Below are 144,179 nucleotides of genomic sequence, written 5' to 3'. Positions count from 1 at the left end.
AACATGTTTACAGATTAGTCATCTTCAGTATGAGGAATTAGGATTAAGGGAAAGAAATACATAAGAGATATTTTTTTTAAAAAGTGAATGTAGGGGGCGGAGCCAAGATGGCGACATGAAGGGATGGAGTCTTAGGAGCTCTCTGATTAAAAACTCATAAACTAAGGACTCTAACTAAACTTTTGAGAGACAGAACGCACAGAGGGACCCAGTGAGGCAATTCTCCTACTCAAGGTAACCTGGAAAAGAGCAGAAAGGCTCTGCTCCCTGGGGTTGGAGGGGTGGCCCGCCAGAGCCAAAGAACTTCAGCCTCCCAGAGGCAGCCCCAGGGCTCTGGGAGCCTCAGCTCACAGCAGCGGGGGAGTCTCCTGAGCTGCACCCCAGGGAGCACCGGCACAAAGTGGGGGAACAGCAGGGGGCCTCTGCCAGAGCAAGCACGTGGAGCCCAGCCCTCAGGGCACACAGCCAGCAGCCTGGTCTTTCCCCAGCCTAGACCCGGAAACAGAAGCAGATGGAGCCTGTAAGCAGGAGCCCCCAGGGCATGAGCCCATTGAGCTGAGGGAGGGGAGTGAAGAGAAACTGCAGAGCTCTGTCCTCTGCCCCTGGAACAGGACTCTGGGGCTCTGACAACATTCAGATCCTAATCGAAGTCTAGGCCCCCCCATAGAACAACAGGGCCCCCCCACCTCGGCCCCGTGGCAGAGGGGGGCACTTATGGTCATTCACAGATCAGGAGGGAGGACAGAACCTCACACACTGAGACCTTTGTGGGAGTGTCCCAAAAGCTCAGGAAGCACCCCCAAAAAACAGGCTTAGGCTGGGAAAATGAACAAAGAAACAAGAGGAAGACCATTGAGAAATATTTTGCAAATGAGCCCAAGAAGGATCAAAATACTCAGTCTGAAGATGAGGAAGCACAAGCTCCTGCATCTAAAGACTCCAAGAAAAACAGAAATTGGGCTCAGGCTATGACAGAGCTCAAAAATGACTTTGAAAATCAAATGAGGGAGTTAGAAGAAAAACTTGGAAAAGAAAGGAGAGAGATGCAGGAAAAAAACAAGAAAATGAAGTCAGCAGCTTAGTCAAGGAAATCCAAAAAAATGCTGAAGAAAATAGCATGCTAAAAAATAGCTTAGGTCAAATGGATAAAACAGTTCAAAAAGTTATTGAGGAGAAGAATGCTTTAAAAAGCAAAATTGGCCAGATGGAAAAAGAGATAAGAAAAGTCTCTGAGGAGAATAAATCCTTCAGACAAAGAATAGAATTCAGGGAGATTGATGAATTTACCAGAAATCAGGAATCAATACTTCAAAACCAAAAAAATGAAAAATTAGAAGAAAATGTGAAATATCTCATTGAAAAAACAACTGATATGGAAAACAGACTTAGGAAAGATAATTTGAAAATTATTGGAATACCTGAAAGTCGTGATCAGGAAAAGAGCCTTGACATCATTTTCAAAGAATTACTACAGGAAAATTGCCCTGATATTCTAGAAGCAGAGGGCAAAATAGAAATGGAGAGAATCCACCGATCCCCCCGAGAAAGAGATCCCAAAAAACCAACCCCCAGGAATATTATAGCCAAGTTCCAGAACTCCCAAGTCAAAGAGAAAATATTACAAGCAGCCAGAAGGACACAGTTCAAATATCGTGGAGCTGCAGTCAGGATCTCACAGGACTTAGCAGCAGCTACATTGGGAGCTCGTAGGGCCTGGAACACAATATACCAGAAGGCAAAAGAGATTAGAATGCAGCCAAGAATGAACTACCCAGCAAGGCTGAATGTCCTCTTCCAGGGAAAAAGATGGACTTTCAATGAACCAGGGGAATTTCAAAGGTTCCTTTTGGAATGGCCAGAGCTGAACAGAAGGTTTGATCTTCAGATACAGGACTCAGGTGAAGCATGGAGATTGGAAGAGAGGGGGGAAATATGAGGGACTTAATGAGGATGAACTGCATGTATAGAAAAATGATACTGATAATATTCATATGAACCATCTCAGTTAATAGAGCAGGTAGAGGGAGCTTTTATAGTTGAAGCACAGGAGAAAGCTGAATTCGAAGATAAAATATGGTGTAAAAATGGAGTCAATAAGAAAAAAAGGGAAATGGAATGGGAAAAAAAAAAGGGAGAGGGGGAATAGTCCAAGCTATTTCACATAATAAGTTTTTTTTTATTACAATGAGCTATTGCAATGATATGGAAGGGGGGAGGCAAGGGGAAATGAGGGAACCTTTGCTCTCATCAGAGATGGCTAGGAGAGGAAACAGCAAATATACTCAATGGGGTATAGACAACTGGAGTAAGAAGGAGGGGGTGCAGGGGGAAGGGGTGGGGACGTGAATAAAGGAGGAGAGGATGGACCGTGGGGGGACAGTGGTCAGATATAACACATTTTCTTTTTTTACTTCTTGCAAGGGGCTGGGATTGGAAGGCCTGCCCAGGACCATAGGGCCAGATGGATTCTGGGCCTAAGGGGTGGTATGGGGGCTCAGGGCTTCTTGGCCCCAGGACCAGGGATCTGTCTGCTGTGCCACTCAGCAACCCTACAGCAGAGTCAGAGTGAAAGGAGAGAGAAAATATAGTACATGGTAGTGGAGAAATAAGAAAGGAGGGAGTTGCGATCAGCAATGGCAACGTTGGAAAAATATGGAAGTAACTTTTGTGATGGACTTATCATAAAGAATGTGATCCACTCACGACAGAGTTGATGGTGTTGGAACAAAGACTGAAACACATTTTTTGTTATTATTATTTGGGGGAGGGTGCAGGGCAAGTGGGGCTGGGTGGCCTGCCTGGGGCCACATAGCAGGGTGATCATTGGTGTCTGGGGCAGGATTTGGACCCAGGTGCTCCTGGCTCAAGGGCCAATGCTCTGTCTGCCACCCAGCCACCCCTACTATTACTATTTTATTTTATTTTGGGTTTTTTTTTCTTCTTTTTGGTTTTTGTAGGGCAGTGGGGATCGGGTGGCTTGCATGTCACATGGCTGGGTGATTATTGAGTTTACGAGGCTAGATACAGACTCGGGTGCTTGTGGCTCCAGGGCTGGTGCTTCGTCCATTGCACCACCTGGCCATATCTACAATTATTACTATTATTTTTTTATTTTAATTTTTTTTCTCCCCCCCTTTACTTTTTTGTCCAAGCAAGTCTATCTATATTCATGGGGGAGGGGTATTTTGTTTACTTGTAAACAAGTATATTTTATTAATGTAAAGAAAAACATTTGTACAAAATGAGAATAAAAAATTTAAAAAAAGTGAATGTAGTGTTCATCAGAATCTGAAGGGTTTTGAGGTTTTTTTGGTTTTGTTTTTCTTCCTCTTGATGGGGATAGCATTATCTGTAGTCATTCTAATAGGGTTATCCTAGCTCTCTGAACTGCTGAGAGAAGTTGCTTCCATCAAGATTGATTATCTCACAATGTTGTTGTTAATGTGGACATTGTTCTCTTGGTTCTATTCCCTTCACTCAGCATCAGATCCTGTAACTCATTCCATGCTTCTCTAGAGTTTGACCATTTATGGTTTCTTATAGAACAATAATATTTCATAGTATTCATGTACCAAACTTGTTTAACCATTCCCCAATTGATGGGCATCCCCTAAATTTCCAGTTCTTTGCCACTACAAAAAAGCGCTGCTATGGATATTTTGGAACCTGTAGGACTTTCCCCATTTTTATGATTTCTTCTGCCTAGAATTGGAATTGCTAGGTCAAAGGGTATGAACAGTTTTATTGTTCTTTGGGCATAGTTCTACATTGCTCTCCAGAATGCACTTCTTTTAAAACTATATAACAGGGGCAGTTAAGTGGTGCAAAGGATAGAGGATCAGTCCTGGAGTCAGGAGGACCTGAGTTCAAATGCAGACACTTAATTACCTAGTTGTGAAATCTTTGGCAAGTCACTTAACCCCACTACCTTACCAAAAAAAACCCAACTATATAACAGAAATTTAGAGATTCATATGGCAATCCTTATTTCTTTTCTTTGTATATAGAAATCTTCAAGTTTGTTGATGATTTTCATAAAAAATGAAAATTTTGAAATTAGATTTGTTATCTGAATCCAGAGAAAGAACTGATAAATAGAAGTTATAGAGGATAACTTTATATGTGTGTGTGTATATATATAATGGTAATCATCTCTGGTGGGAGGGGAGAGAAAAAAAGAAAAAACAAATTTACATGATAATATTGTTGTATGTTTTTGTACATAGTAGATTTACAGGTTCAATTCAATCATCTTTTTATTATAGTCACGAATTTATTCCATAAATTTTTCCATGAATTTATTCCATAATTTATTCCTTAAATTAAAAAATAAAATAAGAAAAATAGCACAGAAGTTCATCATCTTTCACCATCTTCATCTTGCCATGGACCTCTTTGACAGCCTCTTGAAATCAGGATAATGTTTTGTTGCCTACATTCATGATAGAAGAAAATGCCAAATTTCATTTAGAGATTAGCAAAAATAAAGATACCATTTTTCCCCATCCAGGTTTACAGACCTCCTGAAACTATACAATCTACACATACTGGATCCTCCAAATTAAGAACCTCTGTTCTAGCAGTATCATTTGTGCCCAAGTCAATCACCAGAAATGGGTAATAGTTATCTGGTTTGACCAGTTATCTGGTCAGCAAATAGCACCTCAATATCTTTTAGCAGTGACCCTTGCTAGACGCTCTCCCATCTGGCAGCTGCCATGGATCCATTTCATCATTCCGGGGAGGACAAGAAACTGCTTCGTCCTAAGAGAAAACAGTTCCCACCTCTTCAGAAAGAGCCTCCTTGCTGTTATTAGTTCCAATGAAGAGGGAGTTCTCTTTTTCCTTAGGATCACATTCTCCCACCATCCAAAATCCTGCATCTTTGGGTCCTTTTTCTTCCTTGTTTTTACACTGAAGTTTTTCTTTTGTGTTTTTTGCTGCTAATGTTATCATTGGTATTATTTTTAAAGGAACAATTCATTTTCCTAGAAAAGTGTGATTCTAGTACCTTTAAAGCCTCTTCTAGGAAAAGTATACAATTTCAATATAGATATTGGTCACTTTATTATAGCTAATACTGTATACTTTATGGGGGTCACCTAAAATGGCAGATGAATCAACTAATTCTTTACAGAAAACATTCTAGGACCTTCTCAGAAATTCAGACCCTCTGTCTCGCTCACATATTCTATATCCCAAATAAGTAGGACAGTTTCAAGTACACTAAAATAAAGTCTTCCATAATTTTGTCAACAATGCTTCCCAAATATTCAAGAACTGTCCCAATTTTAAATACTTTGTCCCATTGTTCCTGCAAATGACCACAATGTCCTTGAAATTCCAATGTTGAAGCAAATAGAAATAAAATGAATCAAGTACCAAAAAATACATACATCACAAAAAATTGAGGACTACCAAAGTTGGAGAATCACAAACTGAAGAAATATTTACTGATAATGGACAGAACCTGTGGGTTGCCCATGGGTATTTGGCTTCAACTCTTAATCCATGAAATAATAAAGCTCAAATCATGTTGATCCATCCCTCTAGAATAAGATTCCTGGACAAGTCAATGATTATCTAATAGTCAATAGCAAAACCTTAGGTGCTAGCTGCTATCATCCTCTTCCATTCAAGTCACAGATAGCAACAATCACTATAAAACAAAAGTTTGGGGGGAAGTCTTAGACTAATCATTACCTCTCTGCTCTTTTCCTCCAGAAAGAAAATTTGGCTGGTAGCCACACCCTATCATCAACTTGCATTAGCCACCCTGCCCTAAATCATGACTTTACAAAAATCAGTACTGAATCTTTATTAGAACAAATTCAGGGCCTTATTCAATCCAGCAAACATTTATAAAGTAGCTACTGAATACTCTATAATCCTCCCAGAAACTCAAGCTCAGAATGACTCTACATTCTCCACCTGTTCTGACAAAATAAAAATAGAAAAGACAGATTCTAGTAAACTAAAAATGTCTTCCATGATTGAGAAAATAAGAGAACATCTTCCCTCAAGATACTTACTTTCTACTGGTTATCTGATATTGCTTAATTGAGAGGGGATATTGCTAGTGCACTGCTCAAGAATAGAAAGTATCTGATTTATTGACATTCAACTGACTTAAATTTGGAAATCCTTAGTAAAGACATTAACATAAGAATGAGGAAGAGTCATCATTCTGGGTTCAAATCTGGCCTCAGACACTTATTAGTTGTGTAAATCTGGACAAGTCACTAAACCCCATTTGCCTCAGTTTCCTTATCAGTAAAATGAGCTGGAGAAGGAAATGGCAAATGACTCCAGTATATTTGCCAAGGAAAAACCGTAAAAGGGGTAATGAAGAGTCAGGTATGACTGAACAATAACAAAAGAAATGATGAGCTTATCTTAGTAGGAGTTGTACCCATTTAATTGGTGGGAGACTTTTCTACTCCAAAGCTCTCCTTTTATTGTGATTTCCAAAAGCAATCAGGCAATTCTTTCCCAATGAACTCTATCCAAAGGGCAAGAAGGCAGAATGGATATGATATGACTGTATGAAATGATCCAAATTTATACCAGCATTTTGCTATCTATTTATAATCTTTCAAGGAACCAAGTCATTTTGATTGAATTTGATTCCATAATAAAAGGCACCATGCTTCAATTCAAGTTTGCTTTGTACATCAGCCTCTGACTGAAAACAAAATGGCAGACAATAAGTCTTCCAATGAGGGAGTCTTCTGGGATTACCAGCAGGAGGTCTGTCATTTGTAGTATTAGTAGTTATATGTTGATTGGATTAAATGACTTAATTCCAGAAGTCTTGTTTGCTTATTTTTTATTTTATTTTTAGAACCTTTTCTAGGCTTTGTACACTAAAAACTACTCCAATTCCTAGCATAGAGATAATCCTGGGGTCTCCAAGGCCATGCCAGCAGAGTTCAAACTGAAAAGGCTTCAAGTTCAGGTCCAGTAACAGATTGTCAGTATCATCCATACAAGGACCAGCCCAGTTAAATTTGGAGAGTCTCATCACCAGCCAGTTGACCAAATGGTAATGAATTTTATGGTCACAATAATTCATGAAGACAATCTCCTGAGGGGCAGAATGATTGTGATATCCATAAGTGGAATGAGGCAATGATGGAATCAGGAATTCTTTAATATATAAAAATTTTAATTCTAGGCTAAGGAGATTATTCAGAGGCCCTAAGAGGCAGGCCCCTTGGAGTTTATCCCACTTGATTCACTCTGGGATCTAGAATTGTGAAAAGAGAAAAACAATTCAAGTGGAGAAAGGGACTGGAGATGCCTGGATAAAAGGTACAATGGTAGACACATAACAAGTTGTATTACTATGATAAGGCAGAAGGCTGTTTGAAAATAATCAGAAATTCTCTCAGGAAGCCCAATTATATTCTTATATTGTGAATCAAAATGCTGGTGCCAAAGACCCTGTCTATCATTCACATACCTTTTATCCTGTAATTAAACCAGATAAGCTGCTGGGTTAATTCTTTCCTGAATGATACCACCCTTTGAGCAAGACTGTACATCTGTAGAAGACTTCACTCTGATGATCTATTATACCAATATTTCATTGCAGTGAACTGCCTCCTTAATGATATACCCATAACATATCATCAGAATGAGACACACTTATAATATATTACTCAATAAGTCTGTGGTGGTCAGGAGAGAAAGTCAGGTTCACTGACAGAGGAAGTGCCCTTACATGCCAGATGTCAGTTCACACATAACATGCTGTGTTTTTCTCTTCCTTTTTAAGTGTGTGTGTACCTATTTTCCAGGAGCCTCTCTATATTGTCTGCCTCTGCCCATCTTTGTCCTTTGTCTGTCCGTTTCTGTCTGCCCTTCCGTATCTCTCTCTCTCTCTCTCTCTCTCTCTCTCTCTCTCTCTCTCTCTCTCTCTCTCTCTCTCTCTCTCTCTGTCTGTCTTTCTTCCCTGACTAATTTCATTGGCATAGGGAGCTCCTTGGAATGAAAACCTCCTCCAACAATGCAAATAGGCAATTATTCTGTAGTTTAAAGTCTAAGAGCCTGGAGTTACTGAGAAGATAAGTGATTTGTCAAAAGTCACACAGCCAGAATATGTCAGAGACAAGACTAGAACCAAGACCTTCTTCTCTAAAACTGTCCCACTAACCACTCTATCATACTGCCTGCCCTCTTTAGGTCCATCATGAATAACACATGATCTTGGCCACCTCATAGACTCTCAGAATTGAAGGGATATTCAAAAAGTCATCTCCATAATTGAAGGGATATTCAGTTCTTCCTGTCTTCATCCGAGCTTTGCCAGGCATAGATCTAGCTGTCCTGTTCTTTAAGGTCTCTCAGAGAGATTCCCTGGCCTGCTATTAACAAATCTGAGAAGCTTTCTCAGATCCACAGTTGGCTCTATCTAGAGCATAGGTGGCTAACTATGCTCCATAATTTTCAGAGCAGGTTGAAAATTCTCCAGCTCAAAACTACCTTCCCTTTGGACCTGCTCTAGTACTTGAGTTTCACATGTGAACTCAGGCTCTGTGATTCCAAAATGCACCTGGGTGGGGTATCAGACCCTCATTAACAACTATTTCACTATTAGAATCTATTCGTTTCTCAAATCAAGTTGCTGTTTCACAGGATACTGAGGCCCAATTCAGTTCTAGGCAACAGTTTTTGAAAGGATGCTAACCCTCTGGTCAACCAAGAAGAAACTCAGAAATATTCTAGTAGACATTTGTTAAATGCTTATGGATTGATTCATTGATTCATTCCAGGCTATACTGGTCTGATCAGTCAGTCAGACACCTCAGTTCCAACATTGTAATGTCACTGTGGTCAACAACTTAAATAAAAGGGGGGGCAGCTTGGTGGCACAGTGGATAGAGCACCCAGCCCTGGAGTCGAGGACCTGAGCTCAAATCCAGTTTCATATATTTAATAATTGCCTAGTTGTGTGACCTTGGGCAAGTTACTTAACCCCATTACTTAAATAAATAAAATTAAAAAAAAAAAACAACCATTGATTCCATCCATGGACCAGGAATTTTCAACTTGCAGAAGATAAGATTTAGGAAAGAGTCTGTAAAATGAATAAATTGGAAGTCTCTAAGCTTCCTTCCAGGTCTAAACCTATGACCTTATGACATGATAGCAATCTTCAAGGTTCCAGAAATGTAGGACTAGGGACAATGGGTAGAAGTTAGACAGCTGAAGATTTTGGTTCAGTTTAAAGAAAAAAGTTCTTAAGAATTAGAGCTAGAGGGCAGCTAGGTGGCACAGTGGATAGAACACCAGCCTTGGAATCAGGAGTCCCTGAGTTCAAATCCAGTCTTAGACACTTAATTACCTAGCTGTGTGGCCTTGGGCAAGCCATTTAACCCCATTGCCTTGCAAAAACCTAAAAAAAAAAAAAAAGAATTAGAGCTAGAGTTAGCTGACTCTTAAGGTCATGGCTTCCACATCACTGAAGATCTTTGAAGTAGATGGAGGCTGTATGACTACTTGGCAAAAACTCCACAGAGAGGATTAATGATTCAGGAGAAGGGTCCTTATTGGACCTTTCCACTTCTAAGAGCCTATGGGTCTATTTATCTTAACTTGACATCTTATCTACTTAGAAGGGATTCTTCATCTTTCTGTGTATTATGGATCCCTTTTGGCAGTCTGGTGAAGCCTAGGAACCCCCTTCTCTGAAACATGTTTTTAAATTCATACAATTAAGGTATATGTAAATTACAAGGAGAACTAATTATATTGAAAGAAAGATGTAATGTTTTTCACATCCAAGTTCAAAAATCTCCTAAGAATACCTCACCTGGAACATTAATATATGTCAAACTCTCCTACTTACCTGGATTCCCCATTCTGGCCTGCTTTGGCCAGTTCTAACCTCTTGCTACCAATGCCCTAGTGGGGATAAAATGGTGTCAAAAGGTGAAGTAGCAAAGATTACATCTTTCAGATTGGACTAGAGATCATACCCCTCTCCCTGGTCCACCAAGAAAATTCACCTGGTTTTTGGAAGCCCACCCTGGGCTGAGTTATCCTATTGGTTAAGTAAATGCAAACTCGTCTAAAACTCACTAAATCTAGCCAGCTCCAGACCAAGCTTTTCACATTGTATACAACCTTGGGCATCTTGCCATTGCCCTAATCCCAACATTCTACCTTTTGTTCAAGAAACAGTAAACAAATTAACACAACTATTGCTTTTGACAATCTACTGCCCAGTGACTCCACTCATATCCCTATGACTTCTTAAACCTTTGTTTCCTTGTTAGAATATAAGCTTTCTTAGCCATTCCCCAATTGACAAATGGTCAAAGGGTATGCAAAGGCAATTTACAGATGAGGAGATCAAAGCAATCCATAGTCATATGAAAAATTGCTCTAAATCATTACTTCTTAGAGAAATGCTGGGGTACCACCTCACACCTCAGACTGGTCAATATGACCAGAAAGGATAATGATCATTGTTGGAAGGGTTGTGGGAAATCTGGGACACTATTACATTGTTGGTGAAGCTGTGGACTCATCCAACCTTGCTGGAGAGAAATTTGGAATTATGCCCAAAGGGCAACAAAAATGTGTATACCCTTTGGTCCAGCAATACCACTGAAGAGATCTTCAGGGTCTATACCCTGAAGAGATGATGAAAAAGGGCAAAACATCACTTGTACAAAAATATTCATAGCAGCCCTGTTTGTGGTGGCAAAGAATTAGAAATCAAGTAAATGTCCTTCAATTGGGGAAATGGCTTAGTAAACTGTGGTATATGTATGTCATGGAACACTACTGTTCTATTAGAAACCAGGAGGAATGGGAATTCAGGGAAGCCTGGAGGGATTTGCATGAACTGATGCTGAGCGAGATGAGCAGAACCAGAAAAACACTGTACACCCTAACAGCAACATGGGGGTGATGATCAACCTTGATGGACTCACTCATTCCATCAGTGCAACAATCAGGGACAATTTGGGGCTGTCAGCAATGGAGAATACCATCTGTATCCAGAGAAAGAATTGTGGAGTTTGAACAAAGACCAAGGACTATTAACTTTAATTTAGAAAAAAACTGATATCTTATTGTCTGATCTTGCTATCTCTTATACTTTATGTTTCTTCCTTAAGGATATGATTTCTCTCTCATCACATTCAATTTGGATCAATGTATACCATGGAAACAATGTGGGGGGGATAAGATTAGGGGAAAATTTTTAAAACTCAAAATAAATAAAATCTTAAAAAAAAGAATATAAGTTTTCTTGAGGTCTGGAATAGTCTAGTTTTTGTATTTGAATCTCCATTGTTTAGTAGAGTAGCTTCTAGGTACTAAATTTCATTTTCATTCATTTAAAATCAGCTTCAACTTGTGATTTTTTATTATAATATTAATGTATTAATGCTCTAGCCTCAATTGTGCACTGACTGCTCTTTCCACCAAAAGCACCTATCTGTAAACCCCTCAGGTAAGCAATCAAATCGACTAAATGACCTCACATCAAATATCTGGGCATTAAGGATCTCGATTTTCTTGCTTTAAAAATGGAAACTCCACTAATCACATTGGTTGACTATGAAATTACCTCCGTGCTTTGAGTCCTTTATCTCTAACTCAAGGACAAAAAAACATCAAATAACAAAAACTATTGTTAACTTCATAAGCTTGTTGTGAGGTTAAAATGAGATAAAGTACATAAAACACTTTGCAAATGTTGAAATACTATATAAATGTGAGTGGAGCAATGATAGTGATGGTGATGGTGCTAGCATCATCACCACCATCATTATTAAATAGCCTTGAATTCCCCATATAACAGGACCACAGACAGGCACTCCATATATTGTTCCTGACATCCCACCATGTGTCTGGCTTTACCCCTTGATGGTTGGAAGTCTTTAGAATCTGTCTCTGATAGCACCAAAAATGAAAGATTTGGCAGTGCAGGGAGATGGTTCCTGGTGGGTAGCCAGGCATGAGAAATGTGATGACTTAGAGAAGGTCCTTAGGAACTAGGAGGCTGTAACTCCTGCTGGGGTGATGGAAAAGGGCCATTGCGTCTCGGCTGGTGGAAGGAAAGAGAAACTGGGTGATAAAACCCAAAAGCTGCCTGGCTTCCTTTTTAATATTCAAGAGATGACCTCAAGCCATCCTCAGCTTTCAAGCTGAGAGCACTGGGAGGGATATGAACAACTGGTGCATCCTTTTGAAAAAGTCTCAGACTCAATTGTGGGACCATAACACTAAACTTTTCCACTCATCTATCTTTATCCTGCTACCCTTCCAATGATTTCACAGTCCTCAGATATCTGGGCCAATTCTACAGTGACGTCAATCACCCTGTGGCATACTTGGCTCTTGTTATTGTTGGGGGGGGGGCCCACCTTCCTACTCCCTCTGGCTCCCAGCAAAGAACAAGAGGCCACCCAGAAGGCACATAGTTTACAAGGAATGCTTGAAAGACTAAGAGGCAACCCAAAGTGGAGGAGTTGAGATGAAAGAGGAAGTAGAATGAATTCTCTTGGACCTTCAGATCCCTGCCCCCAACAGGGCCCCTCTCTACCCTCTCCCTCCCCAATTCCCATCTGTAGAATCTCACTAATTCTAGGATCATGTATATAATGCTGGATGGGTTCTCAAAAAACATTTAGTCCTAATTCCTCATTTTATAAACTGAGACCCAGGGAAGCTAAGTGATTTGTCTAGGCTCAGTGAAATTGATCATGGAGCAGATTTGATCCCAGATCTCTTGAATCTAGAGAGAATTCTCTTTCCATTATACCACAATGCCTTCTTTCTCTTCTTTTTTTTCCTTTTCTGCTCCCTTCTCCTTTTCTTCCTCCCATCAGCAGATTTAGAACTTGAAAGGACTGTTTTCCTCTGAATCTCATATGGAACATATTCAAAGCATCATCCTTTGAAAGGATCCAGTCCACTTCTCATATATTTTTCCTTCCATCCCATGGCTTGCTTTCTTTTCCCTTAGTCCTAATTCATCATATATAAAATGACTACTATGTAAATATGTTAAATACAAATATACATGCACAACTTTTGCCTGACTTTGCTTCCAAGGGGTAGGGGGTGGGATAAGAGGGTGGTAGAAAAATGTGTAACATAAATATGCAAGTAGATGAATGTTGAAAAAAATACCAAAGCATATAATTGAGAAAAAAATACCAATTTAAAAAAAAAGGATTCAGTCTTAAAGAAGATGGATCAAGGCAACCTTAGAAACAGTGTCTTGGGGCTTCAACAGTAGCCACTTCTGTGGTTTGTGGAAAAGTGAAAAGATAAACCATGAATGATAATAACTCACATTTCTATAGAGCTTTTTGAGTTTATAAAGTACTTTCCTCACAACTACCCTGAGAAGTAGATAGGGGAAATACTATTACTTTTTTTTCACAAATGAGGAAACTGAGACCCAATGTACTAAAGGGTGTAGGTAAATTATTGGCTGACCACCTGGAAAAGAGAAAATTCTTATTATTTACTGTTTTTCTTTGCCCTACTTCAAGTCTACCCTAGGCAGTTAGGTGGCACACTAAAGAAAACTCATCTTCCTGAATTCAAAACTGGTTTCAAACACTTACTAGCTGTTTGCCCCTAAGCAAGTCACTTAACCCTGTTTGCCTCAGTTTTTTCATCTGTCAAACAAGCTGGAGAAGGAAATGGCAAACCACTCTGGTATCTTTTCCAAGAAACCCCCAACTGGGATCATGAAGAGTCAGACATGACTGAAAAACAACTGAACAACAAGTCTATCCTAGTATTGAGCTCTCTCTCTCTCACTTTGCCCCTTTCCATCGTGTCCAGGTTAGTCACAGACATAAGGATGAGAAACAGTAACCTGGACCAGTTTCCAAGGGTTGGGCACATTGCTACTCTCAGTCCTGCCCTTCAAAAAGGACAGACTGCCAGTGACTTCACAGGCCCCTAGACAGAAGTCTCATTGTCCCTTGTCCCAACCCCATCCCACTTCCCTATTCCACCCTAGGGCCTCTGCTCCCTAACTTTTGGCCAAAACATGATCCTATAAGGGCACGCCCCAACCTCAGCAGGTCTGGAATTCTATCAAGGCACCAGGGCTGCAGAATGGGTTACCAGGGGAACCAATGTGAGGACACAGCACCATCTCGTGGTCTACACAGGTGTCCACGCCCACAGTCTTTGACATTTACAAATAAATCCATACTTCATCATTACCCGTCATCACAAGCTGATGTGTGCTTGGGGGAATGTACAGCAGCAAGGGAAACACACACACACACACACACACACACACAAGCACACTGGTTTGGGGGCCAAGGATCCTAAATACCACAATGACTATTAAACAATGTCCTGCCTGTGCTCAAACAGGAGGGAAGCAGGGATTGATTGTCTCTCTTTTTTCATCTAAGCTGCTAACCCAAAATAAAGCAGCTGTTGAAGCCCCTGACCTTTCTCTAGCTGTTGGAAGGGAAATGCTGGATAAATAATAGATAGCCCACTGCTGGTCTGTGCTTAGAACCATCTTTTAATTAAAATAGCTGAGCAACCAGAAGGTCATGGGGACTGACATTTGAAGTAGCAGTTTAGCAGAGGCATCACCCAAGTGGAAATCTAGTCTGGAAAATAGGGTAAACCCCTATCCCTCCATCCCTACCCCCAAACAGATCCTCCCTGAATTGTGAGTGGGCTCTTGTTTTTGTTTTCTTGGGGAAGACAAAATATTTGACTTTGTTTTTTGGTGACAGGTCAGACAACCCAGAGTTTGATGGTGCTAGATCTCTTGAAGAAATCTTTCCACTCCAAGAGTCTACAAAAAAGAGCTTGTCCTGGAAAGATTTGCATAAACTGATGCTGAATGAAGTGAGCAGAACCAGAACAACATTGTACACACTAAGAGCAACATTGTGTGATGTTTAACTGTGATGGACTTGCTCATTTCGGCTGTATGATAACAAAAGTCAGTTCTACAAGACTTGTAAAGGAAAACATATCATCCATATCCAGAGAAGGAACCATGAAGTTTAAATGCAGACCAAAGCTTACTATCTTCAATTTTATGTATCGTGTTTTTCCCCTCTAATGTTCTTTTTTCCCTTTTTTGATTTGATTCTTCTTTCACAACTTTTTTAATAGGTTTGGGGTTTTTTTTTCAAGGCAGTGGGGTTAAGTGGCTTACCCAAGGCCACACAACTAGGTAATTATTAAGTGTCTGAGGCCAGATTTGAACTCAGGTACTCCTGACTCCAGGGCCCGTGCTCTATCCACTGCGCCACCTAGCCACCCCCTACAACTTGATTAATATAGCTATATATGTTTAATATAGTTATACATGTATAACCCATATTAGATTGCTTTCTGTGAGTGGAGAGAGAAGGAAGGGAGGGAGGGAGAAAAAAATGTGAAACTCAAAACCTTACCAAAAAATGATTGCTGAAAACTATCTTTCTATGTCATTGAAAAAATAAATAAATAAAAATGTTTTTAAAAGAGTAACTGCTTATCTAGCCACAGCATCCCCAAGTAGGGACTACCTCAATGCTGACCTCCACCAGTCAGGAGTGGACTTGCCACTTAGAGAGTTCCCAGACAATGACCTAAGAGCCACTTCCTGTTTTTTCTCCAGGAAGCTTGGTTAGTCAAGGTGACCTCCAACCAGGTAGCTCATTGATCCTGCACCCTTGAAGTGCTGGTCTATTGGTCATAGGTTTAAACATATCTAGGAACCCCGGCAGAATCAGTCTGCTATAACTGCAGAAACAAAATTTAACTTAGGAATGGAGGCAAAGAAATAACCCTAATGCCATCTGCAACAATTCACCTGACCACATCTCTTCAATTCCATTTCTCTAGGACAGTCACATTGCCAACTTTTCCCACTGTCAGTACCACACGTAGTCATTTACCTGAACTTATGGGTTGTCAACAAAGCTACCAGCTCATTTCCAAATTTAGTCTGCTACAGTTGAAAACTGAGAATATATAAGACAGGAAAACTACAGCTCACCAGATTTAGTAGCAGTCTTATTGGATCAAAGGGTATACATAATTTTATAGCCCTATGGGCACAGTTCCAAATTATTGTCTAGAATAATTGGACCAATTCACAACTCCACCAATAGTACATTAGTCTGACTATTTTTACCATATCCCCTCCAGCATTTGTCATTTTCCTTTTATGTCATGTAAGTCATTCTGATAGGTGTGAAAAGTTCTTTTAATTTGCATTTCTCTAGTTATTAGTGAGTTAAAGCTCTTTGCCACATGCCTATAGCTTTAGTTTCTTCTTCTGAAAACCATCTGTTTATATCTTTTAATCATTTTTCAATTGAGCAATGGCTCCTACTTTTATAAATGTGGCTCATTTCCCTATATCTTTGGAAAATGAAGCTTTTGTCAAAGAAACTTGTCAATTGGTTTTGTTAGTACAAAAACTTTTTAATTTAGTGCCCTCAAAACTATTCATTTTACCTCCCATGATCCTAACTCATTTGATTATAAGCTCTTCCTTTATGCATAGAAATGAGAGGAAAAATTTTCCTTGAATTTGTTTTTGATATCTTCTTTTATGTCAAATTCATATACCTATTTTTGACATTATCTTGATAAACAATGAGAAATGCAGACTGGATAATGATCATTATTGGAAGGATTGTGGGATTGTGGTGGAGCTGTGAACTCATCCAGCCTTTCTGGGACTAGAAATGCCTTTGGAAATTGTATAGTACTGGGAGGGGTGAAGCCAAGATGGTGGTGTGAAGGCAGCATTTCCCAGGAACTCCTTCCCCAAAAAACTCCAAAGTGTTTGATTTCTGGAGAGAAATTTGGAACTATGCCCAAAGGGCAACAAAAATGTGCATACCCTTTGATCCAGCAATACCACTACTGGGTCTATACCCTGAAGAGATGATGAAAAAAGGGTAAAAACATCACTTGTACAAAAATATTCATAGCAGCCTTGTTTGTGGTGGCAAAAAATTTGAAATCAAGTAAATGTCCTTCAGTTGGGGATTGGCTTAGCAAACTGTGGTATATGTATGTCATGGAACACTATTGTTCTATTAGAAACCAGGAGGGATGGAAATTCAAGGAAGCCTGGAGGGATTTGCATGGACTGATGCTGAGTGAGATGAGCAGAACCAGAAAACCAATGTATACCCTAACAGCAGCATGGGAGCAATGATCAACCTTGATGGACTCCCTCATTCCATTAGTGCAACAATCAGGGACAATTTGGGGCTGTCTGCAATGGAGAATACCATCTGTATCCAGAGAAAGAACTGTGGAGTTTGAACAAAGACCAAGGACTATTAACTTTAATTTAGAAAAAAAAACTGATATCGTATTGTCTGATCCTGCTATCTCTTATACTTTGTTTCTTCCTTAAGGATATGATTTCTCTCTCATCACATTCAATTTGGATCAATGTATACCATGGAAACAATGTAAAGACTGACAAATTGCTCCTGTTGGGGGTAGGGGGAGGGAAGTAAGATCAGGGGGAAAAATTGTAAAACTCAAAATAAATAAAATCTTTATAAAACAATGAGAGATATTGGTCTACACCTAATTTCTGTTCCAGTTTTCATATTTTTTCTTAATGAGTTCTTACTCTAATAAGCTTTGGATTTACCAAACAGTAGGTTACTATGGACATTTCCTACTGCATATTATACCTAATCTATTTCACTGATCCACTACTCTATTTCTTGTCTTGATGATTATCATTTTGTAACAGAGTTTGAAATCTGGCCCTGCTAGGTCACCTTCATTCTTATTTTCTTTTTCCTTGATTACTTTGACATACTTTGTGGTTTGGTATGTCACCAAATAAGTAAATTAATTTAGGGATAATTGTCATTTTTATTACATCCCTATAAGCAAATAATATTTTCCACTTATTTAGATCCATTTTTATTTGCATGAAAAGTGTTTGTAATTGTATTTATATAATTCCTGGGTTTGTCTTGGCAGATAAACTCAAATATCTTATGCTATTTGCTGTTATTTTAAATGGAATTTCTTGTTCTATGTCTTACTGCTGAATTTTGTTGGCAGTATGTAGAAATGGTGATGCCTTATGTGGGTTTATTTTAAATCCTACAACTTTACTACAATTGTTAATTGTTTCAACTAGTTTTTTTAGTTGGTTCTCTAAGATTCTCTAAGTATAACATTCTATCAAATGCAAAGAACAATAATCTTTTTTCTTCATTGCCTATCCTTATTCCTTCAATTTCTTTTTCTTGTCTTATTGCTATAGTTAGTACTTCTAGTACAATATTGAATTATACTGAGGATAACAGACATTCCTGCTTCACCCCTGACCATACTGGGAAGGTTTCTAGATTATCTCCATTACAGATAATACTTATACACTTGGCTTTAGCCAGACACTACTTATCATTTTAAGAAAAGCTCTAGTGATTATTGTGCTTTCTAGTGTTTTTAATAGGAATGTATGTTGTATTTTTTCAAAGATTTTTATTCATCTATTGATATTTGGTTTAGCATTTTACAAATCCATTGAACTATCTTGAGCAGATACTGTAATTAGTCACTGGCCTGGGACTATAAATGCTTTTGGAAATTGTATAGTACTGGGGAGCAGAGCCAAGATGGCGGCATGAAGGCAGCATTTCCCAGGAACTCCTTCCCCAAAAAACTCCAAAAGCCATCAAATTATGACTCTAGCCAAAATTTAGAGGGGCAGAACCCACAGAAAGAATGAGTGATATATTTTCCCAGTCCAAGATAATTTAAAAGTTCTGCAGGAAAGGTGTGTTTCACATACCAGTCGCAGCACAGCCCCATAACGGCTTGAAGAAGTGGGAAGAGAATTCTGCTACACCAGAATGAGTGAGGAGCACCCACTGCAACACAGAATCTGCAGCAAAAATCAAGAGGAAACCAGCCTGCACCTCCAGAGCACAGCCTACAGATGGTAAGGGGGTCAGAGGAGACTGCAGAAATTTCTCTGCTTTCCCTGGGGGCAGGACTCTGCTGTTTGCCCACACTCACATCCAGGTTACAGTTTGGCCTTCCATACTAAGATAGCCAACTCCTCCTTACAGCTCTAGGGCAGAGGGAAGTGCTGTGGTCATCTACATATCAAAGCACTGGCAAGAGAGCATAAGACCTTAGAGGAATAAAGGTCCCAGTGGGGTGTCCCCCCAAAACCCCCCAAAGCCTTGGAAGTACTGCAAATTAGTCTTGGACTGAGGAAATGAGTAAATAACAGAAAAGGAAGAATCTGACCATAGAAAATTACTTTAGTCCCATGCAAGATCAAAACACATACTCAGATGATGACAAAATCAAAGCTTCCATATCCAAAACCTCCAAGAGAAATAGAAAATGGGCTCAGGCTATGGATGAGCTCAAAAAAGACTTTGGGAAGCAATTACAGGAGATGGAAGAAAAACTGGGAGAAATGACAGTGATGCAGATAAATCATGAAAATCAAATTAGTAGCTTGCTGAAATACAAAAAAAACTGAAGAAAATAATATGTTAAAAACCAGTTTAGAGCAAATGGAAAAAGCAATACAGAAGGCAAATGAGGAGAAGAGTGCCTTAAAAGGCAGAATTGGTCAGCTGGAAAAAGATAAAAAAAACTCTCTGAAGAAAATAACTCCTTCAAATGCAGAACAGAACTAAAGGAAGCTGATGGCTTTGCAAAAAATCAGGAAGAAATAAAACTCTTCCAAGAAAGCTAAAAATTAGAAGAAAATGTGAAATATCTCATTGGAAAAACAACCAATCTCAAAAACAGATCCAGAAGAAATCATTTAAAAATTATTGGGCTACTTGAAAGCCATGATCAGGAAAAGAGCCTAGACTTCATTTTTCAAGAAATAATGCAGCAAAATTGCCCTAAGATCCTAGAAGCAAAAGGTAAAATAGAAATCAAGGGAATTCATCAGTCACCTCCTGAAAGAGATCTCAAAAGAAAAACTTCCAGGAATATTATAGCCAAATTCCAAAACTCCCAAATCAAAGAGAAAATTCTAAAAGCTGCCAGAAACAAACAATTCAACTACTGAGGCTCCATAGTCAGGATTACACAGGATCTGGCAGCATCTACATTAAGGGCTCGTAGGGATTGGAATATGATATTCAGGAAGGCAAAAGACCTTGGTTTACAACAGAGAATCAACTATCCAGCAAAACTGACCATCCTCTTTCCGGGGAGAAGATGGACTTTCAATGAAACAGGGGACTTTCAAACTTTCCTGTTGAAACAATCAGAGCTGAACAGAAAGTTTGATCTCCAAGTACAGGACTCTGGTGAACTATAGAGGGAGTGGAAGAGCAGAACTATGAGGTACTTAATGATATTGAACTGTTTGTATTCCTGCATGGGAAGAAGATAGTGATAACTCATATGAACTTTCTCATTTATAAGAGCTGTTAGAAGGAGCATATATAGACAGGGCACAGGAAGGAGCAGAATATAATGGTATAATATAGTAAAAAGATGGAGTCAATGGGTAATAAAGGAAAGTACTGGGAGGAAGGGAAAGGAGATGAAGAAGCAGCTAAGAAATTTCACATGAGTTAAGAAAAAGCTTTTTCAATGGAGTGGAACAGGGAAAGGCAAGGGGGAATGAATGAGCCTTCATTCTCATCAGAAATGGCTCAGAGAGGAAAAAACATACACAATAGCGTATAGAAATCTAGCTTACCCTAGAGAAAAATGAGAAGAAGGGGATGGGATAAGGGAGAATGGGGGGAGGGAAGGGGGGATAGGTGACAGAAGAGAGGGAAGATCAAGAGAGAGGGTACTCAGATACAACACACTTTTAGGCAGGGCCAGGATGAAAGGAGAGAGAATAGAACAAATGGGAGTGGGGAGGAATAGAGCAGAGGGAAATACAGTTGGTAATAGCAACTGTGGGAAAAATATTGAAGCAGCTTCTCTGGTGGACTTATAATAAAGAAAGCAACTCACCCCAGAGACAGAGTCACTGGAATTTGAACAGAGACTGAGGTACATTTATTTTCTCTCACTATTCTTGAGGCTTCTCATCTTCTTGGGGGAGGGGGAGGGGGTTATATTTACTCTTATAACAAAATTATTGTAATAATAATAATAAAATGTAAATGTATTTATTATTCCCATTACATTAAAAAAAAAAAGAAATTGTATAGTACTTTTGATAACCTCAATCTTACTTCCAGAAACAAAGGTCCCAACATGATAATCCTTTTGGTGATTCTGAGGAATTGCAAATCATAAAATAAAACAATCTTCATCACTTGGTAGATGTAATCTAGGTCATTCCTTGAGCTGTGGTCCCTCAACCCTAGCTATTTATTGGACATTTCAGATTGGATGTTCTGGAGAGATCTCAAACTCAACTGTTTCCAAACAGAATCCATTAACTTTCTTTCTTTCCTTCCTTCCTTTTTAAGGTTTTTGCAAGGCAAATAGGGTTAAGTGGTTTGCCCAAGGCCACACAGCTAGGTAATTATTATTAAGTGTCTGAGGCCAGATTTGAACTCAGGTACTTGTGACTCCAGGGCCGGTGCTCTATCCACTGTGCCACCTAGCCACCTCCATTAACTTTCCTCCAAAACCCAGTCATTTAAAAAAATTTCTCTCACACATGCGACAGTCCAGCCAAACTGGCCTTCCATTTCTCCTACAAAGTATCCCATCTCCATACCTTTGCAGTGGATGCTCCTCATGCCTGAAACATTTGCCCTTCTGACCTCTGCCTCATAGAACTTCTTTCTTCAGAACACAATTCAAACACCACCTTCTACACAAAGCCTTTCCTGATTCTATCACCTCTCTTCAACTCCTGGTGCCCTACCTGCTTAGCCATCTTGTATCTAACTACCTTGAATTTACTTTAGTTTTAGTCTGCATATATGCATGTATGTTTTTTCTCACCCAATTTAATTTTTTTTCTATTTGTATCCCCAGCTCCTACCACAATGTTCAGTACACAGTAGGAGCTTAATAAAAGATTATTCATTTTCAATGAATTAAAAGTATGAATCACATAAAGAATGGTGGAAAGATGCAAGATAGGCATGAATAGCCTGCAATATAATAGGAAAAGTCTTCCTGTCTTCAAGTCTAGCGTTTTGGAGGTAGGTTAGTTTTATGTCATGAAATCAAGGGATGAAGAACCCTCTTGCTTCACTGGTATTCATTCAATGTCAAGAAAACTAGTTTCCAATATGTTGTATAGACCCTTTGTAGAGGATTTCTAAGAGGGCACAAATGAATTGCACAGGATGAGCAGATATGGATGACCTGCAATCAGCTCTGTTGGGAGGAATACTCACATTGATGAGCTCATATATCTATCAAAGTACCAAAGGCAATGGGGCAGCTAGGTGGCACAGTGGATAGAGTACCACCCTGGAGTTAGGAAGACCTGTGCTCAAATCTGGCCTTAGACACTTAATAATTACCTAGGCATGTGACCTTGGGCAAGTCACTTAAACCTATTGCCTAAATAAAAAATTAAATTTTTAAAAAAGTACCAAAGACAAATATTGACATTACTTCATACTTGATATGCCCAAAGCTAAATCCATTCATTCCCTTATTAAGGCCTGTTCTCTTTCCCAACCTGTTGTCAGTGATCACCTTCAGGCTCCCAGTGATTCAAATTCATAACTTTAAAATTCCTTTTGAAATCATTTCTTCCCCTTTTATTCTTGTCCATATCCAGGTCTATTATTTCTTCAAGGGGCTCTTCTATCCTCCATTCCCACTGCGAGCACTTTAGTTCATGTTTTCATATCTCACCTAGATTACTTCAACAGCTTCCTACTTAGCCTCTAACTAGTTTTTCAGACTTCAGTTTATCCTTTATATTCCTGCCAGATTCACCTTTTTAAAAAAAATTCATCTTGTAAAATTCCTATTCAAAAACTTTCAGTGGTTTTCTATTTTTGTTTCCACCAAGTTTCAACTTAGCTCTAGACACTTTCATCATCTAGCCCAACTTGGATGTCAATGTGTATCAGTGGAATGGAAAGAACTCTGGAATTCTATCATGTGGCTAAATCACTTTCACCTCTGAGATGAAGTTTCCTTCTGTGTAAAATGAGAATTTTGAACTGATGACCACAATTATCCCTTCCAATCCCAAATCCTAGCCTACAACTATTCTAAAATTAGTTCTAACTACTGACACTCAGCCTTTACTCTTAGGGAAATTTAATTTCCACAGACATCTGACAAATTTCCAACTCAGATCTTTGCTTATTAGTATCCTCCTGTCTGGAATACCTCCCCTCTCCCTTCTGTGTAGTTCTCCAATATTCTCCATCCCTCAAACCCCAGTATAAGTCTAACCCCCTCCATGAAGATTCCCTTTATTACCTTAATTGTCTCTAATCTTTCTCCTCTCTAAACATGGTTTTAGCTTATCCTACACTGCATATTTCTTAGAAAGCCAACCTCAAAGTCAGGAAGACATTGGTTAAAAGTCCTATCTCTGACAAATGTTAGTTATTCCAACTATCACAAGTCATTTCTCAGAGCTTTGGGCAAATCCTTAAAACTTTTAAGTTGATGTCTATTGTATCATATTTTCTATTGTATTATTTGTGTTAGCATTCTGGAACTAGGCTTCTGAGGAAAAGGACCATCATTTTAGCTTGCTTTTATTGATGTCTTTAAAATTTCCATTCACTTCAAAATTTATTTTTTCTTTTCTCACTTCCTTCCCCATGGTTTTCTGTGTAAAAAGATTAACAGGGGGTGGGGCCAAGATGGCAACAGGAGAAGAGTCTCTCTTAGGTGGTCTCTCTCAAAATTTACAAAATCAAGACTCTAAATTTTTGAGAGAACCCACAGAGGGATCCAGTGAGGCAGTTCTTCAGCCCAAGGTAACCTGGAAAATAGCGGAAAGGTTCCATTCCATGGGGTTGGGGGGCAGCACCAGAGTGAAGGAACTTCAGCCTCCTAGAGGTAGCCCCAGGGTGCTGGGATCCACAGCTCACAGCAGGGGAGCAGTTTCCTGACCTACACCCCGGGGAGCACTGGAAACAACAACTTGGTAAATGGGGGGGGGCTCTGCCAGAGTGAGCCCGTGAAACCAGCCCTCAGGGCACTCAGCAAGAAGTGTGGGCATGACAGCCTAGATCTAGGAACTGGAAGCAGGCAGAGCTGGTAAGCAGGAGACCCCAGGCAACTCAGCCTTGAGTACTCAGTCTAGGTAGGGTAGTAGAGAGACTTCCGAGGTCTGTCCTCTGTCCCTGGAACAGGACTCTGGGACTCTGACCACATTCAGATCCTGATAGCAATCTAGGCCCCCCATAGAACAGCAGGGCTCCCCCATCTCAGCCCCATGGCAGAGGGGTGCACTTGTGGTCATTCACAGACCAGGAGGGCAGAGCTTCACACACTGAGATCCTTGTGGGGGGGGGGGGGAGCCAATAATACTCAAAAGCTCAGGAAGCACCTCAAAACCAGGCACAGGCTGGGGATTTCCCCAGAGTAAACAGAGAAAAAAGAGGAACACAATTGAGAAATACTTTGTCTATGATCCCAAGAAGGATCAAAATACTTAAGTCAGAAGATGAGGAAAGGGGCAGCTAGGTGGCACAGTGGATAGAGCACTGGCCTTGGAGTCAGGAGTACCTGAGTTCAAATCCGGCCTCAGACACTTAATAATTACTTAGCCATGTGGCCTTGGGCAAGCCCACTTAACCCCATTGCCTTGAAAAAAATCTAAAAAAAAAATAGATGAGGAAGTCCAAGCTCCTGCATCTAAAGTCTCCAAGAAAAATGGAAATTGGGCTCAGGCTATGACAGAGCTCAAAAAGATTTTGAAAATCAAGTGAAGGAGATAGAAGAAAAATTGGGAAAAGAAATGAGAGATGCAGGAAAAATATGAAAAAGAGGTCAACAGCTTAGTCAAGGAGATCCAAAAAAAAAAAATGCTGAAGAAAATAGCATGTTAAAAACCAGCTTAGAGGGGCAGCTAGGTGGCGTAGTGGATAAAGCACCGGCCCTGGAGTCAGGAGTACCTGGGTTCAAATCCAGTCTCAAACACTTAATAATTACCTAGCTGTGTGGCCTTGGGCAAGCCACTTAACCCTGTTTGCCTTGCAAAAAAAAAAAAAACAGCTTAGGCCAAATGGATAAAACAGTTCAAAAAGTTGTGGAGGAGAATGCTTTAAAAAGCAGAATTGGCCAGATGGAAAAAGAGATAAGAAAGCTCTCTGAGGAAAACAAATCCTTCAGATCTAGAATGGAGTTAAAGGAAGCTGCTGACTTTATGAGAAGTCAGGACACAATACTTCAAAACCAAAAGAATAAAAAAATTAGAAGAAAATGTGAAACATCTCATTGAAAAAAACAAATGATCTGGAAAACAGATTCAGCAAAGATAATTTAAAAATTATTGGGATACCTGAAAGTCATGATCAGGAAAAGAGCCTTGACATCATTTTTAAAGAATTCCTACAGGAAAATTGCCCAGATATCCTAGAAGCAGAGGGCAAAATAGAAATGGAGAGAATCCACCAATCTCCCCTAGAAAGAGATCCAAAAAAACCAACCCCCAGGAATATTATAGCCAAATTCCAGAACTCCCAAGTCAAAGAGAAAATATTACAAGCAGCCAGAAGGACACAATTCAAATATCATGGAGCTGCAGTCAGGATCACACAGGACTTAGGAGCAACTACATTAAAGGTTTGTAGGGCTTGGAATATGATATTCTGGAAGACAAAAGAGCTTAGAATGCAAATGAAAATCAACTACCCAGCAAAGCTGAACATCCTCTTCGAGGGAAAAAGATACTTTCAATGAACCAGGGGAATTTCAAATGTTCCTGTTGGAATGGCCAGAGCTGAACAGAAAGTTTGACCTTCAAGTACAGGACTCAGATGAAGCAGAGAGTGGAGAAGGGTAAAATATGAGGGACTTAATGATGATGAATTGCATGTATGCCTGCATAGAAAAATTATACTGATAATACTCACAGGAAACTTATCATTTAATAGAGCAGGTAGGAGCTTTTATGGATGAAGTGCAGGAGAGTTGAGTTTGAAGATATAATATATATATATATTTAGGTTTTTGCAAGGCAAACGGGATTAATTGGCTTGCCTAAGGCCACACAACTAGGTTATTATTAAGTCTCTTGAGACTGGATTTGAACCCAGGTACTCCTGACTCTAGGGCCAGTGCTTTATCCACTGTACCACCTAGCCCCCCCCAAGATATACTATATTGTAAAAATGGAGTCAATGGCTAAAAGTTAAATGTAATGGGAGTAAAAGAAAGGAGAGGTGAAATAGGCTAAGATATTTCATATAAGATTTTATTACAATGAGCTATTGCAATGATATGGAAAGGGGAAAGGTGAGGGGGAATGAGGGAACCTTTGCACTCATCAAAGGTGGCTCAGAAAGGAAACAGCATATATACTCAATGGGGTATAGACATCTACAAGAGGGATAAGGGGATGGGGTGGGGGTGGATGTGAGTGATGAAGGAGAGGGTGGACCATGGGGGAGAGTGGTCAGATATAACACATTTTCTTTTTTACTTCTTGCAAGGGGCTGGGATTGGATGGCCTGTCTGGGACCACAGGGCCGGATGGTTGCTGGGCCTTAGGGGGTGGTAGGTGGGCTTGGGGGCCTCTTGCCCCCAGGGCCGGTGATCAGTCTGCTGTGCCACTCAGCTACCCTACAGCACATTTAAGAAGAGGAACAGAGTGAGAGGAGAGAGAAAATATAGTGTATGGTAGTAGTTAAGTACGAATGGAGGGAGTTGCGATCAGCAATGCCAACAGTAGAAAATTATGGAAGTGGCTTTTGTGATGGACTTATCATAAATAATGTGATCCACCCATGACAGAGCTGGTGGTGTTGGAACACAAACTGAAGCACATTTTTAATTATTATTATTATTTGGGGGAGGGGGGATTGTGGGGCAGAGTTGCCCAGGGTCATACAGCTGGGTGATTGTTGGGTGTCTGAGGCCAGATTTGGACCTGGGTGCTCCTGACTCCAGGGCCGGTGCTCTGTCCACTGTGCTACCTGGCTGCCCCTATTATTATCATCATCATTTTATTTTATTTTGGAGGGATTTTTGGTTTTTGCAGGGCAGTGGGGTTGGGGTGGCTTGCCCAGGGTCACAGAGCTGGGTGACTGTTGGGTTTCTAGGTCCAGATATGGGCTCAGGTGCCCCTAATACCAGGGCCAGTGTTCTGTCCAATGTGTCACTTAGCTGCCCCTATTATTATTTTTTTAATTTGAATTTTTTCCTCTTTCCTTTATTGTTCATGAGGGTCAATATTTTTTGGGGGAGGGGGTATTATGTTTACTCTTAGACAAGAATATTTTAATAATGTATAAAAATAATTTGTACAAAAATAAAATAAATTTAAAAAGAAAAAATAAGATTAACAGAACAAAACAATGTGGGTCAGTAAAATTAAGTAATACAGGGACAGCTAGGTGGTGCAGTGGATAGAGCATTGGCCCTGGAGTCAGGAAGAGCTGAGTTCAAATCCAGCATCAGACACTCAAGAATTACCTAGCTGTGTGACCTTGAGCAAGTCACTTAATCCCACTGCCTTGCAAAAAAAAAAAATTAATATATCAGCCAGCATTACTTCACAATCATACAACATTCAACTTTATTTTATTGCTCTTTCCATTTTCCATTGTTGTAGTCATTGCTTTTTATTATCTTACTTTTATTTTGCATATGGCTGTTTGTACAGAGGCAACTAGAGGATGCAATGGATGGACTTCCTAACTAAATGTGTGACTAAGCAAGTCACTTATCTACCTTAGTCTCCTTATCTGTAAAAAACAGCTATCTCTCAGGGTTAAGATGAAGATAAAATGAAATATTTGTAAGACACATTGCAAACCTTAAAGCACTCTATAAATGTTGTCATTTCTTATTTGAACATTTATGTGCTACAGTTTGTTATATTAGCTATATAAAATAGCTCTATTTGTTAACTATTCCGCTGCATTGGAGGTCTGGAGAATGGAGCAATAAACTCTGCCCTTTATAAAAGGCAGAATTTGGACTTTCCAGTTCATTCCACTTTGGCCCTGGAGTCAGGAGTACCTGGGTTCAAATCCAGTCTCTGACACTTAATTACCTAGCTGTGTGGCCTTGGGCAAGCCACTTAACCCCATTTGCCTTGCAAAAAAAAAATTTGTAGTTTTGTTTGTTTTCAAATATATTGAACATACAGAACAAGATGCCCCAAGCAAACTGTAAACTCCTTGAAGAAAAAGCACCAAATTTTAGTTATTTATATCCTCAGCCCTTAGCACAGTGCCTGGGTTCATTAGTAGGCATTTCATAAATGTTTACTGAAATTAATTGGCACCTTTATTTCACCCCTTCCTCTCCTCCAAGTCTTTGCTATCACAAAAAAGTACTGCTATAGATATTTTGGTATACATGGAATAATTTCTAGTTTATGGTGGCTTTTCTTAATCTCTTTGGAAAATATGCCTACTCTGGGATCTCTAGGTCAAAGTATATGGGCATCAAAGTCACCTTTTAAGCATAATTCCAAACTGCTTACTAGACAGTTTACCTAATTCACAAGTCCCAATGTATTAATATACTTGCCTTCTCACAGTTCCTTCTACATTGATTTTATTCCTTCACCCTCTTCTGTCATCTGTATTTTCTGGGTAAGAGCAAAGATCGGAGATTTTAATTTGTATTTCTTATTGGCAATTTAGAACATTCAATTATTAAGTTCTCTAATCTTAAGAGTTAACAATTCATTTAAAACCTGCTTGCACTTTGATCATTTTTCTTCTATGGGGGACCTGGCTTTGGTCTCCTATCTATTTGAGTTCATTTCCTATTTATCTTGGACATCAGACCCTTGAGACATTTGTGAAGGAAAAAAATCTCAACAATTTTCTCTTATCCTTGAGGCAATAAAATCATTTCAATTTCAAGCAATTTATTTTATCTTCAGTAGGCTTTCTTCTCCAAGGTTATACCATCTATTTGGTATACAATTTACTTTGTACGGTATCTACTTAGTGTACATGTTGTCTCCTCCATTAGAATGCAAGGTCCCCAGTGAATTGAAAGTTAAGTACATGCCCATCAATTGAGGCATAGCTACACAAACTGCAGTAAATTAATGCACTGGAACACTACTAAGAAACGATTAACTATGAATATAGAGAAGCATAGAAACACTTCAACAATTTGATGCAGAATGAAACTAGCAGAGAAAAGAAAACAATATACATAAAGGACTAAAGCAATATAAACAGAACAACCACAAAGAAATCAAAAGGAATGCTGCAAAATTACAAACAAGCTCAGCTCCAGATCCATTGTGATATGAGCAATGCTAGTACTTTTAGATGCTTTCAAAGTACTGACAAAGATTGCTGATTTTTGTTTTTTTCCTTTAAAAAGACTTTGTTGGAGCGGCTAGGTGGCACAGTGAATAGAGCACTGGCCCTGGAGTCAGGGGTACCTGAATTCAAATTTGACCTCAGACACTTAATTACCTAGCTGTGTGGCCTTGGGCAAGCCACTTAACCCCACTGCCTTGCAAAATCTAAAAAAATAAAAAGACAAATAAAAACTGTTATATGGGATGGATCTCTGGGAGGGGGAAGAAGAGAAACCCTCAACAGAAATTCTAGATTTGTATAAAGAGATATCAATTTTTTTAAACGTAAGTTCTGTGGTGGGCAGGACTGTTTGCTTCTTCCTTGTATCCCCCCCAAGCTTAGCACATAAAAAACAATAATACATGTTCCTTCTTTGGGGCTCTTCTATCCTTTATTTCCTGTTGATCATAGTGGTTCCTCCCACTCATTTTTTATGATGATTTTTATAATTGAGTCCAAGATCCACTTAGAACTTGTATTTGGAACTGATTAAAACCTTTTTCTTTGGGCAAACTTTTCCTTCTTTCCTCATCAAACAGGGCATCCCTCCTGAAGGAGTTTATCACTGTTGTATTCCTCTATGCCCAGAATGGCCTCCCTTGGCTCAGGTCCTGGCTTCCTTCAAGACTCAGCTCAAACTCCATCTTCTGCAAGAAGCCTTTCCCCATCTCCCTGACTACTAGGGCCCTCTGAAAGGATCAACTCCTACTTCCACAATCCATGTCTTGCATAGAAAGTTACCATGTATAAGCATGGCTTTTCTTCATCTCTTCAGTGTTCAGCAGTGCTGGGAACAAATTGAACACTTAACACAAGCCTACTCATTGTGCTGAATTCAACGGTCATTGATTTTTGCATATCCAGCCTGTTCCATTGATCTACTTTTCCAATTTTTAAACAGTATTAAGTAATTCTAATGACTACTACTTTATAATTGGCCTTTTACACTTTAGTCTCCTCCATAGTGTATACTAGAGTGATAAAGCCCAAATTATATACTCGATACTTGATCAATTTTGCCTAACTTGGCTGCACAGAGTACTGAATTTCCCAGGTAAATCCACTTTTAATTTTGCCTCGGCAGTAAAGAGTTAACCAAAGAACTATGGGTCAACATTTCATTTTTTCTTTCTTTCTAAAATTGTCTTGTGGAGGCAGCTAGGTGGTGCAGTGGAAGAGAGCACCCACCCTGGAGTCAGGAATACCTGAGTTCAAATCTGGCCTCAGACACTTAATAATTAGCTTGGGCAAGCCATTTAATCCCACTGCCTTCCAAAAAAAAAAAAACCACCTAAAAAAATAAATTAAAAAAATTGGCTGGTCATTGAATTTTGATCAATGTATAGCATGGAAATAATGTAAAGATTAGATTGCCTTCTGTGGGGTGGAAGGAAGAGGGAAGGAATGGTGGGGGAAAATGTGTAAAATTCAAAATCTTACCAAAAAATGATAGGCAGAAACTACTACTGTATATAATTGGAAAAAAATAAAATTGTGTTGCAATGGCTCTCAAGAATGGGTCAGTCCCTCCCTGCAATCTGAGACTTCCTCACCATTAGACTACCACCTGTTTCATCAAGGTACTTACCTTCTAGAAGGAGAAAGCATAATTGCTGATTAGTTATCTGTTTTGAATTTTCCTTTAGATCATGAGTTCCCTAAGGGGAGGGATTTATTAATTAATTTCCTTTCACATACGGCTTGACATTAGTACTTTGATGTCATTATTACAGAATGGCATGTTAACTGAAGATAATAAATTCATTCCTCTCAACCCCCTCCACTTGAGCTCTAACAAGAAAAGTTTCTGGTAGACAAAATTTAAGATGGATTTCTTAAGGGAGGGATTTTTTTATTTGTTCCTGAAAAATTACATTACAGGATAACAGGGCAATTATTGTAAGCTCCAAACAGCATTCCATTTAATTCTAAGTGGTATGGGAAATAGATGTAGAGACTCAATAAGTAAATTTATAAACATTCCTTGGACTAAAATTTCAGTCAAAGATCATATCCTTAGCACAATAAAGCAGCTAAATCTGGGGTGGAATGTTTTTTTTTAGGAACCGTGTGTATTTTCAAACAAGTTTATTCTTTTCCCTCTGCCTGGACTGCTTTTCCAAGGACCATGTCTAAATTCAATCTTTGACTAAAGAATCTCCTTCAAACTCCTTTACAAAGGATGGGAACAGAGTTACAGCCTCCAGTCCTAATCAACTATTTGTTCAGTTTCCTGACTCTTACTGTACAAAGCAGGTCAGCCTGGTCTTCCCTAAATAAGGCAGACAGCTCTATGGCATCATTTGGGGCGAGTGATAAATCTGCCGTGAAAATACAATGAATTCATGTGAACAAACAATTGACATTGTGAAATTTTTTTTCATTTTATTTATTTAAGGCAATTGGATTAAGTGACTTGCCCAAGGTCACACAGCTATGCAATTATTAAGTGTCTAAGGCTGGATTTGAACTCAGGTTCTCCTGAATCCAGGGCTAGTACCCTGGCCACTGTCACCTAGCTGCCCCAACATTATGAACTGAAGGAAAGATAACAAAGTATAAAGTTCATTCTATCTACAAACTAACACGGAAATCCAACCAAGCAGTCAGACAAAAATTTTCATACAAAAATACTGTGAGCCTATTTTTGATAATTTTATCAGACTGCTGAAAGAGTCAGCCTGAACTTGTTTTATAGTTAAACAATATTACAAAATAAAAGTTCATATAACTCTTTGTGGGTCACGGACTTTAATGAAAACCCCAAAAGACAGCTGAATATACAAGATTCAAGTATAAATACTCTTAAATTAAGAAATATTTCCCCAATTCAACCTTGAAAAAAATTCAACATTGCTCTATTCTGTATGTTTAAGAGACCAGGCATTAATTGCATACAAAACTATATTTCAATGGTGAAGAAACAGATTTTTCAGCTTCTCTTCGATGAACTCCAAAGGCTGGCCATGCGGGGCTACACTGGTTTTCCTCCAATACATTTATGATCTGAGGCTCCTGTTTCAGGTTTCTGACTTCCCTAAATGCTAAAAGACAAATTACCAATACCAGATATGAATATGACATAGATAATTATGTTTTTATCTAAGTTCATGAGATAGATAGGGGTTTATAAGAGAGCTGCCTTAAATATACAGACAATACATCAAAACTTTGGTACTTCAGGTCAAACTCTATTAAAATAAATAGCATTACATTCTAGCCCTTATCTTTCAAACAATATTCAAAACAATAATACTCCCAATACATCCTCTGGAGTTCATTGTAATAGAATTTGACCTGTAGTTTACAAGTGAAACCAGGGATAAGGGAGAAAGGAGAAGTATAGGTGGAGAGAAGAGGTCTAGATCTTCTTTGACTTCTGACACTGGACTGATCCAAGTTCAACACAGGATACTTACAGTTGCTCCTTCTCCTTTTCGTCGTAAAGTTACACCTTCTGCTAATAAAGCCTTTCCCGTTTCCATAAAGAGTTTATCTTCATCTGTCTCTCCCATTTTCTGTAGTTCAATATACTTCTCCACAAATCTGAAAATCCAAGCAGTCCTCTCTCAGATAAGCACCTTTTCAGTTTTTCTGTGCCAGGAAATTATATTTTTCTTTGCTCAGCTACTAAAGAACACCAAGTACACCTATTAAACATCCCAATATTAAACATTCCAACCTCCTCTTCCCCTAAGGGAAATTCATACAAATAAGTTCATCATGCTGCAAAAGAATTTATTATATATAAACTATCTCTTACTAGTCTCTTACCTTTGGCAAGAAGATTTAAAGTTTGGGTTGAAAAGGTCAAAAATTTTGGGACCAGATCCATAAACTGAAAAGAATTTCCTAGAGGAAAAATAAGTGTTACATATCCAATTAGAAATCAATGTCAATTACCAAGATAAGATCCAAATGGTTACAGGACATAGACATAAAAAGCAATACTATAAGCAAATTAGAAGATCAAGGTCTAGTCTACCTGTCAGATCTATGGAAAGGGGAGCAGTTTATGACTACAGAAGAGTTGGAGAACATCACCAAAAACCAATTAGATGATTTTGATTACATTAAATTAAAAAGCTTTTACACAGATAAAACCAATATAACCAAGATCAAAAGAAATGTAGTAAATTGGGAAACAATCTTTACAACTAATGATTCTGACAAAGGACTCATTTCTAAAATATACAGAGAACTGAGTCATATTTTTAAAGCAAAAAGCCATTCCCCAATTGACAAATGGTCAAAGGATATGCAAAGGCAATTTACAGATGAGGAGATCAAAGCAATTCATAGCCGTATGAAAAAATGCTCTAAATCATTAATTATTAGAGAAATGCAAATTAAAGCTTCTCTGAGGTACCACCTCACACCTCTCAGATTGGCCAATATAATCAGAAAGGGCAATGATAAATGTTGGAAGGGATGAGGGAAATCTGGGACACTAACATTGTTGGTGGAGCTTTGAAATCCTCCAACCTTTCTGGTGAGCAATTTTGGAACTATGCCCAGAGGGCAACAAAAATGTGCATATCCTTTGACCCAGCAATACCACTACTGGGTCTATACCCTGAAGAGATGAAGAAAAAGGGTAAAAACATTACTTGTACAAAAATATTTATAGCAGCCCTGTTTGTGGTGGCAATGAACTGGAAATCAAGTAAATGTCCTTCAATTGGGGAATGGCTTAGCAAACTGTGGTATATGTATGTCATGGAACACTACTGTTTTATTAGAAACCAGGAGGGACGGGATTTCAGGGAAGCCCGGAGGGATGCATGAACTGATGCTGAGTGAGATGAGTAGAACCAGAAAAACACTGTACATCCAGACAGCAACATGGGAGTGATGTTCAACCTTGAAGGACTTGCTCATTCCATCTGTGCAACAATCGGGAACAATTTTGGGCTGTCTGCAAAGGAGAGTGCCATCTGTATCCAGATAAGGAGCTGTGGAGTTTGAACAAAGTGCAAGGACTATTCCCTTTAATTTAGGGGGAAAAAAAAAACAGATATCTTATTGTCTGATCTTGTTACCTCTGAGACTTCTATTCTCTTCTTTAAGGATATGATTTCTCTCTCTAATCATACCCAAATTGGATCAAGGTACAACATGGAAACAAAGTAAAGACTGACAGAGTGCTTTCTGTGGGGGGGTGGGGGGAGGGAAGCAAGATTGGGGGGGGAATTGTAAAACTCAAATAATATCTTTACTAAAATAAATTAAAAAAAAGAAATCAACGTCAATGAAGAGGAATAATAATCATTCAACCTTTGAGAAGTATGTAACAATACAAAATAGCAATAGAGAGCAAAAGAAACATTTTTCAAATTATGCTAGCAGTTTGCATCTTTAGGTGTTCAGCTACATGACAAAGCACTGTAAAAATATAAAAGTACTATATGACTGCAAGGTATTAAAGTGTTAATATTACTGAGAATAATATTCAGTAAAAATCAGGAGCTAGAAGGGACAATCTGTACTACTCCCTAAAATGTCACCTGTTCACAAATATCAACAGGCAAAGATATCTTAATGTATAAAAGAAACGTAGAGGCTCTTAGTTAAAATTGCTTCTCTTCCAGTGCCTAGCAGTGTTCACTAACACACTAGCTGGTTAATAGATATATGCGAGATATTATATTACAAATTTAAAAATTAGTTCAATGGAATCAACAGAAGGCTCAAAAGTCAAGTATTTAACATCTCAAATAATAAAACTGAATTTCTCTAGTTCCTTTCTATGATGTTCTCAAAGTTGGGAATGGAACATTCCTGCTCTTCTGACTCACAGAAACGAACAGATGAGATTTAAATAGGTTTTCTCAGTGGAAAAATGTGATATGTAAAATTCAAGTGTAATGATTTATCTGTCTCCTGGACCAAAAAAAAAAGCAAAACAAAACAAAAAAAGAGTATGAAGGTGTCCTGCAATGCTTTCGCTGAGTTAATATCTCAAGTCATAATGATTCTAAGAAAAAGGAGCTATATGAAACCCAAGAAATTTTCCAAAACAGCAAGGGTTTTTTTGAGATTTTATTTTATTTTTTAATTATATAAATATTTTAGTTGTTTTCCAATTATATACAATAGTAGTTTCTACCTATCATTTTTCGGTAAGGTTGTGAACTTTATTTTCCCTCCCCCCCAGAAGGCAATCTGATAATCTTTTCATTGTTTCCATGGTATGAATTGATCACAACTGAATCAAAACAGTAGGCTTTGAAGGGAGAAAAGCTTTTTTATGTCAATTAAACATTCCTTATCCATTGAACTGTGATTAAGAGAAATGTATGTGGTCAGAATAAAGGTCTCTAAATTACTTCTTCAGGTAACTGCTGACAGCTCCCCAACTAGAAGAGACTTAAAGAAAATTCAATCCCAGTTCTCACAGTTTACATCCCAATTGCCACAACTGTCCATTCAATGGTCATATAACTCTTTAGGAGAAGGATAATAATTTTCTTTTTGTCCTTCATTCCTGAAGACCATGACATCAGGAAGGTGATGCCATGACAGGCAAGTGAATTGGATTTTAGTGGTGGGGTGCTGTGCTAAGTCACCAACTGCACTTTCTCCTTCAGAGCCATCTGGGTCCAGTGACGAAATTTGAATTGTGAGGCCATCAGGGTTAAATAACTTGCCCAAGGTCACACAGCTAGTAAGTGGCAAGTGTCTGAGGACAAATTCAAACTCTTGTCCTCGTGCCTCCAAGGCCAGTGCTCTATCCACTCAGCCACCTAGCTACACTACTTGGGGAAGGACAGAATGAAAGGTCTTGGCATTTTGGTTAGAACTGCTGTGTTAAGGGAAAAGTACCTTATTTAATTCTTTGTCAACTGCTTGATTCTAGCCACTCCGCGCTTGGTCTTCTCACTTCCTTCTTGAAAGAAAGAAATTGATTTCCTACTCTGAGACAGTATCAACAAATTTCTGTCTCAATTTCCTTTCAAGTTCCAACTTCTTTCTACAATTTCCTGAATAGTTTCCTCAAGTGCTAACTTAATTGCTCTCTCCTGGGCTTTGCTATCTCTTTTCCTCAGGCCAGTGACGCAATCACTCACGCTCTGATCCGATCTTCCTGGTATAGGACCTCTGGCACCAGATCCTTGGCTTTGCCATAGCGCAGACGGGGCCTCCGGAACACAGGCTCCTTTAAGGGGGGAAAGGCCTCATAGACATCATACCACAAGGGCTTCTCTTTCAACACCCCAGACCGCATCAGATCCCGAGTCCTTAAAGAAAAGAATGAATCAGCTTGCCCCAAAGTGGGATCCTAGGGGCTACACTCTGTCACAAGCAATAGCCGCACACCCCCATCCCCCATAGCTGAGGAGCTGATCCTTCTCCCTCTGAGGTGTAAGTAAAGGAAACATCTCCCTGATTCTTAAGATTTAGAAGCGAACTTCAGAGATCAGTCAAGCACTGTGCTAAATGACAGGAGATACAAAGTAAGGAGAAAACAATTATGCCCTCAAAAGATCGGGGCGGCTAGGTGGCACTGTGGAGTCAGGAGGACCTGAATTGAAATCCGACCTCAGATATTTAATAATTACCTAGCTGTGTGGCCTTGGGCAAGCCTACTTAACTCCATTGCCTTGAAAAACTAAAAAAAAAAAAAAAATCCACGAAAAAACTCAATTTAGTACATATAACTTTACTGAATAACTGAGGTAGAGGCGAAGTGCTTTAAACAATGTTTAAAATGCGTTAAGTGACCCAGTCGACATTTGAAGTCAAACGCTTCTAGTTCTTTCCATTGCTTTTTAGCCACTCGCTCGTCTTACAGATGGAGAAACTGAGGCTCTGGGAAATGAGGGGACGTGCCCAAGGCCTTGCAGTACAAGCTAGCTATGGGCAGAGCGGGGACCGGACACCCTGGCTCCCCCGGTCACAAGAATCAGAGATCCACTGTGCGCCGGCGGCGCCTACGGCCCCGCCGCTGGAGCCTGTGGCCCCGCCGCTGGAGACGTCCTCCCCGCGGGGCTGCTCGGGAAGACTGAGTGTCCCGCCCTCCGCCGCCCCGGGCCCGGCCCCCGCAGCCTGAGCCCCGGGAGCTCGCCGCGCACACACCGGGTGAAGATGGTGCCGATGGTCTCCAGCCGGCTTCCCGCCATGACGCCCACCGCCAAGAGACCCCCAACCCGGACGGCCGCGTACGAGTGAAAGCGGACAGAAGCTGCGAACCGGAAACGGAAACAGAAACGGAGGGTCAAGAGGGTACGGAAGAGGCGCACCGGGGAGGGGCGGGCCCGGGCACGCTGTGGGTTACGTTGCCAGGCAAAAGTAAACGATGACCGAGTGCCCCCAGAGAAACGGGCGCGAGGAGGGTGCTGAGGGGGAGCGTCCCCGCTCAGGCAAAAGCAATGGATCCCGAAATCAGCAAGGGATAGAGTGAGGCCGGAGCGACGGAGCGGCGCCGAGGGTGGCTTAAGGGAACAGGCTTCAGAGGATTCTTACGCGTAGGCCAAGCCCCTCAAACCTCACTTCCCAGAAAGCCCGCGAAGCGCGCTCACGGGGAGAGTCTGCTCGGACTCCATTTCCCAGGAGGCCGTGGAGCGAACGGGTGAAGACGCTGATTGGCGAAGAGGACGGCTGAAGACGCTGATTGGCGAAGAGGATTCTAGGAGGCGAGAGATTGAAAAAGCCCGGGCCGCGCTGATTGGACAACAACTAACCGACGGCGTGGCACGTGGGGGGAGGAGAGAGCAGGCTGGAAGAACTGCAGAGACGAGGGGCGGAGCTGGCAAGAGTCTCGGCGCCAGGACTGCGGGCATGGAAGGGGGCGCAGTGGGCAGGGCGCCGGCCCTGGAGTCGGATCCGGCCTCAGACACTTCCTAAGGAGCCTGCTGTGTGGCCTTGGGCGAGTCACTTAACCCCACTGCCTAGCAAAAACTAAACAAATAAAATAAAAGTGAGGGAAAAAGGGAACAGAGCACTCACGGCCTCGGTGTCCTGGGATCCCAGGTGTAAAACCAGACAGGACCCAAACTAATCCAACCCCCTCCCAAACCAGGGCCTAGGGAGGGTGACTTGTCCAAGGGGACAGGGCTCAGACCCCACCTCCGGCATTTCCTACCAAGTCACTTGACAAAGACCAGGGCCTCAGTTTCCTTATCTGTCAAATGAGGGGTTTGGACTAATTAGCCCCAGAGAGCTCCTCCAGGGCTACGGTGATGATTCCATGAGGCTGAATGACCAAGGTCGGCCAACAAAAAATACACCTGTTTCCTCCAAACTGCAGGGGTAGGAAACCTTTAAGTAGCCGAGGGTTGATTTTGAACTAATTCAATCAAAATCAAAATCTTTCTTTCACCAGATAGGTAGAATCACCCGCTGTAGTATTTCCATTTCAGATGAACAATAAAGACTTTTTCCCAGTGGAAGAGTCTAGGCCACGTCACTGTCACTATTTTAAGGTGCAATTGAAGAATTCTGAATGTTGAAGTGCCATTGCCAGATTGTGATTGTGTATTTCTGCTTGTGAATGGGGTTGGGATTGAAGAATCATCGCTAGGTACTTATTGAATAAATGGTGCTTAGTATAAGAACTTGGAGGCATCTCCAAATAATTAATATTCATGACTTTTAAGTGTTTCTGTAGGTACTTTAGATCCTAAGTAAGATATACAGAAAAGAAGTCAAAGCATTAGATTATTGTGTAAGCTGCTGAAGTGGAAGAAAACCTTTAGTAATCTTCATTTTTTGGTACAAACCTGGCAGAGACAAATTCATTAATTAATTAATTAAATTATAATTGTAAGCATCTTGGTTTAGATAGAGAAATCCAAATGGACAAAGATTCACTGACCCAACATCTCTGATCCAAGTCATTTTCTTGTTATAATTTATAGGGTTCATTAACAAAGACAAAATCCATAATCAAGATGAAACAGGAGTACTAAGTATAGGTAGCAGTTTTTTGTTTCTTAGGGTTTTTTTGCAAGGCAAATGGCGTTAAGTGGCTTGCCCAAAGCCACAAAGCTAGGTAATTATTAAGTGTCTGAGGTCAAATTTGAACTCAGGTCCTCCTGACTCCAGGGCCGGTGCTCTATCCACTGCACTACCTAGCCACCCCTAGGTAGCAGTTTTTATAAAATTAATAGAAAAATACTAACTTTTAAAAAATTCTGGAGAATGATTTTCCTAAAATTGTACAGTTGGGGAAAGGGGAAGAGCTTTTCTTAGTCTAATCATTACCCTATTTAATTAAGTGGATAGAGCATTAGACTTGGGTTCAGAAAGACCTGATATTTAGTGGTTTGTGATCCTGGACAAGTCACTTATCCTCAGTTTCCTCATCTGTAAAATGGAAGTAATAAAAGCACCTCACACAGTCATTATGAGCATAAAATGCAATAATGATTGTAAAGCATTTAGTACAGTTCCTGGCTCATAGCAAGTGCTATATAAATGTTGATTATTTTTGTTTTTTTTTTAAACTTCTGTAAGTGTTTCTTCCTGAATGGATCAAGTCTCTCTCTTTTTAGAAATTGGTTAGGATTTTCACAAGAATGAAACAAAAGAGATTTCACTGAAGGACATGGTCTCATCAGAATTAAAGGGACAAAGGGCTTTAGCAAAAGATACCGAGAAAATAGGTTTTTAATATTACCAGAAGAGGGAAGTTTGAGGGGAGGAAAAGAATGTTCAATATGTTTCTACAGTAGAAATTGTGAAGCATTCTCATAACCCCCAAAAAATACTTGGAGGGGAGAAGGAATAATGAAAGAAGATAGAAATGAGTTTCTAAACCTGCTACCTATATCTGAGAGAGCAGATACAAAGCCTTCATGGTTGTTAAACATAAATTTGACTAGTTGGGGAGAAACTTTTTTTTTAACTCCAGTGACCCAATAACAGCGTCCTCCTTAGTAGCTATTCAATGATCTAGTGGCAATAGTAACAAAAATTTGGAAAATTTCTGTCAATAAAATGGAGGACCAGAAGAAACTATTCATCAGTAGCATCATCACAGAGTTCCATAGTTCATGCACCTAACTCATTATAATAAGATTAAAGAAAATTGGAAAGATCCAGATTATGTGGACTATTGGATTTTGAAGGAATAAAAAACAAACTAAGAAAGTTCTTCCATCACATTGAAAATTTTCTGAATAGGCAGCTAGGTGGTATAGTAGCTAGAGCACCAGCCCTGGAGTCAAGAGGACCTGAGTCCAAATCCGACCTCAGACACTTAATAATTGCCTAGGTGTGTGACCTTGGGCAAGTAACTTAACCCATTGCCTTAAATAAATAAAATTAAAAAACTAAAACAAAATATTTCCTGAACTATCCACTTGTCAAATGGTTTTCATTGTTGGATACACATGATGGGAAATAAAAGCCCCTGACAAAGGAAGATATTTTTTAAAGGTGGTCTTTATCTGTCTAATGGGATTTTAGCAGTTTGAATATATATGCTGAGGAATTTCTCAGGAACCAGCCTTTTTTTGAATAGAAAATAGTGTTGTCAATATGAAATTCATGGGAATATTTTTTGGTCTGGAGGAGTTCATCATATTTAGAAAGATATTTTAAGAGCATAAGGAAAAATCACTGATGGTAGTAGATCAGTTCATCTAACCTGCCAGTTCTGATAGTTCCACATAACCTTTTCCAATTATGTGAGTTGTATAATTTTTTAAGTAGGAAATAAATATTAACCCTGAGAGGATATAAACATGTCACCTAACCAGTATCAAAAAAATTATCAGGAGCTGAAGAATTTTCTAGGATTCAGACTATTTAAAATTCATGAAAAATTGCACCACTGATGCTAAGTATCTTGATGATAGTAGGTATAAGTTGAAAAGAACTCAAAATGAAAGTGTAATAAATGACAAGATAATAAAAAATGTGCTTCAGTCTTTGTTCCAACACCAACGACTCTGTCGAGGGTGGATCACATTCTTTATGATAAGTCCATCACAAAAGTTACTTCCATATTTTTCCACCATTGCCATTGCTAATCACAACTCCCTCCTTTCGTATTTCTCCACTACCATGTACTATATTTTCTCTCTCCTTTCACTCTGACTCTGCTGTAGGGTATCTGAGTAGCGCATTATTATTATTTGGGCAGGGGGCAAATGGGGCTGGGTGGCCTACCTGGAGCCGAATAGAAGGGTGATCGTTGGGTGTCTGAGGCCAGATTTGGACCCGGGTGCTCCTGGCTCAAGGGCCAATGCTCTATCCGCCACCCAGCCACCCCTACTATTATTACTATTTTATTTTATTTTGGGTCTTTTTTTTTCTTTTTTTGGTTTTTGCAGGGCAGTGGGGTTGGGGTGGCTTGAATGTCACATGGCTGGGTGATTGTTGGGTGTATGGGGCCAGATATGGGCTCAGGTGCTCCTGGCTCCAGGGCTGGGGCTCTGTCCATTGCGCCACCTGGCCATACCTACAATTATTACTATTATTTTTTTATTTTTAATTTTTTTCTCTCCCCTTTATCGCTCAAGCGAGTCTATATTTTGTGGGGGGAGGGGTATTCTGTTTACTCTTAAACAAGAATATTTTATTAATGTATATAAAACAACATTATTTGTACAAAAAGAATAAATATTTTAAAAATGACAAGATAGGCTGAACTCTTTCATATTTTGTAGGTCATTGGGATGAGAAATATGAGCATCCTTTAAAGAACTTGGATAACTGCCTCACACATGCTCCATGGTTGATTTCAAAGATGCAATGCAGTAAAATGCCATAAATGAGCCTAGGGCACTTGGTAGCAGTTTCATACCAAAAAAAAAAAAATCAATGAACAGCAGAAGCCAATAAAAGAATAAATACAAATAGCATTTGCAAGTAGACTCACTAGAAGTGAGGTTCTTTATCCTAGCTACAAATTGCAGTTCTTGGTTTTGAAGTGGACTCTTACAGAAAAGTTCTGAGACCATATGTATGTATTCCAAGCATGGATGGACAATAATCCACTGACAGATGTTTTTTTATAAGTGCTACATTGGATACTTCCAACCCTGAAAGTTTAGCAACACTGGCCAACTATTAGTTCATAGTATATTAATGATCTGGAAAGATTAATGTTAATTTAGTTGCCATATCCTACAATAGCCAAGCAGGATAATCTTGGATAATACCTATAGAAGAATAAAATGCATTTAGACAGGCTAATAACCTAAAGAGGTAACAGTGGAAAGCCTAAGACTTCTCTCAAAGGATATGTCATCAGTAGGTGTGTGTGTGTGTGTGTGTGTGTGTGTGTGTGTGTGTGTGTGCATATATAAAATGTTGGATCATTTCTCCTTGTCCTGCTTGATGATTGATGGAAAGCACAGCTATAAGATGAATGTCTATGAAAAGTGATACAGGCTAAGAAAAGATTGTGTGAAACTAAGGAACTCAAATTTCACTATCAAGAAGGCCCATTACTGTTGAAAGATTGGCAGAAGTTAGAATTGTGAAATTAAATATTATGTCCAAACCAGAAGATTCAAGAAGACAGTTGGTATTACTCAAGTTTAAGTTCTCCATGATGATTTTGGATTCTTGGACCAACAGAGAACTTTAGAGCTGATTCAAAATAAAGTTTAATAGCCTAAACTGGCAGAAAAGGTACATGGAAAAAATATGAAACCAGTACTCTGCCTTCAAAGAAAAAGATTATTTGACTATTGCACAATAAGTTATATTAGTGTTTTGTGAATCAATTTGAATGGCCTAAATAATGTTTGAGTCTTATTTTCCCTTCTATGTGATGGGTTCAAGTATTCATAACTAAAATTTCTATTCCTAGATTTGTTCTCTTGCAGTTTCTGGTTTTACCACCAGGTGTGGGGAAAGTATGTTCAGTTTCTCCTAGACTGCTGCCCTACACTCCATTTGAAAGTGTCTTGTGCCAGTTTATCTAAGGTAAATTTCATTTTGAAACAATGACAAAGCCACAAACTTTGGGAAAAAACTTTATTGCATTCTTTATTCCACTACTTCCTCCAACCCCACTTTGGGCACTAGCCTTAATGAAAAAAATTGAACTGTGTCAATACTTTCCCTGTAATGTCTAAAAGACATATAAACACCCTCACTCTTACTCCATCAGCAGACAGGGCCTTTGAATCTCAGAGTTTGAGGTGTAAAACTAAGGCAAATTTTTTAATTGATTAAAGTTTAATTTTCCTCAAAGAAATGACAATTTTGAAAGCTAGATTTATGGTTCAGTGATGGAGCTGATATGGATGTGTCTGTTCAAGTTGTGTCATGACATATGTGATTCATTTGCTTCTTAATTATCTGTCACTAGCACTTTAAAAGTTAGATCGCATATGTATTTTCTAACCCTATTGAATGTATACACCAGCTTTCAGGTCATATGATCAGCAAGCAATGGCAAACTAAACATTTTCTCCAGTCCTCACTAAATCCAAAAATACGAGGTGGGAAGGTGGCATGTAGAACAATTAGACTGAATACATGGGACAAGAAAGCAAAAAACCCAACAAAGTAAATAGCCTTATGAATTATTTTTGGATAATTCTAATCCTAAAAGTGTTCATGTAAGAAAATAATACAAGAAAATTGTTTAGATCTTCTGAATACAGAAAATAAAGCAACAACCGAAAGAGTTTATATAGAGAGCTCCTTCAGAAGAAAAAACAAACTATTCAAATTTCAAGACAGTGGTTAAATTTACCAAGTCCTGGGGGTGGCCAGGTGACCCAGTGGATAAAGCACCAGCCCTGGAGTCAGGAGTACTTGAGTCCAAATCCAGCCTCAGACACTTAAATTACCTAGCTGTGTGGCCTTGGGCAAGCCACTTAACCCCATTGCCTTGCAAAAACCTAAAAAAAAAAAAATTACCAAGTCCAAGGTAGACAGCAAATTCTATAAGCATCTAGGAGAATGCCCTTCAGATTTAAAGAAAGGGAAATTTTAATAAGGCAAAACTACTCTGCATCCATTGGAAATTGCAGGAGAGAAGAGAAAAGCATATTTTGAAATTCATAGGAGCTCAAGATACACCCCAAATGATAAATATGCTCAGCAACCTGAATACAATTATCAATGAAATAGATGGATAATAAAAAAAAAGTAAGAGAAAAATAATATAGAGATTTGAAGCATTGCTGCAAGAAACAAAATAATAATTTTATTTCAAATACATTCATTGCATCTTTCTTTAACAAGCTATCAAGTTCAGAAGAATGTGAGAAGAAAATTATCAGGTTTCAGTCTCTGGGGATAATAGAAGTTAGCAACTTCAGTTCAAAAAAAATTTTTTTAGAACATCCAGACAACAGCAAATATTCTTTGAATGTAATGCCAATACACATACACATAAAAAGTTTTTAAAATTTCTAATTATAAATTAATTGCTGATGTACATCCTTATAACCAAGAATGGAATCCAGCATAAGATCATTATATAAATATTTATGCATGTGTATTAGTATGTGAGTATTCCTGTGTGAAAAAAAATATATAAATCCTGCTTCTAGGAAAAAGAATAGCTGGGGGAATATTATAAGCACAATTCTGTTACTGTGAATTTAGTACAAATTATAATGGGGAATTTGGGCCTTTATGTGATTCTGACTGGAGTTTCTTAATCAAATTTATATAAGTGGCATGTTGCATATATGCTGAATTTCATAGGTCCCTTTTCCTCTGTGATGAGTGTGTAGGTGTGTAATTCACCAAACACTGTTAAGTTGGGAATCCATCATTGAATAATTTGGGCACATTTACCCAGAATTCATTCCTTGCCTTTCTCTCCTAGAACCAGAAATGTAAGGACAGGGTCATCTCTATCACCTTCCCTCCCTTGTTGCAGCCTCTTATCTTTGGAAAGAATGATTTTATATTGACTGATTTTCATTCTCTTTGTCTTTCTATCTCTCTTCCTCTTTCTGACTCCATGTTTATGTTAAGAACTTTAGTTCTGTTCCTTTCCCTACTTACTTATTTCCCCTATTTATCTTCTCTGCCTGACTCTCTTGTGCATGCATTACTATTAGAAGTTCTGAAGGCCTTCTCTTTCTTTGCTAGAAAGCTCCTCAATCACAGGAGAGACTGAAAGGGGCACAACAAACAATATAAGAAAGCTCATTTTGGTACTGCACTGAAAACCAATCCATTTGGAGGAGCATCTCATGCAAAAGGGATTATCTTGGACAAACCTGGTGTAGAAAGAAGTCAAGCAACCTAATTCTGCCATCAGGAAATGTGTGAGAGTCCAGTGGATTAAAAAAGCACTGCCTTTGTTCCCAATGATGGCTGCTTGAATCTTATTGTGGAAAATGATGAAATTTGGTTGCTGGATTTGGTTGAAAAGGTCATGCTGCTAGTGATACTCCTGGAATCTGCATCTAGGTTGTATAAGTTGTAAATGTTTCTCTTCTGGTCTTGTACAAAGGCAAAAAAAGAGAAAATAAGATCATAAAAATTGCACATCTTTTCTATGGTAAAAAACTTTCATGTTAAAAAAAAAAAGTTCTGCTGATGGTGAGTGAGATGAGCAGAACCAGAAAAACACTTTACACCCTAACAGCAACATGGGGGGCAATGATCAACCTTGATGGACTTGCTCATTCCATCAGTGCAACAATCAAGGACAATTTTGGGGTATCTGCAATGGAGAATACCATCTGTATCCAGAGAAAGAACTGTCGAGTTTGAACAAAGTTCAAGGACTATTCCCTTTAATTTAGAAAAAAAAACATATCTTATTGTCTGATCTTGTTATCTTATACTTTTTGTTTCTTCCTTAAGGACATGATTTCTCTCTCATCACACTCAATTTGTATCATTGTACAACATGAAAACAAAATGAAGACTGATAAATTGCTTTTTGTGGGGGTGGGGTGGGGGAGGGAAGTAAGATTGGAGGAAAAATGTAAAACTCAAATAAAATCTTTAATAAAAGGAAAAAAGTTCTGAAGGTCAAGTTCCTTCTGCAAAGTAATTATCTCATTAAGTCTAATTCTCAGTCTGATGAAAAATTATTTACATACTTGTCTTGATTTAAAAATTCCCCAACATGATCAGTGAATATAAGATCATAGGTTTAGAACTGGAAAAGATGCTGGAAGTCATTTTGACCAACTTCATTTACACAAGAGGAAATTGAGACCCAGAGAGTAACTTGCCCAAGGTCATAAAGACAGGAAGTAGAAGAGGCAGGATTCAAACCCATATCCTCTGACTCTCAAATCCAAAACTCTTTTTTTTTAGGTTTTTTTGCAAGGCAAATGGGGTTAAGTGGCTTGCCCAAGGCCACACAGCTAGGTAATTATTAAGTGTCTGAGACCGGATTTGAACCCAGGTACTCCTGACTACAAGGTTGGTGCTTTATCCACTACACCACCCAGCCGCCCCTCAAATCCAAAACTCTTTACTGTACCATGCTACTTCCCATATTTCTTTGACAATAGACCATTTACCACTTTTTTCAAAGAACCCCTATTTGGTCCAATGGATGGGTCACTTTGCTGATTCCCTAAAGAAGCCATCTGCTATAGACCCAAGTGCACAATCCGGACCAAATTCAGTCCTAAGAGAGCCTTGCTTCTAATAAGAGGTGGACTAAGTATTTTTTCTAATAGTCCTTAAAAGTGTTGGTTCCTTAAGGCATCATCCCTGTACCTCTGATATAAATTATTTAAAACTTAGGTTTAGGCTTTCATTTTTGGTCCTCCCAAAAGGGAAGAGTAAAGTGTTAATGTACAATACAAATCAGGTATGAGGTATTTTATTCCTACAATACAAGAAAAATACTAGACATAATACTTGTATAGTGCACATTGACAGAACAATTTAAAAGACTTCAGTTAACAGCTTCTATGTTACAGTCTGCTGAGAGACTGACACTTAAGCCTCATCCCAATATAAAGCTGTGGTCACGACCCCTGACCAGGCATTTTAGATTTCAACTTCACTCTGCAACTGTTCAAATAATGCTTGTACTTGTCAAGTACTTGTCAACTCTGACTCATCCAAATTTGAATCACCAAGTCCCAGAAGTTTTTTAGAAAGCTTCAGTTTTATAAAGCACTTTTTTTTAAAGCAACAACCCTGTTAGAGAGATAATACATACGTTACATTTAAATTGTATTTGGAGCGCTGGTTTTGAGTTAGAGATCTGGGTTCAAGTCCCAACTCCTATATGATCTTGAAACAAGTTATTCACTCCCCTTTGGTCTCAGTTTCTTCATCTTGAAAATGAGAGAAGTTGGAGTAGGTGACTAACAAGGACTCAAAAGAGTCCTTAAATATGTGTTCCTTCAAAAAGTTACTGTGGCATACATTTAACCATCTGTATAATTAACATTTTATTACTATATACTTGCTAAAGTTACATTCCTGTTTTCAAAGAAAGACCTTGAAAGTTCTTGAGTACAATCTGCCTAGGTGTCCTATTGCCAAAGCAGAAAGAGGCCAAGTATGTGAAACTCTTAGTTCTTGTCCTTAGTTATTGAAGATCAAAATGACATCACTATGTTTGAGACAAATGACAGTATTCCAACTATGGCAGACCAATACAAGCTCAGAATGCTCTCTATAACCTGAGGTGGGTACTTCCTTTGAGATGCTAGAATGTTTGTAATATAAGTATATATCCCGGCGGCTAGGTGGCGTGGTGGATAAAGTACCGGCCCTGGAGTCAGGAGGACCTGAGTTCAAATTTGACCTCAGACACTTAATAATTACCTAGCTGTGTGGCCTTGGGCAAGCCACTTAACCCCATTTGCCTTGCAAAAACATAAAAAATATATAAGTATATATCCAAACTATATATCAGACTGCTTTCAGTCAGGGGAGGGAGGGAAGGAGAAAAATATGAGACTCAAAACCTTGGGGGTAAAAAATGATTGTTGGAAACTATCTTCACATGTAGTTGGAAAAATAAATAAATAAAATATTTTTAAAAAAATAAGCATTACTTTATGTTTTTTCCTTAATAGCTCAGGAAATAAAAAAGTTCTTTTGAGTTTCCAGATACTGGAATAATTATAGTCTTGTGTAGATTTGATCCAGTTTACTGATGTTGTATTTGTTTGTATAAACTTAGAAAGAAACAAGAAGACTAGATTTGGAATGTTTAAGTTAAAGTCTTAAAATTGGAAAAAACTGTCCTAAGCTTGGAAGCTTTGATTTATGTACCTGAAGCTGCCCTCAAGTACACAATTGAAAGCCTTATGTCTGGGCCAAGTAACCCCTCCTAATGATGTCCTTTTTTTCTCAGTATATTTTATCATGTTTTAGGTAGCTCTAGGAACTATTCGGATGGGAATGGGATATTCACTTATCTTTCATCCTCAGTCTTGGCCCAAAATAACTTTCAGGTCTGCTAACTTTCTTTCCTTCCTTGGTTGACTTTTGTAGGTTGATAATTGATCATCCCTCAAAATATGTGCCCTCCTGGACATAATTCCTGAATAACAATTGAACAACAATAGGAACCCTTGTGTTTTAAACTGACTTTTCATACAGTTAAAAAAGTTCTTAAGTCCTAGAACAATAAACCTTCAGGAATTCCAGACTCCAGGATAACAGTTTCTTTCTGCCTTAAGAATTAAAAAAAAATTAAAAAAATAAAAAAAAAAGGGCAACAGAAGAGAGTTGCCTTACAATTTGGATAAATGAATGTAACGCCCCAGCAGATGTCACTGTGGAGGGCAATTTAGATGAATGTCTCTTTTGACTCTCCTCCATGGAAATGGACAAAATTAATCACAATTATCTCTTACCCCCGACCCCAGTCTTGGGGCAAATGTCTAAGCTCCTCATGACTTCCTTTCTCTAGAACCTAGAAGGCTTAAAAATACAGATCTCAAGTAAATGCCACAAAACATTCTGAGGCTCTAAGCAACCTATTGACCGGCAAGCAAGGAGGCTATCCCTCTCAGCCAGCTGAATGCATACTAATCAGTTTAAACACAGGTTTTACCTCCTCAGGTTTTGCCCCCTCAGGGCAAAATTAACTCAGCACACAACAAAATTTTCTTTCTAGTAAGTCATTTTTTTAAAAAAATGCAAATGATTATTAAGTAAAATTGTAAATAGCAGGAAAATACTTAGTAATGAACCGTATCTTCCATTGCATGAGAGAGAAGCAGAGAATGGTGGAAATTTTATATTCTTCCAATTCTTTCACTCCTTTTTTTAATAAGATGGGCAGTGAATCAAGGAGGGGCAGAGCTTAGACTCGGTCTCCTGAAAATCCCCTTTTAGCTGCTGCTACTCTAGCTCTCTTTGTGATTTTTCACTCTCCTATCTCCTCTCTCTCTCTCTCTCTCTCTCTCTCTCCTTTCTTTTCTCTCTCCCCTCTCTCTTTCTCTCTCTCCTCTCTTTGACTCCTCTCTCTCCATTATATCTTTCTGTCTCTTCTTTCTTTCTCTCTTCTCTCTCTTTTTTCTCTTCTTTCTCCCCTTCTCTCCATCTCTTTCCTATCTCCTCTCTGTCTCTCTCACTCCTCCAATTCTATCCCTAACTTCCACTCCAGAAAAAAAAAATTTAAATTGTCATCATAGTTTTAAAAACTATACTTCTGACACTTCTAATACCTCAATAGATACCATTGTATCTTCCCCAAGTGGGGAGAAATAAATCCCAGGAATTTTACTGACTTAAGGCTAATCTGCAAGGAAATTCAAGCCCTGTCAGAATGACTATTATAAATGTACACATACAGATCTAGCTTTGAAATTCAGACATGGCAAATAAAGAATAACAAAAATAGAAAAAATGGTGGAAATGATTAATTATAATATTAACCAAAATAGTAAGGTTATACTAAGCAAGAAAATACCCTATCCTTTATGAACAGGCAGTTTTCAGATGAAGAAATTAAAACTTTTCAGAGTCACTTGAAAAAATGTCCTAATTAGAGTAACAACTCTGAGCTACTACCTCACACCAATAAAATTGTCTAATATGACAAAAAAAAGGAAATGATGCATATTGGAGGGGATATGGGAAAATTGTAATACTAATGGGACAAATGGAACACTGTTGGTGGAGTTGTGAACTGATTCAATCATTCTGGAAAGCAATGTGGAACTAAGTCCTATAAAGCTATGCATATCCTTTGATCTAGCAATACCACTACTAGATCTATATTCCCCAAAAAAAATCATAAAAAAGGGAAATGGGTCCACACATACAAAAAGATTTATAGCAGCTCTTTTTGTGGTAGCAAAGAACTGGAAACAGAGAAGATACCTATTAATTGAAAAATGTCCAAACAAGTCATAGTATATGAATGTGATGGAATAGTTTTGTTCTATCAGAAATGATGAGGAGTGACTAAGGGGTACAGTGGATAGAGCACTGGCCCTGGAATCAAGAACACCTGATTTCAGATTTGGATTCAGACATAATACTTTACTTAGCTGTGTGACCTTGGGGAAGTCACTTAACCCATTGGCTTGTGCAAAAGAAAATATCCAAAAATGAAATGATGAGCAGGCAGATTTCAGAAGAACTGGGAAAAACTTGCATGAACTATTGCTGAGCAAAGCCAGAACATTGTATACAGTAACAGCAACATTGTGCAATGATCAACTATGTTAGACTCAGCTCTTCTCAATAACACAGTGATCCAAGACAATTCCAAAAGACTCACTGATACAAAATACTCTCCACATTCAGAAAAAGAACTATGGAGTCTGAATTTAAATTGAAGCACATTATTTTCACTTTTTTTTGTTTTTGTTTTTTCTTTCTAATGGCTTTTCTTATTTGTTCTGATTCTCCTTTTCACAACATGATTAATGTGGAAATATGTTTAACATGATTGTACTTGAAAAATCTGCATCAGATTGTTTCCTATTGGAGAGGAGGGAGAGAAGACAGAGAAAAAAATTTGGAACTCAAACTCTTACAAAAATTGAATGTTGAAAACTATCTTTACATGTAATTGGAAAAAATAAAATAGTATTAAGTGTAAAAAAATAAGAAAAGAAAATACCCTATCCACAGTAGAAAAGTACAGTAACTTGAGGAAAATGAAGATAGGGCTGAATCTAAAGGTTGACTAATAGTCCAACTATGGACATCGCAAGGGACAGAAAGGTCACTTAGAGAGTCTTACTCATTAGGAGCTGGAAACAAGATCATCCATTCATAGAATCAAAACAGTCTGCAGGCCAGTTGATCTGAGAATACTGAAGGTATAGAACTGATAGTCACTGCAAAAATGTCATAACCATCTGAGTAGGTATCAGACTAATCCAGGAGTAATAGATCAACTTTTGTTGCCAGAAGAAACCCACTAGAATAATATGTAATATCGAATGTGAATTTTAACTTAAAATTTTATTGATATCTTTTGTTTTTATATAACTTCATTTCCCAATCTATACTGCCTGTAATGTGGTTCCTTATAACAAAGAATATAAAAAGAATAAAACTAATCTTCACATCAGTTGAGTTCATTACATACAATGTCCTGCACCCACCTTCCCTATCCCTGAAAGAAATGGAGGGAGATACATTCTCACATCTCTTCTTTGGAGCCATTTGTGGTCATCATAATTCCACATATTCAGTTGTAGCCTTTTTGTGGTCAATGTAAATGACTATATTGTATATCATTTTCGTACTTCTCTTCATTTCACTCTGCATAATTTCATGTAAGTCTTCCTCCTTATCCATAGTCATCATGTAACAATAATAACCACTCTCAATGCAAGTCAGAGGTGCTGAAACACCCACCTTTTCTCTCTTTACAATCAAAGAATCTCTAGGCTCTGGACCCTTGCATGCATATGGACCAGGTTCAGGCCTAGGGGATCTAGACCCTCTAAAGAGAGGGATCAGGCACTTTTGTACCTATCTCTCTACATTCCAACCCTGGAGTCTATGGGAAAATTACTTAAAGCTTAGATTTGGTTCTTATCTAGGGTCTCCCAAAAAATAGGAGTTAGAATACTGCATCCAAAATAGAATCAGGTACAGGACAGCAGTTGTGTTGGGGTTTCTTTGGGTTGTTTTTTTTTTTTTTTGCTTTATATAAAAGACATGCTAAATATATACAAGTATATTCTATATTGACAGAAATTTTAAACAAGCCACAGCAGAAACATAAATTTGTTACACTTCCAGGATGTTGAGATTTAAACAGAAGAATATGGAGTGGTTTTCAGGTTTGAGGATCAACTCAGGTCCATTAGATTTTGAGTTTGTTGAGGGTAGGAACTTTCTTTTGCCTCCTTTTACCTTCCCCAGTAATTATCAGCATACTTGGATCAAGAATGGGCGTGAGTTCTCTGTCATCACATTCAACTGAGATCAACATATAAGATGAAAACAATGTAAAGACAAACAGTCTGCCTTCTGTGGGGGGTGGGGGGAGGGAAGCAAGAATGGGGGGATTGTAAAAACTGAAAATAAGTAAAATCTTTCTAAAAAAAAAAAAAGAATGGAGCAGTGAGGTGGTGTAATGGATAGAGCATCAGCCCTGGAGTCAGGGGGATTTCAGTTTAAATCTAGTCTCAGACATTTGACATTTGTTACCTATGTGTAACCTTGGGCAAGTCACTTAATCCTGATTGCCTCAAATGTATTCAGGACCATCTCCAGTCATCTTGATTCATATCTGGCCACTGGACCCAGAAAACTTTGAAAGAAAATGTGAGGCTAGTGACTTAGTACAGCATCTACCTAACTCATATCCAATTCATGTGCTTAATCATGGCATCACCTCCCCTGATGTCATGGTCTTCTTCAAGAACAAAGGACAAATAACCACACCTGGCTCAAAGTAATCATTTAATAAATGCTAATTGATTGATTGAAGTCCCTTGGAACAATAACCACACCTGGCTCAAAGTAATCATTTAATAAATGCTAATTGATTGATTGAAGTCCCTTGGAACAATAACAACACCTGGCTCAAAGTAATCAATTAATAAATGTTTATTAATTGATTGACCTCCCTTGGAAAGTTCTCTTTCTCTTTTCTCCTCTCCACCTCTACCTCCCCACCTCACACACACTAGCACCTGTGGGAGTCAGGAAGACCTGAATTCAAATACAGCCTCAGACAGTAACTAATTGTGTGACTCTGGACAAGTCACTGAATGTCTATTTCCCTCAATTCCCCATATGTAAAATGTGAATAATAATCACCCCTAACTTCCCGAGTTGTTGTGAGGATCAAATGAAATATTTGTAAAGTGCTTTGCAAACCTTAAACTGATATATAAATGCTAGTTATTATTATTAGTATTTTTTTTTAGGTTTTTGAAAGGCAATGGGGTTACGTGGCTTGCCCAAGGCCACATGGCTAGGTAATTATTAAATGTCTGAGACTGGATTTGAACCTAGATACTCCTGACTCCAGGGCCGGTGCTTTATCCACTGTGCCACCTAGCCGCCCTTTATTATTAGTATTAAACTATATAAGGTAGAATGCAGAACATCAGTAGCTAGGTATCTCCAGGGACAGCTTACACATGTTTGCCTGCCAAGTTACAAAACTTTCTCAACCTAATTTTTTTTTTCAAAACTCCAGCTTTCCCCAACTCTATTACTTCTTTTATAATCTTGTTCCCTTCTCTAGACCTCAATTTTCTTCACTGTAAAATGAGGGGGTGGGTTCATAGCAGCACTTTTTGTAGTAGCAAAACAACAACAACAATAAGGGAGCTTCAAGGGTACCCACCAATTGCAGATTGATTGAACATATCATTGTATATGGCTGATTGTCTGCTGATGATGAGTGTGGTGGTGGTGGTGGTTGTGTCATTTCAGTTGTGTCTGACTCTTAGTGACCTTATTTAGAGCTTTCTTGGCAAAGATACTGGAGTGTCATTTCTTTCTCTAACTTATTTTAAGAAGCAAAAAGCATTCAGTGGCTTGCCTGGGGTTCACACAACTAATAAGTGTCTGAGTTCAGATTTGAACCCACAAAGATGAGTCTTTCTGACTCCAAGACTGGTGCTCTAGTCATTATCTCCACCTAATCAATAACCTAGATGGGTTATCATTGTGACACGACAAACAACATACAGGAGAAATTCACAGAAATGTGGCTAAACTTATATGAACTGGTGTGAAAGGGAGTGAGCAGACACAGAAGAAACAGTATAAACAATTATTTCAATAATGTAAATAGAAACAAAGAAAGCATGAATTCAGAGTCAATTGAATGATCAGTCTTGATTCCAGAAGGCAAATGATGGAACACACTTCTTCTCTTGGCAAAGACATGGTGGACCAAGAGAGCAAATGTTAAATACATACACTGTCAGACCTGGGTGAATTGGCTCATTTTAACTTTTCCTTTTTAACAAATAAAGGTTCTGTCATACAGTGTATTAGCAAGTGACTTGTGTAGACAGAATGGGGAGTCAGTATAATGTAGTTAAAAAAACTTCACCTATGAAGTCAATGGCTTTACATTTGAGTCAGACTTACTACTTATGTGACTTTGGGCAAGTCATTTTTCGTTTTGGGGTCTCCATTTTCCCATCTCTAAAATGGATGTTGCTGACCCCTAAATTCTAGAAGGTTCTTAAAAAAATCATGGGATCCTAAGAGAATGAAACTGATAACAAAGTAAAAGATCTAGATGTGTTTCCTCTTCATTAACAGAGATATCACTCTGTGGATCTTTCCATCTAAATTTCTGTGGTCCCAGGAACCTGCTTTGACCTTTAGCTGTGATTCATTGCTGTTTTCATGCTATAAATGAGGTCCTTGTCCTGGTTTTGGCTTATTTTTGTTCCTTCCCCAGGGTCTAACACACCCTACTTATTAGATGTTTGTTGATGGTTTCCTTAAGGAAAAAAATTAGGCCACTTTGATATCTCCATAATGCCTAGCAAACATTAGTAGCATATTTGTGTCCTGATTGTATGAAACAGTTGAAGAAGGGAATACAGGAAGTTTGAAGACAGGACCAAATGAAAAGGGGTGGAGAATATGGAGAAGTGAGTCAGTTGAAGAAACAAAGGAACTCTTAAGAAGGAAAACAAAGTTAAGCAGTGGAAGGACCTAGAGCCTAGAGTCAGAGGATCTTAGTTCCAATCCTGACTCTGACATTTTATCACATAACAAACCTTGAACCTTTAAATCACTTTTCCTCTCTGGGCCTTGGTTTCCCCAATTGTAAAATAAGGTGTTGACTAGATATCTACTAAGGTCCCTTCCAGTTCTAAATCTATGGAACAGTCAGGGGAAATGTTAAAAGCTGATTACTCCTTCTCTCATTCCCTAATTCCCTCCACTCCCACAAGGCCAGGAGGATTAGGTACCCTGCTCTTTATTACCCACTGCCCCTTTAGAATCTTCTTTTGCCATTCCTATTCAGCTACCCTTTCTTCAGAAGTTCATTCCACATGACCATGCCATACAGATTCTTCAGGGAACTGGCTCTCAGGCTATGATCCCTTTTTTCTCTAGGAATTAAGTACATAATCTTACTCTCCACTCCCATCCCCCTGCTCTCATACTAGAAATTTTCAGATATGTGTTGATGTCCCTGCAACTGGGCTCCCAGCTCATCTACCCCCTCATTGCCCACATACTACCCTCTAGCTTCTCTCTCATGGATGGCCATACCTTAGCTCACACAATCACCCTTAACTGCCATTCCCATTATTTTGAACTCTGAAATATTTCTTTCAGATAATAATCCCCTTTTCTTCCACCTCAGCCTCCTTCCTTCCAAACCATTCTTCATCTTGTCAAGAGTTATGATTTTTATATTGATTAATATGATATGTGTAATGAATTTAATGATAATAATAATAATTTAGTTTCTAGAGATCCTTTTTATAGGCAGGTTTTTGGGCCTGGGAAACAGTGAAAACAAGGTAGTAATTTGTTTTAATCATGACAAGTCCTGAACTCTGCTTGCCTGTGTTAAGTGAAGTGGATTGGTTATACATTGTACTGTACAATTATAATATATTTCCAAGATTATACAATCAATTTAGCTATTCCCACAGGACTCAAAGACACTTGTGTTGTATGGACACAGGTGAAGTAATTGTTATATTTTCCTGCATTGTAGGCTTGTCTTGGGAAGATCACTCAAGCCCAAAATCTAATTGTTTTATGTTCCACCTTCCCACTTATGATCATGTATATAATCTCTGCCTCCATAATAGCAAGGTGGACTTCCAAGGAAGGAGTAATCTAATGATTTGCAAATCAGATCCTTACAAAGAAAGTCATTAATAAACTGATACCTGGATACTAGCACTCTGTCTCTGGCCTTTTCTGTTATGCCCAGGTTACAGACTGCTCAGTAAAAACTAGGTTAACAATCCTTAGCACAATCTCAATCCCTCATCCTTGCTAGGGCTTCAGTTTTCTCCCTTAATATGACTCTGAGTTATCCAATTCAATTATACAATGTATGTCATCTTGCCCCCATCCTCAACTCTGGATTGCCATCCCTTCTCATCTTCCCACTCTCCACATCTTCAAAAATTGCTGAATAGTGCTGCAGGAAATCTTGGGACTACAGATTTAGAGCTGGGAGAGATCTCAGGACCCAACCCTCTTATGTTTCAGATGGGGAAACTAGGGTCAGATCAAATGATTTTGCAAAAGTCACTTAGCTACTAAGTATCTGAAATGGGATTCAAACTCAGATCTTTATCTCACTTTGCTGATTAGTTCCATTAGAAATTCAGATTATTCCATCTCAATTTATCTTTGCACAACCATGATATGATGCTTTCTAATTCTCCCTACCAATTATCTCAAACCTTTTCTTCTCTCCTCAAGCCTCCCACAAGATCTTTTTCTCTTTAAGTGGATGTCCTTTCCTGAGAAAATCTAGGCTGTCTATGGTAAGTTTTCCTTCTTTTCTTTTTTTTATGTTTTTTTTTTCAAGGCAATGGGGTTAAGTAGATTGCCCAAGGCCACACAGCTAGGTAATTATTAAGTGTCTGAGGCCAGATTTGAACTCAGGTACTCCTGATGCCAAGGCCAGTGCTCTATCCACTGCGCCACCTAGCCGCCCCTCCTTATTTTCTTTATTCCACACTCAAATATCACATTCACCTTCACTCCTCTTCTCTTCTTTTGCTGGCTCTGAGGAAGAGAGACCACACCTCAATAAATAAATCTTTGATCTTTACAAAGAGGGAACAATCCAAGATGACCTTCTGGCAATAACCAAGCAATCTTGAAGCTGACCTGCCAGGGAAGATTTCTGCTCATATAAAATTGGCTACTATTCTATATATCTGTACCATTTTAATTGTTTCTTCCTTTCTTTTGTTCTCATCTCTAACTACAATCCTCTTCTTTCCTCTGTTATTACTCTCAGTTCTATCTTCATCTAATGCCTCCAAAGCTTGCTCATGGATCTTTCCCCATCTCTCCCCCTTCATCTTCTATCTTTCCCTATCTACTGGCTCTTGTCTTGTTGCCCACAAACTTTCTCAGTTCTGCCCCAACCTTAAGAAAAATGCTTCATTTGAACAAATAAAACAATTTATACAACAACCCCAACATCATAAAGGCAAAAAATTTTGAAAGCTTTAAGAACTCTGATTATTACAAAGGCCAGACAACCAAAGATGTAGTTCTGCTTCTAGAGAACTGAAGGACTTGGAGTATAAAAACTGAGACATAGGATCAACACAAGAATTTGTTTTGCTTGACTATGCATTTTTGTCACAAAGACTTTGTTTTTCCTTTTTAAAAATGGGAATGGATGGGAGAGAGGAAAAAAATAGATTTTTGCTCATTGAAAAAATAATTTAAAAAATCTTTCATTTGATCTTGCCAAATCTATATCAAGCTATCTATCTATGTCTTTCCTTCCTTTTACTGCCAAACTCCTAAAAAGAACAGTCAGCATTCACACTTCTACTTCTTCAAACTGGCTGCAAATCTGACTTGTGTTCTCTACCCCCCAACCCAACATTCTAACAGTACTGCTCTCTCCAAGGTTGCTGTGCTCTTATGACCTTTTCTCAGTCCTAATCCTGACTGCAGATTTTTTGCATTGTTAACCACATCCTTTGACATTGCTCTCTCTTCATTATCCTCCAGTCTGCTTTCTGGTTCCTCGTTTTTCTTTGCTGAGTAATTATTTACCTCCTATTCCTTGGCATGTGTATTCCTTCAGGGCTAAGTACTGAGTCTTCTTTTTTGTTCCCTCTATACTATTTTCCTTAGTGACTTCATTGGTTTCCTTGGGTTCAAGTTTTAGATCTATGTCAATGACTTAGCACTGTAATTTCTCTTTTCTTTGAACCCCAGTCTTTCATTGCCAGCTTTCTGCTGGACATCTATGTTTGAATGTGTCATAGGTATTCCAAACTCAACATTCAACTCAATTCAATGAATTTATTAAGCATTTCCTAGGTGCTGAGGATAAAAAGACAAAAATAAAATCATTCCTGTCTTCATTTTGCATTCTGCTTAAGGGATATACCATAGGGTCATTAAATTATCTATCTTGAAGTAGAAGGAAACTTCAAGATCATCTAATTCAAGCATCACATTTTACAGATGGGGAAACTGAGATTAAGAGGTTAGATGATTTATCATCTCAAGACTCACAACCTTAGTCATCTCACAGCTCACAACTCACAGCAATCTCAACTGCACAACCATGATTTGATTCTTTCTTGTTCTCAGCAGTTATCCCAAACTTTTTCTTTTCTCTTCAAGCCTCCACCTTCTTCTTCTCTCTCAGTAGATTTCTAGTGGGTGTCCTTTACTGAGAAAATCTAGATTATCTATAGTAGATATGTGGGTAGTATGTAGAGAAAATAGGATTTGAACCTAGATCCTCTGACATCAAATCCAGTACTCTTTCCATTGGGATTAGCAAATAAAGTAATTTCAGAAGAGAGAGAAAGCTAACATATGGGATCAGAAAGGGCTTTATAATTTATTTACCTTGCTTTATTTATCTTGGTATATTCCATTTAGAAGGTAAGCTCCATAAGGGCAGAGGATTTTGTCTTCCCTGGCTTCTATTACAGTGCATTTTACATAGGATTGAGACTGGAGACAAATCTCCTAAGTCTGATGCTCAGCCACCATTGCTTCCCTCTGTATCCCCTTGTATCTTCCTTCCCCAGGGGTGTGAAAAGGTAACAATAGCAGAATTCGAGCTTCAATTTTTGTAAAACATTTTCCTAGCAAGTTTCTTGAGGGAAGTGATGCAAGAATTACCATTTCTATTTGTTGCCAGGTCTGTTAAATGATCAGAGCCATGATTCATTTCAGAACTCCTGATTTGTGTTTTCCATGACTGTTCTGATGTTGTGTATGAGGATAGAATTGCTTCTTGGAAATTTGTAACCTCAAATGCCTTCCTTCCTCTGGTAAATGTCAATGAATTCTTGCCAGAAGATATACATACAAACACATATTTATGCACAGTTATATTAACACACACCCCCATTAAGATCCTTGTGTTTTAGAAGTCTGTTCTTTTCTCAAAGAAATTTGAGGTCTACAGGACTCCCCTCCCCCCAGGAGAACATGGATCGATTTCAAGGAGTCCATTAATTTGTATGGAGGAAAAAAAAGTTTCTTTTATTTTCACTAAACTCTAATTGAAATTTAATATTTCCTTAAGTTAATTTCAAATACATTATTCTAAGAAGGACTGCCACAGAGGTCCATGAGTCACCTACAAAAATATGAGAACCTTTGCCATAGAGAACATGAGTGAGCATTCATCAGTAGAATCTCAAGGGGGACGAGAGAGAGAGAGAGAGAGAGAGAGAGAGAGAGAGAGAGAGAGAGAGAGAGAGAGAGCAATTTGATCTTTACTGGAGGAACAATCTAAGACCACCCTCTAGCACTAGGTGGGCAGACAATTTTGAGACTGGCCTTCCAGGTAAGATTTATGCCCATATAAAATGGCAACTATCTATTGTTTTAATTGTTTCTCCCTTTCTTTTGTTTTCATCCCTAAAATTTGTTGAGAGGTTCTCCTTGTTGCCCTAAGCATAATTTTGTAGCCTAGGGTCCACCTGGTCCAGCCCTATACCACCTGGGTTTAGACAACTCTTTTCTCCCTACTGGTTAGCTAAATTGGGCAATACTCTAATTCCACGTCCTAATTCTTTTGGCCAATTATTGTACTCAAATACATATGGAAAGTGAGATAACAGCTCCCCACTAATCACCATCCTGGAATGCCTCACTCTGACATTCCCCCTGCCCCCACCATGTCATCTCCAGTCATCTCTAAAGGACAGTCCATAATAAAGCTTCTTGGGACATATAAATCTTATGTACAGTTATTCAGTTGTTTCATTCAGTTTCAGTCTGACTCTTTGTATTCCCACTTGGGGTTTTCTTGGGAAATTCTGGAGTAGTTTGCCATTTCCCTCTCCAGTTCATTTTACAGATGAGGAAACTGAAGCAAACAGGGCTAAGTAACTTGCCCAGGGTCACACAGCTAGTGTCTGAAGACATATTTGAATTCAGGTCTTCCTGAATTTTAGAGCCCAACACTCTTTCCACTGAGTCACCTTGCTGCTCCTTTATGTAAGGCTTCCTCCTTTATCTCTTCTGTATTGTGTTTTCAGATTACCACATCACTCTTAGAGAAGCTATAGCTACTAAGGAATCCATTGATCTTGGGATATAACTTTGTCATCAAAAAAAGGAATTCACACAGAAAGTCTTCATTTCAGTGAGTGCATCATCTCATTGTGCAGATGAGAAAACAAAGATTCCAAAAAGTTAAATGACTTGCCCAGACTCACCAGTCAGTGCTAGGATTTAGACCCAATTCTCATTCCACATCCTACACTCTTCCCACTACACTGACTTTAAAATAAAAATTCTTCCAGGAATCAAGAGATCAATGTCTGTATTTTAGCATGACCATTAATCAGCTTTGTGGTCTTGAGTAAGTCATTTCAGTTTCTTTCTGTGCAAATGAGGAAGCTGGACTAGATGCCATTCATTTGAAAAAGATCTGGGCATCATTCCAGAGTATATAGTAATAAGGTGATCCTAGTCAAGTATGAATTGGGTCAACTGACCTCTTAATTTATATTCTGTGACTTAAATCGTCTTGACCCTACCTAGGGCAAGATCATCTTTGGACTCTGAGTTTCTTTACCTGCAAAATGAGAGGTTTGAGCTAAATGAACTCTAAGGTTCCTTCTAATTCCAAATCTATATACCTTTGATTCTTGGGGGCAAGGGAGGGAGGGAAAGGAGAGAGAGAGAGAGAAAAGATTAGAATCTAGATGCCTTTGTCTTCTAGTAGGGAAAATGGGAGTTTCGATCCTTGCAGTGTTCAGGCAATGTTGCTTGGCCCAGAAGCCACCAGATGGCAGTCGGTCCCCCCAGCTGCTCTTGACTTTCCTACTTTGCTCCGCAGCTGGCCTTCCCAGGGACTCCTTATAACTTGAGCAGTTACTGCCAAAGTTATCGTCCTGGGAGTGAATAGGCTTTTCACAAGGGAAAGCACTTCCAGGAATTTGACTTTTGAGACATTCCAAGAACGGCTGTTGTTCTGAAAAAGACTTTTCTCGACTCCCCAGCCTCATTGACTCTCCACTACTTTCCTCTCTTCTCACCCTCCTCCTAAGGCCATCTTGTCTTCTAGCTGGGCTTCAGGGCCTCTGTTTTACTTGTGACCATTGGAAATGAAAACTGAGATGTCCCCTTCTCCTTTCACAGGCTCTATCCCTCCACACACACACACACACACACACACACACACACTAAATCTACTGTCCTCCCACACAATCCATGTTGATGGGGGGGCACCCCAGACAAAGGCTAAGTTTTAGCTGCAGATCCAGCCCTAGGCAAAAGTGTGATTGGTGGGAGTTCACTTAAGTCTTTAGCATCTTCCTTTGGTCCCTTTTGCCTCTGGGTAGCACCTACTCCCTTCACCCAATAAACCCCAAACTCATTTTTGTTTCCCTCCTTCCCATCAAAATTAACCCATTCCCAGATGTTTAAAAAAACTAACCCAGAAATGAATTTAGCCATAATATAATTTTGGACTTGAATTACTAGGGAATCCATAATTGCTGTTGGGAGGAAGGGGAGGGGGAAGGGGTGCAAGTAGAGAGATTAAGAGAAGAGGAAATGTTAAAGCAAAGTTGAGGGAATTAAGGCTATTTTATAACTAAAATTAGTATACAGGAGTAATGGTGATGTATATGTTTTATACTTTAGAAGGAAAAAAAATCTTTACATGTCTCCCGATTACCATTGGGATAAAATGAAACATCCTTAAAGTTCTTCCCAATCTGACTCTGACCTACTTTTCAGGTCTTATTTCATATTACTCCCCATTCTTGGCCATAGTTAAAGTGATCTGTTGCCTTACATCTCTGGCTTTTGGGCTTCTCTGAAATTTGGAAGACACTCGTTCCTCACCTCTTCCATCAAAACTCCAATCCCTTATTTCCTTCAAGAGCCTTCCAACATGAGACCTTTCCTGTTCTCAGCTTCCCTCCCCAAGTCAAATTATTATTACAACTATCCTTTAAATTACTTCCTATATGCTCTATATGTATTTTAATTTGCTTTTTATTCACCTCCCCCAAAAAGAGGTAAGTTCTTTGATGATAGGAACACTACATCTATCTTTGTATCTCTCCCATCTTGTAATGAGAGTTGCTCAATAATAATAAATTAAAATATTCTTGTGGAACTCCTAGTCCTGAGGCACAAAGAATTAGAATTGCACAGAGCAATTTGAGAAACAGGAACTATTCTATCCTCTGATAATAGATATTGGCACAGTTAATATGTTACTATTGCAGGTAACATTTACATTTTAATGACCCCCTCTTAGAGCCTGTTTCTTAACCCATACAATTCTAATGGTGGTGAAATCCCACTACTGTAACTACCAGGGAGATGCTTTTGAGCAGCTAGACCATTCTGTGCCCTTCATTTCACACCATGATTTTATGGAGAATCTGCCTTTTTCTTCTTAGCATGTTCCAACTTAGCTGCCTTCTCCCACTTTGCCCTCTCTACCTACAGCACTCTTCTTTCTCTCCAAACTGCCCCCTGTCCTTTTCTAGGTCCCTCTCCTACTCAATCTGCTGTACTAGATAGCAAGAGGGATCTTCCCCTCAGAAAGATGAAGCTGCTCTAGACATTTGTAGGAAGAACTGAACTAATCACCCCATTCCCAGAAGTAGAAAAGGCAAAGGATTTGCCTTGGAATAGAGGAAATCTTAGAAGTTGGACTCAACCTAGAATCTGACTCCAAAGCCTATTCCCTTCCTGAACTTCACTTTCATGATTCAATTGTTGTCTTACCTGAGAACATGCTTGTGGTATGCCTGCTCCTTTCCCCATTCATGAATTCCTTCTAAGGAGGGGGGCTTTATTTTGGTCTGGCCAGCCATCCCCATTCCAACTCTACTTCTGACTCTCTAGGCTTCTCATGCCCCCACATCAACACCTTCCACTCCATACTTCTTAATTCCCTTTTATGAGCTGTCTTCTCCCAGTGGAATGTAAGCTCCTTGAGGGCAAGGACTATGTTTCTTTCTTGCTACTATTTGTATTCACAAGGGGCAGTTGGGTAGTTCAGTGGATAGAACACAAGCCCTGAAGTCATGAACACCTGAATTCAAATCTGGCCTCAGACTCTTGACACTTTGTGACCATAAGCAAGTCACTTAACCCTAATTATCTTGACAAAAAAAAAAAACACAACATAAAATGTCTTAATATTTGTATCCCAGCTCTTAATATAGTGCCTGGTCTCAGTCCCAAACACCTGTGTTTATTCTTTGACTAGATCTAGGTACTAGGTGATTTTTGTATGGAGTCAAAGAATTTGTTCCTAAAGACCCCCTCAGCTCCAATCTTCCCTGGATTTTCTGAACTAATAGTGGTATATAACACAAGCAATCTAAAAAGAATTTTTTTTTCCCTATTTGACATGGGAATAAAATTATATAATGCTTTTGTAAGGGACCAGTCTTCTCAGCTGTGTTTGGCTTAAGCTAATAGCAGAAGTAATTTACCTTCCCTAAGCAAACACAGGCTAGGTGACAGGAAGAGGACAGCCTGGGGAAAGGTGCTTGGTGATGAGAGAAGCCAAGCAGATAATTAAGAGTCTACTAACCTGGAAATAGGTATCACCCTCCTTGCAGAAGGAGTCTTTTAACCCTTAGTAATGCACCTTCTTGGATAAAAAGCTGGAAGAAGAAAATGTGAAAGGAAAGAAAAGAGGAAGAAAGGAAGAGGTTGTCCCAGGCCTCAGGTCCTTGAGGTCAGTCTTATTCCTTGTCTTTCTTTTGTTGGACCCACTCAACCGAGACCATGAATAAAAGTTAAGAGTACACCAAGACTTTATTATATGAATTCCTATTAAACATCTTTAAGAAACAACAACAACAAACACATGTGGAAACAACATCTAACATAGCAACCAACACTCACAAAGCTCAAGATTGGGTTTCCACCTCATGAATTCCCCAAGGGCTTGGGGGTTTGTTTAAAAGAATTTTCATGTATTCCTCACTGTACAAACTTTGCTAGAAGTGAACAACTTTTCATTTGCAGGAGAAACAAGTCTCTGAATGTAGCTTGCTTTGGCTATCTCCATTCCACCACCTTCTTCCCCTCCCCTCTCTCCAGAGGTTCAAGAGTGAATGAGACATTTTTGTTTTGCTTTGGATAACATGATTGCCAAAGCAGGTCCTTGCCCTGTCCTCTGGGGAATAATAGATTCCAGGAGCCCCAGGGTGGGGACCCAGGTTTCTTTTGGGACTTTCACCTGTCCCAAATTTGTACAGTGGAAGGGAAAAGAGTTGTCCCTCTGGCTGGCTAAGGGTGGGGGTGTTGATCTCTAGATGAAAGGATTGGGCAATTTTGGAGCCTTGTTCTCTTCTCCTTGCCCTTCCTAAAAGGAAGGCACAAGTGGAGAAAACCTCAAAGCTGAAAAGATCCTTTTGCTGGGTAAGGGACCTGGGTGAGGAGGAGGAGGGCTTGACAGTTATGAAGGAAAGAAGAGCAAAAGGGAGGGAAGAGAGAAAGAGAAAGAAGGAAAAAGGTGGCCTTCCCCTCCTCAGCTGTGAATTATTCATTCTTGTGCCAAGACGCCTTCTGTTACCTGTGGCCCCACTCCAACTTCACCCCTAGCAACCTCTGCACACACTTCCAAACTTGGTTACATTTCATAAGCGGTTCCTCTTCCCTGGTAGCTGCAGGCACATTCCAGGGCCTAGGACTGCCAGCCAGCAGACCTGAGCAAATTCCTGGCCTACCACTGGCCAGGGGGGACGCCCACTGAGGAATCCTTCTTTGGGCCCCCCAGGGTTCGGGAAGGATGGAGGGGGAGAAATCATGAGTGTGTAAAAACCGTCCCCCCACCTCATAATCATAATCTCTCTCTCTCTCTCCCCAGCTACAGAATAGAATACTATTAAGAATAATCTCATCATTTTATCTTAGCTTCTTGCTGACAAATGTCCCCCACAATCAGCTATTGGCTTCCTCCTATTACCCACCATTAAGAGCAACAAATCTGAGCTCCATAGAGGACAGTAGAGATTTAATGCTTTAATGAAGCTGGAAACCCCTCCCCTAAAAGGTCTCTCCTTTCCAGGTTTCCTGATTTCTCAGATCATTGAGGTACCAACCCACTAATGTGAAGAAACAGAGAGAGTGAACTCCCCAGGCCAGTGAACAGGGGAGTGAGTGAGTGGGTAGGCAGGGCCCCTCTAGAGCTTCCTCTGGTGAACAGGTTTCTTCCCCACCCCAAACAGGACTCAGCCTGCTCTTTTACACTTAGGCCAATTTACAGGGCTAAGCAGGTGAGTCCCAGGGCAACTCCACCCCTTGCCCCTGCACAGTGCATTAAAAAACAAAACAAAACAAAACCAGATGTTTCCCTACTGTTCTTTCTAACTCTGAAGGGCTCATATTTATGACCTCCTCCCTCAGGATTTAGGGGTCAGCTTAACCAGTACTCCCCTGAGGATAGAGGCAACACTCCCACCCCCCAGGATTTAATCCTAGAGCCCCTCTCTCTTCCCTTGACTCCTCCCACACCAGACTTGCCTGGCAAGGAATCCCAAGTTTAGGAGTCTAGTTCAATGTTCAACCAAAATCATAGTGCTATCACCAGACCCAATAGTTCTCTGCCTTCACTGATTCAACAATTTGCTCCCATTCTATTTCCCAACAGGAATAAAGGAAGTAAGTGCTGAAACCTGCCCTTGTCCTAACTCCAAACTGTTTCCCCCACCAATTTCCAATGTGATAGCAGATGGCTCTTCCTGTGACACTATTTCTCTGCTTGTGTGTGGCACAGCAGGAGGAACACTGAACATGGAACTCTGAATTGGAATCACAGAATCCATTTTCATCAAAAAAGAAAAAAGAAAACCCATTTTTGCCAAAAAAAAAAAAAAATACTTGAGTAACCTTGGGTGAATTAATGAAACTCTCTTGTTGGATTAAATGACTCTAAGTCTCCATTTCTAGAGCTATCCTTCTATGCCCTTTCTCTGGGAGGTGACAGCCTTCAAGAAGACCTTCAGGAACCTACTCCCAGGTAGGGTTTCTAAGACCACTTCCCACTTATTAGCTCTGGGGTCCTTGTGTCAAATCATTTCAGTGTACTAATATCCTTCTGTTGCCCCAATCCAAGTGTGGTTATCCCATCTGACACTGTTTCTTCATCCCTGAGGGACCTCTGGGGAAGAATGGAAGGAAGGAAGATGGATCTCATCCTGAAAAACAGAAACCAGGGGTCCAGGAATGGAAAAGAGCAGGGTGCCAGGGCAGGGAGGATTAGATGATGTCTCAGACTCTTCAGCTAAGTCTAGAATAATCTGAGAGAAAGAGATGGGGAGTAGAGGGAAGAAGAAGGTCCATTTTATCCTTGCCCATTCATCTACTTGGGCCTGTGCTTTTTGTGTCCAACCCTCCCACTGATTGAACCTACTCCTTTAGGGAGAGGAAAGGTGAGAGAGAGGAGAGGGAAGCCAAGAGGCTACAGAGAGACAATTAAAAAAAATAACAAGGAGGGGAACGTCCCCCTCCTCTCATCGCCCCTAAAAAAAAAAAAACACAGCTACAAGAGAAAACTGTGATTGGCTGCTGCTCTTGGCAGAGCCCCAGGTGCTTCCTCCAATCACAACATGGTGATACCAAAGTTCCAAACCCCTGCACAAAAGGGGAAGGATAAGAGGCAGCTGGAAGCAAGACTTCGGAGGAGCAGATTGTGCTCTGGCCAGAGAAACTTGTGCCTCAATGCTACACATCCTCTGTCTTACTGCAGCGGTCTGGGCAGCTAAGGACAGGCCTTCACTATCTGGCTGCCCCATTAGGACATTTCATCTCCGGTGAACTCCAGCACCTGGGGAAACAATAAAAAGGGTTTTGTTGAAGTAGGTGAGAGGCCAAATAGCCTCTACTACTAAGTGAGTTTCCCAGAGCACTAAACCCATAGAAGATCCCGTGATAAGGATGGATAGAACTCAAAAAGGAAAGGATTTTAACCAAACTTCTTTGAGAATTGTCAGAGCTCTTGGTGGTTCTCAGCTCTCAGGGATCTTCTATCTATTGAGTTTCACATGGAAATAGTGGTATTTGATAAGGTAAAGATGAAAGTGGTACAGAGGGAATTTTTAGATAAAGGATACTTGAATACAGATACAGAAGTAAGAGATTACATAAATGTGAATAGTCCAACTTGACTAGAGTCTAAGTGTGTGGGAACAAGAGCAAGAGATTGGACTTTATTCATTAGATAATAGGAAGCTATTGAAAGTTTTAGGGTTTTTTGGAGGGGGAAGAGGGTTTGTAACATATAGTGCTGGGCCAGGAGTCATGAAGACTCTTCCTGAGTACATATCTGGCCTAGACTCATATTGGCCATGCAACCCTGGGCAAGTTACTTGACACTGTTTACCTCAGCTTCCTCATCTGTAAAATGAGTTGGAGAAGGACGTGGCAAACCACTCCAGTATCTTTGTCAAGAAAAGATCAAAGTGGGGTCATGAGGAGTTGGACACAATTGAAAGTCATAAGCAGAGCTTACTTAGGAGAATCCTCCCAGCAGTCAGTGAATAGAATAGACTGAAAGGGAAAAGCAACAAGTTTGGGAAAATGGATATGAGGTCATTTCAATAGTGTGAGCAAAAAGGTAATAAAGAGTCCAACTATTCTGGAAAATAAATTGGAATTATCTGGGGAGAAAAGTGATTTAAAAATATATATCCATTGATTCATAGATTCCATTGCTTGACATTTACCCCAAGGAGGTCAAAGGTAACAGTTTTTGTGGCAGCAAAATTCTAAAACAAAGCAGGCATCCATCAATTATGGAATAGCTGAACAAACTGTGAGTAATGAATGTGATGGAATATTTGGAATATAATTTTTCTATTACATTGGATAATAAAAAGCAATGAAAATGGGGAATTTGGAGGAATGTGGCAAAACTTGTATAAACTATCACAAGGTGAAGTAAGTACAACAATCCACACAATGACTACAATAATATAAATGGGAATTGGAAAAAAAGACATTGAAAGAGAGTTGAATGCTGAGTAATTGTAATGACTAATCTTGGCCTCAAGAAATGCACCTCTTTCCTCTCCTGGGAGAGATAGGGAATGCAGAATGTTGCATATGCAGTCAGATGTGTCCACTGGTTTTTCTTTGTTACAAATGGAGCCTTACTGGGTGGAAGAGTGAATAGCTATAAATGACTGTGATATAAAACCAAAAGACAGCAATGGAACATAAAAATAATTTTACAATACTAAAATTAATTTTTAAAGGCAATGTAGACTATGATGAGGGTAAAAGCACACATGTAAAGGCAATACCATAGGACTTATGGATATGCAGGGAAAGAGGGAAAAACAAGGATGACTTTGAGGTTTCAAGCTGGAGTGACTAGTAGAATGGTGGTTCCACTAAGAGATATGGATTGGGGGGTGGACATTAGGAGGAAGAAATGGTTTAGAGAAGGCAATGTTAAGTTCATTTTTAAATACAATGAATTTTGGTTGAGATGTCTACTTGCTAGGAAAGATGTCTAATTGGCTGCTGGAAATGACACATTTGGGAGAGAAAAGAAAGATTAGAAATATAAATTTGAGGATTAATAGCATAAAGTTGATAACAAGTCATGGGAGTACATGATATTTATTACAACAGGAGAAAGTATGGAAAGAGAAGAGAAGAGAAACAAGGATGGAACTTTTGTCAACACACATATTATGGGAAGAAGAGCTACCAGAGGAATAAAAGAAAGAATGGATTAAGAGACCGAAGAAAGAAAAGAGATGCATACAGTAAAGTTAAAAAAAGAATTTCAAGATCAAAGAGGCTATCAATAGCATAAAATGTTATAGAGAAGTCATGGAGGATAAGGTCTGAGAAAACCAATTGGATTTAACTATCAGAAAGTCACAAATGATTTGGATCAAAGTGGAAATTGGAAGAAGGCAGATTAAATAGAACAAAGAAATAAATAGAATTAATTCATAAAGAAGAGTGACTGTTGATAACTATTGAGAATTTTAGCATTGAAATGAAAAGATAAAATATAACAGTTAAAAGCAGTGGCAGGGATGAAGAAATAATTTTTTTTTTAGTACTGTGAGATCTGAGCACTGTTTGTGGATCAGAAGGAAGGAAAGTGTTGAGAGGGAGATAGTGAAAATTCAAGAGAGACAAACAGGGCGAGAGACAAAGCTGGAAAACAGAGTTGTGGGGGTGGGGGGATCCTGGAGGAGACAGCAAGAAATGTGATCAAGGTACAATGGGCAGGGTTATCCTTGGCAAGAAGAAGAGGTTCTTTTTCCTTTGAGAAGAGGAGAAAAGGAAAGAATGGATGAAGATAAAGAGATATTGTGAAATATAGAAGAGGACTGTAGAGGAAGCTCACACTAGCTGAATTCCCCCTCACAAAAATAGGAGGTCACATTATTGCTTGGGGAAGAAAACTGAAGAGCAAGGAATATGATAGGGAAACAAGAGGAGATCTCTAAAAGAACTGTTGAGCTACAGTGAGGGTCAGACTGAGAGAGCAGTGCTCACACAGACTGGTAGTAGTTATCTCTGATCTCTGCCCAGTACTCTGAATGTTTATTTTAATCACCTCTTTACCTACAACTCCTTGAGGGCATGATGTCACATAGAACACCACCACATATGCTCCAATATTACAGTCTGCTTAAGTTACCCTACTGCTGAAGGTGACAATTCAAAAACAAGACCAATCTTGGAGAAGGCCCTCTCTGAATAAGAAATGGCTATAACAGAGCAGGGAAAAGTGGCTCTTGTGGATGGCTGATCTTTATCTAAGCAGGACCCCAAGGAAAACAGATGTTTCCAAATTGTTACCTTCAATGGATTGTCTACCAGGGGTTTCTAAACTTTTTTTGTTCAAGGAGATCTTTGGCAGTTTTGTGAAGCCTATGGACCCCTTCTCAAAATAAATACTCTTAAATACATTTTAAAAAACCCATAGAATTTCAAAGAAAACTAATGATATTGAAATAGTTATCAAAATATATTTTTAAACAGGTTCAAAGACTTCAGGTGAAGAACCCCTGCTCTAAAAGTAGACTGAGATTGGTTAAAGGAATAGGGATGTTTAGCCTGGAAAAAGAGAAGTCTAAAGGGTAAATGAGTGCTGTCTTTAAGTATTTGAAGGGCTGATATTAAGGGCAAAATAGACTTTTAAATTAGATTATTTGGCTCTAAAAGCAATGGGAGGAAATTACAAAGCAGCAGCATATAGACTGATATTAGAATAAACTTTCTAACAGTGAGAGCTGTCCAAAAATACAACAGGATGCTTGGGAGGTAGACCTTCACACTGAAGGTCTTTAAGCAAAGGCAGTTGACCACTGGTTCAGTGTATTGTAGAAGAGATTTTTGTTAAATTATGGGTTGGATGAGATGGCAGCTGAGATCCCTTCCAACTCTGAAATTCTGTGAGTTTAGAGCTTGGTCTTCTAGTATTGCTGTTTCTGTCTCTTGTACTTAAAAACAAATTGAAGGGAAGAAACAACGAATCCTTTTTCATACCCAAAAGACCAGTTACATTGTTGGGGGGATGGGAGGGAAGAACAGCTACAGTAAGAGAAAGAGAAAGAATAGCTTCGGCCATCAAAGTCTTCAAGAAAATCTTTAAGTAGTGTTGGTTTTTTACCTCTGTACCTCCGTCCACACTTGCCCTTTGTCTGGAATTCTTGCCTACCCATCCTTCTAGCCTCTTTCTCTATCAAGTCTTCTTTGGTTCTTCTTGGAAATGATCTCTCTCTCTCTTTTTTTTTTTTTGCTTTTGTAAGGCCATAAGGTTAAGTGACTTGCCCAAGGTCACATAGTATTACGTGCCTGAGGCTGAATTTGAACTCAGGTTCTCTTGATCAGAGTCACTGTTCTATCCACTGAGTCACCTAGCTGCCCCTTGATCTTTCCATGTGCTTGTGCAGAGGCCTTTTGACATTATATTCTGAACTGTGACTGTGTATGAATCTGATCTGAAGGATGAGATGCATGGGAGTAGATCCCATGTCTTTTTCATCTTTTTTATCTCTCATTGCAATTAGCCTTGTAAGAGTTAAATTGGTTTAAGAATGAATAATTAGTGAGCTGATGACCAAAAGTGGTCCCAAAGTAGAGTCTAAGATCTTAGAAAAGTTATACCTAGGAGGGAAAAGAAGGAGGATCCCAGATCTATAGGCTTTGAGATAGAAAAGACCTCTGAGGTCATTCAGTCTATCTCTCTATTTTGCATATGAAGAAAATGACAGAGGTTAAGGGACTTGCCCAAAGTATAATGGGAGTAAGAGACAGAACTGGAATTTGAACCTATCATTTGCCCAGGTATAAACCTATTACATTAACTGGAATATACCTCCAAATTCAGTACACTGAAGTGTGCCTGTTCCTTAAGCCAGAGGATATAGGATGACTCAGAAGGATAAGGAGGGCACAGCAGACCCTCCAGTCTCAAACCCCATCAGCAATGCCCTGGCTCACCTCTTACTGTCCTTCTCTGTGTGTTTCCTCCTCCTTGAGTATCTCCTGCTTCCTTACCCGGAAGTCTTCTTCTGAAAGACAAGAAAGATGTTCATGGAGATTTCTTCCTCCTCTATTATTTAACAACCCAGTTACAGATCTACCACCTAGATTAGGCAAGAGAAATACCTCCATTTTCCCCTACTTTGTACATGTGTTGACCTCACTACTTAACCTCATACCATGACATCTCATAACTCTGCCACTGACTAGACATGTGACCTAAGGGGAGTCATTTCAAAAAATGAGGAAATTGGAATATAGCTCTTGTCTATCCCAGCATTAAATTCTTCCTCATCACACAAGATTCTCCTATTATCTATGGATGGCCACTATCCATGCCACTACCCCTTTCCATGAAAGCAAATAATTGAGAGTTAACCAAACTAAAATTCAACAGACTGCTTTGAGAGGCAATGAAGTCACTCTTTTTAGAGGTCATCAAGTAATACCTGGACCACTAGTTCTTGGATATTGGATATGTTACAGTTGGAGTTCCATTCATATATGGTTTGAACTAGATAACAGCTTTGGTTCTATGAAAGAAAAGGACCATCTCCTTCTATATTCTAAATCTGAGCCTAGCCTCTATCCCCCCACACACACATATTAACCCCCCAAAAAAATCATCATTCCATTCTCTCTTATAGCAGCCCCCTGGAGGTGTTCACTGATCCAACTTCTCAAAAACGCCAGGATAGTCATCAAATAGGTGTTTCTCCCTTTGTGACCTATGCATGAGGTTGGCTGTAGGTTTGGGGCTTAGAGGAAGCAACACCTTTTAGCCCACCCAAGTCTTAGATGTTTAAGATAATTCAAGATGGGCAGAATAACCAAGTTTGTTTTAGAGGAGGGGGCACAAGAAAATGTTTTCTCTTGTGCATTCCCAATCTTGCATGGTGTATACCAGGATCCTAGTTGAGAATCACCATTTTTAAGGAACAGGCCATGTCCAGAACCCAAATGTCAGCACTCTACTCCTAGAAATTTTGCCCCTCCTCCTCCCCTCTCAGTCCCAGCAGGTTAAGTCCTCACCACAAGCATGGCCTTCCACATCATCCAAGAGATTAGCTGTAGATGTTGCAGTTCCCAACCTGCTCTTCCATTCAGGAAAACCATTGTTTTGCCCCACATTGCCATACCACTCTGTCACCTCCAGCCACTCACCCACTAGTTGCCTATCCATGTCCTCTCCAGCTACCAGGTTTCTAGTCTAGATCTAAGAGTTTCCTCTACTGAAGTTATCCTCTCCTCTCCCCTTTAGTTCCTCCTCCTTATAGGAGAGATTGACTCCAGAGCATAATGATTGGTAATGGGGTAGCTGTGATGTCCCTTCTTCCCATATTACAATCCGCAGTTGCCATTTCTCATAACACTGTTGAGAACTGTCGATCCTTATTCAGCATATTCATCTGCCTTCAGGAGAGGTTTTAATTCCAGAACCCCTACTCTGAACTGTACCCAGGCAAGGACTTGATAGGAATAAAGGAATACATATGATGGGGCTTGAGCTTGATACATTTGAAGTAAAGAAGTGGAGAAGTTTATGAATCACCTCTATTGGTGAAACAAGAAAATAACTTCCATGAAATATGTGGGATTGCCCCTTGGCTCATCTCCATTCCATTCCTTTCCACTCCTACATTTTATCTTCATCTCACTTCCCCACCATTCAAATACTGGGGCTAGGCAATTGTGGGGGTGGTAATGAGGGATAATCAAAGACTAAATATTGAACTGAACTGATTGAGAAATGGGGCTAGACTCTTCAGAATGACTTAGGGAAGTAGCCAGCCACATAGAATCCAGTTGGGTGCCTCACCTGTTTTAAGAATCCATTTTCACACCTTCTATTTTAAACACACACACACACACACACACACGCACACACACAGACAACTTCCTGGCCAGGGAGAAGCTGGGAAGGATACGACTGGTGCTTCAACAACTGTTTTCTCTTTGTCTTCCTCATCTTGGTCTTCTCAGAGAAGGCCCTGGCAAGTTCAAACAACTTCCTCCGAGTGGCTGTGAGCAAAACAGGAGGGACAAGGAAGTGTAAATGATTCTTGTTGGCACGGAGGGGCCCAGGGATTTAACCCTCTCTGAACTAGAGGGGCAGAGGAAAGAAGTCTGGGTCGATTTTTTCTTTATTTCTCAATTTTAATTACAGAAGGGACAAGGAAAAAGGATTTGGGGCTGGGGCTGAAAGGAGGGTCCAGAGCTAGATTGAGGGAAGGGGGAATGGGTCTAAGAGAAGAGAAAGGCACCAGCCTAGGGTAGAGAGGAGGGCACAGGGAGGGGTGTGAGGAAAGGGAGAAAAAGCTTAGGAGAGAAGAAGAAAGCACAAGACCAAGAGAGGAAGATGCTCCAGGGCTGGGTGAAGGGGGAGGCCAAAGACTGGGGAAGGGACAGGGCTCCGGTCAGTGCCAGGAGCTGTGGGGCCAGACTGCCAGAAGGTGACAGGGTCAGAGAGGATATAGGGACAGCCGCTGCTTAAGGAAGAAGAGGTGTGATCTGAAACTTGGCCAGCAGGGGCAGCATAGGACTCCCCAAAGACTGTGGCAAACAACAAGCCAAAGATCCGGGCATTCCTCTTCCTAACTCCTCCAGAACAAACCGGGTGTCTTCCCCCTCCCTCCTCTGCTCCTTCCCCCTCCCTCCCAAGCAAGCAGAGTTGGTTCTAGGATTTCCATGACTAATCCCTGATCTTCCCCGAAATGGAGCCTGAATCACTCAATCTTTGGTACATTGGAAGCACAGGAGGGAGAACAGGACAGGAGGGATTGGGTGCCTCTGAGCACTGGTGAGAGGCTGGCACAGCTACCCATGGAAAAAGGTTGAAAAGAGCTGGGGTGGAGGACACTCGCTTGGGCATCTGGGTACAAGGTCAAGAAGGACTTTTAAAAACTGCACAGGAAGGAAGGGGAGGTATGGGGCAGATAACTGGGAAAATTGGATGCTTTTATCTTTTCTTTTTTTAAATTCCTTTTGGACTATGAAATTCAAGTTTTGACATTTTTGCAGAGGACCAGGCTGAAAGTGGGTGGGGTGGGGCAGGGTATTAGGGGATGGGGAGGGGTTTGGCAGCAGCAACAGATTTACTTTCCTAAGCATGTCTGGCTGTTTGGCTCAAGATGATGTGAACATGAGTTTGCATTCCCCATGCACATGCTGATTAGTTGGTGTGCAGGAAATACTGGGAAGGTGGGGGTTGGGGAAGTGGGAAGGGGGGGTAAGAACCACTAGGGGAAGCCAACCTGGCATTAAAACCTTACTACAAATAATCATGAGTTGGCAATGTGGCAAAATCTTGGGTGGTCCTCTTCCCCCTCTCCCTCCTCCTTCTCCCATGTATCTAACATAGGCAGGGAGGGCCTTCAACTGAGGGGAGTACCTGAGCCCTGAATCCTGGGCACTCCACCCTGCTGCCCCAAATGGGACACTCACATTTCCCCATGTGCTTCAACTTGTCCCTGAATAAGGCATCTTCAGACACAGCAGGGTTGGCTTCACTGGCTCCCAAGGCAGCATCACCTATAAGGCAGCATATGGGTGAATGGCTACAGCCAAGGGCTCATGATCCCTAAGACACTAGGGTGGGGGAGAAGGGACTAAGTCAAGCTAAGGAGGGTCTAGTGTATTCTTAGGCTCCTTAAATGAAGGGGTTAGGTCTGCCCTCCCAGGCTGTGACAACATCTCTCCTAAGTCAATTGGTCACCATTGACTCATCTATAGACTGGAAGAATTAAAACTCTATAGACTGAACTAGTTCAGAATCACAGATAAATGTGAGATGGGGGAATAAAAGAAATTCTTTTCTGCCCTTAGGGAATTGAAAAAAGGAAGATGACAGGATAATACAGTAGTGTTGTCCTCTCCTTCCTAGCTTTTCTTGTCAATTTGATTGAAGAAAATAGGAATGAAAAATAGGCTGACTCTTGGGGAACACAAAACTTTAATATGTGAAAGGCCACCCCTTATGTAGAAAGAGTTAGACTTGTACTCTTTGGCAAAATAGAATTTAGACACAAAGTTAGGGGAAACATCCTTAAAAATGAGAAGCATCCAAAAGCAGTGTGTTGTAGTGGGAGGTGGTGGGAATCTTTCTCCTCCAAGGAAGGCTTCAAGGACGAGGTACTTTCCAGATAAGTATCTTTCCCAATTCTATTCATCGCCACCCCCTCTTCTCCTCTATCCAGTCTAGAATTAACTAATGACCTGGGATGTGAAGTTAAGAGCTCCTCCTATTCAAAGTCTTTCTTCAGAGGAGGGATAAACTGCTATTTCCACATACTCCAAACTAAGCAAAGGAGAATGAGGAGATGGGAAAGAGCAGTTTCCTTTCGGAGAAAGTATCAGGGACAAAAGTGGGAAGGAAAATAAAAAAGGAAGGGACCATAATCAGATGTGTCACCTGCATGTCTGTCTCATCTGCCTATCCAGAAATTAACCATGGTCCTTTCTTTGTCCTTCCCGAAAACCTTCATTAATCCCAAGGCCACCCTGCTTCCTAAATTCTACCCAGAGGTCATTACCAAGTTCTCAGCAGTCCCGTTGCCTTTAGTTAATTCAGGATCAAGGACAGAAGGGTCATTAAGACACACAGATGTATCTCTGCTACATCTAAGCTCCTCAACCTTCTGCTTACTAATCACTTCTCTTGGATTTTCTCTCCAAATTGGGATCAGTTTAGAGTACAATCCTTCTGCCCTCCCTTCAGTCGGGGAAAACGTCCCCCCTCCCCCACTTTCCCTATTAATTATATCCTGCTTAGGGGAAGTCTCAGGCAGAAGCTGCTTAGAGCTTCTCTCTGAGAGTTTTCTTTTTCTGAGATAGGTCAGTCCTGGGGGGCTGAGATTCACTGTAAAATAAGGGCTCTCGAATCACAGGGTCCAAAGAAGACATATCTTCTCAATAACAGAATATATAAGGCTCACATTTATGTTTGGGAGCAGACTTGGGATCATCTTGGTAGAGAGAACTCACTAATTGCCTTACTTTTCATTTTTATTTTTTAAGGCAATCAGGGATAAGCAATTTGCCCAGGGTCACACAGTTTGTAAGCATCTGAGTATGGATTTAAACTCAGATTCTCCTGACTCCAAGATCAGGGCTCTAGTTATTGCATCACCTAGTTGCCCTTTTTCTATTCATCTACTCAATGTTTTGCAACTAGTAAGTCCTTAATGAATGCTTTATTTATACATTAATTCATTCCCTCTCCCAGTGCAGTTAGGTATTCACTCAAAGGGTTGACTGTATGGACAAAGCCCGATCTAACTTGGGTCCTAAAAGGAAAGAATTTTTAACTGGAGAAGAAGAGGAAAGTATAGTGTGATTTCCTTGGTACTGAGGAACTCCTGGTAAGGCAACCCCTTCTATCAAGGCAGACTTGCAATTAGTCTACAACTTAGAGCTTTAGAGAGTTGTCTAAGATACTGAGAGATGGGTTGCTCCAAATCACAGTCATTGTCAGAAGTGGGTTTGAAAATGGGCCTTTTGTGATTCTAAGTTTGCCTTTCTATCCACTACCCATGTCATTTCTCCTCATTTGGCTCAGGAATTAAAAACACATCACAAAATACTTTCCTCCCAACAATTCTGGGAGGTAAAATTATCCCCATTTTACAGATAAGCAAACTAAGTCTTGGAGATGTGAAAGTAACCTGTCTAGTGTCACACAATTTTATTTTTTTTTATTTTTATTCTTTTTTAGATTTTTGCAAGGTAGATGGGGTTAAGTGGCTTGCCCAAGGCCACCCACACAGGTAATTATTAAGTGTCTGAGGTCGGATTTGGACTCAGGTATTCCTGACTCCAGGGCCAGTGCTCTATCCACTTCGCCACCTAGCCACCCTGTCACACAAATTTAAAAGAGCTTGGTAAACTACTAAGTGAATCCTTTGCTTCCTTATCAAATGTTCTTAATCATTTTAGTGTGTCATGGACCTGTTTGGCAAGCAGGTAAAGTCTATGGAACCCTTCTTGGAATAATGTTTTTAAATACATGGGAAAGTATATTGAAATATAGCTATCAAAATGTATAATACAACAAGTTCATGAACCTAGGTTAAAAATCCCCTGATCTGGGGCAACATTGTATAGTGCACCATCCTGGAGTCAAGAGGACCTGAGTTCAAATCTAGCCTCAGATACTTAATACTTACTTAGCTGTATGGCCTTAACCCCATTGCCTTGCAAAAAAAAAAAACCCAAACAAAACAAACAAAAATTCTGTTCTAAAGAGTCCCAGGGTCAGAGATCTTAGATTAATAAGTGACTGAGATGTATTATTGGGAGAAATATAAATGTGCTTCCCAGGAAAGGTACACTCCTTCAGAGAACAGTTGGAACTTAGAAGTGAGAGACCTTTTAAATTTCTTTCCCAGTCCCCATTCTTCATTAGGAAGAGTAAAAACAGAAATAAAATGGTAGATCATTTTCATTCATGAATATGGATGCAAAAAATCCTAAATAAAATACTAGCTACAACATATTACAAAAATTATACATTATGATCTCTTTTCTCTGTATAGGATAATGTTTGGTGGCTCTTGTGTTGACTTTGTCCCTCTGCCTCTGCTCTCTTCTTCTACCCCCAATTAGAAGAATAATTTAAGACCCCCTTTCCCCAGTAGGCAGCTAGGTAGCAGAGTGGTAGAGCACTGGGTTTGGAAATCAAGAAGACCCATCTTTATGAGTTCAAATTCAGCCTCAGACATTTACTACCTGTGTGACCCTGGGCAAGTCACTTAACCCTGTTTGCCTGAATTCCTCATCTATCAAATGACTGGCAGAAGGTAAAGGCAAAACACTCTAGTATCTATGCCAAGAAAACCCCAAATGATGTCCTAAAGAGTCAGAGATGATGGAAATGACCAAATGACAAATTTCCCCACCCATCGACCTGATTCACTAAGATGAGTAAAAGCTTTCCCCCTCCCCCCGGGCAGTCTTCCTAAAATCCAAATCTATAGCAACTAACAAGGACAGCAAGGCCTGAGGAAAGCTCTGGGGAGGGACTAAAAGGGAGGAAGGCAGTCCTTTGGAAGGCTTCCCTCCTCTGGGCCTTAGGCAGGAGAGGCTGCCTGGGCCAATGGAGGTTACCTGTGACAGTGGATGGAAAACCAAAGTCATTACTGACAGCCATGCCGCTGGATTTGGATTTCTGGGACTCATATTTCAATCGATCTAGAAAAGGAAAGAAATAATTCCATCAGATGACCGCCCGGGCTGGATGCCCAGAACTGAAGGTAGATATATTGAAGGTCTGACTAGAGAAAGGGGTTTTCACCTAATTAGTGTCATAGACTTCTTTGGCAATCTGAAGAAACCTTTGAACCTCTCCTCAGGATAATGTTTTTAAATGTATAAAATAGATTATAAAGAAAGCAAAATATATTGAAATATAGTTATAAATTTTTTTTGACAAAAACAAGTTGAATTCCAAGTTAAGAGTGTGTTGGCTACTTACATATATACGAACTACCCTAGCTATTGAGCACTCTATTATGATATTAATGAAAAACACTTTCCTTCCCCCCATTCCCAGGTTCATACCCCTCTCTAGGGCAAGGAGGAAGTCTCGGTTCCGTTGAAGCTCCTTCATGAATTCTTCATTCTGCAGGAAGAGGGCAATCCGCTCATCTTCTAGGTACTGCTTCCAGCGGCATTCTTCCTCCAGATTCCCTGCCATGGGCTGGCTGACCTCCCCAAGTCCTAGCTTTGGGGGACCACTCTGGGTGTTCTGCAAGAGATAGGTATTGGCATGGGGGTGGGGTATGCAGCCACATACAGAGGTCAAAGCAGAGCGCATGCACACACACACACACACACACCTTGGTTACTGGGCCTGGACTTGGGAAGTTGCTCTGTAGTTAGAAAATTATAGGAAAATAAATTTAGAACTGGAAAGGAAATTAAAGGCTATTTAATGCAAAGCCCTCATTTTACAAATGAAGAGAAAGAGACCCACAGAGGCAAAGTAACTTTGATGAAGGTCACAAAAGGAGAAAGTAATAGACCCAGGATTCAAACTCAGAGTCTTCTCAGTCCAAACCCAGAGTTTTTTTCTCAGATTGTCGATACACATGGTTTTCATAATATGGTCCTAAATGAAATGGATTCAAATACTCTTCCCTCAAGTCATTTGTTTCCAAGGCAGGTCAGGATGTCACCAGTCTGTGCCCAAGGATTTGGCATGGTTCTATCCTCCCCACCTCCTCCCCAAGTCCTCAGACACATGTTCTATGGGCAAGTAACCTCACTGGCCCCTGGTCACATCCCACTTGCCTAAGTCCTATCTAGGATGGAGGCTTTCCAACAGTGTTTTCCAAACCCCTGATTTCCTAGTATATGACCTAAGTATTTTTTGAATGGTGGATATTTTACATCTACCTGGCTTCCTGGAAATCTAGATCAAGCCAGGAAACTGTGAATGTTTCCTGTTTGGGGTCACTTCCCTCTGAATTCCATCATGAACAATCTGAGGCCAGAAAATTGGGAACTGAAATGGGCAGATGCCAAATCTTTCTTCTCTGTCAACAAAACAGAACCTCTGCTATGGTGGACTGAGGGTAGGAGTAGACAGAAAAGAGTAGACCACCTCTATTTTCTACTTTTAGACCCATCTCACCCCCAGTTATCAGCATGGGCTCCCCCTCATACCTGCAAACTATCCAGTTGCTGAGGCAGAATTCGAAGAAAGTCATCAGGAAGGTTGCCCAGAAGTGGGGGGTTCCAGTTGCGATAACGTCTCTGGGTTGTGGGAACCCCAGCACCAGGCACATCAATCCTATGGGAGAACGAGTAGAATGGGTAACAAACCAATGAGGCCAAAGGCTAGAGGAATCAATGAGTGTCTAACCTGAATGCTTAATGCCAATGAGATAGAATTTGGGAGGAAACAATTGGCAATGCCTTTGGATACCATCCCTCCTCCTGCCCAGGGTTTAGACCTGTATATCAAACTAAGCCATACTTCACAGAAACTAGAGGGCTGTCACAGAAAGAACCTTATCCTGGGGACCCATTACCTCTGTAGACCTCATTTTTTTCATCTGTAAAAGAAGTCTACTATTCCCTCCTACTTACCTCTCAGGGATCCTGAAAGACTCCAATGGGATAATGCACATTTCCCACCCAGCTACATTCATCACATCAATGTGCTAGATACCTAACCCTTCCTGCCCTATTTTTTTACTTTATACATATATGTATATATGTATATATGTGAGTGTATGTAATATATCCATAAATATACAAGTATATAAAAATATATTATTTATTTTTCCAACTACATGTAAAGACAGTTTTCAATATTCATTTTTCGATAAACTTGTTGAGTTCCACATTTTTCTCCCTCCCTCCTCCCCTACTTTTCATATATTTTCTCTCTTCCATTAGACTGTAAGCTCCTTGAGGGTAGGGACTATCTTTCTTTACATATATATATCTCCAGTACTTTAACCCAGTACTAGCACATAATAAGTGTGTAATAAATGGGTTTTTTTATTGACACACAACAGTACTTCAAGATTGCAAGGAATTATAACTCTTCATGCCAGTAAGGAGTAGAGAGAGATTCCATGACATATTAATTTGGAAAAATAAGGAAGTGGGTTAGTTTACCCAAGGCAGAGGTTAAAAAGGCAAAGTTATTCCAAATGCAGTGGTTTTATGCCCATCCCTTGAAAATAAGCATGACATGGTGCTGCCCTTGTCCCCTTCCTGCTGCTCCAGAGGGGCAGCTAATACTACCAGGGCAGATGGAAGCCAAGGGGCTCCACTGATGGTGAGAACCATTCTTGTCTAATCTGTGGTCAAGGAGACATTCCTTTCCATACTTCCTTTGTGGCCTGTAGGACAAGCCCCCATGGCTCCCACAAAACATATGGTTTGCTGAATAAGGGAAATGACACATGGACAAACCAGCCTCAATGTTGGGGATCAGGGGGAGGGAGTGTTCATTTCCTAGGCCTGGTTTTGATTTCCCTGGCCTCCTCCCTTGGAGAGTGACTTCCATTGGACAGAAGCATTCCCTGAGTATCTCTTAGAAGAAGCTTCTTCCCCCTCTCATAGGGTCAGAGATTTAGAGCTGATGGTGAGACTATGTAATCTAACCCCTCATTTTACAGATGAAGAAACTAAGGTCCAGGGAAGTTAAATGAGGTAGGACTTGAACCCATCCCCAAAGAGTTCTTTCACATATCGAACAGAGAGCACAGGAGAATCATCTGGTTCACTTGATGCTAAGGCAAATTTTGTTTTGTTTTGTTTTTTGCTTTTTTTGCTAAGGCAAATTGAACAAACATTTAAAAATCCACAGAACTACAGAATTTTCGAGTTGGAGAGAACTTTTTTTTTTTTGTTTTTGTTATTTTCAGTCATGTCTGACTTTGTGTGACCCCATTTAAGATTTTCTTGGCAAAGATACTGGAGTGGTTTGCCATTTGCTTCTCCAGCTCATTTTACAGTTGAAGAAATTGCAGCAAACATGGATAAGTGACTTGCCCAAAGTCACCCAGCTAGTAATTCAAACTCAGATCTTCCTGACTCTAGGTCCAATATTCTCTCCATTGTACCAGCTAGCTGAAGACTTAATTGAACATTAAATCTAAGTCATTAATTTTACAGAGAAGGCAACCAAGACCTGGAGAAAGGAGCTTTTCCCAGTTGGTTAGTGACAAAGCTGAGATTAGAATCCAGGTATCTTCTCTACAACATAAGAGTCAGCATGGCTGAATGGTCAGATTGTTGGATCCACATGCAAATCCTAGTTTTGACCCTTACAAGGTGTATAACCCTGGGCAAGTCACTTGACCTGTATATACCTCAGTTTCTTTATTTGTAAAATGAGGATAATAATTAGAATGTATTCATGAGGTTTAGGTAAGAGTCAAATGAAATAATATATGTAAAATAATCTGTAAACCTTAAAGCTATATAAAAATTCACAATAATTATTATTATTTTTAAAATGATTACTAGATTTTGGTGGATTGATTGGTTGGTTCTCCCCTAAAATCCTTGGTCAACCCCCCCTGGGAGCCAAGTCCTTTCTGTACAACGTGCCAATGTCCTTTGAGTTCAGGAAGAGAGAAGTAGAAGGAATTATCCACCTCTCCAACTCTGCCACATACGCCTTCCATTTCCTTCACTTCAGTGTTCTCATCTGTTAAATGTGTCTACAACCCAGCCCCAGCCCCCATCTGACCCAGCCAAGAATCAGAGCCAAAAGTCCCAGAGCTGTTTCTGCAGGACTGTGAGCAATCCCTCACTGGAAGCTAACAAGAGGGTCACTGAGAAGGACAGAGACCTGTCTGTTAGAGGTCAGACAAGACTCAGGCCTCCACCAACTGGTTCCTTCGAGTTGGGGTGGGGGGGACCTTGCCCTAGCTTATTGGCCCCTTGGAGTACTGAGAGGCAAACCCCAAAGGAGCCAAGTTCAGCTCATAAGCTAGCAAGCTAGGGGCCCTGGAAAAACTAAAGTCTCAAAAGCAGCTCTGGTCTGAATGGAATGTCAAAAATGAACTAAGAAGGGGGTGGAGGGGGAATGCCAAGGCTGTAATTTCACCAGGAAAACTCCAGGCAGCCAAGACAAAACATTTTTTCCCATTATAACAATGCTTGATTCCACAGACCTGTCATTTGCAGCATTACTTTGAGACAAGGGTGGTCAGTAAAACCTGCATTTATGTACTTATTATTTTCCCCTTAACCCCCCTAACTCCCCCCCCCACTAAATTGTAAACTATTTGGGGACAGGGCCCATGCTTTATACATCCTTATATCCCCAGCTCCTGGTACTTGATCATCTCTGTTTGCCTTTCAAAGCCCTTCATTGACTAGCCCACCACCACCTTTCCAATCTTCTTACACTTTATTGCCCATCCCCATTCCCACTCCCTCATAGTCTTAGATGCACTAACACCGACCTCCTGGCAGTTCCTTGAACCAGACACTCTATCTCCTGACTTAAAGCATTTCCTCTGGCTGTCCCCCATGCCTGGAAGGGTCTCCCTCCTCCACTTGGCCTCCTGGCTTCCTTCCAGCCCCAGCTAAAATCTCACCTTCCAAAGGAAACCTTTCCCAAACCTCCTTGATTCAATGCCTTGCCTCTGTGGGCTCTTTCTGATTGAGCCTACAACAATCCTGTTTGTCCAGAGTAGTGGGCATGTGAGGTCCTTGAGAGCAGGGGCTATCTTTGACCTTTTTTTTTTTTTTTAATGTTCAGTGCTTAGGTGCATTGTAGATCCTTAATAAACTTTCAGTGACTGACAGACTTGAGACCATTTAATAAAGTAAAGCCAAACCTTTCCACTTATGCCCTAGAATGAGTCACACTTAAAATAATGAAACAGGGGGAGACTTTAGAGATCATCTAGTCTAACAGACCCAGAGAAAAACTGACTTATCCAGAATCACATAATGAACTGGTGACCATTGTAGGACTAGAATCCAGGTCCCCAGACCTCCTGTCTAGGGCCAATGAATCAGTGAGGGTAGCTGAGTGACTCAGTGAAGGCAAATACTGGGCCAGAAGTCATGAATCCAGCCTCAGACATGTACTAGTTGTATGACACTGGGCAAGTCACTTCACCTCTGTCTGTCTGTTTCCTCAACTATAAAATGGGGATAAAGTAACAGCTCCTCCCTCTGAGGACTGAGAATCAAATGAAATAATAATGTAAAAAGCTTAGTACAGTACTTAGCCTAGTAAGTGATATATAAATTATAGTTATTATTAATCAACAAACATTTTATTAAGTACCCCCTGTATTCCAAGTATTTTATTAGGCAGTGCAAATAGAAAACAAAATTGAAATAGTCCCTGCCCTCAGGGAGTTTACATTCTCTCTGGGAAATGATACTTATACATATAAGTATATACAGTCTATATAAGGTAATTTTGAAGCAGGCCCCAGGAGTTGTGAGAATCAGAATACTGTATCTATTATTGAGACATCTTTCAATAGTTTGCCATTTCCTTCTCCAGCTCATTTTACAGATGAAGAAAGTGAGGCATCAGGGTTAAATGACTTTCTCAGATGTGTGTGTGCACACACACACACAGAAAGAGAGAGAAATTAAGTGCCTAAGGTTGAATTTGAACTCAAGTCTTCCTGATTCCAGGTTTAGTACTCTATTCATTAAACCATCCATCAACCCAACTTTCCTATATGATCCCATGGAATTTATTTCATGCATATGAAAAAACATTATTTAGAAAGAATCCATAAGTTTTGTGCACATAATATATAAAAAGATACACTGAAGAATACTTAACCACCCTGTTCTGGAAGAAAAAAACATAGCAAAACCAAATGGCTTCAGCAAAGTAGTTGGATATAAAAGTCAACAAAAACTCACCAGTGATTCTGTACATAAAACAATAACAACCTCCATTCATTTCTGGGTGTTGACAGGTGAGGGGAGAGGAATTGAGGGGGTCATTTCAGTTGTGACCAAAAGAATATCAGAATGTTAAGGGACAGGAAGAAAAGTTAACTGGAGTTCAAAGAACTGGGACAACCCTGGGAAACCTATTATGGACAACACCAAACACATCCAGACGAAAACAAAACAAAACCAAAAAACCACCAAATCTGGATGAACACTATGTTCACTTTTTAAAAACTTCTCATATTTTTCCTTCCTATCCCATGGTTCTTTTTCCTTAGTCCTAGTTCCTCATACATAAAATGACTAATATATAAATATGTTAAACACAAATGTACAAGGGCAGCTAGATGGTGCAGTGGATAGAGAACCAGCCCCAGAGTCAGAAGGATCTGAGTTCAAATCCAACCTCAGACATGTAAATAATATTTACTTAGAGGTGTGTTCTTGGGCAGGCCACTTAACCCCATTGCCTTGCAAAAAAAAACCCACAAAAAAATCCCAAATGTACAACATTCACTAGACTGTCATTGAGGGCAGGGGGATGGGAAAAAAGGATGGAAGAAAATTGTATAATATAAATATGTAAGTGAATGAATATTGAAGGACTTTCATAATATGTAGTTGGGAAAGTAAAATAAAATATCAATTAAAAAAAGAAAAAAAATACCAAGATTAAAGGAAGCAACTTTTCACTGAAAAAAAAAGAAAAAGAAAAGAAAAGTTAGCTGGTTGGAAGACTTGGAGAGGAATCCCCAAGTGTAGGCTTACAGGTGTACTAAATAGTTTTATGGGGAAAAATGACCATGACATCCCCAAAGAAATGACTCAAGATATCCAGAAGCAAGCAATAGCAACTGTTCAAAAGTCTACTGAGCCACACACTTCTGATGGCTCTTTGAAAAAAGCTATCATCCTGTAATCATATGCCACAATTTACAAAAGTAAACATCAAGCCTTTACTGAAGTTCTAAAAAAAACAAACTTACATGGTTTTACTTAGGAGAGGCAGCATAGGAGATAGGAGAGGGGTGCCTTTGAAATTAAAAAGACTGGATTCCAGTCCTCCCTCTAACACTTAGGTTCTCAATGTGTGGTCTCTTGACCTCTGAGGGTCCCTGGGACCCTTTTAGAGGGTCCTAGGGGTCAAAACTATTTTCATAATAATACTCAGATGTTATTTGCCTATTAAAATACTTCCCCCTTTTCCAACTACATATCTGTGTGAGGCCAGATTTTCTTCATATACTTTAACCAAAACAACATTATCTCAACAGATGGAATGCAGCAGCAGATGAGGATCCAGCTGCCTTCCATTAAGCCAGACATTAAAGGGATTTGCAAAAGTATGTAAGATAGTGCCACTCTTCTCACTGATTATGTTTTGGAAAATAGTTATTTTTCATTAAAATGGTACTTATATTAATGTGCAATGGATTTATTTTTAAATGAATCAATTTTTTAAATGTATCATTTTAATTTCTCTTACAGCAAATATTGATAGATATGTTATTTTTTCAGTCATGACCCCATTTGAGACTTCCTTGGCAAAGATACTGGAGTGATTTGCTATTTCCTTCTCCAGCTCACTTGACAGATGAGGAAACTGAGGCAAACAGGCTTAAGTGACTTGTCCAGGGTCACACAACTAGTAAGTATCTGAGGTTAGATTTCAACTCAGGAAGATTTTTAGCTGTAAAGGGGTCTTAAGAACCAAAAAGTTTGAGAACCTCCCTTCTCTGACTGCTCAACTGGTTGTGTGGCTTGAAGCAGATTACTTAACCTCTCAATGTCCCAAGCAACCCTCTAAGATTTTAAGTTGAAGAGAAGGTATCTATATTAGTGGAATGTATTTCATCACCTGGGAGTTCCCCCAAACCAATGAAATCATAGGTGCCTATCTCTCTGGGTGAGCTTAGTAATTACCTGCCATTATATGTATCTAGAATGTTTTATTATTCTGACTGAAATTGCAGGTAGTAGTCTCAATAGTTACATGAATAAGTGTACCTACTTTCAAGTTCTTGGATATTAATTAAGCCAATTAAGTATACCTACTTTCAAGTTCTTTGGTATTAATAATGAGGTTTATTTTTTTTCCACTTCTATATAAACACCAGGATTTAGTTGAATTTCTCCCCCCACCCAACTCCTCCTCCAAAAGAACAAACAATATGGACAACATACTCTGGCTTTGTGAATAGTACTTTCAATTTCTACAAAGCATTGAGGGCCCCTAAGGACATAAGAGGCCACTTCTGAACCCTAAATTCAAGTGCACACCTTGAAGACCAGAAAGCTAAGTGAGGGCTCAAACTCCCATTTGTCTCTTCTAGAGACTCATCAGAGAATCCTGGCTTATTCCCAGAGAACTTCAAAATGCTCTTTCTAGTCTACAAACCACTGACCTTACCACTTATGTAACCTTGGACAAGAAACTAACCTCCTTGGGCCTCAATTTCCTCATCTATAAAAAAGAAGGGGCATATGTGACCTCTGAGATCCCTTGCAACTCTAAATCTATGATCCTATTTGTAGTTCCCCAAGCCCCTACACACACACACACACACACAGGTGCTATCCCATTCACAGACCTGTGAAGAGTTTTCTCCAGGGCCTGGTAATTGTGAGATCCCTAGGACTTTACAGAGGAAGCATTTGGCAAGAATAAGACTATCCTCCAATAATGCCCCTACTCCTGATGACCATTAAAAAGACTTCAGCTTCTTTAGGACCCCCCCCCAAAAAAAAATTCCTGTTCCCTAGTAATTCTATAATACAATACTGCAGTCCGGAAAATATAGTCATTTGTGGTGTCTGACCTCCCCACAGAACTCTGTCAACAAGTTGATTAGTTCCATATTCCCAAACTGTGGAAGAGTTTTGGTCTGGAAGAGGCCTTGAAAGACCTTCTAAGTTCATTTCACTGCCTCCCAGTGATTCATTGGGGATAGAGAGTTAATTCTCCTTTCTTTCAGTCATGGAAGCCATGGGGCATTAGGGTTGGATTGGACTCTATTAATTGCTTCATTTGACAGAGATGAAAACTGAGATTCAGTAAAATGACTTGCCTAAGATCTTTTTATGTGACAGAACCAGAAACCTAGCCTGGGTCTTTGGACTCTAAAAGAGTCCCTTCACACTAAACTGTCCTGCTCTATTCTCCTATGACCTGCTTCTCCCTTTCAGGTTTTAAAATATCCTTTCCAATCTATTCTTGCCTCCCTAATAAGAACAAGAATAATAACTTACATTTACATAGTCCTTACTAGGCCAGGCACTATGCTAAGCAATTCAAATTTTTATCATATTTGATCCTCACAACACCCCTTGGAAATAGGTGCTATTATTATTATTATTATTATTATTATTATATCCATTTTATGGATGAGAAAACTAAGACAAACAGGGTTAAGTGACTTGCCCAAGGTCACACTGCTTAGTGTTTGAGGCCACATTTGAACTCAGATCTTCCCACTCTCTATCCACAGCCCCAGCAAGCAGCTACTCAGTCCACCTCTCCATTCTATTCTTCACACATTTACTAAGTCAATAGTCCTAAAACACAGGTCTAACCACATCAACTTGCATCTATGAATGTTTGCCTCTAGCATAAAATACAAAGTTCTATTTGGCATTCAAAGTTCTTTACAATCTGATCCCAGCCTACATTTCCAGTATTATACATATCACTCTCCTTCACAGACTCTACATTCTGGCCAAGCTGGCTGCCAACCCAGAGGCAGTAGGGCTGCAGTCTGTAGGAAGAAGACAGAACAAGTTCGAGGGAGTGGGGCAGGGCTTCATGGCCTCATGGCCTTCTTCACATATGCTCCAGCATCTCACCAGTTCTTTCTTGATTCCCAAATTAAATTTCCCTTGCTATAGTTAAACTCCATCCTTTCTTGTTCTTCTTAGAACAAGCCACTTAACTACTAGGGAATTGCCTTTTGTTCCTTTACACAATGCTTCATCCTATCTATAGCCAATGTAATAAGACAAAATAAATTCTTACCTGGGAGGTGGGGTTGGGGGAGCCAGGGGATAAGGCCTGTCAAACATGTGCATGTGGTAGGCAGGAGGTGAATACACTGGTGGGGGCTCTTCATCAGAGCTATCTGGTTCCAAAGTCCTTTCCAAAATCTAAACCAGAGAACAAAATGAGAAGATTTGGTAATCATATGATAGAGTTTTGCATTAAAATAGAACTTAAAATGGTTACACATCTGGCATTATGTCCCAGTGAAAAGAACATCGACTTTTGAGTCAGAGGACCTGGGTTCAAGTGTCAATAGATACTTGCCACTGTATGATATTCGTGTAACCTCCTGGTCCTGTTTTTTCACACGTAAAATAAGAGGATTGGACCAGATGACTTCTCTTCAGGTTTATTTTGTCTTATCCTGACAATAACCCCAATGAGAAGGGGAATTACAGAGAATTATCAGCCCCTCTCCCTTAGCAATAGGAAATTCAAGGCCTAGAAGGGGGGATGGAAAAAGGATTGCTCAAAGTTATTAGCAAAGTCTCACACTAAAAATATAGTATCTAACTCTCCCCTCCAGGAATTGATCCATAAGATCCCATTTTACCACCTTGGCAAAGGTTGGACTGGGCAGAGTACAGAGAGTACTGATTCTAACATGGAGATCACTTGGTCAACATCTGGGAACTGGGATGAGAAGATGATGAGAAAGCCAAGGAATGGAACTGTAGGAAATTCCCTCCATCCTTACAGCCTCTCTCTGCTTTGGATGTCAGAAAAGGTGGTTCTGGAGAATTGGTAAGCATTATCTTTCCCATAGGAGAGAATTTGTGAGTGAAAAAAATCTCTGCATAGTACTCCATTCTAAGTATGCCCAATTAGCCTCTTTTCTTTTCCTTCCATTTTGGATTTTTCTCAGTCATTCTTCCCCCTTTTAATGCCACTACTGCTGGAGAAAATGACCAGGGATTCTCCCAGGGATCCCCAGGAAATCTCCCAGGGATCACCCAATGCATTATCTCTTAAAGGGAATTTCAAAGACCTTTGTCAAGGATTACCTTGGTATGACCTTCCCCTCTACAATTACAGGTATTATTAAGTCATCTTGTACATGTCTATTTTTATACATCCTCATAATAGCTAGTATATCTATGGTGCTTAAGGTTTACAAACTATTTCTATTCTGAGAGGTAGATACTATTGTTAACTTAATTTTACAGATGGAGAAACTAAGGCTGAAAAGGCAAAGTTCTTTCCCAAGGTCACACAACTAAAAGGTCTGAGGCAGGATATTTAATCTCAGAATTTCCTGACTTTTTATCTAAGGCTGTGACTTTCCACAGCCCTCCCTCACTTGCATGTCATGGCATCACATCTCTAAAGTCGTGGTCTTCTTTAAGAACAAAGGACTCTGTGCCACCTCCTCCCCCATTAAAATATAAGCTCTTGGTAGACAAGGGTTATTTTTGCCTTTGTTTTTATCCCCTGTGCTGGAATATAGTAAGTACTCTGTAAAGTTCTAGTTTCTAGTTTTCACTCTCTGCCTTTTAATAGGTGTGTGATAATGGGGAAGTAACTAGGCTTCTCAACCTGTTTCCCTCATCTATATTATGGGGAGGGGGGCAACAACAGAGTTGATAATCCTGTATATTTCCTACAGGATATAAAATAAGTATTTTGTGAACTGAAAAATACTGAATGAATCTGAGTTAAGGTCCCAACTTCTAATACTGCCTTTACCTGGTTTGCACCCTAAAGTTATCTACTGGTCATCTCAATTTTTTTTCTTTGCAAGACCAGTCTAATCATGGGTTGTGGGAGCCTGAAAATGGGGGCAGACTGGATTTCCTTTTCTGGGGGTGGGGGTGGAAGGGGACTGGATTGCCTAAACATAGATGGTATTCCAGAACATACACACATGGCCTCTCATATGCCACAGTGCCTATGGATATGGACCAGTGGTTGTCCCATGGAATGCACCAACACTTTTCCTTTAAGACAGGAACAATTTGCACAGCAAGTATGAACTTGTCCGCTTAGCTGACCAGGTCTATTCCATGCTAATATTGCGGGGGAGGGGGGGGAGGATGGGCCATCAGTAGCTGCTGGTCTCCCATTGGTCTTATCCTCTTTAGTCTCAAGGTCATCAGGATATATCACAATGATAAACTGAGTCAGAAATCCACTCGAAGGAGACCACCCTGCCCCTTGTCTCCTTTGTGGATGAACTACTTGGGACAGCTCCTTTTGGGGGACCAATCTACTGTCCTTTCATCAAGGGGTCAGGAAACTGCTTATTGCCCTCCTCACCCCACCTACCCTTACCACCCCCCAGAAAGCTGAACCTCTCTTGTCCTTCCTCAGAAAGGCTGATGAACTAGACGACGACTCCTCCTCCTCCTCCTCCTCCTCCTCCTCCTCCTCCTCCTCCTCCTCCTCCAGGAACCTAGCCAGGATCAGATTGTGTTCCCTGAAGGCCTGCTCACTTTGAAGCTGCAATCAGATTCTCTCTCCCAGGCCTCCAGCCAGAGGGCTCCTGAGCTTATTAGTATCACTCATTCCCAGAGCCGCAGAAAACAGATGCTCCTACCAGAGGGGACGAGGCCTGGCTCGGATTTGGAAGAAAAGAAAACAAAAAACCACAACGGCTCCAGCGGTGCTCTTATGGACAGTGCTAATCTCATTCCCATCTCTGGAATCCCCCTGTCTCCCTCTCTCTGGAGCAATATGTTTATTCTTCTGGTTCAAAAAATGGGCCAAAGCTTTTGGCTTTGCAGCCTTCTTGTTTAACTCAGTGTGAGTGATAAATGGATGCCAGATGCTCTAGGATGACTTGTTTTTCTGTCCATTGCCTGACAGGTGATTTTTTTTTCAATGGCAAGGATACCCCACAGCCCAGTACACCATCCATCAGCCCCTGGGGGAAGGGGAGAGGCTTGCAGTCAGCAGTTATTGTCATTCCAGCTGCTGCTAATAAATTTACTGAAGGACTCGGAACTGGTTCAGTAGGACCAGGCCAAACGATGGACCCAGAGGAGAGTTCAGAAATAATGGGGTGGGGTCAGAGCATAAAAAGATGGGGAAGGAGGAGCTTTGCAAAGAAGGTGGGACACAGAGCCCACACATTCAAGTAAAGCAAAAATCTTAAAAGTAGAAAACACAGTAAGGTCTAGCCTCTTCCACTTTCTCATCACACCAGGTTATTCTATGCATCATTAATAGGACAAAGGTCATTGTCTGGAGGATATTTTATGAGGGGGAAAAAAGAAAGAAAGAAATATGACCCTATCTATATGTCTAAGTTAAAACAAATCAATATTGTAGAAATTATCAGAGATTAGAGTGAGAAGCACCTTTCAAAATCAACATGGTATATGATATCTAGCCTTATACTTTGCACATAGCATTTGAGACATGGTTATTGAATTAAGTTGAATTCTCTCCTCTCTCTCTGTCTCTCTCCTCTCTCTCCCCCATCCCCCTCCAGATCTCCCTTCCTCTCTCTCTGTATACAAACACACACACACACACACACACACACACACACAAATAGTGTGTTTCTGACTTGGAGGCAGTGGAACAATGGATAGAAAATTCTTTCTATATTGCTTAATACATGGTCACACAGTGAGCCTGAAAAAATTGTACAATAAGCCTGAGTCTCAATTTCTTCATTTTTTAAAATTAGGGTGTTAGACTAGATGACATGTTGGTTACCTCCTTGTTCCAGATCTGTGGTCCCTAAACTGGAGCTATTTTTGACACCAAGAAAGGAAGTCCTTAAGGAAGCAGGGAAAGTACTCTAGACAGTTTTTAGTCTTTCTGAACAGAGCAATGCAAAAAAAGACCTTCAAAAATGGGTAAGACACAGTTCTTGTCCACCAGAAACCTAGGGTCATAGATTTAGCACTGGAGGAGATCTTATGGATCACCCAATCCAACCAATCTCATCTTGCAGGGGAGGAAATTGAGTTCCAGAGAAATTAAGTGACTTGTCCAAAGTTAGACATGCAACAAATAAGTGTTTAAGATAAAAACTGGACTCAGGTCCTCCACCTCCTACTCTAGCCATCTCTCCACTAATTGAGGAGATAAGACTCCAGACAAATAGCTACTGCAGAAGGCAATAAATGGAATGTAGACAACATATGAGCAATCTAGCCAGTAAGAGGTATGGAATTCAGAAGAAGAAGGCAGTAACATGGCTAGAGAGACCATTGAGAAGTTCTCATGAAGAATTAGTAGCATCTTGATAAGTCTAGATTGTTGTTATATGTGTTTTTTGTTTGTTTGGTTTGGTTTGGTTTTGTGGGGCAATGAGGCTGAATTTGAATTCAGATTCTCCTGACTCAAGAGTCCATGCTCTGTTCACTGAGCCACCTAGCTGTCTGGTTACATGTGTTTTTAAGGGGAAAAGGAATGAATAAGAGAGAAAAGCTGAAGGAGTATCAATTTGGTTAGGGCAGATGGAATAAATAGAGGAACAGTGAGAGATAAGGTAGGAAAAATAAGCCATTGATTATGGTAAACCTAGAATGTCAAACTATTGGGGTTCAAACTTAATTCTAAAAGCAAAAGGGAGGGGTGGCTAGGTGGCACAATGGCTAGAGCACTGGCTCTGGAGTCAAGAGTACCTGAGTTCAAATCCTCAGATATTTAATAATTACCTAGCTGTGTGGCCTTGGGCAAGCCACTTAACCCCATTGCCTTGCAAAAACCTAAAAAAACAAACAAAAACAAATAAAAGCAAAAGAGAGCTATTGGAAACTAGGGCCAAGACCAAGGTATTTTAAAGGAAAACTGTGCATAGAGAAGAAAGGAAGAAGGAAAGAGATTATGGGGTGGCACCAGTTAGAATGTTATCATGGGGGGCAGAGACAAGATGGCAGCAGGAAGGCAGCATTTCCCAGGGAACTCTTTCACCCCCAGACTCCAAAAACCAACAATTGATGACTCTAGCCAAAATTTAGAGGGGAAGAACCCACAGAAAAACTGAGCAATACATTTTCCCAGTTCAAGATAACTTAGAAGTTATGCAGGAAAGGTGTGTTTCACCAGGACCAGGGTTAGAAAAAAGCCAAAGCCACAGCTCAGCACAGCACAGCCCAATCCAGCCCAGAGATCACTGGCAACAGCTTGAAGGGGTGGGGAGAGAACTCTGCTACACCAGAATGAGTGTGGAGTGAGGAGCACCAGCTGCAGAATCTACAGCGAGAATCTGGAGAAAGCAGCCTGCACCCCCAGAGATGGTAAGGGGTCAGGAAAGACTGCAGAAATTTCTCTGCTCTCCCTCGGGGTAGGACTCTGCTGTGTGCCTACACTCAGATCCAGGTTGCAGTTTTGCTTTCCATACTAAGATAGCAGGATCCTCCTTATAGCTCCAGGACAGAGGGAAGTATGGGGTGGAGGGTATCTACATATCAAAGCACAGGCAAGAGAGCATAAGACCTTAGAGGAATAAAGGTCCCAGTGGGGTGCCCCCCCCAAAAAAAACCCCAAAACCTTGGAAGTGCTGTCTTGGGCTGAAGAAATGAGTAAACAACAGAAAAAGAAGAATCTGATCATAGAAAATTACTTTAGTCTCAAGGAAGATCAAAACACATACTCAGATGATGACAAAATCAAAGCTTCCATATCCAAAACCTCCAAGACAAATAGAAAATGGGCTCAGACTATGGATGAGCTCAAAAAAGACTTTGAAAAGCAATTAAGGGAGATAGAGGAAAAATTGGGAGAAGAAATGACAGTGATGCAGATAAATCATGAAAACCAAATCAACAGCTTGCTGAAAGATATACAAAAAAATACTGAAGAAAATGATATATTAAAAACCAGTTTAGGCCTAATGGTAAAAGCAATACAAAAGGTAAATGAGGAGAAGAATGCCTTAAAAAGCAGAATTGGCCAGCTGGAAAAGGAGATAAAAAAGCTCTCTGAAGAAAATTACTCCTTTAAATGCAGAATTAAACTAAAAAGGAAGCCAATGACTTTGCAAGAAATCAGAAAGAAATAAAACTCTTCCAAAAAAAGCCAAAAATTAGAAGAAAATGTGAAATATCTCATTGGAAAGAACAACCAACCTCGAAAACAGATCCACTTTCCTCACAACAAAATTATTGGGCTACATGGAAGCCATGATCAGAAGAGCCTAGACTTCATTTTTCAAGAAATAATACAGGGGCAGCTAGGTGGCGTAGTGGATAAAGCACCCGCCTTGGAGTCAGGAGTACCTGGGTTCAAATCTGGTCTCAGACACTTAATAATTACCTAGCTGTGTGGCCTTGGGCAAACCACTTAACCCCATTTGCCTTGCAAAAGCCTAAAAAAAAAAAAATACAGCAAAATTGCCCTGAGATCCTAGAAGCAGAGGGTAAAATAGAAACCAAGGGAATTCACCAATCACCTCCTGAAAGAGATTCCAAAAGAAAAACTTCCAGGAATATTATAGCCAAATTCCAAAGCTCCCAAATCAAAGAGAAAATTCTAAAAGCTGCCAGAAACAAAAAATTCAACTACTGAGGCTCCATAGTCAGGATTACACAGGATCTGGCAGCATCTACGTTAAGTGCTTGTAGGGATTGGAATATGATATTCAGGAAGGCAAAAGACCTTGGTTTACAACTGAGAATCAACTATCCAGCAAAACTGACCATCCTCTTTCAGGGGAAAAGATGGACTTTCAATGAAACAAGGGACTTTCAAATTTTCCTATTGAAACAACCAGAAAGTTTGATCTCCAAGTACAGGACTCTGGTGAACCATAGAGGGAGTGGAAGAGAGGGACTAACTATGAGGAACTTAATGACACTGAACTATTTGTATTCCTGCATGGGAAGAAGATATTGATAACTCAGATGAACTTTCTCATTTATAAGAGCTGTTAGAAGGAGCATATATAGACAGGACATAGGAAGGAGCGGAATATAATGGTATAATATAGTAAAAAAAATGGAGTCAATGGGTGATAAAGTAAAGTACTGGAAGGAAGGGAAAGAAGATGAAGAAGAAGCTAAGATATTTCACATGAGTCAAGAAAAAGCTTTTTCAATGGAGTGGAAAGGGAGGAGGCAAGGGGGAATGAGTGAGCCTTCACTTTCATCAGAAATGGCTCAGAGAAGTAAATAACATACACAGTTAATAGGGTATAGAAATCTTACCTTAGAGAAAAATGAAAAGAAAGGGACAGGATAAGGGGGAATGGGGGGAGGGAAGGGGTGAATAGGTGATAGAAGAGAGGGAAGATTGAGAGAGAGGGTACTCAGACACAACACACTTTTGGACAGGGCCAGGATGAAAGGAGAGAGAGAGAACAGAAAAAAATGAGAGTGAGGAGAAATAGAGTGAAGGAACAGCTAGTAATAGCAACTGTGGGAAAAATATTGAAGCAACATCTCTGGTGGACTTATGATTAAGAAAGCAACCCACCCCAGAGACAGATCCATTGGAATCTGAACACAGGCTAAAGTACATTTTTTTTCCTCTCTCTCTATTCTTGAGGTTTCTCATCTTCTGGGGGGGAGGGGAGTTTATGTTTACTCTTATAACACATTCAATTTACATCAATGTATGGCATGGAAACAATGTAAAAACTATCAGACAACCTTCTGTTGCGGGGGAGGGAGGGTGGGGGGAAAATTGTAAAATTCAAAACCTTGCAAAAAATGATAGGTACATATTACTGTTGTATATAACTGGAAAACAAATAAAATATTAACAAACTAAAAAAAAGAAAATTATCATAATAGTTCAGGCACAAGCTAATGTAGACCTGAATTTGAGTGGTATCAGGAGGAATGGGAAAGATGATCATAGATAAGGTGCCAGAAATACTGTGATAGAAAAATTGTCAAGACTTGACCAATGTCTGGAAAGGATAAGGGAAAAGGACAAAAGGAAGAACAAGGAAGGGCAAGAACAACATTTGGAACTGAAGGAAAAAACATAGGGAAACCAGAACCTTTCTCAAAGGGCAGAAAACCTAGTACCTCCAAAAAAGATCTGGGAAGCACTTGAAGTGAGGTTAAGAACAGAAATGCTAAATTCAAGTTACTATAATCAAAAGTCACTTCCACCAGGGAATCTTCCCAATTAAATCCACCTCTTTCTAACCACTTCACCTACATTCACAGCACAACAGATGATTGTGAAAAGTTCTCAATGAGCCTTAACATGCTTTATGCAAGTTTGCTACTAGTAATACAGCCGGACCCTCTCCCACCTCTCTAGAGTTAATGGTGGATTTATTTTGCACATATTCTATACTAATAATTCTGTGTACAAGGTATCTCCCTGAATAGAATGCCAATTCTATGAGAGCAGGAGCTGTTATTTTTGTCTTCATGTCCCCAGCTTCTAACACAGAGCCTAGCCAGAAATGTTTGTACTACATTCATTTTTATTCATTTGGTTATTCTTTGTATACTGAAATTGTTTTCCACAATTAAGTGTCTTATCTTACTCCTTTAAACTATGCATTTTTCAAGTAGGGGTCTCTGTCCAGAGTGGGTACATAGTATGTATTACTGACCACTTGGCTGACATAGAGTATGAATAGGTGGGACCCTGATGGAGAGATATATAACTTTTGTTTTATGTATTTTTTTAAAATAATATGTAGCTTTCCTCACAACAACTTTGTGAGAAAGGAAAGAGAACAAGTGTTAATGCCACTTTACAGATGAGGAATCAGAGGCTCAGAGAAGGTTGACGCACATGGTTACATAGCTAATAAGCTTCAGAGTCAAGATTTGAACCCATGTCTCTTGACTCTAGCCATCTACCACTACACAATGACTTAGGTATATTTTTGTCTTTTTTTTTATTTAAGGGAGCTAGTGTTGCCAACTAAGGGTACACAAGATACCAGCCTCACCTCAGGAGGGATGCTGTCATCTGAGTCTGAACTATCATCATAACTGCTCCCATCCAGATTCATCTGCAGCAGCTGGTCAATGGTGGCATCGACTGCACCATTGTTGGCACGCAACACACACTCAATGATGTCATAGTCCATGTTGGGGAACATGGTCTTGAAGTCCTCCATGGCCTGGTTGAACTCCAGGCGCCGGACTTGCCGGGCAGGCCGGCTGTTATTGAGCTCCTGGGATGAGGCATTCCCCCCACCCCGAGACCCACCATTGCTGCTGCTCCTGCGGAACAGGCTTGTCATTTTGCAGAACTGCTTTGGGAAAATGTTCAACCTGTTGCCAAAATCAATTCCCCCCTGCCCACCCACCCCTTCCCCCCACCTCCGCTACTGCCACCCCCCACTGCTCTGAAATTTCACTCCCTCACCACCTAGGATGGGGAGGTGGGTACAGGGCAGGGGGGGCGGGGCCTCCCAGTCAGGAGGCTAAGTGGTCATGCTGGAAAGTGACCCTCAAGGAGTTGTCCTTGATGTTTGGCGTCATCCAGCCCTGAGGATGAAGTGATGGGGAGAGGTAGGGTTGTCCAATGATGTCTTGACTCTCAGTCTGAATGTTGTGACATATTGAACCGAAACCTGATGATGTTTTCCACCTAGAACAGAAAGGAAATAATAAGTCAGGGGTGAAGAGTAGGCAATAATATTGATATTAATGATAATACAACATGGTCAATCACTGGAATTCATTTTTTCCTCCAAGATGTTATATTAGACCTACTATTTTTATATCTGAGAAGCAGATTTGTTTCTAGGAGAAATTAGAAGAAGGATTCACAAAAACTGATAGGAAAAACCAGACAAATGTCGCAGAAATTAGACTTAGACCAGCACCTTAAACCATACACCAACCAGTATAATTCCAAACAGATTTGTAACCTAAATATATATATATGTGTGTGTGTGTGTGTGTGTGTGTGTGTGTGTGACATAATAAACACATTAAAGAAGCAAGGAAGAAATTTCCTTTCATGAATAAAAGAGTTCATGCATAAAAAAGGGATAGAATATAACTTGAAGATAGAATTGCTTTCTATATCCAGCTGATGATAAAGAAAAAGCCCCCCATTCTCAAAAGAACTCTGAGTTCACTTGGGTAAATGGACAAATTACAGATAGCATCATTCAAGATAAAATGAACAATTTTGATTATGTAAACTTTAAAAGTTTTTGCACAAATAAATCCAATGTACTAAAAATTAGAAAGGAAACATACTTGGGGGGGGAGGGGGAGAAATCTGTGCAATAAGTTTCTCTGACAAAGGTCTCATTTCTAAGCTATATAAGGAATTTGTTTTTTTAGGTTTTTACAAGGCAATGGGGTTAAGTGGCTTGCCCAAGGCCACACAGCTAGGTAATTATTAAGTGTCTGAGGCCAGATTTGAGCTCAGGCACTCCTGACTCCAGGCCAGTGCTTTATCCACTACGCCACCTAGCTGCACTAAGGAATTTTTAAGATTAAGAATCATTCATCGATGATAAAGGGTTTATATGAAATACTAAAAATAATCTATAGCTTATTTTGAAAATTGATGATGTTTGTCCTTTATTTTTGAAGATCATGATATCAGGGAGGTGATACTACGACATGCACATGAGTTCAATTTGAATGAGGAGTGCTGTGCTAAGTCACCAGCCTCACTTTCTCCTCCAGAGCCATCTGGGTCCAATAGCCAGATATGTATCAGGAAACTGTAGATGGCTCTGGATGCAAGGTAATCAGGGTTAAGTGACTTGCCCAAGGTCCCACAGCTAATAAGTATCAAGTGCCTGAGACCAGATTTATCTCAGCTCTTCCTTACTGCAGACTGAACTGGTGTTCTATCTACTGCACCACCTAGTGCCCCAATTAAGCTGATGAAGTTAGACTAAGCTAAATTTTTTATCAAATTACAGGCTTAAAAACTAGGAGGGGAAGCAATTAGTCTAATTCCCTTATTTTCCAGTTAAGCAAATAGAGGCCCAGAGAAATAAGCAACATGGGCAAGGTCACCTTTCCAAATAGAAGTGACAGAGCGAAGATTTGAATCTAGTTCCTGTGGCTCTTTGCCCTACTGCCTTTGATATAGTCTCTACTTGTTTGGAAATGTTTGATTTGTTACACTATGTATATTTTCTATGCTCTAAATTAGCCGGAACCATTTTTGGTGGTTTTCCCTGCCATCCAGCTTTGCTTTAGGCCTCTATGACCCAGATGTCAGTTAGTCAGAACTCACACTAATAGCAGTTAAAGCAAACATTAGGAATGCAAATCTTCAAGAGGAAGGCACAGTTCCCAATATATAATAGGTACCCAATAATGTCTATTGCTAGTTCTGACACGGAACAGTGAGAAAAGCATTGTTTTCAGGGTATGAAATCCCATTGTTGATTACTGTGACTGTGGGTAACTTTCTTAAGCCTCAGCTTTCTCTTTCATGAAATGTGAGCACTGGATCAAACGCTTTCTGAGGTCCCCTCTGGCTCTAGAGCTATGACTTCTGGAGTCTCCCTGCTCACTCTCTTCCCCAAGTTCCCCAAGTACAGGTAACTGAGATCTGGGTACAACAGAATTTCAAAAACTTAATTTTGAAAATTTAAGTTATTAGACTTATATTAATTGTTACCCTTTGAATAAATAGCAATTCCTTGACTCCAAGGAATTTGGGAATTGATCTTTCTCTCAAATAATATCCTAAACCAGAGGAGACAAATGGAAACATGTTTCATTTTCATAAGAGGTAGGTTAATCATCTAAGCATTTATTTTATAGGGAACTGTTTGCAGTGGGAGCAAATTGATCTAATGGCTTCTTCTCCCCCACTCCCACCCCCAGATTTTAAAGGTTAAATATAAATCTCTGCCTAGGTTTGCTGATGATGAAGTTTGATTACGCCTGAGGCTATAAGGGTTAGTGTAAAATAACTCAGGCAATGTCCTGAGTACCTTCAGGAAGGGATTAGTTACATGTCGTAAGACAGTAAATACACATTTTAGTATCCCCCCCACATATATACATATCATACACTCCCTTAACCTCCAACAGTCAGCACATGGATGAATCTCAGTAAATATTTGTTGAATGAATGAATGAACATGACAAAAATGTATAAACAGGCTCAACCAGCTGAAAGCCTTTTGGAATGGATACAGAAACTTTAATATCACTAGAGAGGGTCATCTGAGGCTATGATCTGATCTAGCCTGGACCTGTGTAAGGAAATTAAAAGAGAAAAGGGATGATTGCCGAACCACCCCTCCTGCCTCCAGATGAAGATAGAATAATGGAAAGAGAGATGCCCTGGGAGTCAGGAGATCTGGGTTCTAGCTCCAGCTCTATTATTACCTAGTTACGGTAACTCTGAATAATACTTATAGCTACTAGTGTTTACATATTCATATAAATATGAATTTATTTCATATAAACAAACAATCCTGAGAGGTAGGTTGCTGCTATTATCCCCAGTTTATAGATGAAGAAACTGAATCAAACAGCCCAAGGTCACACAGCTAGTAATTGTCTGAGGCTGGATTTGAACTCAGGTCTTCCTCACTCAGGCCCCCAACTCTATTGTGCCACCACAGCAACCTTAGTTTCCTCCTCTCTAAAAAGAGGAGGTTGGATTAGAAGATTACTAAAAAAAAAAGATTCATTCTGCTTCTCAAATTCTTTGATTCTATTCCAAGAAGGTCATGGATTGATGTTTTCATGTATATTTGACTAGCCTAAAACAGAGGTTCTTAACCTGGGATCCAGAGACCCCAAAATTTCAGGGGCTTCATGAAACTGGATGAAGGAAAATTATTTCTTTATTTTCACTATTACTGTATAATCCCTATTTTATTTTATTTTGTATGCTTTAAAACATTATTCTGAGGAAGAATCCATAGATCCCTGACAAAGGTAGAGAGGAGAGGGAGGGAGGGGCATGATAAAATAAGATTTAACAACCTCAATCCTTGGTCTAAAAGGGTATATAGGTGAGCATTTTTAAAAATCTTATTGTTAGTGATATCTTGTTTTTACAACACCTTCATTTCCCAATATAGCTACCCCTCTTCTGCTCAGCAAGCCATCCCTTACCGAAAAAATTTTAAAACTATGGGGGGGGGGTATGGGAAGGGAAATGGGGGGGTAAGGAGGGAAGGGGGGAAAGCAGTTCATCAAAAACCAAATCAATGCAACAACTAGAACTGACAGTGCAGACCCCCACCTCTACAAAGAAGTGAGTGGAGAGTTGTATTAGTACGTAAGAAATTGAATTTAAAAACATGAAAAGATGATGACTCTTCCCTCCTCAAACACTTCAACATTAAGTATGATTTCCTCCAGTTCTGGAGCCCTCTTCCCTAAATTATATATGTGTACATATGTATATATAACATTTATGGGCACATTAATAGATATATTATGTTTACTTATATACATTTGTCTGAACATATGTATACATATGCACATGAACTTGTTTTTCCCTTATATGTATTTTGTTATATAGAGATAGAGATAGAGATAGAGGTAGAGATAAAGATAGATATATAAATGTATTTGTTTTTCCCCCTTATAGAACGTAAGCTCCTTGAGAGCAGGGAATGTCACTTGTGCTTTTGTATTTATCTCTAGCACCCAGTAGTGTCTCAAAATCCGTGAGTGCTTAATAGATGCTTATTGATTGATTTTTCATGTGTCCCCCCCCTTTCCTGCCCCAGCACTGAATGTTTGAAGGATTGGCGTGAGAGATGGGGACTCCTGTCCCCCCTATGGATCTTACCCCTAGAACCAACAATAATATAAATAATATATTATAAATAATATAAATAAAATTATTTTAGTATGTTTACTAAATTTATGTTAATATTTTTTTGCTATATGAATTATGCCTTAAGTATCCCTAACACATAGAAATATTTACTGGACATATAAAGTCATTGTACTAAGTGTTTAAGTGAGAATACTAAGAATACTAGGCTGGGTATAAGATTTGTTATCTCAAAACACAAAACAAATCTCTTCTTGAAGATCTGCCTAAGGATGACTATTTTAGAATCTCTCATCTTACACACACACACACACACACACACACACACACACACACACACACCTCTGCCTCCTGCCCCCTCTCCTGTTCCCCGATCAGGACATTGCCATAACCAATATCAGGATAGTTTTAGATGCTGTTCGGTCTCCAAAAGATAATGTCTTTGTCCGGAAACCATGGTCAGAGCAGCTGTGTTCAGCTCAGAGAGGCTTCAAATTCAGGACTCTTCCTCAGTCTCTTCCATCAGAGAAGTAGCCTTCCTGGGGCCAGCCCTGTGGCTCAGCTCTGCCACTATGAATGCATATAAATCATGCTAGAGAATTATGGTCCTTATGCTAATGGACTTAGGCAGGCAGTAAAGCTGTCTGTCGCCTTCTCGCCCCAGGTAATTTAATAAGGGAGATGGAGCAGCTTTCAGTGCCCCACAGTCCCCCCTAGAGTGAAGAGCCAAGATTCTCCCCCTCCTGCCTTCACCATCTGGGAAGAAAAAACATCAGCTATACTCATCTGCTGAGCCCTCCCTGACTCCCTTCCCCTTGGTGGCTCTACTAAAGTCTGTGCCACTCGAACCATTCCAATGGAGATCCAGGAAACTTGGGAGACATAGGGCACTCTGACTATCCAGAAGAGCCAGCCACCTTTGGGAGGGGGACACCTACTCCCAAGGCCCCTAACAGATCTAGATATCCACTTTCCCAGCTGGCTAGTCTTATCCAAGAGCCTGGATTTCCTTCCTGCCCTGGATCCAGATATTATCCAGTCTGGGTACCTTTGGTTCCCCTGCCAAACCAAACATTCCAGGGTCTTTCAGAAATATCCAGCATCCCCGGTAGTCAATGATTGTGACCAAAGAAAGGTAGGGTTAAAGAATTTTAGGGATTAAAGTCATTTTAGGGAGTCACTTTAAAAAATTCTACAATATTGGAGCCAAGCATAAGCAGCCTTGGAGATGCTTCAGACAGCAGGCATCCAACAAGTATTTCTTAAGCAACTATGGTAAACAAAATCAGTTCCAAATTTATAATGCTTTAAAGTTATATAGTACTTTATTCACAGTCTTCCTCTAATGAAAAGATTATTGTCACTATTGAAGAAAGGTGGAAACTGAGGCTTAAAGGAAAGACAAATTAATGAGTGTTAAGCCCTGGGGGTACAAATAGCAAAGTAAAAGAGTCCTTGCTCTTATAGAGTCATATTCTAATAAAGGGACACAATAGCTAGAGGAGTTTTCAGAATAGGAAAGCAATTTGTTCATGGTCCTATAGCACTTTGAGTTTTGTTTTTTTGTTTTTAATTTAATTTTTAATTTTGAACTTAAATACCAAAAAATGGCATTTCCTACATATACACACAGAACACAAGAGGACTCTTTATGAAAATATGAATACTATTATGAAACCATTTCATGCTAATTGTTTTTAAAAGTATGTAATAACCACCACATATTATTTTCAAAATTGTCCTTTTCATCTACAGAACAATTTTTAAAAATCAATCAACATAATAAGAGAATGCAAATTAAAACAACTCTTAGGTTCCATCTGACATCTACAAATAGACAAAGCTGACAAGAAAAAAGCAAAATAACAAATGCTGGCAGGACTGTGGGGAAACTGGTACATTAATGTATTGCTGGTGAAACTGTGAACTGGTCTTGTCATTTCAGAAAGCAATTTGAAACTATGGCCAAAAAGCTACTAAACTATGTATACATACCCTTTAATTCTGTTGGGGCAGCTAGTTGGCACAGTGGGAAGAGTACCAGGCCTGAAGTCAGGAGGACTTGAGTTCAAATATGACATCAGAATTTACTAGCTGTAACATGGGGTTGATGACCAACCTTAATGGACTTGTTACTTTTAATTTTAGTTTTTTTTAGTTTTTTTGTTAAGTTTTGTTTTTTTTTTTTAGTTTTTCAAGGCAGTGGCTTGTCCAAGGCCACATAGCTAGGTAATTATTAAGTGTCTGAGGCAGGATTTGAACTCAGGTACTCCTGACTCCAGGGCCGGTGCTCTATCCACTGCACCACCTAGCTGCTCCATTACTTTTAATTTTTAAAAAATTATCTTATTATATAATTTTGCTATCTCTTATACTTTATTTTTTCCTTAAAGATATGATTTCTCTCTCATCATATTCAACTTAGAATAATGTATACCATGGAAACAATGTAAAGACTAACATACTACCTTCTGTGAGAGGTGGGGGGAGGGAAACAAGATTAGGGGGAAAATTATAAACTTCAAAACAAACAAATTTTAAAAAAGAATTTACTAGCTGTGTGACCTTGGGCAAGTCACTTAATCCTGATTGCCTCGCACCCAGGACCATCTCCAGTTGTTCCAATTCTTATCTGACCACTAGAACAGATATGGCTCTAGAGGAGAAAGTGAGGCTGGGGTCAGACAGCTGGGTGGTTCAGTGGATAGAGCACTGGCCCTGGAGTCAGGAAGATCTGAGTTCAAATCCAGTCTCAGACACTTAATAATCACCTAGTTTTCTGACCTTGGGCAAGTCACTTTACCCCACTGCCTTGCAAAAAAAAAAAAGACAGAACAAAAAAAGAGAGGAAAAAAAGAAAAAGAGAAAGCGAGGCTAGTGAAAGCGCAGTACCCCTTCACTCAAATCCAATTCACATGCTTGTCATGGTATCACCTCCCCTGATGCTATGATCTTCTTCAAAAATGAAAGACAAACATCATCACCACTTGCTAGATCTATACCCCAAAGATATTAAGGAAAGAAGAAAAGATATTCCCTTATGTACAAAAATAATTATAGTACTTTTATTGTAGTGGCAATGAATTGGAAACTCAGGTGGTACCCATCAACTGAGAAATGGCCGAACAAGATGTGATATATGAACGTGATAGAATGCTATTGTGCTAAAAGAAATGATGAAGGGAGTGGTTTCAGAGAAACCTGAGAAAACTTGAATAAAAATGTTGCAGAGTGAAGTGAGCAGAACCAGAACAATTTCTACAATAATAATAATATTATAAAGACAAATAACTTTCAAGACTGAGGATCTCTGAACAGAACAATGACCAACCATAACTACAAGGGACTCATGAAAAAAACAGATGACCATCTGATTAAACAGTTAATAGAAAACAGACTGAGATTTAATTTTTTAACATAGTGAATTCAGGAATTTGTTTTGCTTGACCTTACAAGCATGCTTTGGTAGTGGTAGGGAGAGAAGGCCGATATCATGAAAATAAAATAATACCCAATTTCAAGAAAATTTTTAAAGTCAATCAATAAGCATTTATTAAGTATTCATTATACACAAATTAGTATCCTAAGAACTGGACTTTTTGCAAAACTTTAACAATAGTTGTCTTACCTTTATGGTTGATTGAAAGTAATTAGAGGGCAAGGATCAGGGATTATCTAAATTCTATATCTTACCCTGACTATCACCTCCAATAAATCCTAGATAGCTAATAAATAATTGTTAACTCAAAGAATTATAAGGATTTTACTTACAAAAATTCAATTTCCATAAAACTTTTCAATAGCTCATCTATCATAATAAAATCAGCATGCTTGTGATTAGCTATTAATTGCCCCCCCCCTTTTTAATGATCAGTCCCTTTAAATAACATTAACATCCTTTAACAGCATCTCAAAAGAAGGGCCTGGGGGCAGCTAGGTGGCACAGTGAATAGAGCACCAGCCTTGGAGTCAGGAGTACCTGGGTTCAAAAGAAGGGCCTGAGACCTAGGGAGTGGCTACAAGGCTGAAAGAGAATGTAAAAGGAGAAAGAGAAGGTAAAAGAACTGTTGGAAGACTTTTTTTCCTGAAAAGGTAGAGATCTGGAAACAATCACCAGCTGGGCCCTTGAGCAGGTTAATTATCAACTTGATCTCACTTTTTTCCTCTGCAAAATGAGGCAAAAATGCAGAGTACCTACCTCTGTGTGATTGTGAAGCTCACATGAAATAATGGATGTAAAGATGCTATGTCCATTGTCAGATATTTTATTAGTATTACAATGATAGTGCTGTGATCCCCCAGAGTCCCTAGGTTGAGATCAAGAATACAGGGAATAGAGACCTAAGAAGCAAAGACTAAAGAAAAGCCCTCCTGGTCACAGACTCAAGGATACCTGGATCTGCTGACATTCTAATAGAAAAAAAATACAGAGCCAGCCAATAATCTTGAAGAGGCCAATGGCCTGGTCTCAAGGCAGGGAGGTGAAAGAGAAAGCTTTTACTTCTATGTGTCTTAACAGTTTTAAGGAGGCACCATACTTCCAAAAAAGAAGATAGAGCTGGGAATCTTTGGAGATTCCCCCAACTGGCAATCTCTGTGTTGTAGAGTATCCCCACTATACCTAGGATAAGGGTTTGGCTCTAGGGAGAGAGAGAATTCCCAAGGGCTAATCATAACGATGAATCTTTGGGAAAGGACTGTCTGTTTTTCAAAATATCCAATCTCTTTCTTGTCCTCAAAACCACCCCTCTTAAATATGATAGTTCTGCCAGGCATTTTTGCCTTCATTAGCATAAGAAGATGGAAAAGATTAAGATTTGTATTTGCCAAGGGGTAAAGTAGATAAAAGTCTGGAAGGCTTGGAGTCAGGAAGACTCATTTTCCCGAGTTCAAATCTGGCCTCAAACATTTATTAGCTATGTGACCCTGCATAAGTCATTTAACCTTGTCAGCTTCAGTTTCCTCATCTGTAAAATGAGCTGGAAAAAAAATGGCAAATGGCTCTAGTATCTTTGCCAAGAAAACCCCAAATAGGGTCACGGAGAGTCAGACACAACTGAAAAATCATTTGGCAGGCAGTGTATTAAGCACTGTTTACAAGTATATCATTTGATCTTCACAATAACTCTGTGATGTAAATGCTATTATTATCCTGATTTTATAATTGAGGAAGCTAAGGCAGAAGTTAAGGGACTTGCCTTGGATCATACATCTAGTAATTGTAGTAAGCAACACAACAAAAGAGACCTAAAAGCTTTCAGTATATATAGGGCTCATAAGTATTGACTAAATCAGGAAATCTGGGTCTATAGCAGATGTAACTGGACATTAGTCCCTCCTCCCCAAACAAGTCTGATCCCTCTATCTCAAGGGAAGTCAGGGCTACCAAGTAGGAGGTATATTAGGACTTGGGGAAACATCTGCAGATCCTAAGTGGAGTTAAAAGAATTAACTACCTCTGACACTATCTGTGTGACTTTGGGTCAGTTACTTAACTTTCCTAAGTCTTGATACTCTCATCTGAAAAATGAGGGAACTGGATTAGATAGCCTTAAAGATTCTTTCCAACTTGTGACCTATGACTACCCAGCCCCTAGGATCCTTTCTAGATCTATGTTCTAGTTTATCTCAAGAGAAGTGACTGGTCCATCAGTGCATCAATCAGAGACAGTTTGGGGCTGTCTTCGATAGAGAATCTCATCTGTATCCAGAGAAAGAACTGTGGAGTTTGAACAAAGAACAAGGACTATTACCTTTAGTTTAGAAGGGAAAAAAGCCTGGTATTTTATTGTCTGATCTTGCTATCTCTTATACTTTATTTCTTCCTTAAGGATATGATTTCTCTCTCATCACACTCAATGTGGATCAATGTATACCATGGAAATAATGTAAAGACTAACAGATTGCCTTCTGTGGGGGGGTGGGGGGAGGGAAGTAAGATTAAGGGGAAAATGGTAGAACTCAAAATAAATAAATCTTTAAAAATAAATAAATAGAGGCGACTGGTACCCTCAGTAAGAGAGGTAGGAGATAACTGGGACTAGTTGGAGAGCTTGGCAACACAGCATTCTCGGCAAGGCTGAGGCCGGTGAATGATTTGAGGTTGGAAAGGTTGAGCTGTAGAAGGGGAAGCTGATTGCGTGTCTAAATCTGGCACTGATATGGTACCCCACCCACACCCAGGCACAGGAAACTACCAAACTACCCATGGAGAGGTAAACCAGTTTAGGTTGGGAAAATGATGCAGATCATACCTTAGATTCAATCAGCAGTGGGACTGGACCCATGAGTAGCCACTTCACTTCTACCCTGGTGGGGGAAAAGCTATCTTTAAAAAAAAGAAAGTAAAAAAAGGGGGGGGGCAGCTAGGTGGCGAAATGGATAAAGCACCGGCCCTGGAGTCAGGAGTACCTGGGTTCAAATCCAGTCTCAGACACTTAATAATTAGCTAGCTGTGTGGCCTTGGGCAAGCCACTTAACCCCATTTGCCTTGCAAAAACCTAAAAAAAAAAAAAAGTAAAAAGAATGAAGCTCCCAATCTCACAAAATTTGTATAGAAAGAATAAAGGGGAACTATTCCCTTTTCTTACAATGGAAAGATTGGGAGGAATGGTCTTACCTAAGGAATTTAATACCTGTGATGTTTTATTATGAGTTATACTTATGTTCATCCATATTACAAGACTGAAATGTAAACATTTTCATGAGGGTACCTCTTATTGAACTCACTTCCCTCAATAGTTTGCAATGTCATCCACCTAGCTCTAGAAGGGATCCCAGAGACTGGATAGTCACAGATCATAAGGTGGAAAGGACTTTACAGGTTATCTAATCAAGTCTCCTTATCTTTCAGATGAGGGCATCAAGACTCAGGAAAGTTAATTGGACCAAAGTCACACAGGTAGTGTCAGAGATTGTACGGACTTCACTTAGGGCTCTTTCCACTGTACCTCTCTGCCTCAGCCTAAGTTCTTAATTATTTCTCTTGTTCTGATTACCAGTCTCTCTCTCTCTCACTCACACACACACACACACACAGGTCTGAAGTGGTGGAGACGGAATTTGAAGCCAAGTCTACTAACTCCAATGGTCAGTGGATAAAATGTTGGAGCTGAAATTAGGAAGACTCATCTTTCTGAATTCAAATCCAGCCTCATGCTAAGTAGCTATGAAATCCTGCTTGCCTCAGTTTCCTCATATGTCAAATGATTTGTGCTCAACATTATTTTTCTACCACTTCTCATTTATCTGAGCAAACCTATATGGATTAAAGTAACGTTTTTGGTGAAGCGGAAGGTCCATGACTTTGGAATCAGACTACCTGGAGGTAGGTAGAAGGACCTCAGACATCATCTTTTTAAAAAAAATTTTTTTATTAAGGAAGAAATTCCTAGATAGGAAAAGAGATGATGTCTGAGGTCCTTCTAGCTCCAAATTCTATGACTCCATGAAAGGGTTCAGACTTCTGTCCTGTTGCCCTCTTGGACAGCAACCCCACCCCTGGGCTGAACCTAGGTGAGGCTGCCTCCCAGAAGGGAAAACTAGTTTTATTTCCATTAGTAACGGAGGCATTCTGACAAGCATGAGGATCACAGGCTGGGCAGAGCGCTTGGGGCTTTTCAAAGGGATGGCAGACCTCTCTGAATTATGGTACTGCTGGGCCCCAGGGCAGAGGATAAATTACTCCTACACAGTCCAGTCGCCAGTGGACAGTGTGTGTGAGGGAATCCCCAAATGGACCCCGGGCAGCCCAAGTCCCTGCCCAACAGTACACACAACCCTGCAGGGAGGGAGGGCAGGGGCAGCCCGGGGGGCCTGGAGAAGGGAACTGGGAGGAATGTGTGTGTGTGTCCCGGGAGAGAGGAGAGGGAGGGTGGGAGCAGCGCCGACAGAGAAGCCTTGTCCTCCTGCTCCGGGGCCAGCTTGTTTTCTTCCCAAGCTATTAATGTCGCTGTAGCTTCAAAAGCCGGCTGACCTTTAAATGCCCAGCCTCCCTCTCCTGCCAAAGGCACGGAAACGGCTTAATGGAAACTCGGCTCATAAATTATCAACCGGGCTCAAACGTCCGCAGCTGTCGGGACTGCAACAAAGCCGGCCTCATGCCCTCCCCTCCCCCAGCTGCTCAGCTGCCACACCTGTGCCCCTGCCTGTCGCCGGGAGGGGGCAGGGATGAGAGGGTTACCGAGGGGCGGACCAGGAGAGGGATGCGGAGGGCGAGGCAGAGCGAGACAAAGGGAGAGACGCGAGCAGGCACGGACAGACCGGAAGGGAAGCTGGCTGACGGGGAAACTGACAGGGAAACTGACGGCCGAGGGGGAAACTGACAGGGAAACTGACGGCTGACGGGGAAACTGACGGCCGACGGGGAAACTCGGCCGGGGGGGAAACTGACGGCCGGGGGGGAAACTGACGGCCGGGGGGGAAACTGACGGCTGAGGGGGAAACTGACGGCTGAGGGGGAAACTGACGGCCGGGGGGGAAACTGACGGCCGAGGGGGAAACTGACGGCTGAGGGGGAAACTGACGGCCGGGGGGGAAACTGACGGCCGGGGGGGAAACTGACGGCTGAGGGGGAAACTGACGGCTGAGGGGGAAACTGACGGCTGAGGGGGAAACTGACGGCCGGGGGGGAAACTGACGGCCGGGGGGGAAACTGACGGCCGAGGGGGAAACTGACAGGGAAACTGACGGCCGGGGGGGAAACTGACGGCTGACGGGGAAACTGACAGGGAAACTGACGGCTGAGGGGGAAACTGACGGCTGACGGGGAAACTGACAGGGAAACTGACGGCTGAGGGGGAAACTGACGGCTGAGGGGGAAACTGACGGCTGAGGGGGAAACTGACGGCTGAGGGGGAAACTGACGGCTGAGGGGGAAACTGACGGCTGAGGGGGAAACTGACGGCTGACGGGGAAACTGACGGCTGACGGGGAAACTGACGGCTGACGGGGAAACTGACGGCTGACGGGGAAACTGACGGCTGACGGGGAAACTGACAGGGAAACTGACGGCTGAGGGGGAAACTGACGGCTGAGGGGGAAACTGACGGCTGAGGGGGAAACTGACGGCTGAGGGGGAAACTGACGGCTGACGGGGAAACTGACAGGGAAACTGACGGCTGAGGGGGAAACTGACGGCTGACGGGGAAACTGACGGCTGAGGGGGAAACTGACGGCTGAGGGGGAAACTGACGGCTGAGGGGGAAACTGACGGCTGAGGGGGGAAACTGACGGCTGAGGGGGAAACTGACGGCTGAGGGGGAAACTGACGGCTGAGGGGGAAACTGACGGCTGACGGGGAAACTGACGGCTGACGGGGAAACTGACGGCTGACGGGGAAACTGACGGCTGACGGGGAAACTGACGGCTGACGGGGAAACTGACGGCTGACGGGGAAACTGACGGCTGAGGGGGAAACTGACGGCTGAGGGGGAAACTGACGGCTGAGGGGGAAACTGACGGCTGAGGGGGAAACTGACGGCTGAGGGGGAAACTGACGGCTGACGGGGAAACTGACAGGGAAACTGACGGCTGAGGGGGAAACTGACGGCTGACGGGGAAACTGACGGCTGACGGGGAAACTGACGGCTGACGGGGAAACTGACGGCTGACGGGGAAACTGACAGGGAAACTGACGGCTGAGGGGGAAACTGACGGCTGAGGGGGAAACTGACGGCTGACGGGGAAACTGACGGCTGACGGGGAAACTGACGGCTGACGGGGAAACTGACGGCTGACGGGGAAACTGACGGCTGAGGGGGAAACTGACGGCTGAGGGGGAAACTGACGGCTGACGGGGAAACTGACGGCTGAGGGGGAAACTGACGGCTGAGGGGGAAACTGACGGCTGAGGGGGAAACTGACAGGGAAACTGACGGCTGACGGGGAAACTGACGGCTGAGGGGGAAACTGACAGGGAAACTGACGGCTGAGGGGGAAACTGACGGCTGACGGGGAAACTGACAGGGAAACTGACGGCTGAGGGGGAAACTGACGGCTGACGGGGAAACTGACGGCTGACGGGGAAAGGGAAACAGACAAAGCGGGAAAAGGGATTGGAAGGAAACTGCGGAGAGTCCAAGGGCAGAAGGAAAGACAGACAGACAAGAAGAGGGAGCTCCTGAAAGTCGAAGGAGGAAGAGTGTAGACCTGCTCAGAAGATAAATCAATCCACCCCTAATCCATTCCAGGCCCAGAGAATCCTGAGCTTTTTAATTTTTAATTCCAATGTTACTGGGCCGCCCAGACAGGACGGATCCACACGAAAGCTTCCAGCCTATACCCTCGCCCAACTTGCATCCTATCCAATGTAACAACTTTTTCTGCTCCATCCCTAATGCAGCGAAGTCGTAGGAATAGAAGAGATCAGGTTCAGAAGCTGTCACATGATCAATCTATTCCCCTCCCCCCCCCCCCCAGGAAGGTGATCGATAATGAATCTCTCTTTCTCACTCTCTAACTATACCCTCAAGGGTGAAGTAGAAGGAAACCAATTCAACTGGGGAGAAATATGTTCACCTCCTGCTTCTGTACCTGACAAAGACCAGCTCAATTAAATTCAATAAACATTTGCTTATTAATCCACCTGAATTCAATCTGTGATTTCCTTGATCTAAGCTACCTTCTACTAATGTGAGAGCAACAGTTCTGCACTTTATAGTCTTAATGCTTCAGAGGTTCAACTTGAATTCAGGTCATCCCGATTCTGAGGACAGCTCTCCCTAACCACTCTGTCCTGCTGCTTTTCTAGGCTGGGATCATAAAAAACAAAGAAATTAGTCATTCAGACAACAGGCAATTACTAAACATCTATTATATACTGAGATGGAATAGCTACATAGTTGTATGATCCTGGAAAAGTCATTTAACCCTATTTGCCTCAGTTTCCTCATCTGTAAAATGCACTGGAGAAAAAATGAAAAACCACTCCAGTATCTTTGGCAAGAAAACCCCAGGGGGCACAGTGGATACAGCACCTGCCCTGGAGTCAGGAGGACCTGAGTTCAAATTCAGCCTCAGACACTTAATAGTTACCTATCTGTGTTGCCTTGGGCAAGCCACTTAACCCTATTGCCTTGCCAAAAACCTAAAAATAAAAACCAAACCTAAATGGGGTCAACTGAGAGTTAGACAAGACTGAACAACATGCACCAGACACTGGAAATATAAAGACAAAAATGAAGCGGTGCTTACCTTCAGGGAGGGATTGTAGATTTAAAGCAGTAAGAAGTAAAAGATATCAAACAGGGCAAATCTAATTTTTGAAAGGATGAAACCCAGAGAAACTGAGTGACTTGGCTCAGGCCACACAAATGCAAGGCTAGGATTCAAACCCAGCACTTTTTTCTCATGAAACTGCTATCATATTCACTTACCCTGTTGCCATGGAAATCTGAGGTTGGAAAGCAGATGGGGAGATAAGGGATCTGGGGGGGAGGTAAAGAGAAGAGGAAAGAATAAAACCCCTTCAGTCCCAGGATTTCCCCCCCCATGTGTTTTCATATCTTCCCATAAGAGGGATGCACACATATGGTTGGCAAGGTTTAAACTTTGTCCCTTCACCCCAAATTTGAACATTTCATCTTCTATGGGTTATTGGCCCCTGGAGATTTTGAGCCTTGATGTGACACACAAACTTATCATAATCAACTGAGATAGCATGTGAATCACTTTATAAACCTTAAAGTAATATGTAAATGTTATGTTATTAATTGTTTTTAATAAATACATTACTATCTACAGACAAAAGTAGATTTTCTGATATTAAAAAGGTTTATATTGCTAAAATTAATATTTAAAGTTTCTTTTAACCTCTCCACATACTGGCCCCAGTCATTGCCAACTTAGTTGTGTGCTGAACCCCAAGATGTTTCCCTCTTCATTAGATCACAAGACCTGGACCTGAAAGAGTCTCCAAGAGTATCTATCTAATCCCATCTCTTCACTTCTCAGATGAAGAAACTGAGGCTCAGATGAGTACAGAGCTGGCATTCAACCCAAGTCCTCTGACTCCAGATTTAACACCCTTCCTTCTACTCCAGGTTGTCTCTCTGAAGGTGGTGAGCTAATTTGGGATCATCTCTACAACACTCCCTCCTCCCATCTCACAGAGTACACACCCAAACACACTAGTTTTAGCCCAGACATTTAATCCTGGAACCTGGGAGAGGAAAGATCAAAGACATCAACCCGAAGCCAGAAGAGAATCATCACCCCCACCCTTCTCTTTTCCTCTCCTTCTTCCTCCTCCTCCTCTTCTTCTTCATCTTCTCATCCCCCCAACTTCCCCCTTCCCAGTTGTTTGGAAATTTCTGGGAGGGTGTGCATGAATTACAAGGGAATAACCCAGACTGTGGGAGCAAACTTAACTCTCACCCAGCCATTCTGTCCTAGAGCAAAGGAGAGAACAGCAACCAGCTCAAGTTACACAGACTTAGAGTTGGTTGGGCTCCAACCATGATCTCATCATGCCTGGGCCATGCTGAACTGCTTGAGAAGAAGCAATCAGTTAGCCGCCCAGTTTCCGCCTGCCCCCACCCCCCAGCCTTTTTGTTGAGAGCACAGGTCTTATGGTCTGTTAGAAGGAGAACATGGAGGGGCAGGAGGGCTGGAGAAGCTAGGTTTGACCTCTGGTCCTAACTTAGGCTAACTTTCTGACTCTGGTTCCTCTCTCATCCACAGTTACTAAAAAATGACCTGATCTTTCAGTTCAATGGTAGGTACTCATCTCTCTCTTCCAGCTCTCAGTAGATCCTCCTATGCTATAAAAATGACTGGTGAAAAGTAGGTGGGGAAAGATTAGAGGCAGGGAGATAAGGCAAGGAAACTAGGGTTCCAAATCAGGGGTGAAAGTGATAAGGAAAGCAGTTAAAAGTCTGCAAAATACCTGACAGGTGTGAGGCCCTGAGAGGTTTGCCCCAGGTTACCCAGGTGGGAAGGGGCAGAGAACACCCCTGCTTAGATCATAGATACAGAATTAGAAGGAACTTCAGAGGCCAACCAGTCCAAACCCCTCATTTTTACAAATGAAGAAAATGAGACATGAGCCCAAGGCTGTACAAGGAGTAAGTATCCAAGACAGTATTTCAAACTTCAAAATCAGTGCTCTTTCCAGTGACTGGAGAGAGGTGGTGTGTGTGTGTGTGTGGGGGGGGATAGGGGTCTTCAGAAGATGGGTACATAAATAAACAAAAGCAGAAAATAATTTTTAACTGATCTAGCATGAAGGCAAGGGGAAAATAAGGGTCAAGGTCAGGGAAGCTCTAAAGAGGAGCTGTCTTGGGGGTGGGGAATGATGGGTTTAGTTTTAGACTAGCCATAAAGGTGGGAAAAGGAGCTCCCATCCTCTCTGAAAGCAATGGAGCAAGGAAGACTCTCCCTTATCTGCCTTTTTCTGTTTGTCATTGTGTGCAGTAGAGCCCTTTAAGTCTCTTCACACTTTGCCCCATGACCTGGAGATAGGCTCAGACTTATTAGCAAGAGTGGTCAGATTGATAGTACTCCAAACTATAATTAAGAGATCATCTAATATAACCTCTCACCCCAATGAATAAATGAGGAAACTGAGGCAGGAAACTTTTGCCCAAGGACACACAAGAAGTTAGTGGCCACAAGTGAGGACAAGGACTCCAGTGTCTTAACTTGTTCAATGTTCTTTCCATCACATCATAAAATCAATAACATTTAACTTCTTTAACAGAATCCCCATATTGTAGGGAGAGCATTACCATGGAGCCATTCTGCTTTCAAAATCATCCTCCTCTGAAAAGATAATTTCAACTGCTATGGAAATCTGTCCCTTAGGATGGAAGCAGAGAACATGAATGAAACCTGTCTGTCTTTCTGCCTGACCTATAGTCCCTGATCAGTCAGTGAACAAGAAAACAGTTATGGAGGGAAGAGGGAACAAGACCTTCCCTCTCCTCCTCCCCTTGGGTGAGCCAGGATATACCATCAGAAATTCCACTTGCAAATGTTTGCCCCAGCTCAAACAACAGATGGAATTGTTTAAGTGTCCCTTAGAGCAGAAGTCTCAGTGATTTCTACCAACACACTCTCCCTGGAGATTGAATCTGCAAAAATGCTCACTCTATAGCTAGGGAAGGGTGGAGGCAGCCTACTAAGGTGCCCACTAGGCATATTCATAGTCATACTAACACATGTACAAATATGCTTCCTATGCTTCAATTAATCAGCAATATTTCATTAAGTAACCACTATAGGCACCTATTTGAATTCTTTAAAAATAATCATTAGCAGTTACATAAGGCTTTAAGTTTGCCAAGGGCTTTAGATACTTTATCACATTTGGTTTTCACAACTCTCCTGTGAGATAGGAGTTACTGCTTCACTCCCCACCCCCTTTATTACCAGGGATGTACAGTGAGGGGAGGCAGAGATGTGCCTCACCTGAGCCTCATCTCTAATTGCAAAGGGTTGATTGCATACACCAATCCACACTCAGAGGGGAAGTTTAGTTGTGCCTCTCTGTCTCCCCCTACCCCACATTCCTGCATTTTCTAGTTGAAAAAACTGGGGCTAAGTGCCTGAGGCTGTGTCTTACCCACCACTCCTACAGATGTGTCTGTCTGAGGCATGAACCCTGACTCCAGGACCAGCTCCCTGCTCACTGTGCTGCCTGGCTGCCCACTAATTCTCATACCTATCCATCACACACCTGTTCAAACTCAAACTCATTTTCACAAAATTCGATCTTTCCTATACACCAAGGTATTAAGGCACACACCTTAATGAGGGGGAGAAAAATAGCCTGTCCTTTTGACTTGTCCAAGGTCACACAGTAAATAGCAGAGATAGGATTTGAATCTTGAACCTGGAAGAGGGGTCTTTAGTAGAATAGATAGCAATAGGACCCAGAACTGCCCCACTGCTCTATAACACTTGTAAATTTATCTCCTTGGCAAACTACTCTCTCTGTTCTCCATCACCACCCCCATATTGAAGTGTGTTTATATCACACCTTCTTGGATCATGGGATCCATGCGCGCACACACACACGCACACACACGCGCACACACACACACACACACACACACACACTTTGTCCCTTGTCCTATTCCTTGAATAGAAGGTAAGGTAAGCAGCTTGCCAGGCAAACACTATTTATTTTGTCTTGATAGCCCCAACACCTAACATGCCTTTCACCTAATAGATTGTTCATATTGTTCTCTGAATGGGTATTGAATAAGTTTTCCTACAGGCTACTGTCCTAAACCAAGGTTTGGGCAAAGCTGGGCAAGTCCTGATAATCCCCATTTATCTTTTTCCATCTGTGCACAAAAGACTTTTTTATGACTTGTGCTTATAAAGTCAGACTGACCTGACAATAATAACCAGAACCAGGAAGTAGGGCATTGGGACCTCAAGGCTTCCTGGATCCAAAGCACACCCACACCCACTTCTCTTTCTCCTCAAGGCTCAGTGCTCATCCAAAAGTCTTTAAGGAAAAGCTGCTAAGGACCACTATCCTGGAAAAGTGGGAGCCCCTCTATCTTTGACCAGCAAGAAAATAGCATCAGGGCAGTCAAGAGAAAAGCACACTGATCTTACCTGGATAAGGAGGGAGAAGGCAGTTTGAAAGAGGTCACCCAAGCTCCAACAATTATATATGCTTCGATTGCCTGAGATCTCAGTTTACCCCTCTGTAAAATGGGGAGAAGCAATTCCCTGATGTGTCATCCATCTTCCAGAGATGATAACAAAGGGGAAGGTAGGAACTGAATCAAAATTACAGAAATAAGGATCTGTTTTGGGGTCATAAATATTAATGTGTGTGGTGGAATGGGGGGACAGGGAGCTAGGAAGTAGGGTCATGGACCATTGGATCTTAGATTTAGAGCTGGAAGTGATCTTTCTAAAGTCATTTAGTCTAGTCCCTTTATTTTGAGGAAACTGAGATAACTTGCCCAAAGTCTCACAGTAAATGGCAGATATAGGATTTGAACCTTGGGCCTCAAAACCATATCCACAGCACCATATTTCCTCCTTTTCAGCAGGAAAGTAATTAGAAAAGATAAAATTAGGGCGGCTAAGTGGCACAGTAGATAAAGCACAGGCCCTGGAGTCAGGAGTACCTGGGTTGAAATCTGGTCTCAGACACTTAATAATTACCTAGCTGTGTGGCCTTGGGCAAGCCACTTAACCCCATTTGCCTTGCAAAAACCTAAAAAATAAATAAATAAAATAAAATTACCTGCTGCAATATGTGCCCCCACAATTCAAAATGAAGTCACTCTACTCAATGGAACCACTCCATCCCTTATTTATATTTGTGGTGTTGTATTAGAAGTAATAATGATAGTAGTTTTTTTCTTAAATTGCATTTGAAGCTTTATAAAGCCCTTTGCCTACTCTAACTTTTGATACTGACAACAAACCTATAAAGTGGATGCTACAGGTGTTATTGTACCTATTTTGCAGAGAGAAATCAAGTCACAGAGAAGTTTAAAGTAACTTGTCAAGGTTTATAAAATTAGAAATTTCCAGACACACGATTCAAACCCAAGTCTCTCCTAACTCCAATAAAGCAAAATTTCTACTAGACTATATTTATTTTAATTGCTGTTATTCAGTTGTTTCATTTGTACCCTACTCTTCATAGCCCCCTTTAGGGTTTTCTTGGCAAAGACACCAGAGTGGTTTGCCATTTCCTTCTCCAGTTCAATTTACAAAAGAGGAGACTGAGCTAAAGAGGGTTTAGTGACTCACCTAAGATACCAACCATATAGCTAGTAAAGTTCTGAAGTTGAATTTGAACTCAGGTCTTCCTGCCTGTGCTCTTTGTCCACTGTTCTAACTCACTACCCCTCCAATTTCTTTCTTTTTTCTTTTTTTTTAAGTTTTTTTTTTTTTGCAAGGCAAATGGGGTTAAGTGGCTCTCTCAAGGCCACACAGCTAGGTAATTATTGTCTGAGGCTGGATTTGAACTCAGGTACTCCTGACTCCAGGGCCAGTGCTCTATCCACTGTGCCACCTAGCTGCCCCTCAAATTTCATGCATAAATTGGTTTTATGTGCAAAGTCATCAGTCTAACTCACTTCCAGAGTCATCAAAGTCCACCCAGTGGCAAGATAAAAGTCAAGATGAATGACTCTGTCTTGGTATTCAGTGGATGACCTTGGAATCTTCAATGTCTGACTAAGACTTTAAGTGTTCCACAGTAACTGCTCCAGCCTCCTTCATAGTCTACATAGAAACAAATTGTACTTGTCTACTTATTCTACCGGGGAAGTTTCTCATGCTTGGGGTGGCCCAACTGACCAACAGGTTTTGAGGCCCATTGGTTACCCTCAACCTGATTTATCCCATCTGTCAAATGGATTACTGGGGTGTGGTTGTTGCATGTGCTTCAGCTTCTTGAAACCACAGGTGAGAGTTGGGTGGCAGGTGGATACCAGAGATGGATGAGCAGCCTTCACACCAGAGGTATTAATCCGTCCTGATACCTGTACTTGCCTGGCTTGTGAAATTATGCTATCAAAGTCATAATTAACAATTAGCAAGCCATACCTGGTGCTGTGCAATTCCCCTATAAATCACCTTGATAAATGTAAAGGTGATCTCCTTGTTTCCCCCTTTTCACACATGTATATACACATAAGGTAGGGGGTGCTGGGTCACAAAGGAGCATTGTGTCCTTCTCCCTTAGATGTGTGAGGGCCATCAGTGTCTAGAGGAGAAAGGTAACTGTTCCCTTTGATCAGAGGTACCTCTATATGCATTTGCTCCAGACACTTTCATTTTTCATTTAGGTCTTGGTCATTCACTGCCTAAAGCAGGGCCTTTCCACCATCAGAGTTGAACAATGGATGCCTAGGGATCCTACATTCTTGGGGGGGGGGTGCGTGTTTTTTTTTTAGTTTTTTGTAAGGCAAACAGGGTTAAGTGGCTTGCCCAAGGCCACACAGCTAGACAATTATTAAGTGTCTGAGACCGGATTTGAACCCAGGTACTCCTGACTCCAGGGCTGGTGCTTTATCCACTATGCCACCCAGCCACCCCTGGGATCCTACATTCTTAAAGGAAAAATGTGATCATGGCAAAGTGTAAGCATCTTATACTAGCCCTGAGCCCCCAGAGTGTTGGCAATGTCCATGTACCTCAGCTTGGATTTTACTCACATGTATAGAATTTCTTTGTATAGAATTTCTTTGTACTCTGTATCTTTGTATGTGTGTGTGTTTCTGTGTTTCTCCTTGAGATTATTCTAGACAATGTTCCAGGGATAATGATGAAAGCCAAGGGGGGGATGGGGAGTGTTGAAGAGAGCTGGGATGAGTTCACTTCAACCAAGAGAAGGTCAGACTCTAATAAAAGAACTACTGTGGTTACACTTCAGAGAGATTACAAGCACTTTTAGTTCCTTCTAAATTTGGCACCCTGAAACAAAGCCCCATCGACAACACCCTAGTTAGTCCCATAGTCAATGAGCATTTATTAAACTCCCACGATGAGCAAGGCAATGTCCTAAGTACTGAGTATACCAAAAAAAGGGGGGGGGGGGGACAGAAACTGCCTTCAAGAAGCTCAGAGTAGAATGGGAAAAACAACTTGTAAATAACTAGGTATCTACAAGGTCCCTGCAGAGTAAATGGAAGAGGATCTCAGAAGGAAGGCACTAGTAGTTGAAGGGATTGAGGAAGGCCTCCTGCAGGTGGTGGGATCTGAGCTAAGTCTAAATGAAGTCAAGGGAACCAAGAGGTGGCAATTGAGCAGGGAGAGCATTCCTAGGTATAATGCTGTACTTTGTATATAATTCACTACAATTGTATATTCTTTTCCATATATTTTCTTGAAAATTGTTACTAATGGATACAACAATCAAAATATGAGATAAATTTTATAAGTTCTCCTACAATTTTCCATTTCTTGGCTTATCTCTTCTATCAGATCATAATATCCTTGAAGGGAAGAGTCATTTTTATTATATCAGCTCCCAATCATCCACCTTTGAAATGAAGCAATACATTTTTAAGCCTTGATTACTTAGGACCACAGGCTATTTTATAAACTCCTAAACTGTTGTCCCCTGCTTTCCACCCCCCCACTGAAGGCTCTGATCCCCAGAGAGCATTCAATAAATAATCACCAATCAAAGACCTCTGGATAACAATGTCTAGCAGAAGAGATTTGTCCAAATGCACTAAGGGCTCATTACAGTTCCTCTTCTTCTTGGAAGGCAGCACTTGGGTCCCATTAAGATTAACTCCTTCCACAGTGTCAGGGTGAGCTGGGTTTTTGAATAGCAATAATGGTGTGGTAGGAAAAGCATAAGGATCTGGGTTTTAATCTTGACTTTGTGACCTATGTAACTCACTTTCTTCAATCCACCCATCAAGCAACAAGTACTTATTAAGCATCTTCCTTGAGCCAGCCTCAGGGGGATACAAAGGAAAAATGAAACAGCTTGCATTCTGTCCTGTATAAAATAAAAGGTCTCTCTATGTCCTCTGTTTTTCTCCATCTCAAGGATGGATACAGCCTCATTAGAGGCTGAGAAGATGGGAGACAAACTTGTATGAGGAGGGACCAAGAACTAAGAACAGTATAGTTGGTAAAAAAAAAAAAAAAAGAGTACAACAAAATTGTATCCTGGGGTGCTTAAATAAAGGTGCTTTAAAAATTAAGGTAGATACCTAAAAACAAACTCATGTGAAAGTGGTTTTGTTGTTGGGGTTTTTTTTGTTGTTGTTGTTTTTTGCTGTTTCTTGTCAGGAAGAGAAATCAGAAACCTCCTAAAAGTCAGGTTCCGATTTCTTGGAGGAAACTGCCACCTGTCCTTTACCCACTCTGCTCCTTTTTCCATGTCAACCCCACAACCACCAAAAACCCCTGACTCCCAGACTGAGCAGCTAGACTCCCCTATCACAGTGCTATAAGCCAAAGGTGCTAAGGAAACTGGTTTGTTGAAAACATAGGAATGAGATGATGTGACTCATTTTTCCCAGGGGGTCTTCCTACCAAGAGATGCTAAACTAAAGGGTTTGTACCCTTGAGAGGAAAGTCTGAAAAACAATAACAACAAAAATCCTGACTGGATAGAAGGACAGGGACATCCAGATGCTGCTGGCTATACTCCTACTGCCACATCTCAGCAAGTGGATCAGAGTATGTAGAAAGAGGAGGAGCTGGCAACAGAGACAATTTGACCCATGCCACGTGGTGTTTGCTGGAGCCTGTAATCCTGCATGTGTACAGGGCCCCTGACTTTGTCTAGTATCTTTCTCTTTTTCTCTGCCATGCTGGAAGAAGATTAAGAAAAAGGCAATGAGAGAAATGGAAACTTAACCATCAAAACCCAACTTCCACATTTGGAAACATCTGTTGGAACTGAGGCAAAAAACCCCACTGATCCCAGACTAGCTTCATTAGTCATTTAAAAACACATAAATAGATCACAGGGAAAAGAAAATCACCCTCTCCCATGAGGGATTGCTCACTGTCCATTACTGTGTTTGTCCCAATGTGTTCCCATCTGTCTAAAGGGGCTTGTGTCTGCCTGTGACTGTTTGACACAAACATACCTTCCAGAGAAGGCTAGGCAATCATCTCTCTGCCAGATCAAAAATTAGGGCCCAGAGGGGAAACAACACTCCTCTCTGGAAGACAAGTGATATTTCTCTAGATCAGAGAGTAGATAAGCAGGAGGGCAAGAAGGAAAACTGAGGCAGAAAGGAAATAAATAATATTAGATTTGGAGTCAATGAGAATAACTGTTTCCTTTCTGAACTTAACTAAATCACTTAGATACTCTGTACCTTTTACCTAATCTGTAAAATGAAGAGTTGGACTAGATCAGATTTGATGGACTACATCAGTCCATAGATAGATTTCAGGGATCCATGAAAAAAAAAAATTATCTTTGTTTTCACTAACCTTGAATTGAAATGTAGTTCACCCATTGAAAATGACAAACTATACCTGATTTGTCAGGACCAGGCATGATTCTGAGAGGGCTTCCCCAGACTGCCAAGGGTATATGACATAAAAAGGGTGAAGAAATGAACTTTAAGGTCCCTTCCAGTTCTAAATCCTAAAATCCTGATGAAGACTGAACATACTTAGAGTTCCTAAGGTTCTGGTTGCTCTAAGAAGCTGGTTCCTGATTTCCTGATAGATTCCCCAGAACTTGGGGTGGGAGGGAACTTGGAGGTTATGGTGTGTGAGGGTTTGTGTGTGGTTCTATTTCTGACACTCTCACACATATGTGCACACTAGGGGAAACTTAATGGTATGACAAAAGACAAACTGGAACCTTTCCAAGTGTTGGCAAAACCAGTCAATCTGAGAGGAAGTTTCCAAGACTCTGTGCTGGGGATGAGGGTGTCTGGAGATCCAGGGCATTCTACTTCCTGGACTCCTGGGAAGGCAGGTGCACAGATAAAATGCACTGAACACAACTTCCCAAGGTCCTCCACTTTCCAGAACCCATTGACAACATAAAACCTGTGTTCAGTATTTCTATCCAAGTGAACCTGGCAGGGACAAAAAGTGGCTTTCCCTTGGAAATCACTGACATTCAGAGATAGGTTTGAAGCATTTCTAAGAAGGATAGGAAGACCATGGGGAGAACCTGGGATGGCCTGATCAAAAGCACAGCCACAGATTTGCCAGAAAAAAACAGACACATAAAGAGAAAGATGACAAAGAGATGGGGGAAGCAAAAACAGGATAGCCCAGAGAGAAGCACACAAAGACACATGCATATAACAACACCTGAGTCCGTTGTCTTATTTTTATTCTGAACTTAGCAGATACCAAAGAAAATGGTTACTTTCTGATGGGGACAGGGAGAAAGAAGGCTTTTGAGAATGAGGAAAAAGATATTCTTTGGTCAACAAGAGGCATCTTGGGGGGGGGGGAAGAGTATAAGACCCAAAAAAGTCAAAATTCAAATCCACCTTTGCCACTTACTAGTTGTCAAGTTCTGAGAAAATCACATCACCACTCTTTGACTCAATTTTCTCATCTATAAAATGGGATTAATACCTTCTAGAACTGTTGGAAATATAAATGATTATTAATATAAGCTATGTAAATAAAAATTCTATAAATGAAGTAACACTTCCCAGAAAAAAAAAAAGGAGCTAATGTAAGACTGCTGACTTTCCATATTTCAGATATGTTGATCACTACTTCTTGAAGAGCTATGGGGTTGGAAGAGGTCTTTAGAGTACTCTCTTTGAAATCCCTGGCAAGAGATCAGTTATCTTCCAGAAGACTTCCAATGATGGAAACCTACACCTGTCTTCCGAATAGATAGATGACTCAGGAAATAGGCCTGCAGTCAAGACCTGAGTTCAAATTCTGCCTCAGAAACTTGCAAACTATGTGATCCTGGACAAATCATTTAATCGCCACTATTTGCCTTAGTTTACTCAACTGTAAAAATGAAGATAATAACTACTTCTTAGTCTTGAATTTTAATCCTGTCAAAGATACTTAAGTTATGTGACCCTAGGTAAATCACTTAACTGCTCTCTGCCTTGGTTTCTTCATTTGTAAAATGGGAGTAATAAAAGCATCTACCTTACAGAGAATCAAAAGAGATGACATATTTTTTTTAGTTTTGTTGTTTTTGGGTTTTTTTGCAAGGCAAATGGGGTTAAGCGGCTTGCCCAAGGCCACACAGCTAGGTAATTATTAAGTGTTTGAGGTCAGATTTGAACCCAGGTACTCCTGACTCCAGGGCCAGTGCTTTATCCACTATGCCACCTAGCTGCCCTGAGATGAAATATTTAAAGTCCTATGTAAACCTTAAAGTACTTTATATCAAAAAGAGAAAAGAAAAACAGTAAATATTTAGCAAGGAACTTCTCCCAAAGCCACTACTCACAGCATTACAACATGGGTCCTAGAACAACTCTTCAAAAATGTCATTTCTTTCCTGTAATTGAGAATCCTGTTACAGCCAGCAGAAGGGAGCAAGTCTCAAAATCAAATTAGCCAGCAGCTGGTTAGCTCAGTTTACGCAGCATATGCTGGCAAAGGTGTACTAAAATGAAATAGAGTAGATTGGAGGGGTAAGAGAAGATATGGTCATTCAGAGAGAAAATTCCCTCTAAAGACACACAGAAGAATCTATTTTTTAAAGAATTCAGAGACCACTGGCAGCCTTCCCCTCAAAAAAGACTGTCTCTCATTTTCTATTTCCCTCATCTCCCTAGCACCAGCTCAGAGTCCATTTAAATTTTGGGCCTCTAAACAAATTTTCAGACAAGGAGTCCTCACCCTTGATGTACAGTAGAATAAGCAGGTCTTCAATAGGCTAACCTGTAGGGTTAGTTTCCCCAATATCAACCTTTGGGGAAACTAACCCTACAGGCTTCCAACTAGACCCCCCCATTTCCACATCTGTAAAATGAGGGTAATGCTTGTACAAGCAACCTTACAGGCTTGATAAATGAGGAATGCACTTATCTTAAAAGAACACTTTTTTAACACTTTATTTTCCAATTATATACAATAGCAATTTGTATCCATCATTTTTTGCAAGGCTCTGAATTCTACAATTTGCTCCCCTCCTCCCTTTCCCCCCCCCACAGAAGGCTGTCTGATAGTCTCTACATTGTTTCCATATCATACATTGATGTAAATTGAATGTTATAAGAGTAAAAGTAAGAGTAAACATAAACCCTCTACCCCCTCCCCAGAAGATAAGAAACCTCAAGAACAGAGAGAGAGAAAAATGTACTTCAGTCTGTGTTCATATTTCAATGGCTCTGTCTCTGGGGTGGGTTGCTTTCTTTATCATAAGTCCACCAGAGAAGCTGCTTCAATATTTTTCCCACAGTTGCTATACTAGCTGTTCCTCCACTCTATTTCTCCTCACTCTCATTTATTCTATTCTCTCTCTCCTTTCATCCTGGTCCTGTACAAAAGTGTATTGTATTTGAGTACCCTCTCTCTCAATCTTCCCTCTCTTCTATCACCTATTCCCCCTTCCCTCCCCCCATTCTCCCTTATCCCATCCCTTTCTTCTAATTTTTCTCTAGGGCAAGAGAGATTTTCTCACCCTATTAAATTTATGTTATTACCTCTCTGAGCCATTTCTGATGAGAATAAAGGTTCAATCATTCCCCCCTCACCTTCCCCCATTCCACTCCATTGAAAAAGTTTTTTCTTGACTCTTATGTGAAATTTCTTGTTTCTTCATCTCCTTTCCCTTCCTACCAGTACTTTCCTTTATTACCCATTGACTCCATTTAAAAGAATTTTTGATAAATAAATGTAGTGAGTCAGTCTTTTATCATCCCTTCTCTTGTGCTATCTCTCCAACTCACTGCCAGGAGATCTAGACTAAGATTCTTATCCCTCCAGGGTTAAGGGAGGGGAAGAAAGGGGGAGGGAAGGGAGATGTGAGAAATGGGAAGGAGGATTTCCTGTTCAAGGCACTTGGAAGAAAGTTTCTCCAAAGGAAAGGAAATCCAGGAGTAGATGGTTCCTCTCCTAGTCCATACCCAGCTCTGATCACTCCCATTCCCTCCCACTTAGGGCAGGTTTGTAGATAAAGGATTTCCAGAGACAGGAAACCATAAGCATAGGTAGTGACTAAAGATAATCCGGGCTGATTAACCAGTTTGGGGATTCTCTAGGCCAGTTCCTCCTGAAAGAAAGGAGGGAGTTCCTCATGACTGAAGTCCAAGAAGCTGTATGATTGCTTTAAGAGAACGCTGCAAAGTGGATTCCTGGTCAATGACAGTTTGAACTAGATAGCAGAAAGAAAAGTGTAATTCCTTCATTTTGCAAAGGGAGAAACTGAAGCTCCAAATTGGCTATCAGAAGTAGCCTATAAAAACCTAAAAAAAAAAAACAAACAAAAAAACTCCAGGGCGGCTAGGTGGCGTAGTGGATAAAGCACCTGCCCCGAAGTCAGGAGTAGCTGGGTTCAAATCCGGTCTCAGACACCTAATAATTACCTAGCTGTGTGGCCTTGGGCAAGCCACTTAACCCCATTTGCCTTGCGAAAAACCTAAAAAAAAAAAAAAGTAGCCTATAGGTCACCTCCTAAGGCAGTCACTGACTCCATGTTCAGCCTATTGATCCTTTACTGTCTTGAGATAAGGTTCTACCTCCACGGCATTTCTCACCATGGCCAGGCTTCCCAAACTCTATGGTGTGAGAAATAAACCATTCTCTCTCCCATTTCTCTTGTTGATATAAAGCACTTTTAGGTTTACATAGGACTTTAACCATTCTCTCTCCTAACAGTAGTTGTACTATCTTTGAACTGTGAATGCCATCCATACCAACCCCTCTCCCTACTGACCTCCCCTCCAGTGTCTCCCCCCATCACTCCCCACCACCATACAAGTTTCTATTGCAGATTAAAAGACACTTCTAATTATAGCTTAAAGAAAGAAAAATTGAGAAGAAAACTTATCACCACCCTCAAAGAGCTTTCAATCCAATGAGGACGGCCTATGGCAAGTGTACAAATTAATAAAAAAAGTATAATACCACCTACAGTAAGAGAGATTGAAGACAAAGGAACCATTCAAATACAATGAAAAGACAGCTAGACATAGTGATCAATACATGGGATTTTTAGATTTAGTTAAAATTCCATTTAACTCTATTTTCTATTAAAATTCTATTTTAACTGTGCCTCAGTTTCCTCATTTTTAAAAAAAAGAGTTGATAACCTCTAAGGTCCCTTTCAACTCTAAATTTATGATCCTATGATCTCATAAATGCTGCAAGAAAATGTGAAATGGGAGAGAGAATTTTTAGCCTAGGAAGAGGGAAGAGTGGAACATTTTCTTTAAATTTATTTATTTATTTATTTATTTATTTATTTAGGTTTTTGCAAGGCGATGGGTTTAAGTGACTTGCCCAAGGTCACACAGCTAGGCAATTATTAAGCATCTAAGACCAGATTTGAACTCAGATCCTCCTGACTCCAGGGTCATCTCTATTCACTTTGACACCCAGTTGTCCCAGTGGGACATTTTTTTTTTTAAGGGAAATAGAGTAAGATTTTTTTTTATTATTATTTAAGAAATAGTGCCTGAGCTGGTCCTGGGTAGTAGAGAGGATTTTTTTTGCAAGTCAAACGGGGTTAAGTGGCTTGCCCAAGGCCACACAGCTAGGTAATTATTAAGTGTCTGAGACCGGATTTGAACCCAGGTACTCCTGACTCCAGGGCCGGTGCTTTATCCACTACACCACCTAGCCACCCCAAGAGAGGATTTCAATAGAGAGGTCCAGCTCTTTCTTAATCTGATCCCCAAAGAAGAGTTGGGAGAAGATACTGCCTATCCCCACTTCTCTTGATCAAAATAGAAGGATCTTGGATGTGGAACACTGTGTACACATCAGAGTTTTTAAAAATATTGGTTAGTTTTGGAGCCTTTTCCCTTGTTTCTTGTTTTTGAAAACTTTCTTATTATGTATTATTAAGATGATTCTTTGGGAGAGGATAGGAGAGGAATACAGTGGAAAATGCAGTTGATGCGAAAATAAAAGATATTTAAAAATTGTTTTTAAAGAATGGATAGCAGAGTAAGTTGTCCAGTTTGCTAGGTTATAGAATTCATAGAGGGAAGTAATGTGAAGTCAGTTTGTGAAAGTAAATAAATCAAATTTTGAGAACCATAAATACCAAGGTAAGAAGTTATATTTTTGTCCTAGAAGAAATAGGGAGCTACCACTGGTTTTTTTGAGCAAGGGAGAAAAGATTCTCAGACTTGTACATTGGGAATATTCCATGGCAGTCATGAGACTAGAAGGGAAAAGATTACAATAATCTGAGAAAGTAAAAATAAAAACATTTACTATGACATTCTTAATAAAACCCATAGGAGAGGAAGAGCGAAAGGGATAAACACCTTTCCCAGTCTGCTCTACCTAGAAAGATCAGTTGTTACAGCTGTTTCGCTCCCTTAGTCATCATCACAACCATCACCTTAATCCTTCTTAGGCAAGTTGTTTTATGTAATCCTCGAGTATAGAATGCTTGGTCTCCTTGGGATAAACCCCCAGGGGAAAGGAGGCTGTGGGATAAGTGGGTGAAAAGCTGGCTTCAGCTTAAACAGCATTTTTGAGATTTCTGGATAAGGAAATGAATTGAAAAGTGATTTTACAAGACGGAAGGCAGTGGGATTTCTCTTTCTTTGTACCACTAATCCCCCCCCATAATGACAGACTGAGGTAGAGCTGCCCCCTACCTAGAGAAAGTCGTATTCATACCATCACTTTCCCTCCTAAATCATCAACTTCTCCAAAGAGAAAATCTAAACAAATTGGGGTATGTGAATATAATGAATTATTATTATTATTATTATTATTATTATTATTATGCTAAAAGAAACAATGAATTAGTGTTGTTGACAAATTAGATCTCACTCTAAATCTCCCTAAACATATCTCCTAGGTATATGACCTCAATTTCAAATTTCCTCAACTGTAAAATGGGAATAATAATGTCATCTATCTCACAGGAATCATACCATGCCAATACTGTCCATGGAGCTTTCTTGACAAAGATACTGGAGGGTAGGGGGGTTGCCATTTCCTTTTCCAGTGGATCAAGGCAGACAGAGGTTAAGTGATTTAGCCAGTTAATAAGTCTCTGAGACCACATTTGAACTCCAATTATCTCGATTCCAGGCCTGGTACTTTATATTCTGAGCCACCTAGCTGCCATATCCAAGTCTAGGCCACAGAAAAAGTAGAGAAAATGTACCTCTATTCTTCCTTTGCAGAGGTGGGAGATCCTGGTATGTAGCCCTGCATCTATTGCCAGTCTCTTCCTATACAATGGTCAGTTTTGCTAATAGCATTTTTTCCCCCTCTTTCTTATTATTTGTTATAAAGGGGTGGTACCATAGATGGCGGGGAGACATGAAGCTGATGTAAAAAATGATTAGCAATAGAAAAAATGAAAAATAAAATGAAGGCACAATACAAGATAAATTAGTTCTGCTTTGAACATACTAAATATGAGTTATCCACTGCATATCTAGTTGAAAATGTCCTATAGGAGATCTAGGATTAAAGCTCAGGAAAGAAAGCAGGACTGGATCTAGAGATCAGGAAGTCATTCTGCATAGAGATGATCATTCAACCTGTGGAGCTGATAGGATCACCCTGAAAAAGAGTACAAAGAGAAAAGAAGAGTGGCCCTAGGAAGGGACCTTAGGAACATATGTTGAAATGTATGATCCTATGTTATGGAAATATTTTTTATTTCTTATATTTAGATTAAAATAAAGAATATTTTAATAATAAAGTAAAATGTATTATCTTAGATGACACTCTATTTCATGTGTCAGTCTTATCAACCCTAGAGGACTGGATTATGGTATTCACACCATAAGTATCTGTCAAGTTGAATCTGAGCTATACCCACATGGGCTAACACATAAACCTCGAGATCCAGAGACCTACAAAAGTACCAACATTCAGACACCCACAATTACTCATACTGAGAGCAAGAAAAAAACAACCATCCCCTCTACTTTACAAATACCTCTCTGGCCTCAGTTTCTTTCTCTGGAAAATAAGTAGGTTGGACTAGATTTCTTAAAGTTCTTAAACCCTTTAATCTTGCAACAAAGAAGTGTGTGCTGTGTATCAACAACAGTCACTTATTGAACACCTACTGCATGCCAGCCAGGGGCTAGCAATGCAAAGTCTAAAGAAAAATAGTCCCTGTCCTCTAGTGTATGGAGAAAATACTGGGCCAGGATTTATTATTCAGTATTTATGAAACCCCTGAGAAGCCCATCATGCTAAGTACTTTACGGATATTATTTTACTGATCCTCAAGATAACTCTGCGAGGGGGTAGATATTATTCTTATTTTGGAGATGAGGAAACTGAGGCAGGAATGAAGTTAAGTAACTTGTCCGGGAGAATCTGAGGTAGGACTGGAATTCTAGATTCTGGTCTCCTCATCCTATCCCCCCTCACCCCCACACACACACATTCACACACCTTTGGGAAAGGGGGCTTAGGCTTAGCTGTCTGTTACTGTTGGAGATGTCTTTGTTGTTTCCTGGTTAAGCCGCTTCTCTGTTCTCATGGATGGAATTTATAGGCAGCAATTATTTTATGAACAGATGTGAGGCTGGAAAAGCATCCACTCAAGCTCCACTGGGCTAATACAGCCCCAGAGCCCACCAAGAGATGACATACAAAAGCCAGCAAACCCCAGAGAAAAAGCAGGCACCTCTGACCAGATCCTCAATGCCCCTACTTTGCCCTGCCAAGAGGAAGTCAGGGCATACTGAGTAAGGCTGAGTGAGACCACTGATTCTCTGATATAAGTACTAGCTGCTAAAGGCCCTTGGGGAAATTACTTCACCTCTCTGCATATCAGTTCTGTTTTCTGTAAAATGGTGATACTACTGCCCAACATACTTGTCTAACAGAAATATCATGAGACACACAAACATCGTCCTCCTCAAATTGAAAAAAGTCATAACACCTCCTTGCAATGTTCTAGGAGAATCAATTGAAAAGAATATGTTATAAGTGCTTTTACTATTCAAAAAATTAAAATGCATCCTACAAATAAATACTATGATGATGATGATGATGTTTGTCCTCCATTTGAAGGCCATGACTTCAGGGAGGTGATGCTATTGACAAACACAAGAACTGGATTTGAGTCAGGAGATGCTATGTTATATCACCAGCCTCACTCTTTCCTCCAGAGTCATCTGGATCCAGTGACCAGATGTGAATCAGGACTTCTGGAGATGGCCCTGTATATGAGGCAATCAGAGTTAAGAGACTTGCCCAAGGTCACACAACTAGTAAGAGTCAAGTGTCCCAGATCACATTCGAACTCTTGTCCTCCTGACTCCAAGACCAGTGCTCTATCCACTTCACCACTTAGCTGCCCTTAATGCTGTGATATTGTGATGGGTCTATCATGGTCTCAATGTGGACATACATCTCTATCAGTAGAGTTCATCAAAGGGTTTATTAATCATCTCCTATGTGGCAGGCACTAGAAATATGATAGCAAAGAAATGATGCCTGCCTTTAAAAAAATTTATATTTTATTGGGGGGAAACTACCCAATCACAGAGAAGTGAATATTGAATATATAGAAAATAAAAGCTTAATTCCCCCTTTCTCGCTCTCAACCCTTATGACATATTATATCATATCAAATCATAGCATATTTTATTATATAATTGCCCAATCTTATATAATCTTAAAGTGGAGGGTGGAGACCTTGACAACTAGGGGCAACAAGAAAGGCCTCCTGAAGGAGACCATACTTGAAATAAGCCTTAAAGGGATATGGGAAGAACAACTCTGAAAGACTTAGGAACTCTTAACTAATTCAATGACCAACTGGGATTCCAGAGGATCAGTGATGAAACATGCTACCCACCTCTGGCCAAAGGAGACATGTTCAAAGAGAAGCATAAAGCATAGATTTATGGATATCATCATTATGGTAATGTGTTTGCTTTATTATATCTAAAATAAGAGTTTCGGGGTTTTTTCTTAGCAGTCGGAAGCTTGGGAGGGAAAGTAAATAAATAAATGCTTGTTGACAGAAAAAATAAAGTTTAATTCAAAAAAAGTTTTTTTTTTTTTAAAATAGAAATATAGAGGTTACAAAAGGTAAGGAGCAAAGGCATCCCAGGCATGAGTAATAAAGAGCCCATTGCAAGGAAGAATGTCAAATATGGAGAATGGCAATGTAGGCCAATTTGGCTAGAACTTAAGCTAGTGAAGTAGAATGATGTGAAATCAGCCCGGAAAGATAGACTGAAGCCAAATTTTGAGGGGCTTTAAATGCCAGAGAGTTTTTTATTTTTTGCTAAAGGCAATTTTATACTAAAAGCTTCTTGAGTGTGGGAGTGACTTGGGCAGATCTCTACTTTAAGAATATCAAATGGTTAGGGGCAGCTAGGTGGCGTAGTGGATAAAGCACCGGCCTTAGAGTCAGGAGTACCTGGGTTCAAATCTGGTCTCAGACACTTAATAATTATCTAGCTGTGTGGCCTTGGGCAAGCCACTTAACCCTGTTTGCCTTGCAAAAAAAACCTAAAAACAAACAAACAAACAAAATATATATATATATATATATATATATATATATATATCAAATGGAGAGATGGAGTGGAAGCAGGGATCTCTGTTAGGAGGCTATTGCAAAAGTTCAGAAGAGAGATAATAAGGGCCTGAACTAGCATGGTTGTGATGTGAATCAAAAGAAGGGGACAAATCGAAGAGAGGGAGAAGAGGCAGAATTGACGAGACTTGGCAATCGGAGACAGATCAGAGATGAGGGAAGAACTGAGGTGGATGCCTACGATTCAGACCTAAGTATGTGGCAGAATGATAGGGCCATCCCTCAGAGAAATATTTGCAAAGCCAGGAGGATCAGTGAGGTGTAAGAAAGAAAATAAATGGAATCTATTTTGAATGTGAGAATAAATAAGCCTTTGTAACTTCGCAATAGAAATATCCAATTCATATCCCATGCCTTCCCATCCTTAGTGGTCCTTCCATAAATTCTCTGAAAACTAGGATGGGCTGCTGATTTTAAAAGGATCATCAAACCAAAGGTTAAGCACAGGAGACCCTTAATTTTCTTACCCTTACAGACTGATCAAGAAGAAATAAATTTAAGCTAAAGAAGGGCATAGGGCCTGAATTCATGAGGGAATGGTGGAGGGATATTGATTGATTGGGGAGGGGATGTTTGTTTTGTTTTATTTTAGTTTTAAGGAACTTCTGTTAAAGAAACTCCTCCTACAACTTCCAGTCTTAGAGGACTACCCAGAGCTCTGAAAGATCAAGTGACAGGGAGTGGCTAGGTGGATAAAGCACCGGCCCTGGAGTCAGGAGTACCTGAATTCAAATCCGGTCTCAGACATTTAATAATTACCTAGCTGTGTGGCTTTGGGCAAGCCACTTAACCCCATTTGCCTTGCAAAAACCTAAAAATAAAGATCAAGTGACAGTCAAATCACTGGAGACCTTCCTCAAGATCTTTAAATATCAGCAGCTAGGTGGAGCATTGTGATTAAGCACCTGGGTTTGGAGTTAAGAAGACTTTGAGTTCAAATGTAGCCTTATCAGCTAAGTGAACCTGAGTAAGTCATTTAACCTATGCCTGTCTTAATTTTCTTGTCTATAAAATGGGGATAGGAAAATCTATCTCCCATGGTTGTGGTGAGACTCAAATGATATTTTTATATAAAGCATTTTGTAAACCTTAAAGTGCCACATAAACTCTAGTTATTATTCTATGGAGACCAGTGCAATACTAAGACTGCGTTTTTATGCTATCTCTTGCTCTCACTACACTACTGATCCAAGTCCTTTGTAATGTCTTACTTTCCTCTTCACCTGTCAGTCATTCTTTGCCTACTGATACCCGTTCTATATCCCTCCTTTGCTCATAGCAACCTAGAGTTCATCAAAACAGAAGAAATGCACCATCTAATGATCCTTACAGGATTATAAACAGGAGACAGACCATTTGAGTCTGGAAGACCCCTGAAGAACAGGTATGTTTAAATTGCTTTGTCCAGCTAGTTACCTGAATCAGTAGTTTTGAAAGAGTAATTTGGGGGAGGGGGCAGAGGGAAGGGGAGAGAATAACCTGGAGGTCTAGATGCTCAGAAGGTCCATCATTCATCAAAAAGACCAGGGAGTATCTCTATTTGAGATTGCAGCAGAGAATTCAACTTGATATGATGCTAAAAAAGACAAATTCATTTTTCATTCTAGTCCCCTCTCCATGATTCAAGGACTTACCGTTTCTAGTTTTATTTCACCTGACTCCTCTTCCCACTACTCTACATTCAGCAAACTGAATTGCTAGCTCTTCCCCTAGTCTTCCATTTCCCACCTCCTTATGCTTACTCATGTTCTCCATGCTTGAAATGCCTCCATTCTCATTTCTACCACTTAGAAGCCCTGGTTTGCTTCAAAGTAAAGCTCAAACTCTGCTTCCTCCATAAAGTCTTTTCAGACATTTTTCTTCTGACAAAGCAAGTGGTACTTTCCCCTCCATCCCCAGTTAATTTTCATTACTTTATTATATTTTGTGAATAAACTTGCAAGGGTATATTTTTGTTCACATTTTTGTTTTCTCCAAAAGAATCTAAACTCCCTGAGGGCAAGAATTGTTTCATGCTTTCCTCTGTGTTCCTACCATCAAGAACACAGCCTTAAAATAGTAAGGACTTAATCAGGCCTTTATTGATTGTTGGATTGATCACCTTAGCAAGCCTGAAATATACTTTCTCCTCAATTCCACCTCCTTCAGTGGCTCAGCCCTGGGACCAGACTCCTCTATAAAATATTAGGAAAGGTTAGGAGAACCAGTTGTTCTGCCCGCTGGCTATTAAAGGATATTGTTTTGAAATGGGGGACAGAAGCACCCTCAGGCTCATCATTTGAGTAAATGACCGTCCTCTGCTAAACTGAGCCATAGAGCAAAAGCTAGCTTTTCCCTAGCTCTAAGGCATTTGGTGAGGGGGAGGGGGTTTTAAGGCAAGGCAGAAGGGGCCAAGAGCCAAGATCAGCTCCCTGGGAACCAAGCCTCACTCCTCAGAATGTATTACACCTTGAAATCCTGAAGCTAGAAGGGTTGATAGAAGAAAATGATAAAGAGGGACTTTTTTTCTTTTTAAAATATTTTATTGATATAGTTCTATTTACATCACCTAGATTTCCCCATATCCCAAAGGAGGATACTTTCAATAGGTCAGAGATCTCTATAGGAGAGCTTGCAGAGAAAAGCAAAAAAGCCTAGAAAGAGCAAAAGTGGACAATAAGACCTGCAAAGAAAAGATAATCGAAAAGGCATTCTTAGCCTGGAAAAGAGAGGGTTAAGAGGTGACTATTTAGATAAAGCCAAATTACCATTCAGCCTAGAGAAGGCCAGCACGGCCTCTTGATTTAAAGCCCTGAAGTAAAAGGTTAATCCTTTATTTTCCAGTTCCCTTAAAGACTGAGCAAGAAGTAATGAATAGACTTAAGTCAAGTAGGGGATAGGGACTGGACCAGAGATTTTCCTAGAAGAAGAAATGCCCCAGGGGAGGAAACTCTCTCTACCACAGTAGAAATTTAAGATCTTAGAGAGGTGCCTAGATAAGCTGAAGGGTTAAGTGCTTTGCCTAGGCAAATATACCAAAGCAGAACTTGAACTCAGGTCTTCTCAACTAGCCATGAAGTTATGTTGTCTCATGATTAAAAGTATTGGGAGGGATTTAAATTATACATGTGAAAATATTTTACTGTTTAAAGAGCTGCTGGAAATTAGAATCATTTGGGACCCAGGCTCTACCCTCGTCACATTCCACCATATTTGTGTGTACTTTTGTACTCACCTTAAAGAGGTGTGGTCCTTGATGGCAGGTGTTTAATTGTTTATTAAGTACCTACTAAGTGCCAGTCACCTTACTGAGCCCTGAGGATACAAAGAAAGGCAAAAACGGAACCTGACCTCAAGGAACTCACAATCTAACCAGGAGAGACAACAGAGAAATAATTATATGTAAACAAAATCTATACAGGATAAATTGGAGATAATAATCACACAGGATAAACACTAGCATTAGGCACTTAGCTGGATGGAAAGTCCTTTCCTTCGAGAGGTAACTCTTCCTCTGGATTGAATTGTTTGTAGTTATGCAGGGAAAGGGAGACTTGAAAGTTGAGCCTAAGTAGACTCAGTCAGAGAATCTGTTAGTTTCATGAGATCCTACATTCCTGACTCAGACTGGTGGTTTTTGGACCATAGAGGTAAACCTTGAAATTAAATAAAGCATTCACCAAGACGGATGTATAGATCCATTTTTTTTTTTTTTTTTTTTTTTTTTAGGTTTTTGCAAGGCCTTTTTCCCAAGGCCACACAGCTAGGTAATTAAGTGACTGAGGTCGCATTTGAACTCAGGTCCTCCTGACTCCAGGGCCGGTGCTCTATCTACCGTGTCACTTAGCTACCCCCAAGGCCATATTGTTAAAGGAAAAAACTGCTGGGCATGGGATTCAACTTCTGATAAAAGGCAACAAGATAATACATTCATGTGTTATCACTAAATGATTATTATATTACCATTAGGTCATTTGGTTAATCAAGCCAACAGTCACAGCGATGAGTGTGGATAAGTATGGCTCACCCAGAAAACTACAGCCTATCCTTTAAAAACTCCAATGGTGCTGTTTTCTGAGTCACCTCAGTTCACCCCCTCCTTCCACACCCCCACCCTTCTCTCTCTAAAGAGAAAGCTGAACCGATTTGAGGACAAGAGAGGGCACAGCTGCTGCTAAAGGCTGTTCAGGCCAAAGCATGTTGTGTTCTGACCAGGAGCAGAGGGCTCCCAGGACCCAGATCCCCTGGGCTATTTTTTGCCATGGATTACGTGACACATGGGGAGGGCTTAGGGTGACTGGTGTGGGACCATGGCCAAGGTTCCCTGAAATAGTGGTTCCTATTTCTCACTGCTGTTTCATTCCTGGTAAGAAAGCGCTTCTACCATGAAAGAAAATGCATGAAATATGCTATTACCATTTCGATCAGTCATATTGTAAGATTGGGGTACAAAAAGTTCTATGTTGCACATCACATCAGTCTTCCTCTATGTATGAATGCCCAAGAAGGCTAACCCAGCAGGTGGTAGACTCCAATAGGTCCAATCCCAATAGACAGCTTCAGTTATCAGCCCTGCAAGTCCATGGGTTTATATTATTTTTCAGGCAACTTTAAAAGACCCACCATAACCATAAGACAATGGATTCTTTGTATATAGACCCTCAAGAAACTTGAAAGGGTCAGAGGAGATAATGTTATGGGTCAAATCAGATAGCAGTGGGGAGTAGTGGATAGGAAATAGTGTGGGAATCATGAAAGGTATCAAATTCCACCTCAATTACGTAGGTACCATGGAATCTAGAACAAATCATTTCTCCTCTCTGTGTCCCCCCACACTAGTCTCTAAAACAGGGGTTCTTAAGGCTTATTTAGGTCATGGACACCTTGAACAGTCTGATGAATTAGATGGACTCCTCAGAAAAATGTTTTTGAATATATAAAATATACATAGGATTACAAAGAAAACCAATTATACACTAAAATTAATATTTTAAAAATAAGTTCATGGATCCCAGAATAAGAACCCTTACTCTAAAACTATAAATTCCAAATGAGTTGCTGATGTGTATAAATGGAAGCTTTCCCCATCAGAGAAATCACAGGCCCTGACTCCCCCCAAATCAAAATCTCATAACAATAAGGTTATCTTTCTCAAGAGCTCAAAATCCCCCCTCTGATGTCATGTCCTTTGGCTTCTCATTTCAAGGAATCATGGAACTTTTGAGTTGAAAGTGACCTTCATCACCTCATATTACAGAAGGAGGGGTAGGGTGACCCAGAATCATTGTTAAAGGATTTGCCCCAAGGTCACACAGTGGATTACCAAGGAGAGGCTAGAATCCTAGATTCCTCAGCCTCTCCAGGCTACCCATCATGGTCTCCATTCTTCTCAAATCAGCCTTTCTAAAAGAAACTTGTAAATATGACAAACTCAAGACTCAAAGAATATGAACCACAAACCATTGAGACTATGAAGATTTAGAACCAGAAGGAATTCTTAGTGATCATCATAACCCTCTTCATTTTGCTGAGGAAGAAACTAGTGTCCAGAGAAGTGTTTAAGGTCAAAGAGGTCATAATAAATGATGGAACTGGGATTCAAACCTAGGACTTTTGACACCCTTTTCACCCCTCCATCCTCTGCCTGAATTGCTTACCCTCTCCTTCAGAGCTTACAGAGTCAAAAGAGGGGGATTTTTTTTTTTCATTCCTCCCCAACCTCACTTGTTTCTTTTGACAGGGAGAGGATATCTCTTCCTAGCAATTCCAGAATTTACACAGATCTGCAAGGCCTAAGGCATGTTGCTTAAGTATAAAGGGGGAGAGGGGGGAAGAGAGACACAAAGAAAAATCACCATTGATTTGCCCAAAGCAAAAAGAAACACAAAAGCTGCACCTGTTTCCATGGAGACCAGATTGGTGGAGCAAAAGAAAAACACACAGAACACACAAAACAAACCCCAATACCACCCTCTCAGGCCCAGGGTGTTGGAAAGGGTCAATCCTGACCTCTAAGATGGAGGAGGGAATGAAAAGTGAACAGTCTGAACTTCCCCAGGGCCCTCCTACAGAGAATGAAAAAAAGGGATGTAACTTCCTTCATATGGGGACAGATTACAGATGAGCCCCAGTTTAAGAAAAGTCATGGGGGGGGGGGGGGAAGATGGCAGTGGGGGCAGTGGGAATTCTATCTGGTTAACCAAAGAATTCCTTTAACTAGCAAAACTTCCCAGTGACTCAAGTGTTTGTTTATAATTCACCAGTTACTTGAGGGGGCGGGCATTGGAAAAGAGATGAAAATAGGACCAAAAGTCCCTGAGCTTTGACCAATGGACAATCAATAGGAAGTTAGAGCATCAGAGAAATTATAAAGGAAACTGACAATCCAGTGAGATTTGACTTGACAATGGATACAGAACATAAGGCAACCTAAACTAAATCCATGGGCAGGGACTCCCCCCAAGAGAATGGGTAGGAGAATGAAATGGAGAGAAATGGGGATCCCTAGTCAATGCAAAAGTGGCAAAGCTGTGAAACTGAGATTTAAGTCAATAACCTAGTAGGTTGGGGGGGGGGGGGAGAAGGCTGTCTTTTATCCCCCAAGGCAATAAGAGGGTTTGAAATTTTCCAGAGGCAGATCCAGGAGAAGATGCCAGAGGCAAACTTAGCAATTGGGAAGTGATAATAATAGTCCATTGGATTTTTATTATTATCATTCATCAAAAGAAATTTATTAAATAGCCAATTGTACAGGGTATTGTTCTGGGTGCAGTATACCTTGTAAATTGAACTGACACAGTCCCTGACCTTGGGGAGTTTACAACCTAAACTAGAGCTTTTCTCCTTCTGAAAGCTCTAGGTCCTTTCCCATTTGTATTGTTATCGAGCGCTGTTAGGTGATGCTGAGTTGAACTCATTTCTGGTCAGGAAGACCTGCTCTGCTTCAGGCACTTACTAGCTATACTTCTCTGGGTCTGTTTCTTCAATCTGTAAAATGGGTATAACAATTACACTTAACCCGCAGGATTGTTGCCAGAATTAAATAAGATAATTATAGCACCTACCTCACAGGACTACTATAGTAAAGATCAAGAGATAATATATGACTAAGGACCAATGTAGATGCTAGAGATTATATTATTATTATGACCAATCCTCAGCAAATGTTCTCAGAGGGCCAGGAATAAGTATTCCCACTTTAACAAGAAGTACTAGGGCTCACAGTTATGTGACCTGCTCCAAATCACATAGTAACTTGGGAGTCAGAGAGAGGGCTCTAAAGAAGGTGACCATATTTCTGAACCAATTATCAGAACATGCAACCAGTCATTTTTGTGTTGTTGCCACATCAATAGGCAAATCATTCCTAGTACAAAACTACCATGAATACACACTAGCTTACATTGCTAGATGTATGAATAACTTGATCCAGTATGCATGTCACAATGAACTACAAAGTTTCTTCTGCCTGTCTTTCTCAATCTTTTGAAAATTGTACTTTTTTATCTTAATGCTTACTTAAGGTTGTTATTATTTGCCAAAATGTTCTAAGTTTCAGGATATCATTGTAATGATTATGACAGCAGAACAGTTGTAACAAGAAGTATCTTAGAAAATCCAACTCAGCTCTCCTGATACCCAGACTGGGGTATATACCACCTGCTCTGCTACTATAGCTGACTCAGGGAAGAACTTGCAGTCCCTTTGCCAGGAAGGATGAATTTCTCTAAATTACAGAACCAGAACACGGAAAGGTGTCAGAGAATATGGGCATTGGAGGTAGTAGACTGGACTGAGTTGCTCCAAGGAAGTCACTCAGTGCCTCAGTTTCCCCTCACAGTAAAAATGAGACAGCATCTCCTGATTCCCTCAACTCCTGCCCCCACCCATATCATCAAGAGTACTGTAAACTTGAGGAATCCCTTCTGTTAAGGAATTTGGATCTCACTGATGAAAAGTGCCAACCTAAGTTAGTACAACAAAGTCCAAATGGTCACTAAGTGAATGAAATGACTGGCTGACTAAGTGGAAGAACTGACTCAGCCCTAACTCCAAAGCAGCTGTCCCAGGGAATTCAAAGACTTAGCCTAGGATTGTATAGCAGTTAAAAGACAAACTCTGGGGTCTTCTCCAAAGTTCTTCCCCTTTCTCTTTCACCTGCCTGACTCCTCCCTAGGGCTACCCTCACAAGATGTGTTATCTGAGCTAATGCAGAGGTCAGCTACTCTGGGTAACCCAAAACAACAGGTGGGGAGTGGGGGCAGGGGGAGAGGATTTATATTTAGTTTTTGGAATGCCTTGGGCCATATTTTTTTTCTCACATGACTTCCCATCCTGCTTATATTTTTACTGAGGGTAACATCTGAAATGTTTTCATTCCTTGAACACCCACAACTGACAGTGGAATTGGGCTAGATCGTCTGGGACTAAAAATAAAGTGTGGATAACACATGGAGAGATAACCTAGCTTTTATTCTATTACATGTGGCCATCCAAGAATATACTGCCACCCTCCAAGCTTCCCGAGAAAGGAAGAAGAGAGAATAGACATGGAGAAGATGTTTTTTCTTTCTTTCTATTAATTTAAAATAAAAGAAGGAAAGGGGTATGAAATTCATCCTCCTCCCAGCCTTCCACTCTCTAAACACAGTGGTTTGTTCATGACTTTATAAGGAAGACATAGAGGCGGCATAACCTGGATTTAGGCACTGTGGGAGCCTAGGGCCAACTTCAAATTTCTTTCCAGCTTCAGTTCAGTTTGGATGTTGTTCAAAAGAAAAAAAAAGGAAAAAGAAAAGACTATTTCTCAATGTCAGGGTGATTTTCCCTTTCCACGCCTCTGCTAATAACACTAGCAGCCTCCCATCTCCTTTCTCGAGGCAGGACATTTTGTTTATTTTTCTGGGGGGCCTGGGGAAAGAGAAGAGCTCTGTTTCCTTAACTCTAAAAGTTGGGTTGGAATTTACATAGCAACAGCAGCCATGTGAAGATTATCAACTTGGAAAGACTTAATAACTCTCATCAACACAGTGACCCTCCATAATTCTAAAGGACTCATGACGAAACATTCAGTGCAGATTGAAGCATGATTTTTCTTCTTTTACTTGCTTTTTTTTTGGGGGGGGGGAGCATAGAAACTTAGGAAAAATTTTCCATGACTATACATATTTATAATGGGTTTGTTTTTCTTGCCTTCTCAACTGCCGGGGGGGGGGGGGGGAAGAGGGGAGAGAATTTGGAATTGAAAATAAAGTAAAAATTAATTTAGAACTTGAAAAAATAAAATGAGGGGATTGGGCTAAATGGTTTCCAAAGTGCCTTACTGCTCTAAAGCTTCTGATGATATTCTGGATTTGGTTTCAGAAGCAGCACCCTCCTCCACATATTTAATTCCCCCCTCCAGTTGTCCTCCCTTTGGTTCCAGTGCCATCTAACTCCTTGTTCTGCTAGCTCTGTCTTTCCAACCTGATTCAGTCTCCCCAGCTTTTTTTCTCCTAAATCAGTGTCTTCCATCTTAGTAGTTAAAGAACTAAAAGAGGGGGCGGCTAGGTGGCACAGTGGATAGAGCACTGGCCCTGGAGTCAGGAGTACCTGAGTTCAAATCCAGCCTCAGACACTTAATAATTATGTAGCTGTCTGGCCTTGGGCAAGCCACTTAACCCCATTTGCCTTGAAAAAAAAAAAAGCTAAA

At 40.4% G+C, this 144,179-nt stretch overlaps 2 protein-coding genes across 6 annotated transcripts; both read right to left on the bottom strand.

The window, feature by feature from the left end:
• Positions 1-4,204: 4,204 nt before the first annotated feature.
• MRPS23 (mitochondrial ribosomal protein S23) lies at positions 4,205-37,601 on the bottom strand. Of its 4 annotated transcripts, none has more exons than XM_074223637.1 (6): positions 37,461-37,600; positions 36,452-36,622; positions 33,156-33,233; positions 32,801-32,927; positions 28,585-28,645; positions 4,205-4,432 (listed from the first exon to the last, which is right to left on the bottom strand). In XM_074223637.1, the coding sequence occupies exons 1-5, from the start codon at positions 37,502-37,504 to the stop codon at positions 28,601-28,603; spliced, it is 465 nt and encodes a 154-aa protein (XP_074079738.1). In that variant the 5' UTR covers positions 37,505-37,600; the 3' UTR covers positions 4,205-4,432; positions 28,585-28,600. The 4 variants fall into 4 exon arrangements, with proteins under 4 accessions (XP_074079738.1, XP_074079739.1, XP_074079740.1 ...); XM_074223638.1 differs by lacking the exon at positions 4,205-4,432 and adding an exon at positions 26,286-26,667 and having other exon boundaries at positions 37,461-37,601; XM_074223639.1 differs by lacking the exon at positions 4,205-4,432 and having other exon boundaries at positions 26,681-28,645; positions 37,461-37,601.
• A 16,113-nt stretch (positions 37,602-53,714) lies between these two features.
• On the bottom strand, positions 53,715-98,944 carry CUEDC1 (CUE domain containing 1). Of its 2 annotated transcripts, none has more exons than XM_074223635.1 (10): positions 98,600-98,944; positions 89,758-89,885; positions 81,009-81,135; positions 79,902-80,088; positions 79,449-79,532; positions 75,789-75,875; positions 74,273-74,366; positions 73,377-73,435; positions 72,303-72,373; positions 53,715-67,653 (listed from the first exon to the last, which is right to left on the bottom strand). In XM_074223635.1, the coding sequence occupies exons 1-9, from the start codon at positions 98,894-98,896 to the stop codon at positions 72,306-72,308; spliced, it is 1,131 nt and encodes a 376-aa protein (XP_074079736.1). In that variant the 5' UTR covers positions 98,897-98,944; the 3' UTR covers positions 53,715-67,653; positions 72,303-72,305. The 2 variants fall into 2 exon arrangements, with proteins under 2 accessions (XP_074079736.1, XP_074079737.1); XM_074223636.1 differs by having other exon boundaries at positions 72,303-72,370.
• Positions 98,945-144,179: the final 45,235 nt, after the last annotated feature.

Source organism: Macrotis lagotis, chromosome 2 (genome assembly GCF_037893015.1).
Source record: "Macrotis lagotis isolate mMagLag1 chromosome 2, bilby.v1.9.chrom.fasta, whole genome shotgun sequence".
Classification (NCBI taxonomy): Eukaryota; Metazoa; Chordata; class Mammalia; order Peramelemorphia; family Peramelidae; genus Macrotis; species Macrotis lagotis.
This window is presented reverse-complemented; position numbering and strand designations above follow the sequence as displayed.

Excerpts from the sequence above, each read along its gene's own strand:
- MRPS23 (XM_074223638.1), bottom strand. The coding sequence starts at position 37,504 with ATGGCGGGAAGCCGGCTGGAGACCATCGGCACCATCTTCACCCG. Across the intron at positions 33,234-36,451 it reads CAGGAAGATCGGATCAGAGC|GAAATTCTTTTCAGTTTATG; the intron begins GTGAGTGATTGC and ends TTTTTCCTCTAG. Across the intron at positions 32,928-33,155 it reads TTTAAATCTTCTTGCCAAAG|ATTTGTGGAGAAGTATATTG; the intron begins GTAAGAGACTAG and ends TTGGATTTTCAG.
- CUEDC1 (XM_074223635.1), bottom strand. The coding sequence starts at position 98,896 with ATGACAAGCCTGTTCCGCAGGAGCAGCAGCAATGGTGGGTCTCGGGGT. Across the intron at positions 81,136-89,757 it reads CCCCCAACCCCACCTCCCAG|GATTGATGTGCCTGGTGCTG; the intron begins GTAAGAATTTAT and ends GTTCTCCCATAG. Across the intron at positions 79,533-79,901 it reads CCTCCTTGCCCTAGAGAGGG|ATCGATTGAAATATGAGTCC; the intron begins GTATGAACCTGG and ends TTCCTTTTCTAG.